The sequence below is a fragment of the Condylostylus longicornis genome, unplaced genomic scaffold, assembly GCF_029603195.1.
Source record: "Condylostylus longicornis isolate FDR11 unplaced genomic scaffold, ASM2960319v2 ptg000113l, whole genome shotgun sequence".
Classification (NCBI taxonomy): Eukaryota; Metazoa; Arthropoda; class Insecta; order Diptera; family Dolichopodidae; genus Condylostylus; species Condylostylus longicornis.
Window position 1 is genome coordinate 902,730 of NW_026578081.1, and position 144,179 is coordinate 1,046,908.

The 144,179-nt window shown below is 25.0% G+C and overlaps 1 protein-coding gene across 1 annotated transcript; it reads left to right on the forward strand.

The window, feature by feature from the left end:
• The first annotated feature begins 1,528 nt into the window (after positions 1-1,528).
• Positions 1,529-87,793, forward strand: LOC129614595 (probable serine/threonine-protein kinase DDB_G0282963). Its single transcript, XM_055529299.1, has 10 exons — positions 1,529-1,614; positions 65,298-65,641; positions 65,818-66,022; positions 71,354-72,027; positions 75,279-76,287; positions 76,368-79,131; positions 81,551-82,546; positions 82,696-82,912; positions 84,384-85,196; positions 86,445-87,793. Exons 1-10 carry the CDS (start codon positions 1,529-1,531, stop codon positions 87,575-87,577), a joined length of 8,241 nt encoding a protein of 2,746 aa, XP_055385274.1. The 3' UTR covers positions 87,578-87,793.
• The last annotated feature ends 56,386 nt before the right edge of the window (positions 87,794-144,179 follow it).

A 144,179-nucleotide genomic window follows, 5' to 3' on the forward strand; every position in this document is an offset into this window, starting at 1 on the left:
TAAGAACTAAATTCAACTTTGGCTACCGAATCTTCGCGAAGGTTTTCATTGCATTACACTTCAGCATTGTCAACAATAGAAGAACCAGATCGAATAATTTTATTTTTAAATTCTTTAAAAAGCATTTGACCATATCTCAAAAATTATGAAGGTAACGAAATGCAATGCTCGCAATTCTCAAATCAAATATAAACTATCAATGTGCCAGTTATTATGCGAATTTCTCAAAATCATATATTATCGTATATTAGCGTGGCACAGAACCAAATTAAGATTCCCGAATAAATTTTCATATATAGTTTACGAAGAAAAATTCTTTTCTATCTAGACTCTCTAGACAATCAATTGAAGCAGTTAAATGCCTATATTCTTGCAAGAACTTGAATGAAACAATTTAACATGAAACTGAGAAAAATAGAGCAAAAATTGTCAGAAAAAAAACTATAAAATTTTAATCTTATACATCGAAAACTTTTTCTATCCTTATTGAGAATCCTAGAATATAAAAAAATATTAAAAGAAATTTAATACTTACAAGGACTTTTATTGTATTTGCACATTTTATATTTTGTGGTATTTACAAATTTTTATTTTCGTGTTCAATATATTGTACAAAACTCTATCACATAATTTTCTTATATGTATACATATATCAAATTTTTGCTATTAGTTGCCATCGACCATGTAAAATCAATAGTATTCCAAAATAAAAAAAAAAAAACAAAAGTAAAGGATGTGAAAAACATAAAAAAGTTACAGAATAATTTTAACTTAAGTCCCATATAAAAATATTTATCACATGGTTTTTATATATTGTAATAAATATCTAGGCGAAACACGTGCCGTAAAACATAATATTCTTACACAAACATACATAAATAAGGATAAATTTAATTATGACATAGTTATGAATACCTACTATAGGGATGATTTAATTTGGAATAACAAATTTAATGAGGGAGTTGTAAATTTTCAAAATCATTTATTATACATTTCATAAAATTATTCGGCGAATATGGAGCAGTGCGGTGCGAATTAATACATGAAATCTTCATTAATTTTTAAATTGCTCTTTGGAACATTTTACTATAAAATTTACTTAATCACCATTAACCATAGCTTTAAAAAACTTTTAACTTAATAGTATCAAAGATGTTAAACATTTTTTTAATTTGTACGTATTTGTCACAAAGTGCAGGCCGCAACAGTTCACAATTGATAAGATAATTGACAAGATTTTTGAAATTATTGTCTAATTTTTGATTATTGTTCATAGCTTTGGGGTATTGATAATTGAGGTATATTAACCACTCATACTAGAGTTAGGCAGCTATTGCTCGTAACCACATGTTTTACTACTAAATTATTTTCTGTCCTAAGTATTGATTTTATTTTTGTAATTGTATAATGTTCTACAAAAAAAATTCCCATATTTAACTGAAAAGTTTCATTTTTGGAGTTGTAACATTCTCAAAGTAATCGAGTGATGATATCTATAAAATATGGATACATTTATTACCAAAAAAAGATGGAGGATTATCTTAATTCAAGAAAACTAAGAAAACCAAAAAACAAAAACAATACCGACACTGCTATTGACACGATGGAACGATGGTACGAATACCGACACTATTATTGAACATAAAATAAAAATATTACGTGTTTTGGAGAAAAATGTATGTCAGTATATATACAGACGGCGACGCCATGGAAATTTTATTTTCAAAATTGAATTTTTTTTTTTCATCTGTCTTCTTACATTTTCTTTTTTATTCTTTATCCGAATTTTCAAAACTGAATGCTCGCTCATATTTTATAAATTCGGTTATAAAATTATTGATTTTCTAATATAAAATTCTTATTGACTTTAAGGATAATACAAAAAGGAGCAGAGTAAAAACATAAGAAAAAAATAAAAAAGTTGTGTTCAATAATATCGGAATCATCAAAAAGCATCAAGATTAAATATGAAAAATGAGATCCAAACAAAAAAAAAATAAAGAAACTTGAAATTTAGAAATTTAGACTTTTCTTCTTAAATTCTTAATAAATAACGAAAATTGATAATTTTCTGTTATGATGGTATGAATTTGATGATTTTGTAATTTGTGGTTAAGAAATTGAGAAATTGTAAAAATTTTGTATTGACGTTTTGATATTTTTATTTAAAAAGGTCAGGAACAACACAGAGCCGACTAAACTTTTAACGGTTGCCACAAGAATATACATATGAAAATTTGACTTTAAATACTTATTTCGAATTTCACCTGCAAAATTTTCTAGTTAATTTCGTTATCAACCAGAACTCAAAAATTAAATTTCAAGAAATTTCAAGAAATTTCATCAACTTTGGTTCCTCGGGTATGATAAAAATGTAAAATCGACTTCTATATTTAAAACAGAGCTTTAAATCTTTCTTGTCCTGATATTTTTAGTAAAATTACTGCTTATTGTTTTAAGAATCAGAGTTAGTAAAGCTCTAAAGTTAGTAAAGTTCCAGTTCTAGGTTCCCGAAATACCTGAAATGTTGGTCAGCCGTTCTTCGTTGAGATATTCTTTGATATAAATTTTCGTAAAAAACGCTTTAACCGAACTTGACATACAGGGTTGCAAAGACTGTTTATGACAGACAGACAGGCATATTTCTTAAAAATGGTAACAATTATCTTTCAAAAATGCTTTAGTAAATTGTCTATAACCATTTACAGTAATTAAAAGAGGATTTTTAAAGGTCGCTCAAATATGTTTGAGATCAAAAAATTGACAACACTTTTCTAAATGAACAATGAGCAATGTTGAGCCAATATTTTTTTTTAATCTAAAAATAAAAGGGCAAATATTATTTTTACACTGCTATGCATTCATATATAAATTTACTATGTATATATACAAATAAGTATATATAAATAAAATTTTATTAAAATAAATAAATAAAAAATATGAAATTTTTTCCAAATATAGGCTTATTCAATTAAAATTAAAAAAAATTTCAATTAAGTTCACTGTTGCTATTATATAGAAATTTTAATTTTCCACTAATATATTTATGTGTCTACAGTGACCTATAAATCTTGATCTTTATCGAATATTCATGGTTCAATTTAAACACGAAATAAAAGTCAAAAAACATTACATATATACAATTTAACCGTATACTGCACCACAATACAGTATAGAAAACAATTTGGTTTTTGGAAATTCATGAAAAATATATTTAAAATAATATGCAACAAATCTGAAAAAAGAATAATAACAATAATCTTTTAAGCTTTCTAATATTTTACATATTATGATTGTGTGTGCTCATTTGTGCATGTATAACATTTTTTTAAACTCTTACTGTAGATTGCATATCTATAATGCATATGCACTTACACTTATGTATATGTTAATAAATGTGCATGTTTAAATTAATTTATAAAAAATTTCATTGAAAATCAAACACCATGGAAAATGATTTTTAATTATTTCATGTTATTCAAACACACATATACTCGTACCATGTAAACAAGCATAATTCCTTCTAACTATATAACAAACTCGTTAAAATAAAATAATAACAACAGTAATAAATATTTATGAGAATAAAATTTTAGAGCGTTCACTGATAAAACACTTACTTACATTAAAACTACTTTTATACATTATTTTGTGTACATAATAATAATGTAAAACAAAATTTTGTAGCATAGGATTTTGTATTTAATAGCATAGCAGTAAAGTTTAATTTTAAAGAGATAGTAAAAAAGTTTTCTCTGTGTTTTAACAATTTTAATACGTTCTAATACTACATCAATATCATGTTAATGTCGTGGGAGAAATTTTATAATTTTATACTCTTCTCTTTTTTTTCTATTCTGTTTTTATTTACTTAATTTTTGTCTTCAATAACAGGCATTATCGTACCTGTAGTTAATATACATATTACATTTATGAATTATTATTTAAATATGATGTTATCAAAAATAATAACAGTTCAAAAAGTATATACTATAGTGTATGTTAATATTTGAACTTTATGAAATTGTTATAATTGCATGTTAGATTATTTTCTGAAAATATTGGGTGGTAATTTTTGAATAAACATTTTATATACTAACAAATTTATATAAAAATAAATGTTGGCAAGAAAAACACACAATTATTTGAAAAATTAGGTTAGAAAAATTATTTTTTCTTTTTTTTTTCTTAATTACTGGAAATTAACATTAATGTTATTAACAGGCATGAATTTTTTTTTTTTAACAAATTTGTTGCTGTTTTTAAATGTTTTATTTTATTTTAGTGATGGTTTTTATATTAATAAAATAATTAAATAATTTTTAAGACAAATTCTAAGATCCAAGAAAATTGTTGAAGAATATAAGTAATATATGGACTGACCAGGGGGAAAAACTTATATTAATTAACAATTATAATTAATAGAGTTGAAACTGATATGTTATGTTAGGTATTCTTATAAAGATGTGTACGTGTATTATACAGAGTTAGGGTGGACGTGCAATTTTGATTTCACATAAGGGTGAAAATTTACTTAATCAACGACTTAAATTAAGATATTAAAATTTTTCGAACCTATATATATATATGAGCGGCTCAGCGCATTAGTGGCCTATCCAACATTTTTGCAAAACTGAGTTATTATATTCAATAGAGCTGTAAATGGCCTCAAGAATTGTTCTATATTTTCAATATATTTAGTTTACTCCTTTTTTCACTCCATTTTGACATAAATTTGTTTTTGCCTTTTAAAAATTTTCTTTAAAATTACAAAAATTTAAATTATTCAATTGCAATTTACTCGAAATATCATTTTTGCAAGTAGCCCACTATTGCACTGAGCATCTCATATAGAAGAAAAATCACTCACAGAGAGTAAGTTTAAGAAAATTTAAGGGACTTTTAAAAAATAAATTTATTAATAAAGGTTATTACGTATTTTGAAAAACAATAAAACCATTTCCAATGATAAATGTTTGTTTTTTATTGCTAGACCCGAAATATAAATGACCCTCGTATTGTGACTTTTTTTCTTTGCAATTTATTTTATTAAATTTGCAACTCCCCTATTTCGTAATTTATATTTGTCAGCTAAAAGTTATGTTAATAAATTTATACACAACTTTGTGATTTCAAGAATTTAGCACTATATCTGATATCAGAGCATACTACTATGTAGACTTTGTCGGAATTGCATATATGTAAATAAAAATGCATATAAAATAATAAAGAACTTCAGAAATGTACAAGAATTAATAGTTTTGCTTTAATTGCTTTGTACGTGTTCATTTGACAATTAAATGGCATTTTAATAAATTTTATTAATTACTTGGAATCACGAAATCTAGAAAATTAATTTTTTTTTTTCATTTATTTTTAATCACTTCTATAATTGTAAATGCATTTCTATATTTTTAAATACATATATACAAATATATATACAAGAATTTTACTTGAAAAATTTATTCCACCACGGCTCATCATTACGTATAGGGGAAAATTTTACACAACCACCATTTAATTCACATTTATAATGATTGATAATGATTGATCTTTTATTCACAATGAAATTTATAATAACCAAGAAGGATTTTCTATTGAAAATCAATTGAACAATATGATAAACCTAAATTGTACAAGTGAAATTGTTCTAATAAAAAATATTTTATATTTAATGGTTTTTAATTTATTATTTAAGTGCAGTGCCTTACATAGAGTCATAGAGAATAAAAGAATTCAAGGATTATTTAATTTTTATAATTTACTTTCACTTATCTGGATTGGAAACAAAAGTTTTCTATTTCACATATATAATATGTGTATGTATATTAAAGTATGTATGTATGTGCCATTGTTTTCGCTTTGTGGACAAGAACGATTTTTGCTTTTTTGCAAACGGTTCAAATTTTGGTTATGGTTTGTGATTATAATTTGGAATTTCAAGTAATTAAACTTTTCATTGTTGAAAAAAAAAAAATTTTTTTTTGTTAATTGAATTGAAATAGAATAAGTGTGCTATTTCTATTTTTTTTACAAATTTTAATTAAAATTTTTAATGTATGCACTCGGTTATATATATATATACTGAGTATAACGTTAATCCGCTATTGTTTTAATGTTAAATATTGCTTGAGTTGACATAAAAAAAGTAGTGTAAATGAAATAGAAATAAATGCTATTAAATTTTTGTTTTTCCTGGTCTAGATCCAACCTAAAGGGCAAGATGGTGAAAATTTCTATTTTAAGTGACTGCTTTTGAAAATAAATTTGATTCTAATAAGGATAGAATAATAGAATACAACAAAGTATTTTACGAATCTTGCAGTTAAAATGCACAGCTTTGAATATTATGCAGGGTATGATTATCTTTAGTATTTCCCGTATATAAGAAAATTAATTTTTTATAGAATTTTAAAATAAACAAATTTCTATTGGAAAAACCTGTATTCAGGTTTTTCCAATAGAAATTTGTTTATTTTAAAATTCATATACATTTCAACAACAATATCCACACAAATATTACTTCTATTGCAAGATTCAATCATGAATTTAGCATTTGATTTAGAAATCAGGTGTAAGAAGGAGTCTTACTCCATTATCGTCTTAGAGAATTTCTGTTAAGGGGTCGAGATTATTATAATCAGCTATATATGAGAGCGTAAAAAGAAAAACTAATATAAAAAACTTTAAAAAGAAGATTAAAGAATTTTTGCTATCGTCGAATTACTTAACGAGTTTAATTTGATATAATCAAAATAGTGAGGAGATTTATGATTTATATTGAATTAAATATTTTGGAATGCTGTACTTACTTTGTCCAAATCCAATGAAATTCACAAGTTCTGCACAAATGCAAGCAATTCTAAACTTATTTCTTCTATAACCATTTCAAATAACCTTTCCCTCAAACCGGGTAATCGTATATTTTATAAATTTTTGTTTAAACTGTAAAAGCTTCATATCGATAGTTCAATAAAAGGAAGAATGTTATATTCATTATCGACTATTATTCAAAAATTATAACCTTTGGGCGACTCAACTAAATTAATTAGTAATTTCTGTTTATAGTTACCGTGATATATGAAATATAATGTAGTATTATATAAAAGAAATTCTTATAATGTTATAATCAATATTATTAAACTGATTTAAGTGATAAACACAATTATAAAACTACTTCTGTTAAAAAATATCTCGTAATTTTTCATTTTAAATTAAAAACCACATAATTGTGGTTTTCGCTCAGTCAACTACAATGAAAAACTGTTATAATTACAAAAATTTTAACAATACAATAATAATTATTACATAATTGATAATAATAAATATTATAATTAGTTATACTTAAAATACAAATAAAATATTTACCTATATCGTTTACTAACCACGACGTTTGCTGCCAAAAAACATTTCGTTTAATAATAAAGAAATTTTTAATTGAAGGACGAGTTTTATATTTATTATTTTATTTTTATCTTGAATTTTCAATATTTTAAACTGTTATACATACTGTTTTCCATTGCACTATATGGGCAAGTAAAAATTCGTTCTATGAAAAACCTCATTATATCTTGAACAATTTTCCAACTTGAAAGCAAATATCAACGATACAACAGGAAAAACAAAAAATTTATTTAAATTACAAAAGTTTCTTAAATCTTTTTACAATAGTATTTCTTAATTATTCCGATAGGCAGTATTTTTAGTTATACACTAACAATATTATACATTTATTTTTATGTTATATGAATGTATACGAGTACATACATAAATTTATACAAAATAACGACACTTAAAGGACAAATAAAGATTTGTCGCATTTTTTGTATTGTATGGCGCCTATTTGACTAGTCAATACTCCCACAGTATAATATATTTATATATAACAGTTTTAGGTTTATTGAATGACTTTGGATTTATATTCGAATAAAAGACAATAATTTAAATTATTTTTATTTAAGTTTTAAAATGATTTAAGTTTGTTGCTTTTTGAATACTTTAATACATATATAAATGTTTATATATATGCGTGTATATGGTTGGTAGAAGACATCAAAGTTAAATAAAATATGAAAATAATAAAAATTAATTCGATTGTTTTAAAAAATTTGAAAAACAGACTGGGTTTTAGGTATTTTTCAGCCGCATTTCAAAATTTTGCAAATTTATTTGAATTGTCTCTTCCAATTTTTGTTAATTTCGACTGCATTCCTTATCAAAATTTCTATTTTCAAAAGACAATGCGACAAAATAAGATTAAGATACGATTTCTATGACGATACGATGAAATATAGGAAACTGTATAACAGTTTGTAATTGGAACACTATTTTAAATTAAGAACAAAAATTAAAATATTTATTTGCCCTTATGAAAAAGGAAAATTTATATGAAGAATTTTAATCTTATTAGTAAACTTTTAGGAATTAGAGTTCGAATCAATTTTAGAAACCTCATAGTAGACACTTAGAATTGGCAGCTTTTTTCATGTACACGATGTAAATATATTGTCATTTACTAGGGGTTAGAGTTTGAAAAATAATAATTATCTATTTTTTATGAAAAAAATTAAAATATATTACCATATTGAACATACAAATTTTCCTTCACAAAATAAATATCATCAAATGGTCCTTCAATTTTAATTGAATTATCTTATAACAATTATAATACAAATTTATATAAAATATATTTATTTTTTTAAAAGAAATAGTTATTATGGAAAATATTCAGAGAGAGATAAGCAAAAAAATAATTTGCATACATTTAGGAGGACTGTATACCTCCTAAATGTATGTAATTTATTCAAATGCATATGAATAATAAATTTCTAAAATATTTAAATATAAAAATATTTAAGTATAAAAAATTATAAATTGAGAATATTAAATTATTTAAAATATAATAATTGTATTGAAATTTATTGCCATATAATTGTAATCTTGAAGTACACTACTGTCATCATCTTCATAATAAAAACACTTTATCAATTATATATGGCACCCGGAGAATAATAACTTAACAGCAGACAGGATAATGGCATAAAAAGGCATGAAGAAATTAATATTAATTTTTTGACTCGTTCCTTTAATAGTTACGTCATCCATCTGTTTCGCAGTTTGTATGAAGGAATTTCCATTATTATTATTCTCATAAGAAATTAATTATAAAGAAAAACAGCTACAGGTTGTATTTTTAATTTGTAATTTAAATAGCTTTTTAAATTGTTAAACTACAAACTAAATTATTTTTCCGAAACTAAATGTCAATCAGAGATGCTGCGGTATTATTCTTAGGGTGGAATATTTGGTATATTTGTGTCTGAAGTACTTGTATAAAAGATACATAGATCAAAAATTTTTATATAAAATTTTATTTTTATGTTACAGTTATAGTAATATTTTAAGTTTATTTTTAAAGGCAAGACATTTTCTTTTGAAACTAAAAATTAAATATTATTTGTGTAAAATGAAAGTTTTATATGGTATTAAAATATTTTTATGTAGTTTCTTATACATACATATATGTATAACTATGTATGTATGTATTTAAGTTTCAAGATAAAAAGGATTTTAAGAAGATGAAAAGACATTTTATTTGAATATATTTGAAGTTTGATGATAATATTTAAAGAACGCATTTAAAGAAGAAAAATATTTGGTAAAAAAATTTTCATTTTACGAATTTATCAAAAATTTATTTTTGTTTCTAGCACAATGATAGAACTGATAGAATTTTTTTAATAATAACACTCAACAATTTATAACACAATGATATTTAAATTAAAATATTCATATGGGGAGGATAATTTTATTAGGAGACTTAAGAGCATAAAAAATATTATTTCAAGGATTTGAGGACATATTTGAACAATCTATATTTGATTTATAGAGCCAATATTGGGAACAGAAAATGGTATCTTTTTAGAAGAATACTTCAACATTTCTTAGAATTTTATATCGTTAAAGTATTTTTCTAAAATTAGAAAAATTTCATTATATTTAAATTACTTATAGAAGAATAAGGTTTTTATTAAAAAATTAAGATAATGTTAGCCAATTTTCTGTATAATTTGTGAAAGATTCATCGTAGCTTTATAAATTTATAACAGTTTACTAATGCATTAAATCAAGTTGTATAATATCTAAAGATAAAAAAGTATATTTTCCTTTAAAACAGTTTGTATTCACAAGATTTTCCAACATAAATTTCATCATTAAGGATATTTTATATAATAAGAGGGTTCAAACGTTTTCTTATTAGTAAATCACTTTTTAATCAATTTTAAATTAACCAAATTAAAGTCGGGGAGTTTTCATTGAATTATAAATTATTGGTCATTATAACCAAGTATATAATATATATATATATATATATATATATATATATAATAATAAATGCATATAGAAAATGGGCTCATTTAAAATTCAGTATACTTATGAGCTTAGAAAATTCATAAATTTTATTAATACGATTGATTATATTGGTTTTGGGTTGGATCTAATCCAATATAATGATAGAGAATATAAAAATATAAATAAATAATCAAAAAAAAAAAAATATAAATTTAAATTAAAGAAGGGATGATGAAATCAAAATAAAATTCTCAAATTTTCACATAAATGCTGTGATTCTTTTCCTTTATTTCGTGCGAAAAATTTTAGATTTTTTTTTTTCATTTTTGTTATTCTCTATATATGGGAAGTGAAAAAATATACTCATAATTTAGAAAAAGAAGAATTTTATTGGTAAAAATATCAATGATTTTTATTTGACTAAATTCACTCCCAAAATTTTCAATGAATAAATAAAAAAAAAAATCAAAATCCGAATTTTTGTTTTTTTTATTAAAACGCGTTTTATTGAATTCAATAAATTATAGAATCACGCAATCCTTGATAAATCTACTCAAAGTATAAATTTAATGTTGAACAAAATACTTTTAATGTGCCCAATAAAAGAATTTAATGGCGATATCTTAGTTACTCACGAATTGGGTTGAAATTTAATAAAATCCTTATTTGATTATGTTTGTTTTTTTTATTATTATTATTATTTGTATAACCAAAATTATTTTTTTATGATCTATACTTTTTTTTGTTTTTGTAGACTACATTAAAATACAAACAAAATTGAGTCGCCATGCAAAAATTTTTATATTTTCTGAATATTTTAATTGAAATTTTATTAAATAAAGTTTGGCAAAATATGGAAATGATAAAAATTTTAATCTCTATGCCATAGAATATTAAAATTTTTAATAATTGGGATGCTTTTGATTACAAGATATGGTAAAGGAAGAGTTTAATGTTGAAAATTCATAATTAGACAATTGTGAGTCAAGAATGAATAGCTTTTGAAACCAACTTTAAGAAATCAAGAAAAATGTTTGCTTCGACCACCAGTAACACAAACAATTCGAAATTGAAGAAAATTTGCTGATATCGAAAAAAATTTTCGAGAATATCCCAAATTTTTTTTTTAATTCAAAAATAATTTTTTTCATGCCATTCGTCAAAAAAAAATTTTTTAAAGAATTTTTTTTTGGTAAAAAATTTCAAGTTTTTTTGTGCCTTTAATAATGAAAATTTTTTCATACTGTCAGCTTTGTTTTTTTTTTTTTGTGTTAAATCACCTTTACCGTTTATTTTCATACGCTAGTCATATTGTTTTGTTTTAGTGTTTATATAGGTACCGGAAATATCGTCATTAGACCAAAACCGGAAATAAAAACTTCTTATCTGGTATATACATAAAATTTTCTCATAAAGCGAGAATTTCCCTTTTTGCCATTAATATACTCGTATATATAGCGGGAACTATATATACTGTCATGTCATACATAATCTGTATGCATGGACACACGTACACCTAGTAAGCATATTATAATATTAACATATATGAATATTGTTTGTAAAATTGTATGTTTTGTTTTAATGGAATTGGTTTAAGTGGATTTTTAAATATAGAATAAATTCGAGACAGAGGAATGAATTATAATATATAAGCACATTTCCTTTAAAATTAATGTGCGGCCAGTATGATTTTTATATCACTGATATTTCGGTCATATATTTTTTTTATTTTAGGAATGGTAGCATGTAAAATTCATGTTATGTCTTCCTTTAATTGGTGGAATTTTAAGAAAAAATTTTATGGTGTCGAACCATACTGATAACATTTACTAATTTGTAAAATATTTAACTTATGAAATTAAGAAAATTTTGAAAAAAGGAAAAAGTTTTCAATTTGAAAAAGAAGATCATTAAAAAATTTTGCTTCAGAGACAACAATTTAATTAAAAATTACATTAAAATCTTTATATAATGAACCCTCAAATGAAAATAATATCGCTATTTTTTATTTTGAACAATTTATTTAGCAGTAATTTTTGTTTTCCGTTTTCATATCTTTTCATTGCAAAAATTCTGTATTAAAAACAAAACTTATGGGATTTTGAGTGTTCTTTATATAAAGGTTCTGCTGTATTTATAAAAAAAAATTAAGCAATTTATCTTGAAATGTGTAAGCCATTATAGGCACGTGTCGACACAGATAGGCAGACGGACAAATTAAAAAAAAAATTATATTTTTTTTTGTTAAATGAGCTAAAAAGTTAATTATTACCCTCTACTAAATATATATGAATATGATATTAGAGCTGGATATTTATGTGGTGGCATGTCAACCGTTAACATTAGCTCTTATATTTTTCAACTAAAATGTCAAACTTTTCCATTTTAACAATCAAAAATTTGTGTATACACACATATGTACATACATATTTAAAGAACATAGTTTATGTGTAAATGAATTTATGACTTGCATATATGCGAAAAGTGTTGATTGTGGATGTTGTAAAGTTTTCTATGTATGTATACAACAAAGTAGTAAGGTGTTTTTTCTTGCCGTATTACAGCTTATGTGCATTAGTGGGTGTTGTTTTTTGTTGTTTTGTTTTTCGGACTTAACCTAATTAGTATATTAATGTGACTTAAGTAACTTAAATTTATAATGGGAAGAGATTTTGTGTTTTTTTTGGAAGAGGGTTATTTTTTATTACATACATAATTAATTAATTTAATTAGAAATAAGAATAATCACAAAAGTACTAAAAATGATTGAATTATTAAATTCATTAATGACCACCATATGATGGATTTATAATACGAGTGTAACATGCGTGCTGTTGATTAAATGGAAAAAAAATATCTCTTACTATTATGGCAAAAGTACAATTTATCATTTTCATGTGGTTATATGGGTAAATATGAGGTAGCCTTGTCGGTATTGTGGTTGTGTCATTGAACTCTTTTTTTTTTTACCAGAATCAAAAACATTATATTCTAAAATCTAAAGTAATTACGAAATAATTACAAAAAAAAAAAAGTAAAAGAGAATTTGGAATATTTCACTAATTAAGTTGGCAAATATGACAGGTTTTTGTTTTTTTAACTACAAGTAAATTTGATTTCAAAGAGAACTGAAACATAATTGGAAGTTGAAATAATTAAAATATTAACAGGAAAGGCATATATAATGAGCATGAAGGTTAGTTCTTTGTAAAAGTTTTTATGTACTAGCAACTAGTTGATTTTATATTTAAATAATGGAATCCTTAATGTTGAAACTTTAATATTGAATAAGGGTAAAAATACAAGAGTAGAATATAATTAAATTTTTAAATGTGTTCTACAAAAAGTAAATTGAAATCATTAAAATATTTAAATAGGATCATTTTCTATTTAATTTTTTCTTTCAATTTCAATTCAATTAAATTTTAAAATTTCATTTCTTAAAGATTCATTCGCATTTATTTCTTAGTGTTCTAACAATAGAACCTGTTTCTAGACAGACGAGTCAAGTTGTATTTGCAGTTTTTATTAAGAAAATGTAATTTATATATACGCATATATAATTCAAATAATTAATATGGATTACTTTTGCATTGTTAAGAAGAACAATAGGCGTTCGATTATAACAGACGAAAAATTTTAGGAAAATTATCGCTAAGAGTCATGATTTTTAGGTAAGAAATTCTTTCAAATTTACATTGCTCTTATTTCATAAAAATTTTAATTGACTGAGAATATCAAATATGTGAATAATGTTATAAAAGATGTGAAAGATTAATACTTAGTGTTGTCCAATATTATCGCCACTTGTCGCATATGGCAAAACAGATCAAATTATCGTCAACCCCAGATTATAAGGTGTTTGTACACAATTGGTTTGTTACGAGGAACCTAGTTCTTTAATAGGAAGATGTTTTATTTTACCTAAAACAAGTTGCTATTTACAGGTTTAAAAGAATCTGCTTGCTCTTCCTAGTGTGAAATTTCACACATGAAACATCTGCGACAAAATCTTAATTTAAATTCCAATTTTAAAAATTATTTCATTAGAAATTGAATTAAAATATTTTTAAAATTTCTACAAATTTATATTAAAAAATGAAAGAAATGCCTTAATTACCTTCAGTTATCATTTTACCAATATTATGTAAAAATCTCAAAATTTGTTCTTGATTATTGTGTGATAGTTCGGAATCGATTTATGAATTTTATTCCATATTCCAATAACTTTACAATAAATTTTAATATCTTTTGAGCTTGTCATTTCATTTCTCAATGGCATTTCATTTTAATCTTCTAAGTGAATTTTATTTTTACATACATGTTGCTTTACACACTATTCAAATAAAAATTTCAGAATTTAAGATAATTTTATAAAAACAATATGCAAAATGTGAAGACTCCTAAGGGAACTACTTGTTATTCAAATTTCGTACACTCTTTGTTAAATTATTACCAATTTATTTTTGGAAATATTGGGTATATTGTGTGCACTTAAAAGCTGCACTACATAGGTCATCAAACTTTTAAGACAAATATTTAAGCAAAAAATCGATTGTTTTACAACTTACAAATTCTGAACACTTTCAAAATTTTGATAATAATTACACTTGGGAGAAAATATTTTGCATAATATTATTTTGTGAAATATTTGAAAATTTTATATTAATGTTTAAAGAGATCTGATTTTAATTAAATTTTAGTAATATTTTAAGTTATTTTTAATTGAAATCAAGCAATATAAAAGTAATTTATGGTTGGGATGCTAGGGAATAAAGTATATAGGATTAATTTTGATTGTTCGATGTCACTTGCTAACAATAAAATTAAATTAATGTTCAACCACAATTCCGAAAAAATAACCAAAATTTAAAAAATATTATTAAAGACTGATAATAAACTGGAATCAAACTGAAAAATTAATGAATTTAAAAATAAATAAATAATCAACATAGAAATGCAATCCTCCATTAATGAAGAAAATCGTCAGAAATTTTTTCCAACACACAACTATATATAACACTAGTAATATTAATGACAGTAATAATATTTTATTCATATTTTTGAATACCTTATGTTATCAAAATTATATTAACCCCTTAGGTTATGAATTGAATGATCGTTTTGTGTGACATTTAAGAATTTTTTAAAGGATTCATTGAGAAAGCAATATAGTCGATAATTATAGTTAAGTTTAATGTTCGGCTACATATGAAAATAAATTCCCAAACTCTTGAATTAAAACTATAGTTAAAATCGACACGATGGCAATATATACATTTTCTTGCAAATCATATGTTTAGTATAAAGTTCAAATTTTTGGATAAACAGTTAGCAATTAAACGTTTTTCACATTAGCAAAGATTTGTAGCAAAGATTCAAAGAAAAAATCGCTACAAAAAAATTTGGTCATTAATGGGTTAATATGAATCATATGTACATACTCACATGTGTACATGTGAAAATTATTAATTATAATTTGACCAGTTTTGTTCTGCTTCTATACGCAAAATATTTTAAGAAAATTTCTTTATTTCCGCTTTCTGACAACCCAATAAAATAAAATGCAAAATAGTGGTTAAAACTAAAAATTAATTTTTAACTATAAAGTTTAACACACTTCTAATATAAATAAAATATATTGTTAAAAATGTTATGAATAAAATCATTTTCTTTTTCAACAAAATGTTTAAATGAAATTTCAATTTATTTTGCAAATATTTAATTTTTACAATCCATAAATGCATAATATCTACATTAATGTGTAAATATTTAAACAATATTTTGGCAGAATAATGCTTTTTATCACTTTATCTATTCATACTTATTTTAAGAAAAAATAAATTTGCATACCCTCAGGTGAATAATATTACACGTACACTTGATATTATTCTAGAATTGAAATTTAAATTTAAATATGGATCGTATTTTTTTTTCACTAAACAAATATTTCAGTTTGTACTATTGTAACAGTAGACGATTGCTATGCGATGCGATGTTTCAAAATCACAAAAATTCTTTTCGTTAAAGTTTCGTCGCCTGAGAATACACAATATACGTAAGCTTATGACAATAATGAAAAAAAAAATTTTAAATATAAAAAAAATTTTTTTGATACAAAAAACAAAATTTTTTAAAAGAATTTTTCTTTTACCTATACAACACTACAGACGTACACTCTTATATTATAGAATTTCATTTGTGTGTACAACAGGTGTCTTTTTATTCTTTAGAGTGATATAAATCACATCATTTTTCTTTATATTTGTTGTAATAAATGGGTTAGCTCTGTTAGCGCTAGTCCGCGTTCTAGTTTAAAGATATCATGTTGTTTTTGCTAATATTTGCATAGTCACCAAGCATCTTTTATTATAATTGTTTATTTATTATTTTCTGTTTTCATTTTTTTTTTTAATTTCTTTTGTATTTTATATAAACTCAGCATGGCAGATTTTATATGATTTTTGTAAATAAAGGAAGATAAAAAAATAGAGCAATATTTTTCACTTTTTTATTGTTATTTTGCAAATATTTAAAAAGAGTTTGTGTAAATGTAAGAAAATCAAAAGTGGATCTAAAAGATCATTAACAATCCACATTGTTAATTATGGTTTTCCTGAAAGTAGGTTGGTTTTTGGTGATTATTAAATATTTTATTTTTATAGATATTTTGGGTGTATTATGTTTATATAAGGAATACGAATTTCAATCGTAAATTTTTTCTTAATTATATTAATAATTAAAATTATATTTTTGTTATAAAATAAAGAAGAATATTTATATCGATAAGACAAATAGCCATTATTCAGAAGCGCAAAATGCGGATATTGGACTTCTGAATAAAATCGTCATTATTCAAATAAAGCGAGTAAAGGAATGACAATGAACAAGTAGTAACTAGATTGTGTGTAGTGATTAGAATGAGTGAACTTAAAGCAAAGTGAAAAAAAAATATACGAATGTTTAGTATTCCAAAAATACTAAACTGACTAAACAAAAATTATTGTTATGATTGCATATTTTTAGGGGTACATTTTTTTAAATTAATAAATTTTTGAGAAAATTTCCTGAAAAACCCGTTAAAATTAGACTTAGAATCAGAAATAATTTGATATGATCCGCATAATTTTCAAGAAAATATTAGATGAAAATTTACAACCAGCCAATTTTTTGCAACTTTTGTTCGAAAAAGTGATTACATAGAAAGAAATGTTATAATTAGTAACTTTAATTCGCAAACTGTTAATATTTTTAGTGTTTCAATTTGCAGTACAGGAATTTCTTTCCTTATTTTAACAACATTTTATAGAAAGGCAGTTTCCGTGACTTTTGAGAAACTAAATCAATTATCTTGGTTTTTATAAGAAATTTTTCAAAAAATTGGCAATTTCAAAATACTACCCTTAAGTTGGAATAGAGCAAGAATTGAAAGTTCACCAGTTTTTATATGATCTCGCTTCCAAATAGGTAAATCTGGAGGGATGACGTTAACATATAGGGCAGTTCGATCCACTTCTACACAGATGGATCCCAGCTAAATAATATGGTTGGGGGAAGGAGTCTAATCCAAAACATTTAATGTAGAAATTTTTTTTTACCTTCCAGATCACTACAGTATTTTTCAGGCGGAGGTTGCCGGAATAATAAACGAGGTATTGAAATGGATGGCGGACAATGTGATATCATCATGCAAATGTATCAACATTTTCACGGACAGTCAGGCAGCAATAAGGTTGTTGAAAATGGAGACGTCTATTTTTAGGACGTTCTGAGGTAATTTCCAAACGAAATGGCGTAATCGATCGAAATTGACCTAATTTGGTTTGCGAGTTATAGCGAATAATCCATGGGAATTATGGCCACACAATTTTGGCATAAGTTAGATCTAGTTTACACGGCGGAGCTGACTTAGGTGTATTTTTTGATAACCACGTCAACTCGCCTACATACTTACCTAAAGAAACACAAAATTTTTATTTATTTATGGAAAAGTTTTCCTTTCTTTCCAACAATTATTTGTTTGGACGGATTGTAATTGGTAGTTAGCATAAAATTAATAAGTAGATTCTTTTCAAAACTCCAAATTTAATTTACTTCAAAATTTTTAGTACATATTAAGTTACAGAATAAAATGCTTATGAGAATTGAATAAAAAAGTGAACGATATTGTGCCTATACTTGAATGTTAGATCATGCATGATAACCATCTCATATGACATTGACAAATTAGTTTGAAACTGTTCTTCTTTTTCCTATAAAAATAAGAATCGTTTTATGGTATTCAAAGCGTCTTACTGAAAATATTCCATTACCATAGAAATAAACATTATTCTGCTTTGTAAAATAAATTTAATATTTCAAATTGAATTCTAAGTACCTAGGTCCTTACATAAAATAATGGAAAATATAAGATTTTTGTTCTCATATTCACTTATTGCTAAGTACTGAAAAAGGAGATGAATTTTCCTTTCAATTTATTTTCATGTTACTATAGTAGCTTTACTTTTATTTAAATTGTTATGATATCTCATCACACAGACTTGTTATTCAAAAATTGTGATGAAAGCAATTTAGGGAGCAAATATTATAGAGAAAATGGTAATTCTACAAGAAAACAATATGCATACATGTTAGTGTTACGTAGAAAAAGGAAAATTTTATTCTACTTCACTACTTACCCGTTTAAATTGAAAAAATTTTGGGTTTTATTAGAATTTTATTTAATGCTCAAATAATTTAAGGTTCTCTAATATGTAAGTGCTGAAGAAGATGACTTTGCTTTTATTTTATTTTAGAAACTTTTTTGTTAAAATCTTAAATGATTTGAGTTTGCGCTTTAATAATGAACGATGTTGTTAGCGAAAGTTGTTATCTCGTAACTTAGCAAAAAAAATCAAATTTTTGGAGAAAGCACATTTGCTTCTAATTACGATAAACGATGTAAAAAATTCAACAAAAAATGCTTGATTTAAAGCATTTAGTTCGAATCATTTATTGAGTTCAATTGACTAATAGCCTAAAATATGGTTCATTTCTCGTTGAATAAGACTATAGTATCTATTGATGGTGCATAGTTGTCAGGTAACTTAACAAACTATACAACAAAGGTTTTCATCAAAAATAATTTACATACTCCAGTGTGCCAAAAAGTTTTACTCTACTGAGATCAATGAATCAAACATTTTACAAAATAAAAAATCAAAACAGTAGTTTCTACGGTGAGAAATCATTAAGAGCTCGTTAAAATTTTAAAACTTATCAGGAAATTGTTAATTTGGAATTAATGTAACTTTCATAACTTCTCGAGAAGCTACTAGGGATTTTATATGAGGAAAGGTCCAAAAATTTTTAAGAGTGCTAAAAATTTTTAACACTTTTACAAAGTACTGTAAAATTGATTCTTTTTTCCGATTATCTATAGTACACCAATAAAAAATAGTTTAACAAAAATAATTTGAAATTGATTTTTAAAGATTATGTTACGAGTGACACTATATAAATTTTTATGGAACATATGGTGTAACAATATAGTGTTTCGCTCTAATGACAAATTCTATACAGAGTTTCCTCTTCGTAATTGATTTTACATTTCTGTGAAAATGGAAATGCATTTGAAATTTTCAAAATGCTTTCATACGTAAAAGTGCACAGTTTTTTTATTTTAATTCATGCAATAAGTGAACTTGCATATTTTTTAAAGAATTTTACACACCAATAAATTCAAATATTATTTCCAGATTCTATTTTGCAATTGATTCGAGACATGATATGTTATTTCTTTAAAAATTTAATAATGATATTTTCCGGAGTAGTCTATGCAAAAATTTACATTTGTTTATGAAAAATTTTTTTTTTGTTCCTGCTTTACTCCCCTTGGGAGCATAGGCTTCCACAAAGCTTCTCCAACGAACTCTGTTAGGCGCCATTCTTTTTACTTCTGCCCATGTCATGTTAGCCGTGGCGATTTCTTTCTTTATTCTTCTTTGCCACGTATTCTTTGGCCGTCCAACACTTCTTGTACCCTGCGGATTCCACTCCAATACCTGTCTTGCGATGGTTTCGGGCGGGCGTCGCAGTGTATGGACTATCCATCCCCATTTTTTATAACCCTTTCTTCTTTATAACCCTTGTGTTTGGTTCTTGGTGGGTTAAAGCCCAGAGGTCTGTGTTGCTGATTCGTCAGGGCCAGAATACATGGCAGATTATCCTTAGGCTCCTATTTATGTATACCTGCATTTTATTTGTGTGTTCATTTTTCCCTAGTCATGTTTCGGAGCCATATAACAGGACCGAAAATTTTTTTCCATTTCCACCTTCTCACAAGTCACCATGTGTCGAAATGCTAAAATTTTAATGTTTAGCACCTTATATTTCAAAGACTGCAAGGTTTTTCCAATTTCTATAAAAACAAAAAGCTAACGGGTGGCCATCAAAATATATAATTATCTGTCTATCAGGTTCCGCCGTTTTGTTAAAACTTCTTTATTTTATTTTGTTTCCTCGTCCTAAAGGTATGCAATAATTTGTTACACATATATTAGCATATTAGAGAAAGCAATGGATTTGATCCAAATCTATTTTCTATATTTTCAAGGTACTCAAAATTTGTGAAATCATTTTAATGTAGAATTAAAATATTGGTACGTACATTCATTGGAGATTTCAAATTAAAATTTTATAATATCGATTTTATTTTAATAATTTTTTTTAAATTTAATTTAAGTATATATTATACATAATTTCTTAGAAATGAATAAACTACAAAGGATCTTCCAAATTCCAAAGATGAACGAAATTTGCTGAATTCTCATATTTTAATTGAATTTCGGTAAATGTAAAAAAACAACCCAAAAATTTAAATAACAATTATGTTTGTTTCATTCAATTAAATTTTGTTTACATTTTAATTATGAAAACAAAAAGGAAAAGATAACATTAAAATTCTTCGTTCCTCTATAATACAGACTGTATGTACGAGTATTATACACCGTGTACAATGGTTTGTTTGCAAATTTTTTAATTAGTTTCTTTCATCAGTCGCAAAAATTTAATTATTTTTAATCGCTTATCTTGATAAACTTTGCTTTTGAAATGTGATCATTTTAATTTTTCGAAAATTTACGCATAATAATTATGTATATATTGACATACATATGCACATGCTATTATATTATACAATTATACATACACTATGTATACGTACATATTGCACGCTTATTATGAATTTAATTAAATGTTAAATGAATTCGATGAAATGACAAGTTGATTTTAATTTTTATACCGACAGTAATTTTGTGCTTTAATGAAATGGTATATATGTAGATTTTATTTTCGCATTAAAATTAACGTCATGTCAACAGATGATTTTAACTGATATACAAAAGGTTTTTAGTTTAAAAAAAAAATTCTTTAATTCTTTCTATATAGGCTGTAATTTTTTAAGCTAAAAACTAATAAATTTGTAAGTTGATTGTCTTGAAAACTATTTATGCATATTGGGAGTTTCAGGGAAGTTTTAGCGCTATGAACTAAAATTGTAGCATATTCACATATGCACAAACCAGTTTTTGTTAAATAATTAAATCATTTATCAACTTGGCATGGCACAGATGAAGACATGTAGTGTTATTATGAAATATCTAACTTCGACTTCTACTTCGATTATTAATAGAACGCATAATTTCACTAAGAAATAAAAAATGAGGTTTTGAATGCTAGATTTTTAGCTAAAGTAGGCTTCCTGCATTATACTTATTCAAAAACATTATAAACAATCTAAGTCCTTCCATATATGGCTCAACTTTTTGTCAGTTATGAAGAATGGTGTAACATGATTTTCAACAAATTGACTCTCATATAGATTAGCATTACATGCATGCCCAAATCAATAAATTTACAATTTCGTATACATAATTTATAGCGTATTTAATTTAATTGATTACACGGTTTATACACACTTCACAGAATTTTACGTAATTTTCCAACCACTTGTATTATAATAACATATTCCTGCAAGAAAATTGTGTATACGTTTACTGATAAACTTTAATTTGGGTGCGTGTCAATTGCATTTGTACTCTACAGTTTCAATCGATAATAAGCGTTTAAAAGTATGTATACATATAGTAATTATTTTTTCTTTGTAATAATTTTTTTAGCTTTAGGGGTAAAAATAATTCATTCATATTAATATAGTACGTATTTTTTTTTGAATGTATGTTACTAGAACGTATTTAATTATTTATAAACACATAGTACTTTTATATAATGTATACGTACATATGGTGTAAATGTAACTAGATTAGTTCCTGTACAAAAAAAAATAGGCGATTCACATGAAGTATTACAAGTAATTTATTAATTTTATTATAAACATAATTTTTATATGAAATAAAATTTTAACTAAAAATTATAATTGGCCAAATAAGTTTAAATAAACGTTTATAACAAGATTCACTACGGACGGATCACATATATGCATACGAGAGAACAGAGTGAATTCATTTGTATTTTACGTGTTTATTGTTACAATATAGTGATGAAATTTAATAAAACATCTATAGACGATTTTTAGAGAAATTCTAGAGATTTTTTTAATAAAAAATTTAAATAAGAAGTGCCATAGTGTACCATTAGTTGATTATGTATTAAGAATGTGATTTGAAGATAAAATTTTTCTGCACAATATTTTAAATCATAATTACATAATAGACGTGTTTTCTCCTCAGTAATTATTGGATATCGCCAATAATTTTTAGAACAAAAATTCTCGTGCAGGCCGAGATTAACTATTAATAAGCCAGGAACGAGTTTGGATGTTTGCCGAATTTGATGAATATGTGTTATATTGCCAGAACAAATTTTTTCTTAGTTAATTTTAATTAAACATACATATTAAATTTTGTGTTTTTGAATTCTTTGAATTAATATCTGACATAAAATTAATTATAAAAAGTTTCTAATTGCATATAATATGTATGTATAACAATCACATAACAATGACATGAATTGCCCCGTAATTTGCATTTCTTCATATACTTACTTTTCAAGCCTAATCTAAGTCACTCCATTTGCCACTGTTTTATTAATTAATTTAGAATACATGCCATCAAAATATATTTTAATATTGACTGGTACAACTATATGATAAAATTATTTTCCCCTGCTATGAGTTTAATTCTATTTCTTTAACGTTATATAGTATAGATATTCAAAATATACCATAACAAAACGAAAGTTTTTATTGTATTCAACCTATACATACATATACTTATATATAGTAAAATATGAATGAACAAATTAATTATAACGTTATGATTTAAGTAAAAAAGAATATTAATCTAATAATATCACATATACATACTTGTGCACAAAGAGATTATATATGCATATAGGTACACCTATGGGCGCAATATAAATGCAAATGATGATGATAATATGAAAATCCCAGGTTATACTATGTTTTGTTTTCCACCTACCACACGTAATATATGTATAGGATTTTCTCGCTATACTTTCAGGTCTACATTGCTTTATTTATACAACAAGGTGTATAAAAAGTCTTTTTTTGTTAATAAATTACAAAACAAAAAAAATTCTCTTTCCCGGTTCTCTGCACCCTCCCCTCCGCCTACTGCCTTTGCTTCATTTTACTGGTAAAACTTTCATTTTTTTTTTTTTTTTCTTTGGTTACCCTTTTATATTGTATTTTATATTAGGCTTTAGAATTTTAATAAAAATACTTTAGAAATTCATATAAAAGTTTTTATTTTTTTTTCTTTTATTATTTTGTTGTTTATAAAATAATACCATTGTGAACTTGTTGAACTTAGTCAGGAAAATTGCACTGTATGTATTATAAATATGAATGTTTTAGTTTAATAACAGAATATTACAATAAGTAAAATGTTATACTCGTATTCGTACTCGTATATAAATGTGTTATTCTTTTGTTATTGTAATAATAATGGTATAGTAATTTTAATTTAGTTTTGTTATGCAAATCATCAGGTGAAGGTTTTCTGTTTACATTTTTTTTTTTTATATAGAAATTATGATTTTGAACTTTGTGGTTGTAATTTAAGGTTCATATTTTCTTTATGTCATAAAAATGAAAAACCAAAAATGTATATTTTTTTTTTTTCTGAAATAAAATAAAATTTTCAGAAATGAATATAGAATAATTACGAATATGGATAATGGATCTCGAATATTAATGGTGTGTGTATGTGCGTGTAAAATGCGATATATTAGATTTTAACATATTGGAAAAAGAACACGAACGTATATATATAATATGCTTAACTGAACAAAAAATTTCATATTTTGTACAATTCAGTAGAGATTTTCAGGGCGAAAATTATTTTTATAGAATAAAAGAAGCGGAAATAAAATTTTAAATATTTTATATAATACGAATAATACGATACTGTGGTAAATAATGGTAATATGAAAAATGCATAACAAAACTTTGAATTTGAATATTATTGGAACAAAAATGTTAATTATTCGCTATATATTCTTTTATTTATTCTGGTAATATTTATATAGCCTTAATGTATAATGCACATATTATACTTATATATAAATATATTATAGTGCTGTAATTAGGGTACATATATATATACCTAAATTTCAGTATGCATACTAACTAACTAATAATAGTTATAATTTAAAATAATAAAAGAACTGTTATTATAGTATAATTTTGAAATGATTCAATTTTTCCCTATGCTGAAATTCTATAACAAAAAATTACAGAATTAAAATTATATAAAGTTGCTATTGTTATACACGTTAAATATATATATAAATTTTACTTTTGTATTACAGATATGGAAAAATATATTTAAAATTTATTTTGTAATTTAATTAAAATCGTGAAAATCGTAATTAAATTTTTTTCTTTAAAAATTCTATTAAAAAATACAGAAATCATTTTACGGACATTAAAAATGTAAATATCAAAAATATATTCGAAATTATTAGCTTTAGGCAATACTGTCAAGAACAAATTGAAGATAAAATATAATTCTAGAAATGAATACAATCAATGAATGTGAATAAAAACTTATAAGTCCATAAAGCAAAATCAACTACGAAGAAAACTTAGAGTGAAAATTTTTACAAAAACTTCTAAATTTTCTGAAATATTTCCTCTCATTTGTAGTTACAATTTTTTTTGAAAAAGAAATTAAGGCTACTTTGGGCAACACATCAAAAATATATGATTCCATTTTTTTGCCATTTTATATATTCAAAATTTCGGACTACATACGGATTCCCACAACATATGATTTTATTTAATTTACTTTTATTAAGTTCTTGAGGATTTTATGTGGAAATATGCGTAAAAATTTTATTATCAACTCATATATAAAAGCTGACTGAATAAGTGCTCTAACCTGACTTGTCATCATTTTCGCCATTTTACCTACTATTTGAAACTCAGATAAGAGATAAAAATTTTCGCTTCCGTAAAATTCTTGTAATAATTTTATCGAGTTTCATTTAATATTTAACAACCAATTGTTCCTTTTAGTATTGCAACACTCAAAAAGCAGTTTCAATAAAGAAAAACCTACATGCTTATAAATGGACACTGCAGAGAATAATACACATAAAGAAACTGTGTCTCTTATTTGACAGTCACGGTAATCTCATACATTCAAGGCAAATTCACTCACTAGTATCATGTTTGAACTACATGAGATACTTATGTCTACATAATATTTTAATCATTTCATAAATGGAGTCCATAATTTTAATGGATTAATTATAGATTAGTAATGAATAAGTGTAATTTTTTTAGTACGAAACCATTTCGAAGAATGAATTCAAATTCGTAAGTTATGATAGCATACTTTTAGGGGATATGAACAGAACAAACTACAATTTTAAAAATTAATGTTTTATTTTTTTTAGGTTCGCGTTTATTAATTATATTTAATAATAAAATTAGAAATGCACATACAAAATATAAAATTCACATATTATGTAAAATGTGGTCTATAACTACGTTTTTTTTAAGTAATGCCCTTAAAAAAATTAATTAACCATAGTAATAAAATTTAATTAACTTTTTATAATAATTCTTGATGAACACGTACTTATTATATGTCCGTATAACTATTAAGAAAACCTTTTATAATTTCCAATAATTTCATATTAAGTGATCATCAAAAACATAAACGGCGCCCAATGTGCTTTTGTATGTAGGTTTATTATCATTTTATTATCATTTAAATTGCGTAAAAAAGATAATAATAAAAATTTTTATTATACGATTTTAATCAACTATATTATAAAAAAAAGTGTCATCCATAATATTGCTATATATAACAATACTTTCATTTTTAAGAAGAAAACAAAAACAATTATAACAAATAAGCATATAAGTATAGGTACGAGTGTGTATAAGTATAATAATTGTTATAAGCATTATTAAAAAAAATATACAAATTAAATACCATAATTGTTCATAATATCATTCATTATTCATTTGCCATAAAAAAAAAAAATTATTTTTTTTCTATTTTTTTATAATTTAAAATGTCTACAAAATGACAAAATATTTATTATATTATGGCATATATATGCCATATAAAGATCAAACATAATTTTAATTTTCCACCCTACTTTTTTATGTACATTTAAGTATGTTTGTGAATTTGTGTATTGCTGCGACAAAAGTACATATACTATCATATTGCTTTAAGAGTTGCCGTTTTTGAACGAAATGATCGAAACAAAAGGGCCAAATTTACGGTCAAAAATTTTATTTAATGGGGCATAACTGTTTTCTTGGTTGTCATAATTTGAACACCTAAAACAGAATTTGAAATATTTTCGACTTTTTGTCTTAAATTATTCTTAATTAATTATTTACCGAGCGCATTGCACTACAAGGGAAGTTTTGTGGTGGCACCAAATTTCACATGACAAGGTTTTCGCAGAAATGTGTTTCTCCATGCTAGGGAGCCATAACAATTTTTTGTCAAACTATTCTGTCAGTCTATCTGTGCAGATCGGCATCGATTGAGTTCGATTGAATCGGTTTTCAAAAACATTTATATCTGAATTTTTATCGATAATGAGTAAGTTTAATCAACTTTTTTATATATAAGTTTACTTTTACAGTACGAGAAGTTTCCTTACATTTGAAAGAAATCAGGTGCTAGCAACTGGACGCTTACCACTGGCCAAAATTACATTTCTGCTCATAAAAATAGAAATAATCAACCAATTTCTTTGAAATGTAATATATGTGAACTCAGGTTGTTAAAAAAATGAAATTGTAAAATTTTTGGAAATACCAGAGCATGGAAACCTAACCAGAGGCTTTTTAAAAATTTACAAAATTGATCTTATTTGGCCGATCTTAGTTCAAATGGCAACACTATTTATATGATTCAAATATAAACAGATGTGTTTGTTTGCTTATGTTTGAATAGATATTTAATTATTTCGAAATGAGAGAATGACTCATAAAAAACCACTCATAAGTGTGTTTTTCATAATTATTATTATATTTAATGTAAATAAGTTTATTATGAATTTCAAATTCACAATAGCTAGTAGGAAAATTCAAAATTATAATAATAGTAACAAACAAATTGTATTTGTATGTAAAAAAGTATATTGTTATTTTATGTTTAAACATTTTTTTTTAAATTAACATTTTTTGTGGTAGGTATACATATAACTTTTTTTTCTCCTCTTCTGCCAGTTTATGTGTTCATTTTTTGTTATAATTTTTAGAAACATTAACCTTAACAAAATCAACAGTAGTAAAATTGTGTCGTAAGACATTATAATTTTCATAACAAAAAAAAATTCAAAGGGGAGAATACAATATGTAGTATGAATTCAATATGTGTATGAATATGTGTTATATGTGCAACATACATACATACGAATAATATATGCAAGTAAACGTATAGAAAGAAATAATAAAAATTTTGCAAGTAAGTATCTATTCAAATTATGAGAAGTAGGTAGGTAAGTGGTTGGTAGGTATTATAGAAGTGGTAAATATCTAGAGGCGTTTAAGGTATCGTACAGATGACAAAATTAAAATGATTCAGTTTAATAAAATAAAAGATAAAATTTTATATTTTAATTTTTTATTTTTATTGTTTAGTCATATTGTGAGTTCTTTTTTCCAAGTATTCATTATAAAATATAAAAGAATATTTAGAACTTAAAAAATTCTACAGGTTGAAATTTTTGTAGAAAAGGTAGATTAGTTATTTCCTTTTCAAGTTTCATTCAGGATTCTATATTTATTATTATGGTTTTGATTACTTTGGAATTAAATTTATTTGATTAAAAATTGTTGACATTGTTATTCAAACTTTTTCATATTGAATTAGATTATTAAAATAAAAAATATTTTAGATATAAGGTGAACAGGTGAACGTATAACAATTTGAAAAATTTATTTAAGATTATAAAGAAAATAATAAGCGTATTACTAATTGCTTACTTAATTATGTATGTTGTCTTGGCAATGTTTACGTATGTAAATAAAGTGAATCAATCGTTCACCCATCTTTGAATGACAAGCAATATTATTCCGTCATAATAAATATTACATGTTTTCTTTCTTTCCTTAAAAGGATATTACACCCCCAGGAATAAAGTAATATAATAATTAACTACGTTACATTTTTTGTCTTTAAAATTTAGAAAATGTAAGCTACAAGTGTCAAGCTACAGTATTATACCCACAGTAACCCCGCATTGCACGTAAAACATTTTTTCCCAGAAATATTCTGAAATCGGGTCCCTAGTCGGGCGCCACTTGTTAAATTAATAGCGCAGATTTATTTTTGGGAAATAAAAACAAAGATAATGCATTTACGATATAGTGGAGTTTCAGTAAATAGCGTGAATTAGACATATTCGAATCTTATATTAAAATTTGTTAAAATTAATAGAGAGAAATTAAAACATTGGGTAAGTGCCAGATACGTGAACGAGGTTGACATGACTAAATTTGAATCAATTTGTTTTCGATTTTTAGCTTCTCACAAATGGGCTCCGGAGGTACAAAGAAATCACTGGTAACTTTTTTCTTTATATTAAATATCGTAAAAAATTTCAGAATAGAAAAATAAATTTACGAAAAAATTTGGAATTAGTTCTTTATTTTATAATTAATTAATTTAACAAAAATACAAGAAATTAAATAATAATTTTTATTCTTGTAATTTAGAATTTATATTTGTATTTAAAATAAATAATAAGATCTTTCTCTATACACCGTGTTCAATTAACGCTTATATGATCATATGATTGATCATTCGATTGTCACATTTTATTTTTCAGTTTTCAGTTTTTATCCCGCTTAATTATTTTGCCTTCCTATCTGAACTGTTAACCGTCATCATCATGATGGCCTTACAGATTTCTTTCTTCTTTTTTCTTATTTTTTTTTTTTCAACAGTAAAAAATTAAAAAAATATTTCACAAAAATCAACAGCGTACTGCGCATGTTATTTTAGTATAAAATTAACCGCGAACGCGACAGTTAGAAAATTTTTATGTTAAAAGCGAAAAATTAATAAAAAAAAAAAACAAAAAATACTAAAAAGGGAATTTAAAAAAAAAGAAACGGAAAACGGTAATAATAAAGGTTTTATTTTTTTTTCACACTATTTTATATAGAAAATCGTAAAAATTTAACGGTACAAAAAGCACGTGCAATTTCAAAATTTATTTTGATGAGATTGTGTTTTTCTTATTATTGTTTGTCATTTTGTGGTGTTTTTTTTTTGTTTACGCATTTGTTACGCAATTTTATTAAATATTTTATACATTTTCACCGAAAATATTTTAAAATAAAAGAAAAAATTAAATTTAAACTGGAAAATATTCAGAAAATATTTGCATTCAATTCAGATTAAGGGGGGGGGGGGGGGGGGGGGGGGGGTGGCAAAATTCATAATTGAAAAATAATTTTTTTCTGCATCTTGTCTTCAATGTCTTGAAATAATTAGTTAGATTTTAATTTTAAAAATTTTCTCTATTTTTATTAATTTTTATTAATTTTACTATTTAAATAGTAAATTCTCATTTATAAATTACAGAAGTAAAAGCTATGCATTTGCTGCAAATAATTTGTAGGTAACAACTTTTATTAGTTAAAGTTATAAAACGCAATATAAAAGAACAAGCCCTATAGATGGCATTTAAATTTGCAGATTGCAATCATGTTTTTGAAGCGTTCTCTATAATAAATTAATATAGTTTACAATTTTTTTTTTATATTAGGATTAGTTCTTGTTTACTTATCTACAAATTCTATGAGTAAAATTTTTTTGATATTTAAAAATAATGAACTCATTTTTTACTCTAGCAAGACACAATTTTAAAGTAATCAAACTTTTCGAAGAAATAGTTTATTTCTCGACGATATTAGAATTTGAGGAAAAATTTCTTTTATTAAATCATAAATAAGCTTAGATATAGGTTCTTTAAAAATCATAAATTACATGTATAGGATGCAAGTTTTAGCAATTAAATAAGAGAATTATTTAAAATAAAAATTAAGGTACGAATGAACTCAAAACAATTAACTAAAATTTTCACAAAATATTTTATTAATCTTATATAAATTTCTTTTGTCTCTATAATCAGCTTTTTGATTTTATTATTTCGCGTCCACAAATGTGTTATTTCAGTGCAGCTATGTATTTTTGTTCAAAACTCATTTGTAATACTCGTGTATCTATAATCACGATTATAGATGAAATAATCACTATTAATTGTACACATTGGATGAATTTAAAATACATATTTTAAAAGAATAAACAAAAAATTATACTTATAGTTCTAGTTTGTGATTGTTAAATTTTTATTCTGCTTTTATCCCAAATTATTATGTTACGTTACGTCATTATAAAAGCTAACAGTGACCCCAAATTAATTTTTAGAAATTACTTAGTTCTCGGTTCTGTTGTTATAATTTTTTTTTTGTTTTTTTTTTCTGTCATTAATAAAAATATTATTGTAGATTCTTTTCCTATATTTTATGTTCATATTTTCATTTCATACATAAGTATAATAAATGAAGGGTGCTAACGTTCAGTGAACTGAAAGTTTTAAAACGACAAAACAAAAATTAAAGTTAAAATAAATTGAATAGAAAGAAAAGAAAAAATGTTTTGAATTGGAAAACTAAAATAGCGTGGGTGAAATTTTTTCTTCAGTTCAAAGAGAGAAAAGAGAGAATGAATGAAAAAAAGAAAATTAAGAAAAAAATTTTTTTTTTGTTTTTTTTTTTTACTTTCTTTCTGTTCTTATTCTCTTTTTTCTTTCATATTATAATTGTGTGTATAGTATTTTTTTGTTTTCGTTAAAAAATTTTAAACACACACGTATATTTAGGCAGATATGTGCAAATGTGTGTATAAATAAATATAATTAATAATACAGAGTGATTTGAAATGATAACAAAAGGAAAATAAATGAAAAAGAAAATTTTAATGATAAATAAATAAGTGTGTATCTCCTTCACTCTCCTTCAGAGAGTTGTAAAATTTCATAAATTTTTGTTGTGTTTTTTTAATACAATTGTGATTGTTATTGTGTTGTGTAGTAAATCGTAAATCAAATTTGTGTGAATGTACATATGCAATATCGTGTGAAAAAAAAAAATTAATTTGAGTAAATAAATAGAAAGAATAAATAGAATATATATAAAATACGTACATACCTACATACATTTATACATATTACAATAATTTTTTCTACATTTCAGAGTAAGAAAAAAAAAATGATTAATGATTGAGTGAATAAAGATTTAGAGTGTTATTTTTCAAGGAGATTTTCTATTTTCATGCTTATATGGCTCATAAATACACATACTGAAATACATATTGTACATTTCTACATATTACAATTATACGATAAAAAATTTATGATCTTGAATATTTTAATTATTATTTAATATTTTATTATTTTCTTTTATTATGTGCATGTAAAGAAAAGTATATGTATATGGCACACTGGCATAAATAAAGTATGTAATACAAATGCACACATTATTATATACTATGTGTGATTTATGCTGAATTTTGGAACACAAAGCATTGTTCTAAATTTCAAATTCATATTTTTTTTTATTTAAATTATTATTACCTATATATACGGTAAGTAAATTTAATTATATGTATGTATTTTTAGGATTTTTGAAAAAGAAAAAAAAATTTTAATGAAAATTTTCTAATTTTTGTTAAAAGAGAAATTTTCGGTATATTTTAATTAAAAATTTAGATTATTAAATACAGTTGGAAGTATTTGAGGCCATCGAAAGTTTGATTTGATGCATGCATAAATTTACGATGTACGCATCAAACTTAGTTTTTTTTCTTTGGTTTTTGTATGATTCGAATAAAATTAGATGACAGTCTATTATGGGTTTGATCGAATTGAAATTGAACGTCATTAAATTATTATCAAAGAAAATACATGGAACAATTCATGAAATTTATATTATTAAAAATAATAAAATTGAAAAATTAAAAATTTTTGTTAATAAAGTTATATCTTTTTTCAAACATTTTCCAAAAAAATAAAATTTCTCAAATTACACTGTAAAAAAAATTGATTTAGAATTTGTATAATGACCGGAATAATACGTAAATGATCTACTTATTGAAGAATTTTGAGTGTAATAGAACAAATTCATCTGTATTTGGTCGTAATTTTTCTCTTTATTCTATTTGAAAATAAATTTACGATTTACGATTTCTGGCGGTAACTTTTATAACTAATATGTGCAAAATCACTCAATATGATTATGAGATTTGATTGTGTGTATAGATGAATTAATTTGTTTATGAAGTGATGTTGATTTTTTTATGAAGTAAGCAATACTAGCATATTTGTAATACAATCTCATAAAAACCAAATTTACTAAATTTGCGATCATTCAGTAATTCAATTATTTTAACTTCCATCAAGCATTTATTAATAATACACTCAGTTTTTTCAATAGTTTTGTAAAAAAATTTTTTACAGTGTACCAACCTTAATTATTCATTAGCAAGAATAGTTCACTTACTTTATATGTTCATAAAATTTTAATACGTTGCATATAAAGGAAATAATCGCCATATAAGAAGAAAGATTTTCGCTCAGTTCACTTTCTCATTAAAATTTGTGTAAATTACTGCATAATACAAGGATTTCCATAGCTAGATAATGAAAATTAAATTTCAAAAATAATCGATTTTTCTTTTTTGATGATTCTATCACGGAATAATGATTATTTTTTAAAATGAATTTTTTTTTTCTTTCTCATATCATTTACAACATTATATAGAAAGTATTAAAGTGAATAATAACAATAATCTATGTAATTATGTTAATGTATTTTGAATCCTGTACAAATGTTCTCTATTAATCTTTAAATTTTATATTTTCCTTCGCACAGTTTTTATAAAAAACTTGTTGCTTATATTATGCGTGTATTAAAAATTCTACTTAAAAATTTAGTTTGTAAAATATTTGTATGAATTTCCGGATTTTTAAGGGAATAATGCTTCTATCGTAATATACTTAGAACATTTGAATATTTTTTATTAAAAAGGAAAAATAATTTTTGTTTTATGATCAATTTTAAAATTGTATTCTGAATAATTTAATAATGAATTGAAGAACATAACACCGTTTATTTAGAATCTTTTAAAAGTTTTTAATAAAATAGATTCCCTTTAGATTGGATTACTTGCGTTTTTGGCAGTATACTTGTATAAATAATTGAGTCTCTATATTTTTGTTGATTCTTAAATAAATTTTAATAGAATTGTTACTCACTAGAGATCTTACATTGCTATTGCAATATTTAATAACTTAAGACTTTAATTAAATTTCATATGTTTCAAATTTAATTAAAATCACAGTGTTTCTTTAAGAGTTCATGGTCACTCAGCAACTTTTTGAATAAAAATGGAAAATATAATGAAGATCTAAGACAGAAATATAGATTTATTAATTATTTTATATAAAAATTTTTTTTTTAATAATTTCTATAATAAATCAACAATTTTGCTATTTTTTTCTATTTATTATTGTTGTTGACTTGTATAAAATTTCTAATAATATTTTACCTTTGGTTTTTTTTCATATATTTTAAACGTGTTCATAAAACTGATGAATGACTCACCTGAAACTAAAAGAATAAGATTAATTATTACAAGATTATAAAAATGTATAAAGCATAGAAGATAAATGAGAGTTTCACAAATAGAAAACAGAAAAAAAAATAATAAAAACAGCAAAATATTCTAAAATTTTTGAACTTTAAAGTAAAAAAAAAATTGAAATGATTTTTAACCTTTTGTAAAACTATGTCAGTTGTTGTTGTTGTTACAATTTGTATATATATAGGAGGCAGCTTGAATAGAAAGTGATTAATTTTTTTTTTTTTTGATTAAGAAAAATCGTGGTGGTTATTTGATATAAAGCTAGCATCAAATTTTTGTCGATCAAAGTCTTACTAATAAGGTTTCAATTTAAATTCGTGAAATGGGATGTTATAAAATTTTTGTGCCGTAAGTTGACTTAATTTATTTAGTAAAAAATTAACCAGGTAGAAATCCATATACAATTTGTTATTATTATTCTAGAGCTCATTGTTCTATTTCCCTAGAGTATTTACAGGCAGGCAGGAGTCTCTTCATATCATTATGCTTTCAGGAACATTTTCCTTTGTTCCATATTTATCGAAAAGGAACCTCATTATTGTCTCTTATTTTAATTTTAACAGAATAATTTTTATGTAAATATAAAAACAGTGAAATTAGGTAAGATATAATAACTTCATTTAAATTATAATTAATTATAGCAATAAATAAAATTCTAATTTTCATATTTAATGTGAATTTAATTTCAAAAAAGTCAGACCAATACCCAATACCACCATTCCAAATATAGGTTATTCTCATTTCATCTTCTAGATTGAGAAAATAGTGGTAAGTGGTGATCAATGCTATATATTTTGGTTAACCAAAATTTTTTAAAGAAACTTCTTTTAAGAATCTGATGTAGTCTTATAGAAAAGCTTACAATTTCCTTGAAATTCAAATAAACCATTTTAAATTGAAATTTATTTTAGAGGGAATCAAAAAATATGCCAAGGAAAATTTCATTATTTTTTAAATTAATTTGTTTTTTTTTTCTCTTATATAAGGATAATCTCAAATTAAGTACAAGTATCTCTCTATGCCAAAAAATTTAAATTAAATTTAATTTTTAAAGAATTTCTTTATCTTCTTTAATAAATTTTCATTTCTTTGACTAGATCTAAGTAAAACCATTTAAAAGGAATTGAAAATTTTGTTGATTTTTTTAAGGTTTTTTTCTCGAGGCTTTTGTTTATTTTAAATTTTGTTAAAAATTTTCTTAAAATGAATTAAAAATAACAAACAAGTCAAAAAGAAAATTGAGAAATGAGGCATTAAATACACTTTAAATTTCAAAGTCCTTGCGCTTATTTTATTGTTTTATTTTTCATTTTCTTATTGTATATATACAGAGAAAAACCAATATAATGGATGATAATTTATAAAAGATCAATATTTAAATTTTAACTAAAAATAACCTTCAATATTTCTCTTTAAAGAATTTTTGAATTCAAATTGAAATTTAATGGAAAACTAATATTAGTTGTACCCTTGAATTATACTAACGTTAAATATCAGCAGTTGCTTATTAAAAGATAAAAAAAAAAATATTATTTTTTTAAATTAGTAAAATTATAAAATTTTTCATATTTTATCCAAGTCAAAATTAATTATTAATTATGTGTAAAATTTATGCCTCACAAGACAGCTATAGTTTCATCTGTTGCGATAAAATCGTTCTTCTTCAAAAGTAATTTTTTTTTCACATTCAAAATTAAATTCGAATTAAATTCCAGTATACACTGGAAAAAATATTGAAAATAGTTTTGTAGTAAAATTTTAATTGCTTTTTGAAATTAGTTTTTCAAGGTTAATTAATTTAGGCATAATTATGTATAATGTGTTGAGATTGCAAACTCAACACATTATACAAACTGTATGCTAATATATAAATCAAAGACAAAGTGATCAGCAGATTATCTTACATTCTAGGATCTTAATCGAAATTTATAATTATTTAAAATCCCTAAATAGCGAGCTAAGTCTCCCTTGAATTCTAAATCCATTTTTCACTGTATTTTTACATTTTTTGTAATACTCGTAGTAAATTACAAGAAGATTTTCAAAATATAAGGTTGCATAATAATTAAATGAATTGAATGCGGTCTTAATTTATTTTATAAAATCAAAAATTAATATTTTAATTAACTTTGATATTTGTGCACTCTGAATAATCACTAAAGACTTATTTCGAATAGAATAATAAAAATTTTCAAATTTTTCTTATGATCTATGTATAAGCCTCCATAAGCTTCTTCATTTTGGTCGATTTCATTAAATGTTTTCGAACTCCGAGTTTAATTGACATTTTTGAAGTAAGTTTTGAAGTTTTCAAATGAACAAAAAAAAAATTTTTCACTTTTTTAAGTCACAATTTTTTTAAAATTTCAGACATTCACTTTTTCAAGTAAAAATTTTTTTAACCAAAGTTTCAAACCAACGTTGAAAGCAGAAACTAGTAATTGAAATTATGTAAGAACAGCAATTTTTGTCTACAAATAATCAAGTTTCTGTTTGATTTGGATACAATAGTGTTTGTTATAGAATATTAATATAGCAAGATTAGTTACACATGGGCATTATATGTCTAATTTTTAAATGTTACGCATATTTCCAAATTCTACCAAATTTGGCAACAAATCATAATAGACTGAAACAACCACATTAACAACAAATTTTAGCATTACCAGGAAATAAAATCAGTAAAGCGTTTCAAATGGTATATCTTATAATTGATCCAGTTAACATTACACTTATATTTTACTTTCACTTTCAAATCATTTTAAAAATATTGGTACATATGTGCTTGAGTAAACATTATTAATTGCTTATATTTGCCATTCAATTAAAAGTAAACCTATAGGTAAATTTTAGCTTCGGTTCATTTAATTTTTAATATTTAATTATTATTCAGATAAATTTCATAAAATATTATAAAAAATAATTATTAAAATTTTATGTAATAAGTTCATATGTTGGTTGTGCCTTTTCTTTAATTTTTCTCACACTTTAAACTTTTACTTGTAATAAAATTGTTTTTATTATTTTTTTCTCGACTCATTAAACTGTGACTCTTTGCAACTTATGTGCTATTACTTTTACAATAATTTTTTTGTAATTTTTTGAAACGTAGTTAAGATATTTAATTTGACTTTAGTTTATTTTACGAACCATATATTGCAAAATTTCCCGTAATTCACAATTTTTTTATAAAAATATAATCCAAGTAGATCTACAAAAATTTTAAAGGTTAATTTATTCAAACCTCTTTGCACATACATTTTATGTATAATTAAATACACTTTATTTTTTTTTCAGTACAAGTATCTCTATAAAATTAAAATTTTTAATTTCTAATAAAATTTATTTACATAATCTACAAAATACAACCATAATTTTGACATTATTATGAAAAAAAATTGCATAATTTATTACAAAAAAAAAATTAATGGAACAATAAATCGTTTTTTTTTATTTTTTTTTTGGCTTTTTTTATTGAAAACATTAATGCAGACTAAATTTATATGCCACCGGTCAAGTTATAAACTTTACAAAATTGTAATTAAATATTTCAGTACACATAAATTTTATTTTCTTGTTTTTTGTTAGTTAATTATATTTTTCACCTGTGCATGCATTCACATACAAAGCTTCAGATAAATTACTGATTTATTACACTATAAAATTAAAATAAAGTATAAAAACTTGACATAAATACAAAAAAATAATATTGTATAAAAAACAAAAAAGTGCATTTATTTTTTATAATTTTATTTTATTTTTATGAATTTTAGGTTTTTTTTTTAACTTATAGTTTATTAAACGATTAATTAACTGTGTTGTTTCCGATTCTGTCAAAAAATAAAAAAGTTGGGTCAAACCAATGGTTTGTATTGTAGCACTTTTCCCTTCAACAAGTGAAAATTCTGCTTTTAAATACACTCTATGTAGTCTATGTACCTATCACACTATTAAAATTATTTTCATTCATATACAAAACTATTTCTAGGATTGCATATATTTAGGATGAACCATTTATGCAGTCTTTGAAATAAAGCAAAAATTAATATAAACAGGGGGTAACATAATGCTCGATTTTAAGGGTTAATTGTGTGAGTTAAGAAAAATAATTATATTTTTTAATGTCATGGATTTTACCGTTAGCTTTCTGCGTTTATAGAAATTTGACAAAACTCCCGGTTTCGGAAATATAAGGCGTCAAAAATTCAAATTTTACGAATTTCAAGAGGTGATAACTTGAGAGGGGGTGGAGATGGAAAAAAATTTTCTTCTAACAAAATGAACTATTTATTAATATCTAAAAGCTCCTAAAATTTCAAGTTTCTACAGTCTGGGGTCTAGAAGAAAAACGACATCAAAAATTTGGAAAAAAAGAACTTTAAATAACGGTAAATTTGAACGGCCATTTTGTTTTTCTTAAGTTGAACTATAGTATACCGCGCAAGGGGAAGCAAGCCACTGCCTTTCTGCGTTTGCACAATTTCAAAAATGCTTATGGTTTCATTGCAACAAATATTTAAAAAAGGCCATTTTTAGGGTTTTGGGGGGGTATAACTTCTAGAGGGGGGGAGATAGGTAAAAATTTTGTTCTACGAAAATAAGTTTCTAGTGAAGATCTATGTACGTATTAAATTTCAGCTTTCTATCTTCAAAGGTGTAGAAGTTTTGTAAACAGACACACGGACAGACGGACGGACGGACGGACAGAGTGAAACTAATAAGCACTTTTTTCAAAAAATTTTTTGGAAAAGTGCTAAAAAAAGACAAGGGCTTAAATTAAATTCAATAAAATAAAACACATAATGTCAATTAGATTGAAATTTTTTTTGCTATTGTGAATTGAGAATAAAAATATCGTGTAAATGTAAACAACATTATGGAAAACAGTGTTGACTGTTGACGCAGTGTCATCTCAATGCGGCTTATATAAATTTTGTGTTTATATCTTGTTTGAATGATGGACAATATTGTAATATTTAAGCTATGATAGTGTTAATTTTGAGTTGTAATGTTAATTTTGTATACTTGTATTTTAATGAAGTTTACGTAAACATAATTATTTATTTAATTTCGAAAACAATACATTAAATTTCGAATTATTCCTATCATTTCAATGATTTTTCTTACGCATTACTTAAATTATTTCAAAAAAGATTTACGAGACTTGAAATTATATTTGATTTCTGATAATTGTTTGGTAATTTTATTATACTTGTATGTAAATACATAATTGAATACAATTTTTTTAATATTATATCAATGTATATAATAATTTATATATTAATTATATGTACTGAATATTAAAATTATTGAAGTTTATTTCCAAAATTATAATCTTACTCACTTCATTAATTTTTTTGTAATTTAAAACCACAGTTTATTTATTATTTGAATTACTGACAGCGGCATATTACCGCGAGATTGGAAACCGACACGTTATTTGCAAAGTAGTTGTAAAATAGATTTAATCGGAAATTTACCCGGCTACATTAGTGTTACCAGCTCAATAACTTTTAAAATATTAGTTTTTGTGTAATCGATCGCCTCTGTAAATAACTTAACCCGAATTCGGATTATGAGCAAAGACGTATACATACTCTTTGGGTATGATTATAAATTGTCATTTTAATTTAATTAATTTTTTATTGTTGGATTTTACAATAAGGTAGCAGCTTCAATCATCAAATACATTAACAAAATCATTAAAAGTAAAAGATTTTTTTTGGTTGAATGTCAGATAACAAAAAAAAACATTATTGATCAATTTAACTTATTTAATCTCACTTAAATTTTAAAATACAATTAAAAATATTCACAAAAAAGAAAAGAATTTGCTATAATTACAATAAAATAAGTTTTTTTTTTTTTTTCATTTTACTTAATTAGTAGTTGGTTCCTTTTTATTTTTTAATGCCTCAGGTAATCACAGTTTACTATATAGTTTGTGCTAATTATATAGCCGCAAAACAAATAAAAGCATTAAGTACACTATGATTGCCACTATTGTGAATAAAATTAAACTTAAACGATTTGTAGGTTAAATTTTGGCTATATCACCATGGAAAATCTGAAATTCGACAAATTAATTGTAGAATAATTATCGTTGTTTTCTTTTACATAAAACGAATAAAAATATTTTTCATATTTTAATACATATGTGCATAAATATATATATATTTATTTTAATATAAATATTTTCCATTCCAAATTATTGTTTTACAAGGATAAAACTACGTAATTATGAAAATTTTTTATTGCAGTATAAGGAAAAATTTTCGAATTCAATGACCATTTAAATTTTTACAAGGAGGTGAATCTGATATTAAAGTTTTCTTTGTATTTTTTATTTGAGGGTAAAATGTTAATTAAAACGCTAGCACCAATTGTGAACAAAAATATAAGGATAAAGTTTTCTTCCGGGAGGTACTTAAGGATTATGGGTTATCTTATAATCTTACCAATTTGAAAAAGAACAAGAAAATTACCGGTAAATATTTTCAACAGGATGATTACGAATATGTTAGTTGTGCATAATTTATAAAATTTGTTTTCGAAATTTTTGACAATATTATTAGACCAAACAGTGTTTCCACACGTGTAATCGAAATACAATTAACTATTCTTAATACGTTAAGTATAACAATAAGATTTATTATTTTTAAAATCTTGCAAATTGTGAATTTTAATAATTTTTATTCTTATTACTAAGCATTTCACAAAAACATCTTTCAAAATAAAATTCCATATATTTTCGCATGTGCATAGCATATAAATTATAAAATTAACATTGAATAAATTTTTATGAGAATGAGAATAACCTACATTATTATAATATTTAATTTAATATAAATTTTAAATTTATACCTATATGAATAACATTAATAAAATAACACATAAATTAAAAATTACTTATTTCTAATTTTATAAGGTTTCATTAATTTTATTATTGGTTCAATGAAGTTAAATTCATATCCAATGATGCTCTTCTTCACTTTCATTTATCATATAACAATTATCACATCGTTTGGTGTGAACCCGTCAAAATAAAATTCAATAACAACAACAACAAAATATTAAAGGAAAAAACCTTAGATAATACAAAAAACCTTAGATGTAGGCAACAATTAATTAGCAATATACACCTTACAGCAACTCACATAATACAGCACATATACATACATACACACGTAATATATTAATTTTAAATCCGAGTCAAATGATAAAGTCTCATGACCTTCAATCATTTTCACACTCAATTCTACCTATATAAAATTATTTTTAAGTATGTTGTATAAAAATTATCACAATTACAGTCTCACTTTTGAAAATTTTAAAGTAGAAGTATGTAAGAAGGCAAAACACTCAGAGAACTATGCAATTTTTTGTTTTGTAAATCATAATTTTAATTAATTAACACAAAGTAATCAAATTTAAAGTCACATGCTAACAACTCTTAAGAAAAAAATAAAAACGAACGCAATAAAATTAAAGAAAAATGAGATAAAAAAAAAAGCTTTGGCTTAAAAAATATTGTTATTACTTATTGCATAATTTTTTCAAAAATGAAAAAAAAAAACTCGGTTAAAAAAATGAATTTTTCCTCTCTTCCTCTTCTTGCATTTCTTTTTTAAATTAAAAACTATTCGTGCATAAAATTGAAATTATTCCATTTAAAGTACACAGTATAACAAAAGTAACTAAATTTTATTCAGTCGAATTAATTTTAAATATTAAGTAGATTTCTAAACATTTTCTCAAAATTTAAAAGATCGCGTAATAATTCTGATGAGAGAAATTGCCTATGCATACTTGATCTGCAATAAGTTTTGTTAAACAAAAGTTTTTTTTTGTATAAAGGCAGGTTTTAGCTACAATCAATTTTTATGAAATCATTAGTATAGTCATAATTATCCCACTTATTCTATCTTAACCTTATATAATGTGGAGCTAACCAACGGGCATTACAAAAATTGGATGTGGTGCGCAAGTAAGCGATTAAAACTATTAATTTCCTTCCAAACAGGTTTTCAACAAATATATTATACACAGATAGGTATACCAGTTTAAATAGCATCTGCAGACGGAAGTTATATTTAACAGCTTTCAAACTAATTAATAACAAAATTAAGCATAACTTCATATTGAATAGAATTTAAATTATATGGCAATTAATCAATAATTTTAAGGTAAAACATAAGCAGTTTATCTAATTTTATAAGATCAGATGTATTTTTCAGCTAAGATCAAGAAACCGAATTAATTTTAGGAATTAATGTGAAAAATAACTTTGCTTTCTCTTTATGGATTAAAATCAATTAAAATCAATTATTGCATACAAAATGGACTTGTACTCTTTTGAAAATCTTCCTCGGAGATATTACATTTATAAAGCGAGAGCCGATAATACCCTCAACTACTTTCTTTTTATTCTGCAAAATAAAAAGGAAGTTAGTTGAATTAATATGAAATTAATTAAAAAAACATTAATAATACATTAATTGTGCCAAAGCTTTAATAAATTCTTAACATAAATTATTTGAGATACAAAAAAAAAAATTTGAAAATCCTTTTTAAATTTCATTTTTCGATAAAATGTTATGAACCATCATGTAAGATATTATCGTTAAGGTGGTACCATAATACAATAATAAAATAGAGCTACGCTTTTTTTCCACAATCACATGCAAATTAAAAGAGAAACAGTTTGTATAATAAAAATGAAAATTGTAAAAATTGCACGCTAAATAAAATTCGTATTTTTTTTTCTCTTCATTCGATCACGTAAGAAATTGTAGCGAAGGGTTTTTTTTACTAGTTGCATGCTAATCGTTAATACCTTACTAAATTGTTTAGTAAGGTATAGAAAATGAAGGTATATAAAAAGGTTTTTCAATGCAAATGATAGAAAAGTAAAACGTTTTCTTTTGAGTTTGTTTCGCTTAAGAAACTTTTGTTTTAATAGAAATGAATAAAAAATAGAATTTGAAGAATTTAAGGAATTAAATGAAAGTAGAATGCAGTCTATATTTGTGTACGAGAACATTATGAGTTTGAAATTTAAAATTCTAATAGAAAGTTAATGATAACAAGAATATTTTTTCTATGGCCGTTAAATATATAAAACAAAATTTAATTAGTTAATTGAAATAGAAATCGGACATAGGTATATATAAGGGCACTTTTGAAATAAACCAGATAATACAAGTTCCATATTAGTAAAGAAATCTCAGGGGAACATATCGGATATATAAACCATTTCTAAATATACCAACTTATACGAAAGAATCATTGATAGTTACTAACACTCGGTAGAAATTGACTCTCATATAAGTTTTTATTCTCGTTACAGGAACAGAACGTAGGAGTTTATTTAAAAAGTAATACTATTTCAGATTTTCTCTCAGTTATTGGCATTAGATATTTTTCGTTTTGATTAAGAACTATCAGCTCAGTAGCCAATTTTCAAAAGCATCTTCTTGTGAAAGAAACAAGCCATTTTACTATATCATCCTCAGCAAAATATCCTTTTTAAAATATATGCTTCAACAATAAATTTTGTCAATAATTTAAAATAAATTTAAGTATTTTTATAAAATGGTTTTATAATGTTCAGATCCTCGCATAAAATTTCAAGAAGCATAATTAAATTGAATCCGTCATACCCACAACATTAATAGATTATTCCACTTTAAATAAGATCTCATTCAATCACAAAAATTAAAAAATAAAAATTAAAAATCCATTTAATTAAATCATATAAAAGTGAAATATTGTTCTTTACGCTTTACCACTTTTACTAGATTATTCAATTAGCTCTGATGTTCAACATTTTATAATACACAACACTGATATACACAAGTATATTTAAATTTTTCAATCTAATTTGAACTTTCAATTTCATTTCTAACCTTCAAACATATAAAAATTGAGTAAAAGTAGATGAAGAGATTAAAATGATTCCATTTTCCAAACCAATATCACTTCTTCATTAATTTAAAAACTCTTTGAATTTGATTAAAAAAAAAAAATCTATTAAGAAAAAATTGTTAATTGAATTGGTTTGTGTAATATGATTAAAACAAAATTTTTTTTTCAAATACCAATTTCAATTTTCCACTTGGATGTCAATATTGTCAATTACATAGTGTTTGTCTGGGGGAGTCTTTGGGGAGTCTTTGGAAAATATGAAAGAGAAGAAAATAAAATAATACGAAAAATTTTAATAAATCAAATATACACTCAAATATATAATATACCCGTCTTTATTATACTCTATACACATATATATATATATATATATATATATACTCACTTAGGTTAAGAAGTGAGAATAGAATTGAGATATATCCCATTAAATGATTCTTAGAAATCCTTTTGTACGTGTTAATAATCCTTTTATTATTATTGATCTTTTTTCATCCCAGAGACAATCAATACTTATTTTGTTCTTCTATATTTTTGTTTTGTTTTTATTTTTCTTTTTGTCTTCTATTAATTTCATTTTCTGTGTTTACTTTGAAGAGTTTAATCATGGTGAAAAGATCAATTGCAAAAATTTATTAATTAATTTCTCAGCTTCTAATTAGTTTTATTTTGATGTTATACAATAAAGTTCTGAAATTAATCATAAAAGTATGAGTGAACCTTCATACATTTTTAGTTGCGAAAATAATTGAATTTCACAATTGCATTTGAACAATTGAACATATTTCAATTGAATTACAGCACATTTATTTCCTGATTGTCTTCATCATTTTTAATGAATTATTCCGCCAATCACGTATGTATTAAGTGTGGTCTCCAATAGTGTTAAACGGAAAGAAGGAATTAGAAAGCAGCAGAGATGGCGGTGACGGGCGGTTTTGTTACCTGAAGCCGTCACAATTTTCCTGTATAGCAGGCCATTGTCATAATTTTACAAGTTTGTGTAATTAAAAAAAATATTACAACATTGACACCGTATTTAATTTCTATCCATAACTTCACCTAAATGGTTGTAGATTCTAAATTTTAATTCGAAATAATTTTGTTACGCACTGATTTTCGTCCTGGATTGTAATATACAAAATACGTTTATGAATGTCTGAGTATGTGTATGTTAAAATATTGAGAAAATTGGATGGTTCTTATTTATTAAAATATTGATAGAAAATTAATAATATATAACAAAAGAACACAATATTTTTTTTTCCCATCAAGATTTATTTTCCTCTTTACTTGCTTTCAAGTTCCAATTTTTTAATTAAAAGTAAGTGTATTCTGCATACAGATTATGTCGGTATTAAATTACATAATTAATTCTGTTCTTCTTTTTCTTTTCTTCTCATATTACACACTTATGTGGAATTTTATTTTATATAAATGATGAGATCAATTCAATAATTTCTTATATAGGTATATTATATAGGGTTAAATACACAAATGTATTTCAAGAAGTCTAGAGTAAAGAACAAATAATATTTTTATGCATAAGTACGTGTATGAATAGAATTAAGACAATGAATGATAAAGATATGGTGTGTGTAAAGTAATATAAAACCTTGGATATCCTTAAAAATGAGAGAAAGAATATGTGAAAAAAAATTATAAATAATATTTTGTAATACGCTCTTAATATCGGTGAAAAATTTATAGGGATGCCAACTTATTTTCTTAAACAAAAAAATTTAAATTACTTTAATGGGTTTCGGAGATCATTCGATTTTTATCTGTTCAAGAATTAAAAGTTTTAGAAGAAGAATATGTAGATTTATACTAAAATACTAGTTTTGAGTGCATGTACAATTGAGCCGGAGTTACAACGCTCGATAAACTATAGAGGAAGATTCCGGATAATAACCAGTAATTAGAATCAGATGAGAATATTTTCTTAAATAATTATTGAGAAATATTTGCCAAAAAATTTTAAGGATTCTTTCCGAAAGAAATTTAAGTAACATATGCAATTCAAATTATCTCCGAGTTGGCAGCAGTTGAAATAAAAATATTTCTGTGTTTTCTTATAAAAAAAATACAATTTTTATGTGAGCACACATTTGTTTTAGTTATTCTACCGACAACAAGGTACCTACATACATTTAAAAAAAGAAACTATTTCTTAATGTGTGGTTTAGATACAAAAGAATAAAAAATATTTAAAGTTTGTTAAAAAAGTCTTCAATGTTTAAATAGAATATTTGAGAAAAAGAGGAAGTTTAAAATGAATTCAATGGATTTCTACTGTTTTCTAAAGTATACAAAGACAGGAAAGCACATAAGTGGGTATATTTAATATTTTCTTCCTTTTCCTTTTGATATGAGATTATTCTTTTATATTGTACCCATATTCTTGGATGAGTGGTTATCAAATAAATTAAAAAAACAAAAAAAAAATATTGCAATTTATAAAATAGTTCCAATTCAAATAAAAATTTTAAAGAAATTTTTTAAGTTTAAAAGTGCACTCTTGTGTTTTACGGTATCAGTAAATATTACACATAAGGATTCAGTTCAGTTCTTAAACAATTCGTTTTTCCCTTATTTTAAGAAAAAATTTGTGTGAAAACAAAAATTTCTAGCTAAATATTTGAAATTTAAATTTGAAATCATTAATTTTCAATTTAAAATGAAAATTTTAATATTAATAAATTTAAACCCTCTCAAATTTTAATTCTTCTCAAAAATTTTTACAGCTATGTTAAAGGATTAAATTCAATAAATTCACATAATTAATTTCAATCAATTTTTAAAATTAATGTTAATGCAATAAATTCTAATAGATATTTGAGGGAAACCCAAATAATATAATAGTTATGCCGGTTATACGTATAGTTACGTAACAAATGATGCTTGACTGAATAAATTTTGTTAAAGACAAAATTTATTTATTACACTCGTAATTTAATATACTACATTCATTTATAATTTATAAGTATTATAAAATCAAATTTCACACATGATTGGTTAATATGGTAAGATACTATATATATCTGAGTGGTGGAGGAAATTTACAACTTCGGTGTAGAAAAATTTTATTCCAAAATGAACAGACTTTGCATACTTATTGTGAATATTTCGATTGAGTTTTCAACCATAATTTTTCTTTTCATAATATTTTTAAGTATCTGTGAGGAAAAAGAAAAGCTGAGTTTAAAACTTTCAATAAGAACTAGAATGAATTCTGAGTATTACACAAACCTATACATAAGAGTAGTGTTCACATTTTCTTACACTAAAGTGTACAAGTGAAAGGAGAACGTTGTCTAAATGAACGGAATTTAAACGGAACAAAAATTTACATAAAATTTAATGGAACATAAAACTTAAACGGAACATGTTAATAACAAAGTCAGCTCTGTCTGAAATCGGGGGTAGATAATTGTACTTGTTGCAGTGGATTATCCAGCTTTGGTTAGAAAGAGATTAATATTGTTTATTATCATGTTGAACATGATTGCTTACTGGGTTTCATTCAGAATTTTAGCTTGTTGACAGAATGTTAAGTTGAACGAAACTTCCTTGAAGAAGATTATTATCGTCTTCTTAAATGAGTGAAAAATTTATCTGTAAAACAATTTAGAATTTATTTACTTCTTATGTAGATTTAATTTATTCCCGCAACGAATTTCGTTTACGCCTTAAAGTCTGAATTTCATAGTGATTAAATAAAAAAGTACAGAAAAAAATTAAATTAATTAATACGATATTACCAATCATGGTATATAAACTGTTATATAACTTAAACTTTGTTGTACAAATGAAAGAAAAAACTATAATATCAAACAACTATGAAATTAACTTTTATACCACAATGCAATGATATCCTTTTTGAAGCCATTCAACTTTACTATAAACACAGAAAACTCTTACACACCTCTAATTGCTATATAGTAAACATTAATGTAATCTTCTATTTTAAGACTAAACTTTTCTATCATTCTTTATATTGAATTATAGAAATTTCAGTTTTATTTCTCAAAGTTTCGATTCTACTTTTCAACTTTAATTGACATGCGAAAGAGAAAAGTTTTAACCCTCAAACATTTATGTAAAAGTTTGAAGCTAAAAACCAACAGAAAATAAGAAACAGAAGAAAAAAGTTATGATGCTGAGTTTAAGGAGAATCGATAATTTTTTTTTCCAGTGTATATTTTGCATTCGTAAATAAATAGAGCAAAGCAATAGAAACAAAAGCAAAAAAAAACAATTGTAGACGTAAAAAAATAGAAAAAAAATGTTGTTTGTTTGATTGTTAATTTTGCAACATTTACGTACGTTTTTCAATATACAAAAGAAATGGGAAAAAAAAAATGGTGTTAACATCACCTATTGTTTTTCTCACTTTTTTCAGGTGTGATTATTATGTTTTGTGTAATAAGTTAAAAAAAAAAAAGGTATATAAGTACACGACTGTGTTTAGGTAATTGCATGGAAATATGAAATTATTTTAATAATGTTTGTGCTTTAAAAATTTGTAAGTGGCTTTTACAATAAAATGCAGATAGTGAGAATAAAAGATTTAAAATCGATCTTGTGGAAAAATGCATATTTAAACACTTAATAAAATACTTTGAATACAGACGATAAACTGGAACCAAAGGGAATTAAAATGTTTTTTTAATCATAGTGAATAAGAATGACAAGTTTTATACTAGTACTGTTAAAATGAGATTTCTGAACAGAGGTGTTTAAAATTGTTAATCAGTTTTTTATTTCAATAGTCTTATTCCGTGTCAATCTCGATCTAATATGACAAAAAATTCCTGCTAGGTTTTGTTTTCATAAGTGGTGCATACTCAAATTCATACAAGTTAGTTTATCATTTTGCCATCATTGGATAACTGAAACCCGAAAAATGCTGTATTTTTCGCGGGGTTAAGTTTTTGGTTAATAATTATTTTCTTTTTTTGAAACTGATTTTGGAAGTTAATCAACCATATCATAACAATTTGCCGGTAATTTCTGCATACCTCCGTATGATCTAGGTCACTAGTTGAAGTCCAGCTGTAGCAGAAATTTTTTTTAATTTTTCTGCATCGACTCGTCCTTTTGATTACGTTATCCATCTGTTCTCCAGTTTGTATGAAGGAATTTCCATTAATTATTTTTATAAGAATTAATGAAAAAAATAACAACTACACGTTGTATTGGTAATTAGTGATAAAATCCTTTATCTTTAAACCTAAAACTTCTTTGATAATATCCTATCTTTAGTTACCAAATTTTATAATACCCTTCCTATTTTCTTCCTTAGATTTATATGGGAATGTTAAATAATATTAAATTAATAAACTCTTAAAACTACATTCTCCTTTTCCATCCTCATGACACAAAAGTATATTAAACATACAATAATATATGTAATTAAATATTTGTACACATTATTTCAATATCAGAATTCATAAGAAAACCAGTTATTAAACATTCATTAATAAAATTTCCACATAAATGCAACAACTTTCCCATTTTCTTTTGAGCACCATATAAGTTGTAACTATGAACACAGTTCTACCATTAAATAAGTAAAATTACTAAACCACTTAAACAATGACTCCTTAATAGAATATAAAAAATTTTTATAAGCATGAAGACAGGGGGGGAGGGAATGAGGGGGAATTGTATAAAACAAAAATCACATTTTTCTTAATATAAATTGATAGGGTTGTGACACATGAAAATCAATCATTGTAACAATAACAATAAACAGAAGTAGCTGTATGTACATATACACTTACTCTATATACTTTATGTATATAGTGTAAAAAAGAAAACTGTCAAAAGTTATTAATTTTATTTTGTGCAAATCTAACACAGGAACAACAATATAAAAAAACCTCAATATTACATTCTGTAGAAAATGATAAAACACATACTTTTAGGGGAAATATAAGCAGTCATGGTAACAATAACAATTATTTTTATGCTCATATGATATATATATATATATATATATGTATATACCTATACTGAGGTGTAAATAATATAATACAGGTTGGTTGAGACACGATGGTACATTCGAAACAGAAAAATAAAATAAATAAAATAATTTCCCTTATGAATTATAGGTATTATTTCGGGCTTTAAAACATATGAAATTCTCATTCTAACAACATACCACTAAGACTCAAGTCATATTATTTCTTTATAAAATATTTTGGCGCTAAATCTAAATTGTCAATTGCGAACTTAAGTATGAGGATTTTGAAATCAACAGAGAAAAAGGCGCTGTGTTCGTTTTTGACACAGAGAAAAAGGCGCTGTACTATAATTCTCAAAATTCTCAAAATCGCAAAAATTTGCGAGCATGTGGAAAATTTTTATGGGAAGAAATTAATTTTTTTCAGACAAACAATTTCTATCGGCCCAACAATTCAAAAATTCCAACTCTTGGCTCATTCTTTATTTTTATTCTTTATTCACTTTATTTCGGCAATATCATCGAATGTAAGCCATCTTTATATAAACAAGAATGAGGTGAATTTCAAGAAGTGGGGAATTTCAAGTGAATACTCATTTGAACGCACACAACAAGTAGAAAATAATATAAGAAACTTTTTCATGGAAAATAAATTCGAATAATATGAAATTAAAACCCAAGAGTTTTGAAAGCATTTCCGTTATTTCAATTTAATAAACACAATTTTTCATTTCACAAATGGTAATTTTTCTGTTTCTCTGTTTTTTTTTTTGTTGCTCTTATATATACATAAATGCTAACAGGTGACAGTGTTATAAAAATTGTTTTATTGACATTCACATATAATTATACGAGTATGTATAAACTATATGTATATTAACTTTATTTTACAGTAGTTTGCATGTGTGTAATGAATTAAATCTGTTTTTAATTTCCCTTTTTTTTCGATTAATCATATCATACACGTAACATTTATGAGAAATTATAACAGAATTGCATACTTATAGGTGTGAAAACTTTTAACATATTTTTACTCTACTTCTAATAATAATTACTGGCAAATAGCTATCAAGTATAAAAATAAATAAATAAAAAAAAAAATCAATTAAATTTTTTTTTATTATTACGGTTTTTTTTCTTCTGTTATTATTTTAATATTTTCGCGACTCAATATTTATTTTAATATGCTCGTGCGGTTTTAGATTTCTATTGTTATTCAAGTATATTGTTGTGAATGGTTTAATGTTAGATTACCATTATCATTTCATTTCAATGTCGTTTCATTGTCATATTTATTATTATCTATTTTATATATAAATTTCATATAATATATGTATATACATTCATACTGAGTATTTAATCGATTATTTTAGGATTTAAGGACTAAAAATAACAATGATAATAATGGTATTCTATTGTACAATAGCAGGATTCAAAGGAATTTACTTAATTTATATGTGTGTATGTATGTAAAATATGAAATATTCAATCCTATTTTAGTTATAAATATAAAAGAAAAAATATTAATCAAAAATGTTTGTTGTCAGAATTGAAAGGGTGTTTTCTTCATCTTTCCAATTCCATGTATAATTTATTATATAAATAAAATTGTAAGTATATTTAGTGAATTGGTTATGTACATTAAGTGTTAAGTTGATAAAAGTTATGATAATGTATAATAATAATAATAGCATTGAAATAGTGTTAGTGATGATGAGAATACTGATGATTCTACTAAGAATAATCGTATATAGAGGATAGAAGTTTGGTTTGTATAGAAGTTGGGAATGTTTCATGTTAATACGAAAATATCAAGTTAATAATAATGGTAATCAGTTAAGAAAAATATTTATATATACATTTCACATGTTTGCAGAAAAATATACTTTAATTATATACATACATGGCATTTATAACATAGTTTTCCTTTTATGTATACATAATTTTCATTAGAGGGTGATATTCATGTATACCAATAGAAATTTAAGGGGAAGTAAACCTTTATTCAAGTTTCATTACAATATTTTCAATTAAATAAAATTCCGATTAAGTGTTTTTCAAAAGAAAAGAGAAAACCTTTTTAAAACATGCCAATTATATTGACTGCATTTATGAAGGGTTAGAAAGGCTTAATAAAATAGGGGGTCTTAATAAAACTTTTGGAAACAAAATTTATTTTGTTCTACAAAATAAGGGAAAATTCAAAAATCGATTAATTAAGATTTGATATTTCAGTTGAAACATTTCTGTTTCAAATATTAAATGTTTAGTATTGAAATGAATTAAAGGATGTTATCCTAATTATCATAGAAAAATAACAGATTCTTTAAACATAAATTCCGTACCAATAAAAAATATAATTATTATTCTTCACTCACACAATAAGCTTTTGAATTCGAGCATTATAGTAACGACTCTTTCAATTTTTTGTTTTGCCTCCTCCTAACTATATGCAATTTTTGCATATATTTTTTAAAAGCAGTGTTATTACTTGTTAAAGGAAAAAGGGGGACCACAACTTGGCCCTGGGGCCGTGGTCTTCTATACGGATGGATCCAAAACCAATGAAGGGGTGGGCGTGGGTGTGTACGGAGAAGACGTAAGCATATCAAGGGCCCTCGGACGCTGCCCATCGATATTTCAGGCTGAGACATATGCCATAGAGTTGTGTGCTCTAGAATGTATCAGAAGGAACTAAGAAGGAGCAGGATTTTTATTATGTCGTACAGTAGGGCTGTTCTCGGGGCCCTCTTGTCTGATGTAGTGGGATCGAGGCTGCTGAAGGAATGCATTGACGTCCTTGGCGTCCTAGCATTCCTAGACGAGGTGGACGGGAACGAGATGATCTTGCCAGGGAGGGACCAGCGGCTCCCTTCATTGGGCCGGAGCCATGCTTTGGGGTGTCCAAGACAACGGTCTTGCGTATCCTCAGTGAATGGGAGAAGCGGGCCAGAGTTGAACACTGGGACAGCTGCCTGAGCCTGGAGCACTTGCTGTGTGAGTGCGAGACGGTTGCTCGCTTGCGGCTGAGGTGCTTCGGGGGGCTTTGTGACAACGGGAAGGATCTCGCAGCTTGATGTGGTTGCCATTCTGCGGTTTATCAGGGGCCTAGGAATAGGGCTAATGTAATGGGATAGGAATCACAAAAGATCCTATGGGTCGACGTGAGTGAGGTCTAAGGGGCCTCGGTCCCCGTGGAGGAAAAAAAAAGGAAAATGTGCTTTTTTACAAACCATTGGCTTGAGCTAATATTTAACAATATTTTAACTCGTACGAACGTATGTTCGAAGTTTTTTCTTATAATATTATTCAACATTGCATACTTTTAGGATGAGATTTCTGCAAATTGAAATTTTGTGAATTTTGCGAATTTTTGATAATATAAGAAGGAAAACGTTTTAACAAAAAAAAAAATTTGTCAAAAGCGGTCAGTGCATTTTAGTCATTTACTTTCTCCGTTCTTGAAATCAAAAAAAAATTTTTGATAGTTTCGATACAGTGAGTTCTCTAAAAATGTAATTATTATGATGTTAAATGATTAAACATAAAATTTTCTTTCTAATTTGCGTTTCAGAGAAATTTAGGATTAGAATTCCAATTACTTATACACAATGATAACGAAAACTAGGTTCAGTGTTATAAATTTTTAATAATTTGTGTTATCAATAACAAAACACCACAAACATTTTATATCTTAAGTAAAAAAACAAAAATTTTTTTTTCTTTTGATTAATTAAAAAAGGTTAAAACTTGTTAACAACCTTAAATTCATTATCAATTTTAATTCCTCAAATGTTAAAATCATTACATAATCTAAATTAATTTGAAAATATCTTATATCTTACAATTTGAAGAGTTAAAAGATACACAATAATTTATTAGAGTTGTAAGTAATTTCATTAAATTGTTATCATTACAATTGTACTTCATTTAAGTTTCGTAATTTTGTATTTTATCTAGATGTATGTATGTATGTAAGTATTATCTTAATGTCAAAATGTCAATGAAAAATGGAATATTTAAATTGCCTCCATTATTCTTTTTCCTCTTTTTTATTTTTAAATGAAAATGAAAATATTAATTCATGCATAAGCGTTAGGTACTTAGTTATTTTACCATAACCAATTTTATATAATATAGGAGTAATATTAATATTATGATATTATTATATATTTGTTATATAATATGTACTTAATTAAAAGTATAAATACTTCATCAAGATGTTTGTTGTCAAGGACATGAATTAATTAATTTGTATGATACGTACTTTTCTTCTAAATGATATACCCACTATTATAGTCCTTAAGAAAATGGGAAAAAAACAGATGAAAATATATAAAAATAAAAGGAAAATTTACACATGCCTACAATTCAAATATTTTCTTCTATGTTTCTTTTATATTTCATTTTATTTTATTTTTTTATTCATTTGAATTGTTCATTATTATTATTTGTACGGATTTCATGTCATATTTTCCTGTACTTCCTTTTGTTTTTCCTGATTTAATACATGTACATTTATATTAGAATTATATATAATTGAGTATAGCTATATATAACAATGTAGGTAAATAACCAAAAAAATCAGAAAAAAAATGAAATATTTATGCATGGATAAGACATTTTTTTTGCATATGTGAGTGTATATGGTGTTATATATACCCCAAAAAAAAATATGTATATTCAAAATGATAAAAGACTCTCCTAAACTAATAAATTATTCTTATGTTCTTAAAATGAAAATTAGCTGTCTATATAATATATATATATATACATATTATGTAAATAGCATTGTGTATATATAGAGATATATAATAATAATCGTTTACATACATTTATACAAATTTGCACTCTCAATCATTATGAAAAGTGTATTTAAGCATACACACTGTAAAAAAATTGCTGTAATAAATAAAGTAATTTGCACTGAATTTATTGTAGAATATTCACGATTACAGAATAAATTTTACTAAATTTCGGAAGTAATGTCAAAGTTTAGATTGTTAAAAGGAAAATTTTGTGTAAAATCCGAAAAAAAATTATTACAATAAATGTAAAATCAATCGATATGGCAGTGCAATGTAAACCTTTCGTTATATATGTTAGTATTCGTTCACAAACATCACTCCTTCTGAACTCGCTCTAAAATAAAATTATAAAATATTTTTCTATATAAGTAATTTATTTACTCAAATTATTGTGCACAATCACAGTTCTATCATCCAATTACAATTATTATTGAAAATAAGTAATATTCTACAGTTATTGTTATAATTTTAAGAAATAATTTTGTAAAGTGTAACCAAATTAATAACACTCTTTGATGGAATTTAGTCTCTGACAATAATAATTTCTGAATATAATTATTATTCATACATATACAAATTTTATTTTTCAACTTTAATAACAAATTTTATATATGGAAATTGCTTAAAATGTTAATAATATTTTTTACATATGAAGATGACTGAATCTCATATAAATTACAAAAAATAATCGAGTAGCACTTTAGTATAATTAAATGAAAATTCTAGTGTGTTATATCAACCACATTATTTAGTATTATGCTTATTAAAACTATAATCCTTTAACTTATGTCTTTTATGAAATTGTGATAATATTTTTTTCAAAATTTTGTTATACAAGTATTTGACATTAAGTTTCAAATTAATTGTATATAACTTTGAATTTTTTCTTATCTGCGCAAGTCTAGTGTACTACAGCTAGATTTAGGTTTTTGTATTAAGCATTGAAAAAGCTTTGAAGTCATTCTTGTCACGGCCTTGTTATTTTTATTGGTATATAGCTCATTAATGTTTAGATTCTTGGTGCAACAGAATTTTTCCAAATTTTTTTATTAACTGATTAAAAAGAATTAAAAGGCGGTTGTTGAAATAGCTCCTAGATTTTGTATATTCAATTTATATAGTATATTCAATTTTAGAATTCTTTTCAAATTTTCTAACTTTGATTTCAAAATTCAAATACAATAGGCCCTTTTAATATATTCAATGTGTTATACAGAAAATCAACATTTACCTATGAACACAATATATGTAGATCTGTGTTTGTTCTCTACCGTATATGTATGCATGTGTGCAAAATACTTACAATAGCATAATAAAGAGAAGAAAAACAGACACTCAAAAATTAAAATATTAAGAGGAGAAATGAAAACGTACGTAAAAATTATGATTAATATTATGACCGCAATAATGATTGTATATATGTATGTCGGTAAAGGAAACTTCCATGTTTTTCCCTAAAAATATAAAAACCATTTTTTTTTTGTTCTTCTCTTTTGAAACCATCATAAAATAAAGAAAATTCTTCAAATATAAATTTTCATCTCTAATTCATATTTAATTCTAATAAATTATTCTTTGTTTTTTTCTATTATATTGTTCTTCTGCTTTACGCACATAATATGATTGTATGTATATAGAATTTTATTAATATACACTCTTTTATGTACACATTAGTATACGGTATGTTAAATGCGGGAATGTAATAACGATGAAAAGATTTTTGTGAAAATGGAAAAAAAAAAATTTTTTTAATGAATAGTAAAACAAAATGTTGGAAAATTTAAAATTTTTGAGGAAAATTTAATGATATAGCGTACATTAATTTTAATTATTACATGAACTTCATTTTCTTTTGCTGGTTTCATAATTTTAGTGAAGTATTTTATTAGGTAACCATATTATATATTTAAGTACATTTAGTATTTAGAATGAAATATTAAAGAATTTTTTGCTCTTTCTCTAGAAAAGTAGAAATTAGAATTATAAAAAAACTGAATCTCGAACTGGAAGTTTAAATTTTCTCACATTTTATTTTAGAAATTTAAGTCAGAAACTGCAAAGAATGATTATTTTATTATTACATATCATTGCATAAATTTAGGAGAAAAATTGAACAAATAATAATGGGTATATGCAACATTGTTATTTAGTCTCTGGTTGCTTATAAACTAAACATACAATTTTCCAGATTCTCCAGTTGGAAAATATAAGAAACTTCCAAAAGATTTTAGCACATATTAATAAATTACAAAAAAATTACATTCTCAGAAGTTTTATAGAAACGACTTGTAACGGAGTAGAGTCCTATAAAAGAATACCAGAAATAGTATACGATATTGATATTAGACCTTCTATAATTTAAGATATACTTACAGAATTTCTATCTACCTATATATAAGCGAACATTGCAATATTAATTATTTAAAAAAAATTTATGGAAAATTTTATTTGAAATTAGCAAAAAATTTTACAGATGGGGCAAATATACAAGACATACATTTGAGATATTTAAAAATCTGTTATATATATATATTATATTTATTTATAATAATATCATTAAGTAATATCCTCGAATTAATGGCCAACATATTAATTATAAATATTTTCATTTTAAATTATTACATAAATTTCAACTGTATACAATTTATTTATATGAGAAATTGAGTCCATCATATTTAAGACTTCATTTTTTGTTATACAAAATCATAAAATATGAACAAATATAAAAATGCTTATTATTTTTAATTTAATTGGGTTTTTATATAGGCAACCACATCAATATTTTGATAAATTTCATTACATAATCATTATTATAAAAATTTATTCAATTTATACTTACTTTTGAAAAAAAAATATTCAATACTTTGCTATAATAAATCTTAATTTATTACCCAAAACTTATACATATACGATTACGATTACAAAAATACATCATAAATTTTTTTGTTTTTTTTAAATACTTTAAACCAAATATGGTATACCCAATATGTTGTTACCATTTTCAGTTATACAAGAAACCTAATGACGTGAAACTTTATAACAACATCAATTTCTCTCGTAGCCTTATTATCGAATGAAAAAAGTACCTATTCAAAATTTTTTGTCTTATTATACTTAATGTTTAATATTAAATAAATTATTGTATGAATATTTTTGGGATTTTTCTCTTCAAAACTAAATCATGAAGAAGAAGAAAATTAATAAAGTATAAGTAGTAGATTTTGAAATTTATGGTGCCTTCCCTTATTTAACTTTAAATATTTTTGATTATCTTTGTAAAAAATGAGAAAAAAATTATTACCACTCCCCTGCAATCTTCCCTCACAAAACTCACGCTCCCAGTTTATCTATTTACGTTTAGATTCGTTTTTTATTTACATTTTTACTTTTGATAAAAAATTAGAAATAGAGAAAGAAAAAAAAAAATCCACAAAATTTACAAATTTTATCTTTTCCAATTTTTTTTTTTTATTTGCCTTCTATTTCATACTAGATGAATGTGAAATCGTAAAATTGTAGTAAATAAGCTGTGCATATTATATACCGATGGAATATTTATTATGTATAGAGTTTATATCTTATATAATAAGGAGATAACAAAATAAATATGAAAAAGGAAAAAACATAGCCAAAAAAAAATTTAACTGACAAGTAAAAATCACCACAAAATGTACAACATAACCTAAAATACCGCGAAATTTTTGATTTCGCAGATAGATTTATTACCTTCCAACATCTTTTCTTTTGATTTTGTGATATTGCGTTAAGTATTTTGTATTTATCTGGAAGAGTAGATAAAAATTATTTGGACGGAATTAGAGCTGTTGAAAAATATAAGTTTAACTCAAACAAAACCAAAGGAGCGAGCTGTCATTGTCCAATTTAAAATAACAACTGAGATAATTTTAATTTTACAAAAACTAATTTGTAATTAATTATTTTTTATTGGCAGATTTTTTTTAAGTGAGAATTAAGTGTTAAAGCATGACAATTTAACCATAGGAGCCATTTGTCACGAAATTCATTTCTAGTTAACGAAGAACTAACAATTTTTTTTTGTCTTCTCAAAATTGCGTCAATTAAAATGTTATATTCATTATTACATTAATAGTTCCTTAATAATTACGTTATTAATAACAAAATTGTTATAGGGATTAATTATATAAAGGTGCTCTCTTTCAATTTTACCAAATTATTTCGCCATTTTGACTTTTCTTTGAATCTGTTGTCTTGTTTAATAGGATCATTAGGACCATCAAAAATTAATTTAAGACCAACTTAATTTTAATCTAAATTATTAATTGATTTAGAGCAATAATGTAGTAATCATGTATTTAATATCATTTCTCTGATAATAGTATAAACGATATTAGATATATCGCCTTAAACATTCCGGAAATTTAACGAAACTATTTAAACAAAAGAAAGAATCAAAATTTTCTCATCCCTGTTAATTTATTTTTTTCAATGAAATGAGAAATTTTAATGTAAAAGGAAACCAAAAATATGAACATATTTCATATTTCATAATAGTTTTATCGTAGAATATAATATTAAGAAAGAAGCGAGAAAAAAACTCCTTCTTTTTTATTGTTATAGTTTTTCTAGGATCAAAAAGAAAATTAAATTTTTTTTTTCATTTTATTGTCTTTTAGAAAGATTTAAAAGAAAATCCTAGTACAATAAAATTTACGATATAAAGATGAAAAAAAAAAAATACAAAGCACTAAAAATATCATTGAGAAAAACACTATACACGCCGCGAACACACAAAGTAACGCACATGCAATATTTTTATATGAAATGTCATTACTTTGATTCTGAGTGTGTTTTTTTTTTTATTTTCATTCTTTTTCTTTATTTTCGGTATTTTTTTTGTTAAGATGCCAAAAATTATTTTATAAATCCTATTATGATTTTGATTACCTTTATTTTGCTTTGTTCACCGTGTTATTAAAATTAGGCGTGTATATAAACATTTACTTTAGTATATTCCTAAAATATAAAAGCGAAAATAATAATAACAAGAAAATGGAAGAAAAAAAGAAATAAATAAAAAAAAAATCCTTTGTTATACTTTAATTCGTCCTTTTTATTATTGCATTACAGATAAAAAAAAAAAAAAAAACTTCTGTCTTATTTCCCCATTTTTCATTTATTTTTTTTTTCTTATTTTCATTCTTTTATTTTCATTTTGTTCTTGATCCAAACACCACATGGAATGTGTTTGTATTAAAAATATTTTCTTTTATTTTTCTCTTATGTTTTCTTTTATTGATGCTTCAAGGGGATAACATTTTATCATTATTCATTTTCTTTTAGAAGTATAAGTGTGTGTGAGTGGTATGTTAAAAATTATGTGTAAAACGAGTAATATTGGATGGTGTGTTTGTTGTGTGTGGGAGTGAAAGTGTTGTATTTTTCTTGTAGGTTAACAGCCACGTATTTTGAACTAAAGATTTTGTGAATTAAAGTTTTGTGGTAAAAAATGTTTATTTAAATTTGTTAAAAACTAAAGAGAAGTACGTGAGTTTTTTTTTCATTTTTTAATAATTTTTTTTTTTAATTTTTCCATTAATGAAAGAATGAAAATTATCTTTTATTAATTTCAGATTGAAATATTGAATTTCAAATTTCTAATAGTAATTTTGAATTCTTGCGATTTTCTTAAAATATAAAGGTATCCTATATAATTAATATAAAGACGAAAATTAACGAAAATTTGTTTCTCCTATACATAACCCTATAGATATACACAATTCGGAAAAACAAGGAAGGATTTGTTTCTAATTGCCGGAAATACTTTGATTGTACTGTACTTTAATTAATAATTTTCAGCAGTGAAAATCCATTAAAGGTCTCATTAATTCGGTGAATTATTATTAGTGTTTAATCTTGTAATTTTATTACAGAATTCCTTTCCATATACAAAGAACTGCGATATAACAAACTTTTAACTGACGAGTTGGTTGTAAATTTAACATCTTCCTCTATTTCTTTGATTTACTTCCTTATATCTTTTTCTCACACTTTCAAATTCTTTAACCTCTATACCTTCGTACTGTTTTCTGCTCTCTTATTCAGTGTTAATTTTTTTATCGTTCGTAAAACACTCACGGGGAAATTTGTGAAGTTAGTGGTGTAAAATTAATATCAGCTCGACGAATTTTCTAGAAATTTCAACTCATACTTTAAGGCTATAGAGTGTTATAAGACACCTTAAAAAGGGCAGATACATAATATGTACTTCATATATGCAGTACGAAATGTATACCTAGCACATCATATTCAATAGTTAATAATTTTACCGTTTAATAATCTTTTGCAATTTTACATTTACAATGTTTAACACATTCCTATATTTGACACGTCAATATTTTATAAAAGTCGTCGATTTTGTTATGATATAATATTTTTGACATAAACACCAATTACAGACCATACTTCTAGACTAAATCCCTTAATAAATTTGTATTTTATTATTCAATATGTTAAACTTATTATATGATTCTGATCAAATATGGAACCTGTCAATTTTCTTTATATTGATTTTTTATTGCATTCTTTTCTTTATTCAAAAACTTTATTTTCATTCATTCCGATTTTTGTTCCCGTCTCTTGCTTATGAAATTGAACAAAATAAATTTCATTGCTTAGCTCAAAGATACAATACGTTATACATGTACTTCTAAATGTGTATATGGTAGTGTGTTTATGTTTGTTCCAAATAAATAATTCGATGTTAGACAAAGAAAAAATGATAAGGAAAATTAATTTTTATATTTTTTTCTTCTTTTTTTTTGTATTTTTTCAATATATTGTTAATTTTCAATTCTTTTGTGCGTCTTCTTGAACGATCTAACATGCCTACATTTACATACATACTCGTATGTGCATATATACAAGTTATATACAAAAGATACAATTATATACAAAGTAAATTAATTTTACCGAACATTTTATGGTTATGTGATTAGCTAAAGTGACAGTTTAATGGTTATTTTTGATCTATTTTATTTGGTCAAGAATAAACGGGGCCTGATAATATACAAAAAAATTGTCGTATACAAGAAAAACAATTTTCTTTCGATTTTCTTTTAATTTAATTTTCATTTATCGTAAATGTGTGTTGAGTCTATTTTATACTCATTTTCGTTTTTACCATATAAATAATTGCATCTTTTATCAAACCGGAAGACACAAAGAACAAATAAACAAGTAAAAACGTTTCAGTCGGTATAAACCGATTGAATTATACCCTGCATCTTTCGTTGTTGTATAGCAATTACTCAAACCTGTGAAACCATTTTATAGAGATTTCACGGATATGTCTGATTTATAACTCGACACACAACTGCCAGGTTTCATGAATCTGACTTTATTATTTTTCCAAATATTTAAAATAAGCTTTTAGACTTGTATGGGAGCTACTCGAACCTGTCAAGCAATTCCACCAAAACTTCAGAAATATATCTGACCTATAACTTGACATACAACTGTCAAGTTTCATGTATCTGACTATATTATTTTTCCAAATATTTAAAATAAGCTTCTGGAGTTGTATGGCAGGTACCCGAACCTGTCAGACAATTCCACTAAAACTTCAGAAATATATCTGACCTATAACTCGACATACAACTGTCAAGTTTCATGTATCTGACTATATTATTTTTCCAAATATTTAAAATAAGCTTCTGGAGTTGTATGGCAGGTACCCGAACCTGTCAGGCAATTCCTCTAAAACTTCAGAAATATATTTGACCTACAATTGGACACATGACTGCCAAATTTCATGAATCTGACTTTATTATTTTTCCGAATATAAAAAATTTGGTGTTGGAGTTGTATGGCAGCCACCCGAACCGGTGCAGCTATCCCATTATAATTTTTAGAGCATGTGTAGAATATAATTGGACAAATGTATACAAAATTTTATATTTATAGCTTTATTAGTTTTTGAAATATTTAAAATAAACTCTTTGAGTTGTATGGCAGCTACCCGAACCCGTTGTCCGAATTAGTCCAATAACAATAGGGCTCTTCCTTGGCGCAAAAGAGAAAACTTGTGAAAGTTTGGTGTCGATTGCATTATTCGTTTTTGAGTTATCGTGCGATCGGACGGACGGACGGACGGACAGACGGACATGTCTAAATCGACGCAGAATTTTATACTGAACAAGAATATATATATATGTCCATACCGCAGATGACTCCTTCAAGTAGTTACAAACTCCATACCAAAGTTAATATATCCTTCACGAAGTGCAGGGTATAAAAAGTTAAAGAGGGAAGAATAAGGAGCAAATTACGGTAATTTTATATTACAGGCCAATATCAAACACTATAGGTTTTTTGGTTTTTATAGTCGTTTATCGTAAACTAAAAAGTTATAAATTTAATCCTTTTTAAAAAAATAAATGGTGATGGTAAATTAGAAATTTTTTCTCATTTTGTTTTTTAGAGTTTTGTTTTTTTTTTCTTAAAAGGTTGAAAAATTTTTCATATATGACCTGTTTAATTTATTGAAAATTATAAATTAAATGAAAAATTAATTTGGATTCTTGAAAATTAAATGATAATATTGATAGCACTGTAGCATTTGTAAATTTTCTAAGATTCGTAAACTTCCTTTTATTTTCTAAAATACAATAATGTTTTTCTTTTTGAAATCCTAATCCTAAAAATAAGTAACCAATAATATCATATGTTGTGCTTTTTCGTACTTGTACTTTGAATTATGTACTCGTGCTCAAAACTTCATTCTGAAGTATAATTTCTGAAATTTTTTAAAAGGACACATAGTTAGGACAACCTAAGTAAATTAAGTTAATCAATAACGAAAAAGTTATGATTGCCTGCATTGTGTCATCAATAAGACTAGGAATAAGGAGATTTTTATCTGAAATTCTCCATCACTTTCATCGCATGTTTTTCAAAGGAAATTAAAAATGCATGAACAAAATTTATTTTTGTATTTCTTTAATTTTGTACTTATTATGGAAAAATATTAAAATATTACTGAAATGTTGAAAAACACAAAGGATTTTTATTAATTATGGTGATTTAATTATTAAATTTTAATTAAATTAAAAGTTAATAAAAACTTGTTCCTTAATAAGCTTCATATTTATATTTTTAAAATTTTGCTACCAACTCTTTTTTCTTTGCTAAACAAAAGTATGTATATTAAAAAAATTTCTAAATAAATTTTCCAGTTCCTCTATATAAAGTCAAATTGCAAAATTTTACTTTAATAGTATGTGTAGGATATTTATTTTAGTAATTCACAATGGAGTTATTAAATAAATTACTTATAAGGAAGAATGAAATTAATTCTAAAAATATTTTTTTAATTTTTCCTTTACAAGGTCATATCTAAATATATGAAATATGCATATTTGTAGGTGTGTGCGTATTATTTTCTGAAGGCTCATATCATGGAAGTTTAAAATTATTTAAGGACTATTTTATACCCTTATATTATTATTAAGTATGATGATTGTTTAATTGAATATAAACAGTAAGGATACGTAAAATGCTTTCTCTTCATCACATACATAATATTTGTACATTCTATATGTATTTCCTTAGTTTTTATGAAAAATATTGCAAAATTTTGCAATAACATAAATATAAGAATAAATATTGTTAAAGATGTCGTCAGTACGTAACCGGCCGCATTGTATATTATTTACTTTAGCGAAAGGGTTGCTTAATTTATGAAAATGCCTTTTAAACACTTCTTTCCTATTTTGAGGACGTTAGTAATTTTTTAGTATACATAACTAGAAAATTATAAATTTAGTTCTTAGTAGAGTTTCGCTTTGTGCCAGTTTGTTTCGGTATGAGAACTTAAATATTAAATTTCAGGGAATTCTATCGATTATTTCCGTAAGTATGGTAACAAATGTAAAATCGGCATCTAAACTACATAAATTTAAAGAAACTTGACAATTTCTGCACAATTGCGATAAATATTTTTAATGTTTATAACAAATTATATGAAATTTTAATTGTAAATTAAATTTTATTATATTTCAGATCGGGTGAGTACAGTTATAATCACGTGGATCGTGTTAGAATCGATCATAATTCAATTTATAATCGAAAAGGACCTGACAGAGGATCCGGTTGGCGTCAAAAATCAATATCACATCTTGATTTAGCAACAACATCATCAACAGTAACAAGAACATCATCAAAAAATCATTTACATCCGCAACATTATCATTTGAGACCAAGTCGTTCATTAGATTCATCAAATAATTTCGATTTTCATGAATATTATCATAAAATTGAACCAGAAAAAGATTATGATGATGAAGATGATGAAATTGAATATGAAAATAATTTAAATAATTCTTGTGATGGTAAGTAGAAGCGAGAAATAAAAAAATATATTTTTAATTTTGAGAATTTTCTACATTTTGTGTATTCATTAGAATTTCTTAATTCAATTTCATTTCCTAATATACAAATACATGTACATTAATAAAATAGATATATGAAAATTAGATTATATATAAAAATTCATTTTGAATTTCAGATGAAAATTTTACCTCACAAAATTCATTATATTTTAATAAATTTGATTTTGGCAATGAATCCTGCAGCTTGAGGCGTACTCGAAGTTTAGCTGTGATTCGTGAAGAAAATTTTAATGATTTACAAATAACATCATTGAATCCAAATTCAAGAAGATCCCAATTAATTCCAAGAGCAAAATTAGCTACTAAAAATTTTCGTGATAGGTAAGTTTTGAAAAAAGTTTTATAGATATTCTTGATGTGAGCAGCTATGTGTTGTATATATGCCAAGCCGAACATAAGTATGTATAACATGTACATATACATACATTATATATTTATTAGTATATGTTCTTATTTATATTTCACATTTTACGTAAGTACAATGTAAAAATATTTTTTTCTTTCTAAAATGTATTACAATGTCTTAATATTTCGAATGTATGCATGAATATTCAATAGTACCTTTCAGCAAAAAAAAAAATTCATTTTAACATTTTAAAGTATTTTCTTTTCCTTCGAATTGAATTATTCAATTATAAGAAATGAAGAAAAATTTTCCCTGTTAAAGTCAAATAGGAAAGAATTCGACTTTTTAAATTTGTATAAGTAAAGGAATAATTTTTGTATGGCACATTGAAATAAATTTAATTTCAAGAAAAAATTTATAATTCTTGTGCATCAATATTTCGTCGAAAAGTTTATAAAATACTTATGCATATATAAAGTTTATTTGAAGTGAAATAAATTGAAGATTCTGTAATAGAAAAAATCAATAGATTTCGTATGCCTAAGGAAATTTACAAAAACAAAAAAATTTATTTACGAAATAAAATACTAAGAAATTATTTTGACTTCTATTTAAACGAAGGTCGAAAATTTTTGGAAAAATAAAAACGATAAAAGGTATGACAGTGTTCGTCCAAACTCTGCCATTTCAACGCGATATAAATTGTTTCTAAGAGTTGCCTAATAGATTAATACAAATAGAGGTCTTGTGTACTATGAATATACATAGCTCATATTAAATTTAAACTATACTGTAGCGTAAATATTTTGGAGACATGTCCAAATTTTCTTTGAAATTATATAACTCGAAATTATAGGTACTCGAACTATTTTGCAAAAACTACACACATAATTTAAATAATATTGTAGCAATTATTATTAGAAACTATCTCTGAAAACTAAACGAACGTGACTCTAACTGTATCTAATTTAGCTGTAACAAAAATAATGAAAATAGCTAAGAATTCGATGATGAACAATGATGTATCATTATGATCAATTAATTTAAATAAAGAAATAATTATTTCGTGGATATAAGCCACAAGATATGATAAAAAATTGAATTCCATTAAGTTTATTTGGAGTAAGATTGACTAGTAGAGTCGTTGTCCAAGAATATCGCATTCCAAAAAATTTGTGGGGTCTTCTCAGGAAGCAGGTGAGGGGGCTATTCATCCATGATTCATCTGAAAAGAATGGGCAAGTTTGGAAGTGGTGTAAGTCGTCTGTGGAGTAAATTTAGAACAGAACGAGACAGCGGAGCATCAGCTTTACGAGTGTGAGGCTTTTGTTAAGGCTCAAGCACTACGGGGGGGGAGGGGGGGGGGGGTGGCAGCGGGCTTGTAACCCTTTAGGAGGTCTCACGTTTTTTGGTGGACGTAATACTGAGATTCGTCGGGGACTTAGGAATAGTGCTAACGTAACTGGATCGCGAATCACAAAATAAAATAACACACCATAAGAATCTATTGTATTACACGGAACAAACAGCCCTCTAGTCTCTATTATATGGGCACAAATTGTGCGGTCTACTTTATATTTGAAAAAGTATTGATATTTTCATTTCGATGAATAAATGCAAAACTATATACACACAACAACAAATAAATTCACTTAATGCGTTCAATTCTAATAATTTTTCGTTCGATATTATAAAAATGTGTTGGGAAAAAAAATTACACATTTTTTACCCACTCATTCATTTTAAAATCAGTATTTTATTTTTTTAAAATTAGAAATGTACGAGTATTGCATTCTATGACATAATCAAAAAACATTAGATGTTCTCTTTGCATTTTCTGATGTATTTTTAATTAATGTGGTGACAAAAACTGGCATAACAATAATTATTTATTCCTTCACAACATCTATATACATAATTATGGTTTTTAGTATTAAAAAGGTTTTTTTTTTCTATTTTCTATGAATACTAATTCAAAAATAATGGAAAGCAAAAATCAATTAAAAGGAAAATTTTCAATTTATTTGTTCAATGCACATTTCAAGGATTTATTAAACAAAAAAAAAAAAGAAAAAACAAATAAATAACAAAAAAAAAAAAAAAATTAGATTTTCTTTCAACTCATATAATAGTGATTAGTACACGCATTAATGAAGTGGGCAAAATGTTGTCAGAATAGTGCGCTTTTATGTTTTTAATAATAGAGAACATAATTAATAAATGGTTTTTTGGTACACTTATTTCTTATAATGCATTTTATAATTTTTTAAGTATTGAATTTAAAAAATTCGAATTTTATATTCAAGGTATGAACGTTGTATGAAAGCAGAATGAATTTGAATTAATATACTTACATATATATTACAGGTTATTCTGGATAAGGCAAATAAATTTAGAGATGATTCTTTGATAAATTTCTAGCCAAAAAACAAAAATTTTTACTTTGACTTGCTTTTTCTCAAAAACTATGACTCAAATCAAATTGATCGTAAGACTAGGAATAACGTGTAATCAATCGCCTGTGAAACTAGATCCCGATGGTTACTTTATGTCGCGTAATTTCGAAGTTTTAAGAATTTATTTATATACAGGAAAAATTTTCCAACAGGTTGTAGTTCGAAAACAGGTATATCTGCCCACCCCCTCAACCCTTACATTTTTGTACTGAAATTATTTGCCACCTTATGCGAAGTATCCTGTATATCCTCGATATTGTCATCGATATTTTTATTGGTTAAAAAATTATTCATTGAAATAATTATTTTTTTATACGAAAAAGGAATGAAACAAAATGAAGAACATTATAAATCCTGCGCTAGATTATTATCTATGGAGGTGATTTTATAAAAAATTACGTTGAGATAAAACAGAGTATATAAGGTTGTGAACAATACGACATCTTTAAATAATTTCAATATTTTCAAATCTAAATGAAAATGAAGTAGGTGTTAATTATTCAAACAAAATGTAGAAGCAGTAAATTAAGAAGAATAGTAATTAAAATTTTAATTACCTATAGTGAAAATTCATTATTTTTACTTATTAATTTGTGAAAAACCAATTTATAAAATAAATATAATTATTATTTAATGTTAGTATAATTCATACTATGAAATTTTTAATTAAAATATGACTAGCAATTAAAATTTACTTCTAGAACAATTCTGGGAATCCTCAATAATAATAATTATTTCAATTTCCTTGGGAGAACACACTAAACACAAGAACAAAATTCTAAAAAATCCTAATAATAATTCGAGACGATTTAATTCTATTTTTAAATTATAATATCTCATAGTGTCCCACTATTATATAAAATTATTTTAATATTTTTTTTTATTAACAGTACAAATTATAATAATATTAAGTAATTTGCAATATTATTTTACATCAAGTAATAATTTATTTTCAACTCAATAACAATTATTACAGAAATTTGAAATTATCACAAAGATTCGTACACAATTTCAGATAAGACACACACGCTAGACATACACAACATTTTAAAACATTTAATTTAAATTAATTGCAATGTTAAATTGCATGCTATGACACATAACCTTAAAAATACAAAAAATAAAATGATAAAATTTATTTTTTAGACCTTTAATTTAATTTTATTTTTCCTCATAGTTTCAATATAGTTATACGAGAACTTTTCAAGCGTAAAATTCTAAAAGATCTATACACAAATTACAGAACTCAATAGAGAATAATATTAAAGATAGATTTTGTATTTTAGATAGAAGATTTATAGAGGAAATCTATTTCAAAAGAAAATTATAAATATTTTGTATGCATAGATTTATATAAAATGATTATGAATTTTCGTTGATGGGATTATGGAAAAAAAAATAAGAAAAATTAAAATTAGTTCTTCCTCTTAATTTTAATAACATGAAAATAAACTTTAATGAATAAAGTAATTGAAAATATTATTAGAATGTATGTATGAATGTTGTTTTTTTGTATATGTTAACAACATTAATTTGAAGATAATCAAGGTTAAGATGATTTTTGTAATTTTTAATATTATCTATATACTTACATATAATATACGAAGATGAATCGAAAAGTTGTGAGTTTTTCAAATTTTTGTGGAATTGAAATTCGTTCAAAACAATTATATGCTCATAATACTTACTGCAGTTGCCATAAATTTATCATGTAAGTTAAGAATATGAATTCGAGTAACTTTGAATTTTCGCCAGACCGCAACTCCGCCAGAGTAAACACGTTGTTCCCTAATATTTCCCTTCTACTTTGGGGGAGGGCCCAATTAATATAAATGGCACTCAAAATTCGTATAAAATAGAAAAATTTTCAACTGTTTTTGGTTGCGAAAAGATTCTCGACAATTTTGCTACTGAGAAAATTATTTCCATAACTCCATTTAAAATATTCGAAAATTTTTGTAATACCAAAATTCACACCCCTACTTGTGTTTTATACGTATACCTAGTAAGACTGTTCTTATCTCGGGAGTATGCGACAATCTATATGATTACAGAAAAATGGGTAAATATTTAATGAAAATTTATAAGTATCAAATTGATTCAACAACCTTACTAAATATAATTTTATAAAATCATAGAATTGTTTGATTAGATATTGTATATAAATACCTACAATATTACGCAAAATTTATGTTACAAAATTATAATCGCTACTTCAATAGATTGAAATGAAAAAACAAAAAAAAAAAGATATTCGACGACTTCCTATGAGAACAAAATAAAATTATTTTGCACTTAAATTGCGCTTGTCAAATACTCATCATCGCATTAACATTCAAACATAAAATTAACAAAAAACTAACTGAGTTGCACAGCTCTAACTTTACGTACTCAAAAGTTCGTTTAGTTCTTATTTTCTTTCATTGTTAAAATTATAAATTACGAAATCGTGTTTAAATCATTTTTATTTTTCATGCATATTTTTTAAAAATCGACAATAAAAAAATTTTTTTTTTTATTCATAAATCGGTTTTCAGCGTTACCACATTAGATTTATTTTTTGTTTTAAAGTTTTAAAAATTCACATTGAATAAAAAAGCTTTCCCATTTACTTATTTTGAATTATAAAAAAAATATGAAATAATTTTATCCCTACCCTATTATTAAAACAAAAACGTACTTATGTACATATATTTTTAGTTATATATTTTTAAAAGTAACGATCATAAAAGTAACAACTATAACAAACGCAAATATTGCTTTATTATCTTTTTCTTATCAACATTGTTAAGGTTTCTTAAGCTTTTTAATTTATTTATTTTTTTTGTTTCATTCTCTTTATTATTATAGATCACATCTACAACACTATAATTATTATCAACAACAACTACAAGATCAACAAAAACAACAAAATAAACAACATTCGCGACATAATCATCATCATCAAAAAAATCATCATCATCGTAATTGTCGTGATAAAATTGAATTAACTATTGCTACTGGAAAAACAGCAGCGACAACAACAACAGAAATAACAACAGCAGCAACAACAACAGATAGCGCCGGAAGTGGTATTGAAACATCACAATCAGAAGCTACAACAATTACTAGTACAACAACAACACAAACAACAAGAGAATCAGATGATTACTACACAAATTTAAAATGTCTTGATTCATCGTCTTCAGTTAAAAATTCACCATCATTGTGGCCGAACGATAAAAGTGATTTAGAAAGTTTAAATTCTGATTATTTTGAAAATTCTTTACATCAAAATACCGGTTGTGTTACAACAGTTAATTGTAATAACGAAAATAATAATAATAAAAGTAAAAGTGATAATAATAACAATAATAATTATAATAATATTATTGTTGATTGTAATAACAATAGTAATAATAATAATAAAGACAATTGTAATAATAATAATAATAACAACAATAAGAAAAATATTGAAATAATTAAAAATTCCCTTGATAATAATATTATTGATGGTTCAACAAATCAATTAACTGCAGGAACAGGTAAGCGCTCATTCAATTGTATAATTTTGTATTTTTTTTTCTACAAGTTCATTTAATATTTAAAATTATTTTTGATAAATTGAAAAAATTTTTACCGGTAATTAGGTAGTTTGAAATCGTACCTGTAACAAAAAAAAAAATTAAATAAAATTAATTTTGATTTATATGCAAAATATATTTATACATATATGTATGTATGTATGTATGTTTAATATTTATATATATTTTTTAACATTAATGCTAATTAAGATAATTAATATAAATGTACTAAAAAATATTTTTAGCTTTACGAGTATATTATAAGAAAAGAGCAGAATTTTTTTATACAATTCTAGTCAAAAGATTTGATGTACAGTAAAATCTCAATATTATTTGTAAAAATTATCGTCAAAATTCGGAATTAGATATTTTATGGCACCAAAGTCGCCTTACCGATATTAATGAAGGCGTGTTTAATCCTGACTAATTAAATTACAGGTTTGAGTAATGTGATGTGGTGGGTTATGGTGTGTGGTATGACAATTTCTCATACAATTACAAGTACTCTCATGACAACTCATACTATTATGACGTATGAATGAAATAAAATGCCATTAATAATGTTTCAAGAAAAAACTAGAATAATTTCTGAAACCTGGCAAGTTCGATGAGATTTCGTTTTTTCTTATTTGCAAGAAATTTTAAGTTATCGGTTGGAACGAACTAATTGAGAGTTGTTGATCATAAATTAACTTAGAATTCGACATGAAATTTTAATTAGTTCATAAGAATGAAAACAATTTGTTAGTACTATAAAGGGAGAACCGTAATTTTTCTAAAGGAAGTTTAGAGTGTTTAACAATAAAGAACACTGAAAATAGGCTATTAGCACCTGTGCATGTGAAAGTTATTGAAACGGCTGTACTTTTTATCAAAGTATTGCTCAGTAAAACTTAAAATATTTTTTTTTATTTTATACTCAAATAGTATAAGGCTTAATACTTAAAGCATTCTTAGCGATTTTAATTAGCAATTGTATAAAATGACCCCATATTAATTAGAGGGTTATAATTGGGTTATGTAAACTGAACTAATACTAATTTATCAAATAGAATGTAACTACAAAATTGAATGTACAATTTTAATATGAATTTGAATATTGAATAAATTGCAAGAATTGAATAAGTTAAGAATCGGATTAATTAACAAGTTGCTTAAGTTCAATAACAATATTAACTTTGGATTAACTTGCAATAAATCATTATTACAGTACAGCGCTTACTCCTTTCAATTTTATTAGCATATGAATCGAATCTCAAATACTTATACAGTGCCAAATTAAAAAAAAATCGAATTTTATACATATTTCTGCGAAATGGGATCTGATTTCAAAATACAGAATAATTAAGAAATTCAGTTTTAAAAAATAACTTAGCACGGTTTCGTACAGTAGACACTTAATTTATGTTTTAACTGAGTTAAGATAAACTTCAATTTGACGGAAAAATCACTCTTGAAAACATATTGATTTTGAAAATAATCATGAGTTTAATTACAAAACTATTAATGGGTATAATCAGAACTGTAACGAGTTTTCCATAGTTTAATCTATTACATTCTGTTAAAATTTGCAAAACAGTTATTCCATAAATTTAAAACTTCTATACTTGATTCACTTTTGATTAATTTGAAATAATATGGGAACAGAATGCAAATGCCAAACCGTTTTTTGATAAGGTTAGGTCAGATTTTAGCAAATTAATTTTGTTCGTCTTAATTTTAGCAAATAGGTCGAAAAAGTTTCTTAAATCTCAAAAATTTTTAAATTGTTATACTAAAACAGTTGTAACTTTGGGAATTTTGGATTTTAGGTAATTTCCGAACAACTATTTCGGGTGTCGTAAAAAAAGTTTAGATCAAAGATTGAATAAATCATAATTTTAAATTTGTTTACTTAATAAAAGCGTAACGAATTTTTACGGAAACATTTTTCGTAGTAGTTTCTAAAAGATTCATTCAAATCTAAAAATAGTTTCGGAAAAAGTTTATTAATAAATTTCTTCAGTTTTTTATTTTAGTAATATCAAAATTTAATAAATAATTTCATAGTCGAATGAATATTCAAAACTTAAACACGATCACGTTTTCTAAAACGCTATCACTAAATATTAATTTTAATTTATTTTAAAAATCAATTTGCAGTTAAAAAGTTTATATTTGCATATAATTTGAAAATTTTCGTTGTACTTAAATTTAAATAAAATTATAGGTAGTCACAAATAAAAAATTATTAATATTCTATTCACATTTTGAACACACGCACATCTTCTATATGTTATGTAACTATATAATTAAAAAAATAAATTTCCATAAAAAATTATTTTAATAATAAACTTTTGTTATTACAAAATTTGTACTTGCAATAGAACAGTTTTAAAAATTCAATAAAATTTTAATCACGTGAAAAGGAGATAAGGTTTATGATTAATTTGCATATTTAATTACAGTGGATCTACTCTATAAATAAAAACCCTTTTATTATTCAAATTCATTTTGAAATGAAGCAGTAATTGTTTTGATGTAGTAAAGCTTTTCAAAGTTTCAATAGTGCCACTTAACGACCATGTAAATTAAAAAAAATTACACCTTGTATGAATTTTTATTAAAATTTCGAAATTTGATAAATGAGTTCAGTTTTGCTTTAATTTGAGAAATTTAATGAATTGCATATACTACGGAGCATATTTTGTTTTATACAGATTAAGGTTTGTAAATTTTATAGTAATTCAAATCACATTATTTTTCCGATAAATTCAAAAAAAGAGAAAAATTTCATCGATAAGAGAGCGTAAAATGAAAGAATGAAGCTTCCAGTTCGTTGAAATGAGTAAATCGTTGGATTAGAGAAGAAAAGAAATTTGTTAAACTTTTAAAGAGCAATGCGAGAATTAGACTTAGATCTCTGAAAATCTGTAAATTCCCTCATGTATTTTACTAATTAGGAACAATTATTTCGAAAATAACAAAAATTTGTGTTTCAATGAAATTTCAATCTTGATTCTCCTGCTATTTTTCCAATATACTGAAGTAAATCAAGTTAAAAGAAGGTTAAAACTTACGAAATTTCAACAATTCGTAAATTTATCTATTCCTCAGCAGCCCAAACTAATTTTTCGAAATAAATATGTATTTAGAATTTATTTTTTTTCAATTTGTATTATTTGTCAATCATTTAAATAATATTAAGCAATTTATTTATTTTACAATTATAGATTCATCGAATACAAATACTAATTCAACATATACGAAAAGTAAATCATCAAGAAGTTCTACAACAAATAATTCTTATCATCAACATCATTTAAAGCAACATCATCATATTTCATCGTCAAATTCAAAAACTTATTCAAAAAAACGATTCAAATCGAAAGAAACAACATTACAGGGAAGTAAATTTCATTTACTTGAATTACAAATACAACAAAATCAACAGCAAGATAATTGCCAAAGTAGTAGTAATTTACCTGAAACAACAACTACAAGTAATTCGGATGATCAAACAGATAGTAATACATCATTTACTGATGAAATACCAAAAATCGATAATAGAAATTTAGTTGAAGAACATAAATCTCTAAATCATAAAGAACAGGAACATCAAACACTAACAAATTCTGATATAAAACAAAAGGATATTAAATCAGAAACAGATATAATTGAATCTCACGGGAAATTTTCTGCACAAATTCAAGTTTCAAATCATAATAAAAAAAATCATAATATAACAAATACAACAACATCAACGAAACTAGTAAAGGATAACGATAACAATAAGAATTTGCAAAAAGAAGAACAAATAAATTTATCAGATAATAACGTAAATAGTGATAGCGGTAGTACACTAACAAAAAGTTCTATAACCGTAAAAAATTTAAAGGATACAAAAAAGGACGACCAAAAAAATAATAACAGCAAACCGGTTATAGCATATGATTCAGTATATTTATCATCAGAAGATAGTTGCTCCGAGAACAATATAAAAGAAGAAAGTTTAGGAAATTCAATAGTTGAAATAAAAGATATTTCTGAGGAAGCATCAAGGATATTAATAGTCGAAAATACAACAATAAAGAAACAAGATAAAGAAGAACAGGAACAAGAAAAAGAATACCAAACAAATCAAATTGAAAATTTGGAAAATACCTTAATTAGGTGGAAGTCAACAGAAAAATTACCAACTGAGGAAAATAAACATTTTACAAGTTTAGAGAAAAAATCAAGGTATTCATTTCTTAGTTCTAAAAAAATAAATTCAATTTTTAAGTTTTATTAAATTTTTTTTAATTTTTCTATACTTTTAGCAATTCACCATCAGTTAAAAGTAATCAAAATCAAACAATAAATTCAAGAACAATAACAGCAGTCGAAAAGAAATTAAAACGTCTCTCAGATTATGCTACAACATCAAAACGCGGAACATTAGAACATTTAACATATATTTCAACATCACAGCTATTACATTCGAACGAAATCTGTCCAAATATTTCATTTCGCCCAAATTTAATTGATAATCAATATTATAGTTTACCAGATATTAATATTGGACGTAGCCTTAAAGTATCAGAATCAATTGATGCTAAACTTCGTTCATCATACAATTTAAGTTTAAGTCAAGAGAAACTTAATCAAATTCAAAAACAGGGTTGGAGAGGAGGAAGTTTAATTAATAATTTCTATAAAGATTATAATAGTAATACAGAAGATAATCAAGATAAAAATTCAGTTATTTATGATTCAATAAAACGTTTTGGACAAGCACATAAAAGAGCCAGACAACGTGAATATAATCCACCAGAAATTGTAGCATCACTAATACCACCACCACCTCCACCACCGCCGCCTCCGCCACCGCCACCACCACCACCACCACCTCCACCACCCCCACCACCATTACCAACTTCATCTCCACCACCACTTAAATTAAAAAAGTTATCGTCATCTTCAAAATTACCATTTCCAATATCATCATATGGTTTGGAATCGAATGATGATAATGAAAATCAATATTGTTATTTAGATGATGGAGAAGAAAAAATTTTAAAAGAATTAGATAGCATATTACAAAATGATATTGTTGTAGGAGAAAATTTTTCATTTTGTGATAGTATTGAAAATCCACGTGAAATACCTTGCATTGAAATACAAGATTCGACTACATTAAATAAAACGATAAATGAAATAGATTTTAAAGGATCAAATAGGGAATTAATTAAAAATAATAAAAATCTATCACAAGAAGATTCAAATATTAAAATATCTAGAAATTTAAATGATAAAAAACCAGATTTTCATATTAATGAAAAAACAAATAATTTCCCAGGACAATTTCGTATTGTTGTTACTGATACCCAAAATAATATTATTGAAGAAGATTCCATTGAAAGTTTATATGTAAATGAGGGTAATTCAATAAATGAAAGAACACTTGATATCACTGATTTTAAATTAGAAAATAATCCTAAAGAAACTATAAACAAAGAAGAAATTCAATTATTAAAAGAGAATTTGAAAATCATTAAACCCAAATCAAAATATCATTTTAATGAAATTCAACATTTTAATGAATTAAATAAAAATTTATCGAAAAGTGAATCATCATTAATAACACAATCATCATCAATTACAATAACACCAACAAAAGATATTCAATCTGATACAACGACAACAATAAAAATTTCAAATTTAAAACCAAAGAAAATTATAAAATTAACAAATATAAATCGTTCTTTATCACGTGATTGCAATAGTACCACTTATAAAGATACAAAAATTTTTAAAGCTCGACCTATTAAAATACTGTCATCAACAATCGATAATAATTATAATAACAGTAATAATAATAATAATAATAACAGTAGCACATCTTTTATTACAAATCGTTATCATCATCATCGTCGTCATCATCAACAACATTATAATCAACATCAACAACATTATCATCATAATCAATTTCATCAGTATCAACATCAGCAAGATAATCAAAATAAAGAAGAAAATTTATGCGATAATTATATCCTTCAAAGGAAGAAAAATTTAAGAAAAGTTCAAAACGACATAATGTCACGTCCGCAAATACTTCATGTTATAGATTCTTCAACAAAAAAACAATCACCTCAATATAATCAACAACAATGTCAACATAATACAAATTCAAATAATATTCAAAAACAACAACAGCAAGAACAATATACAAGAAATTATACGATAAGTGATAATGACATTTTGACAATAGGAGCAGATACGGTTTGTGGCAATAATAATATTAGTAGCAGTAGTAGTAGTAGTAGTAGTGGTGGTAGTAATAATATTAAATCTACTACAAATACAAATATTACAAAATCAAATGATTCTGTAAATTTTTCATCTTCTACATCTTCCTCATTTATAACTACAATGGGAGCAAATTCAAAAATTATAGAGAATAAAAAGATTCAATCTGATGATAATAATAAAATAATTGAAAAAGAATTTTTAAATAAAGTTGATTCAGTCAGAGGTTACTGGTCCAAGTTAATACAAAACAATCCAGCAACAGCAACGACATCAAATGATGAAAATGATAAAAATAATAATGGAAATGATATAAAAGCAACAATAACAGCAACAACAACTGAAATAATGACTCCTTCATCACATGAAAATATTTATATTGATAATAATAAGAATAAAAATAACGATATAAAATCAAAAGAATTCAATTTAACACAAGATCTACAACATAATTCAAATTTTGTTGATAATACAAAAAAAAATGAATTCAATTTGAATACAAAAGAGAAACGAATTCAAACAACATCATTGTCATCAGTATCATCATCATCAGCAGCAGCAAAGAAAACAGCAATTCCAACATCAATAAATGATGATGATTTTGTTAAACCAACAATACAAGTTGTTGAATTAAATGGTGAAAAACAAGCAACTCTAGTCAAAGCTCAGAATATAGAAAGTTCTGAATTTGATCATGTACGTTATAAAATCATAAAATCGAATTTATTTAAAAATCGTATTATAACACGTAATAAACGTGAGGCGCAATTTGATGGTTTAATACAATATTTACAGGTAAGACAAAAAATATATCCTTTATCCTTACATATACCTTTTTGTTAAGAATTTAATATAATTTAGTTTATCTTTTACAAATGGATAACTTTAATGATTTATTTAAAAAGTAAAATCGATATAAACGATACAATCGTTGTGATACAATGCAGAAAATTTCATTATAGCTTAAGAATTTAATTAAATTGAAACTCTTTTAATTAACTTTATGTTCAAGTACAATAATGAATGAATGTTGTAAAAAGTTTTTACAACATATGTGATTTAATGCATCTATAAAAGAACCTATTACATATTATAAGCTTGATATCGTAAAAATATATTTGAAATTAAATAGGAACGTGATGTAAAACTTGAATTCTTTCTATACACTTGTGTACTTCTATTTTCGCCTATGTATAAAATTTTATCTAAAAATAAAAATTTTTTAGAATTCAGTTTTCTAATCCAAAAAAATTCTTCCATTAAATTTCTTTCAGATAAAATTAAAAAGTTTAATATTGAATCTTCTTTGTTCTTTGCTAGAAAATTACAATGGATTTTTATTGTGTGTCGGATTCGTTTTCTCTTCTATAAATGAAATTATTATAAAAATGTTAACCACCCAAAAAAGTTTGTACAAAATAAAATACCTTTATTGTCGAAAGTTGGAATTTAAAAAAAAATATAAAATTTTAAGAAAACTTTAGGTCAGCTTAAAGTAATAGGAAACTGGGAGAACGAAATGATATCGAATTATCACGCTTGTCTAGCTCTTTCCATACAATTTACGTCGGTGCATAAACAAAGTGATTTTAGAATGGGAGCTCAGGAACAACATGCCTACTCTCCATAAATCACTTCACTGTAAGTTAGATTGTGGGAGTTGAACGCAATAACTCGGTCGTATTTATTCAGTTTTCGGCAATATTGCAGTTATCTTGACTTCAAATCTATCCTAATTAAAATTTCTACAAGAAAATTTTAAAATATTCTAGCAACCTCTTATTGATTAAATTAAAATCTTAATATGTTTCAAAATAACCCATCCATAACAAATCAATTTCAAAATTGTAAAACCACAACAACAACAGCAAACACAACAACAAAAAATGTATAAGTGCCGAACCAAAAAGTAAACATTGCCTCACACCTCTATTTTTGTTCTTATGTTTAAAAGACGATGAGTTAGTTTCAATAATCTATTTTGGAAAAGATAGGATTTTTCGTTTCGAGAGTTGCCGACGGAATTTTGCTGACCTGAGAAATGCAAGAACAGCCACTCTTCAAATTAACTAATTTAATTTGTAATGGATTGCTTTATAGTGTCCAAAAGCTTTTAATTTATAAATATTACGAAAATACATTTGAATGTCAGTAAAGGATGTTGAATTGTTGTTCAAAGAAAATGTTTAAATGGTTAATCGCTTCATATCTTTTAACAATGGTTTTGTTTCATCACTTTCACTTTATAAAGTTTTACGGTATATTTAATTTTATTACGAGAAACTCTTTTAAAAGTTCTGATGGATTTATATTAGTAGCAAATTTTTCTGAACATTATACATTGTGTTTTCGCTAAATGTAATCTTGTTTATTTGTTTGAAAATTTTTTAAAACTTGAAGACAATTTACATTTTTTTCCTTCTGTTTGCATTCATCTTTTTATGGAATGTTAATAGACTGTGAGCATTTGAAAACTTTTCTTTTCTCGCTTTTTCGTTATTTAATCCTTATTAATAGTTCAAAAGAACGTGAAACAATTTATTGTTATAAAGTTCTTTGGAATGCAAACTTGGACGTCCTTAATAGCAGAGTTTTTTTCCCATTAAAGGTCAGTTTTAAGTAGAGGGAAATTAATAAACTTTCAAATACATATGATAATATATTTTAATTTTCTTCTATTGTTTATTGAGACTGGAAAGGTTAACAAAAAAGACTGCTAACACACAATCCAAGCACTCAACATCCTTTACAGTTCAAATTTTATACGGAGAATAGTTTCCTTTTCTAATAAAATTTCTTCTGTCTAATTACTTATCTTAATAATATGTTACCGGCGTACTCCAATTTTGAGAGCCTCTGTGGAAGCTGTTGCGTTATGTCACTTCTGCTTCTATTTCTCTCATTTAAACCTTGAATACTGTGGCAAATAGTATAGAGTGGATAGAGAGTATCATTGATAAACTCCCCTTGTAAACATGACTGCGTTATTAAGTCAATTAACGTGTGATAAATTTTTTTTGACATTGTCTGCTCAATTGTCAAATAAAGATTTTAAATATATTCCCACACCCGGTAATTGCTACAAATTTGGCTGTTTCTTTTTGATTGAAGAGTTCAATTTCCTCCTCTATTCTGAGGAGGTTCCTCATTTGTTCAAAAAAACTTTTACATATGCGGGTACTATTAATAAATTTATTTGTTTCTTTTTAAATAGGACTACAGTTTTCAAGAGCTCTTGAATAATAATAATGTTGTTATTATTGAGCCGGTAAGAACAAATGTCGAAAAAATATCAAACAACAATAATTGCCACAATGGAAATGAAATTTCAAAGACAGTCAATTGTAAAATAACTGGTGGATCGGCAACAAATAGTCCTGAGAATAATAATAAAATATCAACATCATCTTCCTCATCATCAGTTATCAAACATCATTTTTTTTATCATCCTGTACGTGTAAATCGTGAATTACTCGAAGAAGAATTACCAAATCCGGATACAGTACGTAATGTTCGAAAATTCTTTGAAGAAAATGTTTTAAAACGTACTGCATGTAAACCAGCTATAGGAATTTCAATGGATGATAATTTAACATCAATAAAAAATAATAAAGAACATTTTTATAAAACTGATATTGTAAAGAGTAATGAAAACAAAAGTGATTGTAATGGAAATGCTAATAAAAATACTGATACAATAATGTCATTGGCACAACAGCGACAGCAACAACAACAACAACAGTTAAATGAAATTCAATTGAAGAATAATAATAAACAAAATATGCGATGTTTAACAATTGACACATCATATGGTAACACAAATATGGTAGGTATGAGAAAATGGGATTCAGTTAGTTTGTCAAGTGGTATATCAAGTGGTGATTTATCATCTCCACCACCATCATGTGATTGCAATAATATAATCAATACAAATAATCATGATAGCAATAATATTATTATTAAACAAAATCATCATCATAATAGCAATAATGCAACAGACATACATCATTATGTTGGTAATAATAACAGTAAAATTATTGACAAAATTAATAATCAGCATCATCATCATCCATTGTATAATAGTAATAGCAGCAATTTAATATGTGTCGCAGATAATGTCGATGATATGGATGACGATGATATTGATGATGATGATGAAGAGGATGATGATGATGATGACGATGCAACTGAATCATATTATGTTAGTGAGGTAGGTTGCATTTTACATATTATAAAATTTCTTCACTTATTTAATATTTTAATAATTTTAATTTAAAAAAATAATCGTCTTTTATATTTTTAATATTTTCATGTGCACATACACGAATCGAAATTCAAATTGGACCGAATAATGAACAGGATGTTCTTGAGAAAATCAGAGAATGTGGTTCAACAATAACATATTATGGTGGAAGAATAATGAATAATAAATCACCAGATTTAAGTCCAACCGCAAAAGCTATTATAGATGAAATACATGGCAAAGAATCAAAAATAACATGCAATGCTTGTCAACCGAATAATTGCCCAAATGAGGAAGAAATTAAGGAGAAATTTTATGCTGCCAAAAATATTGGTATGTGTTCTTTTTTATATATGTTTTACTTATGCTTTGTGGGTGTATGTTGTGATACAGGGCAAGTAACGCAGAGTCTAATAATGTATAACAAAATTAAAATAAAAATTACCCTTGTGTGTCAGGTTCATGCTTTTTCAAATTTATTAAATCTATATGATATCAATAGAATTTTTGGGATATGGTCGCAACTGTTATTTTAATATTCAATGAAAATATAACCATAAATTTTATAAATCATGAATTTATTTATAGAATAGTTAAGAAAACAATGATGTACAGAAATATTTGGCCAAGAAATCATGGTACATTCATAAATCATTGCTGTATTGATTTATTACACATTACAAATAAAAATTATTTCAATTCTATATTTACCAATGCTATTCAATTCTATGGTCTTTATATTAATTGAATTTATTTACTGTTTGTATATAAAATTTTGGCTCCCCAATTGACAATTTTTTCCCATTGGAATAAAAATTTTGTTGTTAAAACAACAAGTGTTGTAATTCAGTAATTCAATACAAAGTATGAGTAGTATAACAGCATTAACAAAGATTAACAAAGATTTGCTTTATTGTGTCCCTCATCTTCCTTAAAATTTATTTAATTTTCATTTATGGAATAGCATAGCCAAAAATACACTTACACGAATTGTACAATTTTGTCTAAATCAGGCACATGACGGTATTCCACATAACGTACCATACAATTCTTATTATCTTCGGTATCAATTGGTTAACTATAAATTTGGCATTGTCATCGATTTGATAAAAAATTTTAAATAAACTCAACCCCAAAATAAATTCTAATTATAATGAAAAGATTAAAAATCCTAGCCGCTCCTTAATTGCAATATGCTCTTCCTTAATTTTCTTTAATAAAATAAGAGTTTAAACTTGGACTATACTTTATTCAACTAGCCTTTTTAATTAATTTTTATAATTTTTTAATAACTTTAAAGAATTGAAGGGCAATGCTATCTAATTTATTTGCGGTGATGGAAAAATATAGAAATTAGTTTCACAATTAAAAAATAATCTCAATTACCTCTTGAGAAAATTAACTATTTTTTTTTTTTAAATGACAAAGACAAACTTAACTTATACTCATTATTCATTATGTTTAAGAGCAAGTACTCAACTTTAACAAGTAAAAGTATTCCTTAATTAATACAACTTTTCCTTTTTCACATAATTGCAAAAAAAAAAAAAAAAGTTGATAGTTTTGAATCGATGCAACATTATAATAAAAGTATTCCTAGTTCAAGTTTCCAAGGACTTATTTATATATATTGTTTAAATAGTCCATGTACTTTTATTGCAGTTGTAGATAAAATTGTGTAATTTAACAATATGCTTCCTTCCTTGTTTTCATGTTTTACAACATTATTTATCTGCTCTTTTGATTACAAAATTATTTACGACATCAACAATATATATATATATATATATTTCAACCTTTTCAGGTTTACAATTCCGTTTGATTAAATCGAATAGTTGTAGCAGTCGTCTTGAATTATGTGGTACTGAAAAAGATATTCTACATTATAAGGATTATAATGAAAAAGATTCTGAAGAATTAGGTGTTCGTGAATTGGTACAACGTTTAGAAACAAAAAATACACTTAAAAAATCCAACAATAATAATAATAAAATTAAATCTACTGAAAAATTTTCCAAAAATAATAATTCTTCAAATATAAATGAAGAGAACTATATTCCTTATCATCAATCGAGTTTATCAAATTCAAATTTAACAATAAATAGTCATTTAATAGAAGATGGAATAAAAACCAAAGATGAATTACCAAATAATAAAAATGTCACTGTTAACAATATAAAAATTGGTGGTATACCAACATTAACAAGTTTTAAAGAGCAATCGGAACAACGACAACAACTACACCAACACCAACAACAACACAATAAGCAGAACCAAGAAAAGAACACTTTAAAAATTAAATCTGATTCTTGTAAAAACAATGAGAATTTCAATGAAGTATTAAGAACAACATCAACAACAACAACAACAACAATGTCTATTTTAGAAAAGGATACAAGAGAATTGAATGATAACATTGAAAAGGATATTTTAAAACAAGAAGAAAACGATAACGATGATAGCTTTCTTACTTACGATGATAAAATGCAATTAAATAAAATTTCTCGTAATAAAAATGTTGATTTAGCATTCAATTTGACAGCTAAACGAAAGAATGTTAGTAATTCGAGTTGTATTACATCACAACGGTCAAATATAGTTACTGAAAATAATAACGGTAAGTTAGAGATCGTATACTTAATTACATTGTAAAAAGAAAGTTTTGTAGCGTATCTAAAATGTTCAAATAGAATTGATGATGATTTTATGGTTGTGCTCTTAATATACTCGTATATATATATATATATATTTTTTTAAATATTTTGGTAGAAAATTCGTAGGGATAATGTTTTAAGGTCAGAAAGTTAATTAAGGGTATGAACGAGAGAATATGAAATAAAATTAAATTGATTGCTATATTACAATGGGAAATTGGTCGAGAAAAAATTGCATTTAACTTAGAAGAAAAAAACCAATGAACTTTAACAGAATAAGCACATGTTACAATGCACATTATGTACATACATGTGATTCGAAAATTATTTGAATGAACACGTTACTATAAAAATATTTTGAAATAATTTATATGTTTTGATTCATTTGGGACATTTTCATTTTTAAAATGGGATTAAAAAACACACACACACGAATAAAGAACCATTATCATGTTTTATTGAAACGAATATTTTAAAATTCTCTAACAGAATGACATAGAAATCGTAGTTAACATTTAGAAAATTATTTTTATTTAAGAACACAAAACCGACTATAAGCCAAAATTTATGGTTTTGAGTAAATTAAGTTTTAAAATTAAAAATAATTTAAAAAAAAATTACAAGTTAATTAACAAATCTATTAATATTGTTGCGTGTATAGCCAGTTGGCAATCAAGTGTTATACAATTCTTTTGTTTAAATCTCAATCAAAATGTTGAAATATTTAACAAGTTTTTTCACAAAAAAAAATTTTAAGAATGTCTTTTACCCCTTAGAATAGTGATAATAACTCTAATTCATTCCAAATTGCTTTAGATGACAATTTTAGTTTAATTTTTTTAAGTATAAGACTATTATTTATAGAAACTTTACCAGATTAACTCATAAACAAATATGATTTACTTCGCTTTGATTGAGTGACGCCGCCTGTTCAAAATCTAACCAGAAAAATAATTTTTACTTTTAATTCAAATGACTGGTTTCTTTCCAATTTCGTTCAAAATCCATAAATTGCATCTTAGAACGTTTCCTTTACTATAGGTCTATGTTCCCTATCGTTTATAAATTAAAAAAAAATTTCCAGTCTAAATGCTTGACAACCACAAAAGTTGAACATTAAAATAAATATCAAATATTTTAGCCCAAAATTATAAAATAAATAAAATAAAATTTTAATAAAAATTCTAAAAAATATTTTTTTTTCTTTTTAGATATTATGGAAAGAGAAAATTTAACATCAAAATTAAACATTTCAACATCTACAAATTTAAAAAATAATCAAAAATTAAGTAGAACAAATGTAAATGAAAACACTGAAGCACATCATTATGAAGAATACAACAAAGATTTTCAACAATATCGTAATTCAAATGAAAATTCTAACAACCACAATTTACAAAATTCAGACAATACAAATGGAATAGAAGTATTAAAAAATCAAATGACCAAAAAATCTAAAATTAATTCAAATATTTTGGAAAATAATCATAATCATAAACAGGATGTTGTAATAGTAAAAGATGAAACTAAAACTATAAATATAAAAAATAATAAAATGCTCAATGGTATAGAAAATTCGAAGCAAACAAATGGAAATGAAATATTTTCAATGAATATGAATAAAATAAATCGGTCATCCCATGATAAAATTGTTAATAATAATAACAATAATAATGAAAAATCAAATAATTCAAAACAAACCACTGTTATGGTTTCATCTAACAAAGATATTAACGTTCCGGTAACTAAAATCGATAAAAGTAATAATAAAATAATAAAAAATGAAGAAGAACAAGAAATAAAATACCACCATCAACAGCAACAGCAACAACAACAGTATCATTTAAATGATAAGAAAATAAATTATAAGGATAATGATATGAATATTAATAAAAAATTATCAAATGAAAAATTTATTTCAGCTGAAAAAGGACATTCTATTTCAAATAGTATTAAAAATACAAATTTAGAAAAAAGAATTTCTGATCCAATTATAACATCATCAGCAACAACAACAAATATTATAATACCAGAAAATTGTAATCGTACAGTTAGTCGTCGTTCATCATATTCAGAGAGTGCATTTAGTGTTGATAGTTGTAATTCAGCACCAACAATAGCTAGCGATAGCACTTCAATTATTAAACATTATGTTGCAAATGATAAAACATTAATTGAAAAACGAAAACAAGATGATATTGAATTTGAATCATTTGAAGTTTATGATCCAGCTAAAGTTTATGATATCGTTAAGGATATACATGATGAAAATAATAAAAATTATGAAAAATTTCGTGATAGAAATGATGGATGGACATATGTTTGTGTAGATGAACGGCTATAAAATAAAAATTAATTGCAAAAATTTATACTTTAATAATTATTATATAAAAAAATTAAATTTAATTATACTATTGAAAAATAATAAAAAATAAGTGTTGTAAACTGCTTAAAGTATTATTAAAACCAATTATACTTAACATATTAAATATTTAATATTAATTAATTATATTATTATTAAAAAATTCCTTGTTTTGTGTTTTTTTTTTTTTGTAAATGTTTGTAAGTGGATTAATAAATAAATAAATATTAAATTAAATGTTTACTATATTCTTAATAAATACTAAAAGAAACAAGGTGAAATTCGCGTGATATCTTATTGGTTAAAATTGCCCTGCAATAGGACTACTAAAGCAGTACTGCCAACGAAAAATTTGGTGTAAAATTTAATAATGTCTGTCTACACTCTCTCAATAATGAATTTTCTACTAATTGAGGTTATGAATATAAAAGAGAAAAAAAAATTTATGCTATCGATTTGACAGAAGATGTTTTGCAGTTCTACCAATAAAAATTGAATGGTTTTTGCAGCAAACTACAAAAACGTGCTGCCATATTGCAAATCTTTGTTAGAACTGCAATCACGAACTCAAACCAAATGTGCTTTTATCTAATATTATTTTTGTTTAAAAAAAAATTAATGATCTTAAATAAGTTGCTATTTTAGGTGCATTTGATTAATATAAGGTAGTATTTATCATTAATCTTGTAGATTTACTATTTGTTTAAAAACCCAATATTGTCCCAAAAATTTTCAAATTTTTACTTATACTGCGGTTATGACTGTGTCAACCATACATTCCAATTCTCTAATTCTTAAAATTGATTCGTTATTCCTTTTCCAAAATTATTCGAATTTATTGGAAATTATGCAGTGTGACTATATTTGTACATTCACGATGTTCCGTACAGTGACACATTAACATAAAGCAGCTGCTAAATCGTTACCTTATACCTTTAAATGTCATTCCATCATTATATGCTGCACATGATGTTGGTTAATGCCCCACTATAGGGACCCGGCTGTATGTACGTTAGTAAAAATCTGATTGGATTTGAAGAAAAATTATACAAACACTTTTGGGACTGGAAAAATAAATAACTGGAGATTGTAATATTAATATAATTGGGAAAAATAGTCATACGTAGAAATATTTATGTAGAATATTCATATGTAATATTCATATGTAGAAATAATTTGTTTAATTTTGCTATCAAGACCCTAGAAATTTTATCGTTTAAATATAAAATTGCTCGATTGCATTTTAATTATAATTTTTTACAAAATAATTGATTTCTCAAATAAATACAATTTTAATTAAAATATGAAATTGTAGATAACATTAATTTATTAATTATCTTTTGTTTTTAAAAAATCGATATAAAATCCACCTTTTTCAATAAAAAATAATTCTCTAATAAAAGTGTTAATTTTATCTCCAATATGTCCGTGTGTTTATGTTTAGGTTTTTATTTAATATGAATGGAAATTTTTGTATTTTAAATATTATTTAAACCCATAAGATTTTAATATAATAAATTATAAAAATTTATAATCAGATATCAGAAATTTCCACTACATAATACAATTATTCAGATAAATTTCAAATATCAAATTTAATAAAATGAAATGTTGAATTAAAATGAAAGCCTTTGTCAAAATATTATTTTTTATAATATGAAATAAAATATTATACACATATACATTTTATTCAATAAAAATTAAATTAGAAATATAATATTTTATTATATTTGAAAATTTGATTTTATACAAAAGATAATATAAAATGCATAAGTATATAGAGAAATATTTATGCAAAATTTCAATACAATGAGAAATAGGAAAATAGAAAAGCAATGAAAAATAATTTTTATTATTATTAAAATTTGCATAAATTTAGGAGGCGCATGTTTATATTTTATGCGTTTTAATTTTTTGTTCTCAATTCTCATATTACGTGTAACTTGTCATTTCAAAGGTAATTAATTTATTCTATATTAACACATTAAAAAATATTATAAAATTTTGAATATTAAAATAAATTAATAAAATAATTAAATAAAGTAATAAAATATTTTAAATAAATGCCTTATAAATCAAGGTTTTCAGAATATTATTCTATTTGTTTAATTACCAATAACATTCTAAGCAAAGGGACACAAATTTATAATGTCAATTAAATTATGACTCATTGAACGTTCTTAATGAAAAGCATTTCGTTTATAGTTGTTATGGTAATTTTATTCAACATTATTTAATAAATTCTACCAACTTTAAGTTAAATATTCTGAATACAAATTTTTCTAATAAATCTATTATAATAATGTAAAGATTAATGTTGCTATAAAATCTTTAATTAGCTTTGGATTCATTAAAGAGAATTCAAATTATTGTAGAAGAGGAAATATTTGTTAAACTAACTAATGTAGAGAAAGAAGCTGAAGTTCTTTGATGGGACAGACTACGTAAAAGAACTGTAGCTAAAGAAGGTTAAGATCTTTAATGGGACAGGATTCGTAAAAGAACTGTAGAGAAAGATGCTGAAGTTCTTTACATTTAAAACATTTTCGAATTCATAATTATTTTGAGGGTTTGACTATGTATCTCGCCTTTTTATTCGGCGAGTTAGGAAATTTTTTTCATATTGCGTATGTCAGCTGAGAAAACATGAGAAAATTTTGTTGAAAAAATTTGTAATTATATATTGGAAAAATGACATATTCAAATGTGAGTGGAATGCCGAGATATTTCGTTTAGATGTTCTATGAAGGACTAAGAACTTTTCTTCCAGGATCTTTAGGCTGTTAGTACTTTAGAACAAAGTGAAAATAAAATTTTGTAAAATTTTTAAAAACTGATATCTTTCGAACAATTAAGATCTAGCCAACCAAAATCTAGATCTATCAATCAAACTCCTATTAGCGAAATTGCATACAATTTTTTCTATCATTCTATGTTCCGATAAGAATACATAACAAACCGTATTACTTATTTCTAGCCTATTGTTTTTTACTCTTCAAAAAGCAGTATTATTGCAATTAGTATGATTTATTTCGAACTTAAGCAAATAATTATACCGTGGCTTTGGAAATTATATATTCAATACATAATCTGCTAAAACCCATTTCCTTTTGCCATATTAATAATTTTAATGTCACAATATATAAAGTAATTTGCTGAGTTCGGACTACTTTCCCCAAAATAAAATTCGTCTTTTAATAAAATGTAATTTAATAATAGCAAATAACATTGAGAAAATTTTAAGAATTTTATAAGTAAAATCTCATTTTAATAGCTTTTTTTTTATGTTTGATTTGAAGATGAAATTTAATTTAATCATTTTTTTAATTTAAAATCCTTATTAATTTCATTTTTTATAAAAAATCACAATAAATTAATATTTTACGTTGATTTGAAAATAAAAATTCAGAATCTTTTATATTAAATTATTTTTTTGTATAAAAATAAATTTTAGAGCAAATTGAAAAATATTTCATGCAAAAATTTTATTATTTTTCATATAAAATAAAAATTTTACCCGATAAATCCCCATAAATCCCCATTCTATACACAATGTATATAAAAATAGACGCCATTATTCAAAATAATATTGAATACTTTTTTTTTATAGAGTTTTCTTACCTGAATTAGTCCCTGATTTTTTCGATGTATGTGAACAATATCCTCGAACTCTAGGATTCCATAATTCCTGGAATATGTAAAAAAAATAAAAAAATTGAATTTAGTATATAAAATCTATAAATATGAATGAAAAAAAAATATATAATTTAATTTTAACTCAAATTTATTGAAAATATTTGAATTGATGAAATAGAAATACATTTTGTAAATCTATAATATAATTTTATCTTGTATAGAATATTATAAGGAATATACGAGTATGATTACAAGGGATGTACGTAAGAGGAAAAATAAGAAAATTTATTCAAGTACCATAATATTAGGCATATTACAAAATTTATCCGAATTCTATTTTTATACTTAAATTGAAAATTTTAGTTACGTTTCTATTCCAGAAATATTTAATTTGTTTTACATGCGTACATGTACAGAGAAACAAGAGTTGATTGAATCATTTTCAAAAGGAATTTAGTACATCATTTTTTTTATAAAATACAAAAGATTTGGAAAATAGAAGAAAAAAAATGAATGTCATTTGTGTAGGTGCGAACTTTATTCAATAAATTTTTTTATTAAATTTAAATTAAGAAAAGTATTATGAAATACTCTTGGAATGGACTGTGATTGCCTTAACTCGTCTTAAGTTTTTTTCAGAAATGAAAATGCAAAGAAAATGTAAAAACAACTTACTCGTATTCGTGTCGTATTCCTTCATTAATGATTTTTTTTTAATTGATGGAAATTTCGGTAGTCTAGCTTGATGGATTTTTGAGATATTGCTTGGACGAAAATTGGACGAACGCACAGACATGATTTAACAGACTCAAAATTCATCACTGATCAAAAAATTCAAACAAATCGACTCTGATCATTCGACACAACACAAGTTTATATCACATATATTCGTCTATTTCTTAACGTTGCAAATGTTATCGAGCGTTAAATATTTATAATACCCTTCGAACATTCTTTGATACGCATATAAAAATAATTTGAATTAATTATGATAGATAAATAGTTTTGTATATAAGCCGGTTTCAATAGAAATAATAGTCGGTTGATTGGTTGACGTGGCCAGTGCAGGTTGGCGTGCAGGTCCACCACATTCCAATAAGCACAAATGTGCCGTTTTGTTACCACTACCCCGTGATCGCCAGGCCGCGATTGAGCGTATGGTTACAGGTCGCCTATATCTAAACCACCCAGTTCTTTTAAGGAATTTACCTAAATCTTCTCCCAAAACATTTCCAGGAGCGTATCCGATTTCCCAAGACTTTATTTTGGCTGCATTTTTCTTGTCGTCTCGCATGTGGGCAAGGCTTTGCACCTGCGGTAAATGAATTCGCGCACGGTAAATGAATTCTATATTTATTAATTTTTCTTATATTAATAGGAGTATGAGTAATAACCCATTCCGCCTCAGAAATGTCTTCTTATTAGAAAATAGATTAAGCATCAAACAAAAATTTTAAAACCTTTTGTGAACTAAAATTTCTTAGTCAATGATACCAAGTTTATACAATAATAATCAAACAATTAAGTAAATGATGAAGTTTTAAGTTTTGAACCCCAATAGGTAGGTCTTATAGCTATATAGATATAAGAGGTACGACACAAACAAAAGATAAAAAATTTTTAATTTAATATTAATTAATTACAGCTTATTCATTACAATTCTTGCAGGAGGCACTAAAATAAATCTTAAATTTCTATAAATTTTTCAATTTAGTTTATAAAATAAAAATTGACCATTTTCCAAATAAATTTAATCATTTTTTTCTCTCAGTGATTTTTAAATTTTAAACTGATTTATTATAGTGCTCTGATTTAATTCTTTATACACTTCATATGAAAATTCATGTAAATTTCATATGAATAATCTATGGAATACTTTTAGGCAAATCAATATTTCCAATATTTGAACACCAAAGGGGTTCTTTTCGTATATACAGAATGATTCCATTAATTTTGTATTTTATTAAATTTTAATATTTATTTTTTATTTATTTCTTGTTTATTCTAATAGACCAATTTTACAATTATTTTAATTTAATTTTACCACTTTAGGATAAAAATTAATTTAAGTGAAATCAAAATTTTTTATAATTTTTTTCTTTACTCAAATTAAGTATATTTTTCCCATTAAATTGTTAAATCAATTGAAAGTTTTAAATAATTTATCAACTAAGATAAAAAATAACTTCAAATTTATAAAAAAAAAGTGAAATTTTTTATTTTCATTCCAGACCAAAATTGTTTTTCAGGCATTTTGTATGTTATAAAACAATTGATTTAAATTCATCCCATTTTTTTGTCACAAAAAAATTTTAATTTTTTAATCAGTAAAAAAAACAAATGCAAAACCCAGGAAAACTGAAATGGAAGATGTAAATTTTTATATCCTTTTTGTTAACAGAACTGATTTAAATTCTATAAAAAACAAATGGAATAAAATGTGACTTGGACATGCAAGACATATGAAAAACGAAAAAAATGGTGTTAATAAAATTATAACAAATTCAAGAGGTCGCATAGGAGATTTTATCTCCTCATTTTTTAGTTTGCTGAGATGAATTGCTCAGTTGTATCGCAATCCAAATATTCATCGGAAATTTATTTAACTCGGTCACTTTTTCGCAAACATTACGGAATTTTAGCATCTAAACCAAAATTAGAGCTTTTCTTTTAAGAAGGAGTCCTTGCCAAAAAGCATAAATATTTCTCTCTTGGAACATTGTCACATTGGTTTATAACATTCACACCACTGCAGCCGCAATAAACTTTATAAATAGAAACACAATTTTTAATTAATTCTTAAGAAACCTACGGTGTTACTTTTTATTTGATTTAAGAATTAAATTTGTTTTCAAAATATTTTATTAGAAAATCAAGATATCGAACCATTGAAGCAAAACAAGATTATCATAAACCACAAACAGGGTCCTCAATTTTCTGCGTCTTTTTTTTTTTATAAAAAAAAAAAATAAATTTTGCTATAAACTTTTCATTTTGTTCGCTTATTGTAAATCTATAACACTAAAACAAAATTAAATGCTGCGAAATTTTCCTCCATTTTCAATAGGGATGGAATAGAGAGAGGAAAAAGAAGCAATTGGAATCAAAATCAAAGATGAGGAAAAATACAAAAACACAAGAAGAAAAAAAAGATATCAATGCCTAAGTGAAAATAAAATGTTTTTTTTTTTATACATTCGAAATTCTTAACTCGATTTATTATCCTAGAAAAGTAATAAGAAGAAAAACAGAAAACGCTTACATTTTTTCTGCTTTTCTATTTCGGTTTTTTTTTTTTTATATCCCAAAAATGTTCGAAAGACAATAAATCAAATTCAATGGCAGTTAACTTTTATGAAAATTTTACAACTTTTAAATTTTCTAAGAGAATCACAACAAAAAAAAAAAAATCAAAGATTACTGTGATCTCTTCTTGCTTTTCTGTTTTTCAAATCTTTTGATGTGATCTTAAAGAGAGAAACAACACTTTTTGATTTACTTTGAGATTTTTTGATTGTGTCAGCAGTTTTTAAGTTTACAACTTTCGAATAGAATCGAAAAATGCTTTTAAATAATTTTAAAGTGGAAAAAAAACATTGTTTTTGTTTTTTAAAATTTTTTTTACAATTTCTAACTTTAAATTTAATAAAACAAGTGAAAAAATAAGAAATTCCTGTTTCAATTCTATCAGCCGTCTATTCCGCGCATATTGTTCTTCGTAAACTAAAGCAGTACTGCAACTTTAAAGGTTTAACAATAAAAAAATTTAAAACTCAACTAGTGGCAGTGGTAATTTTAAAATTAAAAACCAAAAAAATTCACGAAACCCTAAAAAATTACGATATTATAAGATAACGAATTAAACAAATTAATGAGCTATATACTGAGCAAGTCCTTTCGTTAAAACTAAATATTTATACAGTGCTGCAGCTAGAGTTTAAGTGAATAAGCTCAAATTTACAAAAAGGTACATGCTGTTTGATTTTGTAGAAAAGTTTAATCATCTTGAATCAAGAAACCGAACACTTTTATTTATAACTTTTAATTATTAAAAAAAAATATCGAACTCCCAAATGAAATTTGAACTGAAATTCGGAAATATTAGACAACACCTAAATAAATTTTGTACACGATTTTTCAAAAGTTATAAAATGAAAGACGAAATCAAACTAAAATTTATCTCAGATCATACTTACCAATACTAAGATCAAAATAACTGGAATTAGACGGCTCATTTCTATCATAATCTCTACTAAGGCGACGAACATTGAAAAGCTCTATCGACCTCAATTATTTCGAATTCTCTTTTAAAGACACTTGCTTCAACAAATCCAAAGTTAATGAATAAAATATCACAGATTTTTAACAATTTCGATGACGATAGAGAATTAATTTTTGATGCCAACACACTAGTCAACACATAAAATATCCTTATTTTCTTATGTGTTTTTATGACAAAAACAAATTATTCAGTGCAAAAGTAACAAAAACAGATTACAACTTTAGCATATCACGTCATTTTACATCGTAAAAACCATAATTTCCATAACATGTTGTAAATTTTGGGAACAAAAACAATATAAAGCGAAAGACTCGCACAATATTTTCTTTAAAATCATATAGACTTTAAAGTAACCGGGAAATATTGAAAAATTCAAAATACTAAAAGAAAAGATTATGTAACCTTTTTTGTTATCCTTGTTTTCTTTCCTGTTTGTTTTTGTTATTCTTGTTACGCTTTTTTAATGCATGAAAAACAATAAGGATATGAAATTATTTTTTTGCTTACTCAGTAAATATTTTTCAGCTTTTTATTATAGTGTAGTTTTAAAAAAATACTTAAAAAACATTTTAAATTAAATTTTAAATATTAAATAATTTATTACAAAAATATTTTTTTTTTTGTTTGCCACTATATTAAAGGATTCCTTTTTAATGTTTGTTGTATAATGACAAAGAAAAAGCAAGAACAAGAAGAAAAATGAAAAATAACTTTTTATTTATTTCATAAGCAAATTTATAACTTTTTATTAAAATTCTAAATTTCTTAGTAGTGTACGTTAGATATGGAAGAGTTTCGAGAGGAAATTTAAAATTTAACTTTTCATTTATAATGTTAAACTGAAAACACTGAGTAAGAATGTGTTCTTCTGCAAAACAAAAGTAAACTTCGGGCAATGAACTTGAGAAAAAAATTCAAGGAATTATGCGATTCAATTTGTTTGTATTTTCGTCCAGGTGCGGTGGGCAGGGAAGGAGATTAAAATCCCTGGCTTATATATCGATACCGGCCAATTGCAGCTTCCCAGTTTATTCGAATGAGCCACTCAAAATGCGATTATGTCAAATATTTGAATGAATTTATTTTTAAAATATAAATTTTAACGATCGATTTATAGGTTCGAATTTTTCTTTAAATTAAAAAATTAAAAGGGCAAGAAATCGCTCTTATACTGTACAACTCTCATGCCGTAAATCAGTTTACGTAACATTCTACAATGCATTTAATCATAATTAAACATAAATTAATTATTTATTTAAGAAAGTTAATAGGATTATCACTACTAATATCAACAATCCTTTGACACTTTAATTTAAAATTTTCCCAAAAAGTGTCAATGTGTGCAGAGCTTATTATGATTAATTAAATTATTTTCAATAACATTTCAATAATTTAAAAAAATTTTGTGTCATTATAGATGTAAAACGGTCAATAAAAGTGCATTATTTTTATTTAAAATTAAATTGATTACGATAACTACAGAAGAACTACGCGATATCCTATAGTTGCTTAATTATGAGAATCACAGCAATATTTTCCTATTTTTATAAGCAAAATATAAAATAAATCATTCTATAAAATATATAGTAAGGATATATATACCTATTCTAAGGATTCTTTTTATCTCCTATTTATAATTTTAAAAAAGAAAAACAAAGCTTATAAAACAAAAAATAATTTAATTGCAATAATTTTCAATTGAAATAATTAAAAATTATGTGGGTTTTACTTTACAATTTTATTTTCAAATGAATCTGATATAAAAATACGTACATTATAATATTATGTACAAATAGGCAGCGGCGGACCTATCATGTATGCAAAGTAAGCATTTGTAATGGGCGCCATTAAACAGAGGCGCTATTGAAAACTTATAAAAATAAGTAAATTTTGAAAAATTTTACCAATATTTTCCATTACGTGTTAAATAAAAATTTTTTTTCTATCTATTTACAGTAAAATGCATATGTACTTATATACAAGCATTTCAAAACAAAAGGCTGAAAGTTTAATACTAAACTTTTAATTCTATGACTAATATTGTATTTAGAAATGATAAAGTTATACGAAAGTGATTTATTATGCTCAATTTTATTATGATGGAAATGAAGGCCGACACTCTTTTAGGAAACCGCGTAGGGCGCCAAACAAGTCAGAACCGGTCCTACACGTACTGCATAAAATATTATATTGTCTGTATATTATAAAACTTTTTTTTTTATGAAAATATAAAAATTTCCATTAAAATAGTGTACAGGGTCTAATTGTATAGGCCAAATTTAATCACATGAAAATATTGAAATTATAATCTAGAAATTATGTGTAAACTTAAATATTAATTTTCTAAATTATACGCAATATTATTCAAAATGTCGAGTGAAATTTCATCTTATAAATTCATTTAATTACACATTTAACATGACCTATGGAAATTCATGTTCAAATGTATGTATATATAATGTATAGAATTAATTCAAATGTATCTACTAATAATTTATTTGTAATTTATGCATTTAATTTATTTAAGTATTAATTTGTTTATATATTCATGTATTATAAATATTGTGTTGAATATGCATATATGTAGATATTTACCTTTAATTTGTAACAAAGTATATTTAACATGGTATTAAGTTTGTCAACATGAATTTAATATCATAAGTACACAAAAGTATAATATTTAAGGGTTAAAGCAGAAAATTATAGATTTGAATTTCAATATAAAACTTTTGTGCATGTTATACTTTAATGTAATGAAATTTATGTGTAAAATCACTTCATTTGCATATTAAGGACAGAATGTTATAAATTATTGAAAATTTCAAATTAAAATTGAATATTTTGAAAATTGGAATATAAAATATTTTTATGTTTTCCTAATCGTACACAATATTTAAAGTTTAGAAAATTGATTTGATTTTGTATTGCAATTTAAATATGTATGTGATTGATAAGATAATTGCAATGTAATGACATAACAATTTAAATTTAATATTAAAATTTAAAATAATGTCAAAGTTGAATGGTCCTTTACAAGTCCTTATTTATTAAAAAATCTTTGATTATTCAAACAATTCAATTTATTTAAATTGAATCAATTAAATTTGAAATTATAATCAGCTAATTTCAAAATTATAATCAGTATTTAATTTCAATATGTATGAGCAAGTTCTAATATTGACCTTTCAATAATATTGTCAGAGTTTGAGGTGGCCTTTCAATAAAATCGCTCCCTAGATATGCTTAAGTTTTTGTTTTGGGTTTTTTTTTTTAGATTTGAAACATAAATTTGTTTGAATAAAAATTGTTTGGTTCATTTTTGTTTCATACCGCATATGACTATGCTTGAATTACGATACCATCCACATCTTGACCTCTCCAGTCACCGAAATCATTCGTTATTCAAACTCTACACTCTGTCGTTACTAGAACTCTGTTGATTTGAACTTTTCTCTAAGTTGTTTTTGGAAATTTTTTGGGAATTTTTTTTTTTTAGTTTTTTACTTCTTTAAGACCTTTCCCATTACACCCCTTACGATTAAATTTGCTCGAATTCGTTTATCATTCATTTTGAAGACATAACAATGTCCGCTTAATTTTGTATAAAAAAAACTATTTCTGGCCCGAATTTTTCATATTATAGCTTCCAAACTATTTTTCTTATCAACCGGAACACTATATTGAACTATTATAAAAGTTCACATCGGTTCATCTCACAAAATAATATTATATTTGTTACAAAAACTTTTTTATCTTAATATTGAAGTCACCCGGCATTTGACTTACAAATCATGTACACTCAAATTATTTTACTTTTTACCATTTTTCTACTTTACTTTTCAAAATAATTTTTTATTCTCTTAATTATATTTTTTTTCTCCATTTTATTTGTTTTTACTTAAAAGAAAAAGTGAACTAAAGGCAATGTCAATTCACTGCCACTGGCTGATTTTTAATCATTTTTTTTATTTTCACTTTTTACTTTTTTACAATAAATCTTTTCTAATTTGAATCCTTTCATTACATTTTGTCTTCCTGATTTTGTCCTCTTATTTACTATTAAATATAATATGACTCACATTTATTTTTACCGACCGTATTGTGTAAACAATAGGTAGGTTATGTGATGGCAACAAATTTTGCATATCAAGTTTTCGGTGGGAACATACTTCTCCATAGTAGGGAAGTGTAAATAAACTATTTTTAGCAACCTGTCGGTCTGTCGGTCTGTCGGTCTGTGTGTGTACGCGTGTATCTGAAGTTGAATCAAGTTGAATATTAAAAATAAGTGAAATGTAATAATAATAATTATAAATTAATTAATAATTAAAAAATAAATTAATAATAAAGAACATTACAACTTAAAATAAAATATTGTGTTTTAATAAAATAAGAACACAAAATGGTCTTCTTGTTTAAATAAACAGGAAGCCATATTATCACGTATCACGCAAGTTCTGCTGAACCGATTTTGATGAAATTTTATATGTAAGTTTATTTCTGATTTGCGGGCCGATTTTACATTTTCCACCATATCTACGGAACGAATTGATGGAATTTCTTGAAATTTGATATTTGAGCTCTGGTTGTTACCGAAACTAACTGGCGAGCATTTCAGGGAATTCGGGTAGCACAAAGCGAAACTCTACCAAGAGCCAAATTTACATTTTTCTAGGTATGTTAACTATAAGCTTACTAACGTCCCAAAAATTGGAAAGAAGTATTTAACAGACATTTTTATAATATTCTGTAACACTTTCATTTAACTAGACAATACACAATGCGGTCGGTTATGTGCTGACCACATCAAATTTTTTCTTTTGCAGTCTACAACGCCATCAACAAGAGATTTTTAGAAGTTTTCTATTTTTATTATGTATTTTTTTTTTCTATTTAAAAGTTGAAACAAATTATTCTTAAGGACAACTACAAAAAAAAAAATCTTATAATGCTTCACATTATTGTTGTTGTTCTTATTGTGATAACGAATTCTATTCAGAATATTTGCATTATTTGCATAATATATTATAGGTACATCTAGTAATCATAGTAAAATTGAATCCTTTTAGTCAAAAATAAAGAAGAAAATGAGAAAAACATAAAAGTTATTTTTATGTAGGTAAAGCACATCTGGTAAATAATAATATAAAACTAGAAACATAATTTATTTTTTTTTACAATATTAAATAATAACGAGTAGGTTTTTAAGGACCTGTTATTTAAGATATTTTTTAACGTTTAGAATAAGATTTGCTTTCAATGAGCGTAAAATAGAGTTAAAATAAAATATGATGACACGTTCAGTTGTGTGTAAATTAACAGTAGTATTAAAATAATCTTAAATTATCCAAAAAATTTTATAATTGTTTTATTAACCAGAATTTGAGTGATCAGAGACGCAATAGAAATCTAAATGAATGTTGAAGAAAGCTCTTGTTTTATTTTTGGGCAATATTTCTTAATTAAAATTTAAATCTTCTTAAAACATTGTAAACCTCTTAAACTATACAGAATCTCAACCCACATGTTATTATATCTATTGAATGCTGGATTGTTTAGTTTAGAACTGCCATTTGCAATCTTTTTCCCCCAAAATATTTTCAATTAATTTTCTTATTTCTATGCAATACATCATGTAAAAATTTAGGAGGGTCCATTAAATTGTCACTTTTTATATATGATATGGTGATTGAGTTTCGCATATCGTCACTTATAATTCTGAAACGGATAATATGCTATACTTGGAAAACATTTTGATAATTTCAAATTTCCCACCGGATGAGTGAAAAAGCGATATATTTAATCACATCCCTTAAATTATGAGTTATTCAAACAATTACTACGCCAATTGTTGATAACAATTGCAATTTAATTGTGTTCGAATTTTAGAAGCAGGAACCCTTAATGAACTTAAAGATTTTTGATTTGATTATTTGATTATTTGATTAATTCAATCTCCATTTTTTTTTTACTCCACTTTTTATTACAATACTTAAGTTGTTAAGACCGTAATTTTTACGATGATTAATTTTTTATTTTAAAAAAATTTGTTTTGATGTTGTACACATTCTATTCTTTGCCTTTTCTATATTATCAATAAAAAATGAAACCATTATTTTTCATACTCTGTAATGAAGTTTTCATGATGATGCTATTTAGTCATCAAAATTCTATAATAATAAAAATTTTACAAAAGGATACCGCGATTCGAGTACAAAGGTAGGTTTATATATAAAGAGTTATGATCAAATTTAATATACAGGGTTTTGGATTACAATATTATTTTTATTTTTATAGAAAATGAAAATTTTTGCGACAAAATCATTAAAATCGCCATCATTTCTTTTAAACCCCAATAACAGAACCGCAAAAAAATGTTACCCAAGAACCATTATATTGCAAATGATTACTAGCTACAGAATGGTGTAAATCTGTTTCTGGTAATCACTGTTTTATTATCCTATAATCATTTGGTTCTAATTCAAGAATAAAAAAAAAAAAAGAACAAGAAAACAAGAAAATTTTTATTTTGTATCCTTACACATTTTGTTTCCATTTTTTTTTTTCTTACTGTTTTATTTGTGTTTTTTCTTTTCTTTTTTTAGTAAAATTGCATTCACATCACTTTCATTAAAAATTCTTTTTTGTTTCTCATTTTTATTCTCTAGATTTTAATGTTACGAGTTTTGCAACAGAATCATGTTTTAATGGTAACTTGTTGCGCTTTAATGCACTTTAAACAACAATAACAAAAAAAAACACAGTTATTAAAAAAAAAATGAGAAGAGGAAATTGTTGCTTTTTAGCACTTGGGATTTTTATGGTTAAAAATTTAGTCACTATAATATATCCTTTTTAATTTAAGTAAGGAAAACAAAAAAAAACACAGAAAGTAGCAAGAATAATAAAAATAGGAAACAAATTGTTTTTAACCCAATTTAATACAAGCATTCAAACAAGTGTACATAAAATGAATGTGGTATAGAAATTGGGAAGAATAGAATTGTTTGTAAACAATAATTTATTAGATAAAATTTAATAAATTGTTGTTTTTACCACATGGTTCCTACATGAATTACAAATTAAATAAACTAATTATTGGCTCGTTATAAATTGTCGTAATTATTTGTTTTGAAGTTCAACACAATATTGTGTTCACTATAGGTCATTTCATTTATTATAAATGGAAATGGTAGTTGGACTGGGAATTAGAAATTTTAAATATATGAGTTGTCGATTCAAAAATTTTACTCAAAATTTAATCTTTGTTGTATTCTACGTCGAAGATTTCTGATGGGATAAATTCTTTATGCAACATTTAGTCATGTTTCTGATAAATTAGAATCTATATACTGATAATCCGTACTGATTTACGTAGTTTAAATAGTGAGTTGAAAATTTTATAAACATTGAATATAAGTTTATATAGCCCCATGACTCATATACTCTAAATATATTTCTAACTCCTACATAAATTCAATATTAGCTGTAGCTACCAGGTCAACCCTATCTATACAATTCCAAAGCTTATAACTGCCTCCATTTCCAAAAATGTCAAAATCTAATTCGAGTTCAGCGATGTTTAGAGATCGCCTGCGTCAGTAAATCCTCTACCGTTTCATTCTCTTACCGATAAATCTCACTCTTTAAAAATGCGATGTGTAAATAAATGACTTTCCTTTGTTCGGCAACGACTTTTATTTGGATATATATTTTTTGACTCTTTAAAAGTAATTTTTTTCATCTTGGAAAAAAACAAAATATCATTCTTTAGATTCATTGAAAAAGATTAAAAAAATATGGCCCTCTATTACACACTTCATTAATTATTATAATTTAATCGCCTTATCATATATGTATGTAAAAAGTCATTCTTTATACTCTTACATCCTATGTAAAACTTATAAAATATTTAGATTCGTGCTTTTAAGGCTTCACTTTTCTTTTTATGCACAATATTGTTAAAAAGTAAATTTCCACATCATTTAATCAATCCGCTTTATCCATTATTATTGGTATACCTTAAACATAAAATTTAATGAAATGTAAACGTGTATTTAAATAACGGTTATACTTTATGTACACATATATATATATATATATATATATATATATATATGCATGTACAGTTTTATCCTTTTTCTTAATACATGTACATTGAATTTTTCTTTAATTGGTAGAGAATTTTTATAGTAGTCAGCTGATTTTGAAAATTTTAGGCCCAGAAAAATTCGATCCTTAAGAAAAAGAACAAAAGTTAGATAGTTAGTTAGCGAAGAGGTTTCGTATAGATTTTCACATGACATCAAGTACTAGGAAAAAAAAGTTCAGCCACTAAAAATCGGCCGAGTTACTGAAACGTCACTCGCCTTTTTCAAGGAAAAAACCAACAATCCCTTAAGCAGGCCAAAGAATAGTTCAGTCGGCACACATTTCCTCCTTCCTAACAAAAAAAAATACTTCGAGGAAACTTAATCTTCATCAATCACGGCCGCAATAACTAGACAGCTAGGAGCTTGGATATAACATCCGAAGACCTTATACTCAAACTCCTTGCCATCTTCCTCAAGAGGCAGTGTCTCGTTAGGATAACTACCAGCATGACTATATCATCACTAGCAAGTGACAATAAAGAACCCGTGATTCTCCCGCGCAGCCAGACCCGACACGAGCAAGTACTTAACCGTCAGTCTTCGCCTCTACTTCTATTTTCCATACTTCATAAATTTTTCCGATTTGCCTGATTGGCTCCTGAATCTATCAGAAATTCGCTATAAAAGAGTTTTAGATATTTTCTTGGATTTAAATTTTGCGCACAGAAATTAAATTCATTCAGGAATAATTTAAGTATAAGAAAATAGAATGTAAAATGTAATTTGAAAGTATTTTTACATACGTCAACAATACAAACATGTAAACACTTCTAAAGCAAATTAAATTAAAAAATTTTTGAATGAAATTTTTTGTCAAAATATCAACAAATAAAATAAAACAATAACAAGGCTTTTTAAAAATAACAAAATTTTACAATTTTCAATTTTTTTTTTCTATGAATGCATTAACTCTTTAAATATTTTCGTATACTTACGTAAACAAATAAATGTTTCGTTCAAATTTAAAATTTTACAACTGAATAAAATATAGACTTTGTTGTTTTTTGCGCGAACAATAAACATGCGCCCGTATGCATTTAAAATATTTAATTTTTAAATATGTAAAGAGCTCAGTTTCTTGATTTCTTATGATTTAAATTGAAAATTTTATGATGAAATTAGGTAGAGCTCTTTTAGTCAGCAAATTTACATTCTTCCAACTTGAATTCTCAATTGAATGCACACTATATTCACACAAACATGTAATCAATTCTATACCAATGTCTAATATACATAGATTGCGTATAAAACCTCCAAAACAGATCATGTAATTACTGAATCCTTGAAAAAAAATTTTTTTTTTAATTAAAAACCTCAATTACATTTCTATAATTTACGTATACAAAAACAAATATGGTTGTTATAAATTTGTCATATTCAATTTTCAAAATATCACGAGCGTAATTAAAATACACAAATTAAGTTTTTGTTTTTATTTCAAAGAAATTCGATGAAATGAACAACCTATTAAATTAATTATTGTAAGTGCTATTAAAAAAAATTTCCATAGCGAAAATAAAGTGTTAATTAAATTCAATTTGTTATTGATTTTGATTTTAAAATATTTATTTCAAAAAATAAATTTCCTTCTTCCTCTTTAAATTCAATTAAAAAAATAAATTATCAAAATCTATGGTAAAAAAAAAGAAAAATTAAAATTATAATTAAATGTATAGATGCAAAATTGATATCACTTCCGATTTATAATTAATATGACCTTGTATATTGAAAATATTTAAATGAAAATCAACGTGTCGAATACAAAACCAAGTAATTTGGAAACTTAAAATGGCAATAAATAGTGAGTAATAAAGTTTTCAATCTTTTATGATCCAATAAAATTAAAAATTAATTCCATAAGTTTCATATTTCTAATCTTTTGCTACTTAGTATTCTAAATCAAATTCTTGTTATCTAATAACATTTTGTCACAATCTTAATTTTTAAGCGTTAAATACTTATAGGTAAAGAAATGTAATTTGTATGTCATAACAGTATATACGTAGTTAAGTCATGGGGCTATCATCCAAATTGAAATTATAGTTTTAATATTATATGTGTAACTGTAATAACTATCAGTTAAGGGCATACAATACTTAAGATTAGCTAGAGTATACAATACCTAAAAGTACTTTGGTCATATTTTTTAGTATCCCTTAATTAGAAGATTTTTTACGCCCTATATATCATTATAAATCTTTACAGCGGAGTTTCAAAAGGCTAAGTAATCACCTATGGAAAGAAAAAATGTTTGAATGAAATTTTTATACTTAAGCTGATTATATCTAAAGTTAAAGTTGGAAAATACCTTTTTTAATGGCTATATGCCAAGTAGTAAATAATTCTTATTAATGCTTCCTATTGCTTTCCAAAACAGACTACAACAATTATTTCTAGTATTTTACTAATTTTTATTTACTAATAAAATGGGCAAGTATTTACAACGGCAATTTTATTTACTAACTTATGATGTAAGTATTGAGCGGATAATTTATGAAATTACTTTTGCTGCTTAGTAATTCAACAATGTGAGCGAAAATAGAAAAAAAATACCGTAATAATGACGTAATTTTTGGTTCGTCTGGTTCCACATTGCTTCAGGAATACCGTCAATTCTCGGACACCCTGTGCTCATTACTTAGATATTGTTGAATAAATTAAAATTAAAATAAAAAATCTATTAAATTTAAAGAAAAATGTGATTAATAAATTAAGTAATTAGTATGAAATTTATTATAATTTTACTGTACCTAAATTTTAAATTAAAATTTATACCTGTTTATTGCTTTCATTTCAATAAATTTTATTAATTTGTTCAATAAAACAACCTACAACATTAATATTTTACTTTTAATTCATATTTCATACACGTTTCTTAATACAGATAAAAAGCAAACATTAAACATTCACACATATCATTTGAATTATAAAGTGATCATCAAAAGTGAAAAAAAAAAATTTATTCCGAATACTTAAAAATTACTTAATTTCAGCAGAGTTTTCTATTTTTAAAAAAAAAAAAATTTTTTTCTAATACTTAGTTATTCATCAAAATTTTAAGAGAAAACAAGAAAATAAATGATTAATTTTTATGAAGTTCTAAAAATAAACATCAAAAAAATTTAAGCAACATGCTGAAAACGAAAAAAAAATTTTCACTCTAAAAAATATTAGGAAAATATCAAAAGTCAGCGCCAGGTTTTTTTTTTGTAAATTCTCGTGAAATCCACGCATTTTCATTGTGTTCAAAGTGCCTTCTTCAAATTTAATATTTTTTTCACGATTCGCACACGTTCAAATCATAAATTTTTGTGCATTAAAATGTTGCAAAAATAGAATATTTGAGAAATTTTTATCTATAAATTTTATATATTTGCAGGTAGAATCAATAAATTTAAGTATACATAAAAAATTTGTAATGTCACGAACACTATAAACGGATCTTCCGTTGTCAGGAAGTAAATTGATTGATTTTAAGTGTGAAAAAATTTTTATTTTTGATTGTATTAAAAGATATTACAGCAATATTTAATTGAATTGGAAAAATCAAACTATTGTTATGCTACACTGAAAAAAATATTGGAATTTTTGATCATGTAACTTATAATTTTCAAACTATTGGAACTACGGGTTAAGGCAGATGTTGCCTAAAATCTTTCAATTTTCATATAAATTAACTTAAAAGTTTTGTAAATACTTTTGAATATAAAATTTTTCTTTGAGAAGTCAATTTTACTCTAAGATTGCAAATAAGGTTAGATTAGGTTTGGTGTACGTGGCTTCCCGAGATGTATACTTAGTACATTTAGGCCCGTTGTGATACCGAGTTTTTCAGAAACCGGCCAATCATACTGCGAACATCATAGCCATCTGCGGAGCCAGTATATTTAATGGCAGCAAATGCAAGAGCATCTCATAAGGGCCTGAGTAGGGTTGGAGCGCAACGTTCCACCAAGATATACTATTGCCCTTCTTTTAATTTTGCTTATCAATTTGATATTCGCAGCTGTATGGAGCGTCGACCATCACAGTATAACACTGTTAACCAAGACCGATCTGATCACCACTGTGTATAGCCAATAAACCTTTTTTAGTTTCAGGCCCCAAGAGGTCCGAAAGAGAGGACACCCTTCTTGCACGAATTAAGCGCAATAGTTGCTTTCTTTGCTCTTTTATTAATATTAAACTTCCAGTTAAGCTTTGAATCAAGAATTAGGCTCAGGAACCTACTATCCGTGCTGAAGTACTTGGCATTTCCTGCTGCAAGTAACTGGATCTGTTATTTTAGGGTTGATATATTAGTCCACAGCCAGCAACCCGGCCAGAAATGAGGTTAAAGTCCATCAACCAATTTACCTGCTTTCCAGATACTATAGTTCTCCACCTCCAGGAGTATCAGTAATTGGTTAATTACCAAATTCCAGAGAAGGGGAGAAAATACTATAATATTGCAAAATAACGTAATATATGGAAAGGTTCAACGATTAACTTCTTATTACTAAAAACACCGTCAGTCCTTAACTCACTATAGGGAAGAATTTAAAAAGGAGTAATAAATTTTAACCCATTCAAACCGATTTTGAGTGGCAAAACGCTGTTGGGTGTTTCAGACTTTCACATAAAAAAAAATCCATTTTCAAGAAAATTGAAGGTAACGCCTTCCTGTCTTCAGCTGTAAAAATTAGAATCTATATTTTTAAAAAATGTTTTTTCAAAAAAAACTAGATTTTTCTTGAAAAATTTTGTGAAAAACACAAAGTTTTATTTTCATCTAAATCATATCTGAATTTCCCCAGAATTCAAAGATTTTCCTTCAGTTTAATAAAAATAATTTCAATATTTATTCTGCATTCTTCACGTTTTTCAATAAAATATGCAATTTGGTATTAAAAATATTTGTTCATTAATTAAGTATGATTAAATTATTGATTTTTTTTATGAATATGTGAAAATAAATTTTAGTCATGCATAATATAAACCATATACTTATGCAATAACATTGTTATTATGCATTACTTATTAATTTTTTTGAATAACCTAGAAATATGCAATATTTTATATTTATTAAAAGATGGAATACATTTAAAGGAATTAGAATTACATACAACTGAAGAAAACAGTTAAGTAACATATACGTTTTTTCTAGAGAAAACCCGTTTTATTTTAATTTATATAAGGTTTGTGCTGAACATGTATAAAATTTCGGATAACTAGCTTCGTAAGCAGGACATTTGTGAAAAATTTGTAAATTATTTAAACTTAAATATTTTACAAAGAATGGCTATTTTACAAAGAAAAAATGTCTTCGTTTTGCACACAATTAGAGAGCTAGAAATGACTTGTCTAGAAACGACATCAGGTACTTAGACAGCAATAGTTCTTTTGATATCATTGCATTGCCGGCACTATTATTATTGAAATAATTTTCATTTATACTACAAAAATAAATGATAATTTTCTTTGAAATTTAATTAATTCATATGAATCGAAACCTGAAGAAACTTGTCACAAACTGAAAATAAAATTGTATTTGCAATTAAAATTCTATATACACATTCAACTTTTTCATACACACTTTTGATATAAATCTGTGCCTACACAAGTACAATTACAAAAGCAAAAAATTTTCTTTTCACTCACTATAAAGGTAAAAAAAAATAAGAAAAAGAAAAAAATTATAATTAATTGTTAAGGTCCACATGAAAAATATCTTATAAAATATTAAATAAATTTCTTGATCCTTCTTATCATAATTAAAAATTAATTTAAATGAGCTTATAATGGAATTTTAAAAGTCGCGGTGAATTTTCATTTTAAGTGTTAAAGAAGCGTAAAATTTTGTAGGAGGAGAATCCTTATTTTCACGTATTTGTGAACAGAGACTGATCTACCATATATGCAGAGTATGCATTTGCAATGGACGTTGAAAAACAGGGGCGTCATAATAAATTTTTCTTTCAATTTAATTACGTGTTTTCCACAAGTCGTATATTGTTCATTGCTTTAAAAGGGGAAGGAGAGAGATCGCTGGCACACATTTAAGAAGTGTGGTGTAGGGCGTCGAACAAGGCAGAACCGGACCTGTTTGTGAGTATATGTAAATGTTTTTAAATGTATATATGTATATAAAAACTTTCGTAAGTTAAAACAAGAAAAACGCAAAAAAATAAGCAAGTCATTTAAAACTTTTATTTATAATGATGAATTTTCTTAAGAAAAAGTATTTTAACATTTCAGAAAAATTAAAATATTTCACTTATTTTTCAGATTTTTTTTTTCTTTTTAACTTTTATAATGAATGAATAATTCTGTTGAAGTACAATTATAACTAGAGCATGAGTGTTACTGGGTCCTTTACCTTATAAGTATGAAAAATACCTTTTAAAAATGCTTATTTAGTTTTATAAATATTTAATTAATTTTAATTATTTAATAACTGTCTAAATGGAATGTTTAAAGAAAAACAACATGATAGAGAAATGTAAAAAAAAAACAATTATAAATGCAAATTTTAATCTTCAAAGATTTTTAATCCCCAAAAATTCGAAATTATTCTTTTATTTAGTGTTTTGTGAATATTTTTGAATTTAGAATTTCAAAAAATTCAATCAACCGTGTTTATCATCATGAATTCTTCTGATTTATTCATGTTTACAAAATATGAGGATTATGACGAATTTTGTACTCACAAATTAACGTAAGTATCTGATATTGTTTGCGTTTCAAAAACTATTAATAGTAAACAAAAAAATAGTTTTAAATAGTTTATGGGCAGCTCGTTTCAATCTTATATTTGTGGTGTAAAACTATGCAAATACTGAACACTTTGCTCTAATTTTTCATTGTCAGCACCAAAAATATCCTTTGCTTTTCTTAATTTAAAACATTTGTAAAACTAATCAACAATTATGTATAGAAAAATTATGTGTGATTGATTATAGTAATGGAAGTGGTGGTTTTCTCCAAAGTTTGACTTCTATAACATTGTTGTTGTTGAGTAATGTTTGAATTTGCTGAGATGAATTGGTAGCAAACAAAAAAAAAATTACAAGCAGAGATGCTTTCGAACTGTAACAACAACTGTAATCAATTGGATTGAATAATTTTTTCGCTGCCAACAACGGGTTAAATGAAGTTGTACTTGTACTTGTAAGTTATAGAAATAAATCAGTACGGGTGGGAAGTGGCTTGCAAGTGATGTCCTTCTACTGGATGGAAATTATGTTGACAGGAAAAAAATTAAACTTCGACAATGAAATCTTGACAGTTCCTTTAGTATTTCATTATTTGAACTCTATAGATTGTTTAATCGATAAGCCGGTAAAATTTGGTTATTGCCTTTGAATTTATTACGAATTGGAAATATGCAGGAATAGTGGTGATCTTTTTTTATTCAATAATTTCTTTTTAAATTGTTGAAATCAACTAGAAAAAAAACAAGTAGAGATTTCGGAGATTTTTTCAACGATGTGTCACACGAATTTTTTTAAAGTCATTTTCAGTACATATCTGCCTACAGTAAAAATATACATCTTTTCCAAATTTCAAGTCCCTGGCCCTTCCGTATTAAAGTGAGAGCTTGAGTAACAGGCGGACGGACATAGCAGATCCGGTTTAGAATTTTATTCTGAGCAAGAGTATACCACCCTGTATAATTATATAGGCCGGTATTGGAAAAGGGTTGTCGGCCAAGTAGCATATTTTTTGGTTGGGTGTTATTATTTTGGTTGGTCAAACTTTACCATATTTGTTTGATTAACAAAAAAATTTTTGAAATTCATACCTCAAAAAAATTGTTTAGAGCAGCTTGAAATACTTTTATAGTAGTTTACACCGTAACGGATAAAATGAACAAAATTCAGATCAATATACATACTTGCATGTGAAAGGAAATGAATGGACACAACACATTTATATCTGAAATACATGTACATACATGTGCATATACAAAAATTTATTATATGGACAATATACAAAATATATTTGGGGTCAAAAAACAGATATAATTTATACTTATATTCTTAAATTACTTTTATAGTCAATAAAACTACAGGTGAATTTTATAAATTTATACTTAAGAAAATACACATAAACATATTATGTATACGTGTATAGCTGTTTATGTACATAGCATGATTTACAAAATTATGACATAAAAATTTTATCAACCACAATTCCACCTGTAGATATTTTCTTGAGCATAATGTATAATATATAAATAGGTAAATAATTATATATTTATATACAAATTTATTTTACTTATGCATGATTTAAAATATTTTGTAAGAAATAAAAAAAAAATTTCATTTGAAATACTGTGAAAATTATTGTTCAAAACAAAAGGCTTGCGTGATTTTTTCTTTCTCTGTCTCTCACTCTCAAGAAATAAATATTAAATATATTATTAACTGTTATTTGAACAAATGAAATAAAATATGAGAATATATGTATGTAAATCTTATAAAATACTAAATATTTTCAATAATATACTAAATAGTATATAAATAAATGTTTTTTAACATGCCAACAAAAATTCTAACTCCATTTTCTTTATTCATATTTTATAATAATAACGTTTTTAGAATTTAAATGTCAATATAGAGCAATAAATAATTAAAGGATTTAGATTTTCATCAACGTACACATATTTTAACAAACATACACACATAGAATAATATTTTTTGTGGGTAGTTTTATTTATTGGAATTCAATTGAAGGAATTGAAGTAATTGAAAATAAGGAAATCATAATATTCATAGAAAAGAAATAAATCTGTGGCAATAATCTAAAATCACTGAAATGAGAGTTGAATTTAAGACAATATTTTTAAATAATTATTTAAGTTTTAGTATTAATCAAAAAGTCTGTTACTCAAAATAAGTAATAGAAATTCAAAGGAATGAGTCAATCAGTGACCTACCGCTTTCTGGGCGAATACTCTACCAACCGAGTTACAGAGGCATGAAAAAATTACCGGTAAATTGTTTTTAACATTGCTTTCAAGTTACATGATTACCAAGTATTGTTTACAAGAAATATTGCTACATACAATCGTCTCTTTAAAACACACACTCACATCAATCTAATAGGCATTGTGTCTATCATTTTAATTTTCTTTATCTGCTAATCAAGTTTTTTAGGGGAATTTTCCTCAATTTAATTTGACTAATGTATAGTAATTAATAATAACTAATTTAAATATAGAAGCAAAGTCAAATTTACGCAATTTTACTGCCATACCACTGAATTTTTAAAATTGTTATAGCTTTTCATTATTGTGAATATTATTTTTTTTCAGATTAATTTTTGGGACAACATATCGAACACAAATTACAATTTAAAGTAATTAATTGAATCAAAGAGTCCACCATTTAGTCAACACAATAATAATGAGTTTTAATGTAGTATTTTTAAAATTATAACTGAGACTGTAAAATTTACAATACTCACTCTTAGCCCATAACTTTTAATAAAAATTTGATTTTTGTTAAACTTCTTCTGTTTAGTATAAGTATTAACAGCACGCTTTCCAAAAAATATCCGATTTTCCATAATTTAAAAATTTCACAAAATTCAACTTTTCTTGTATTTAACCAAAAAAACCAATAATTTAAGTTGATTTTTTCATTCGTACAACAGAACAACAATTTTTATTCATTTCAATTTCATTTCAATTATTTTTGCCTTTTCCCAAATCCACTTCACAATAAATTGAAAATCTTTTATACATATATGAATTTTTAACATACACACACACACAAAAGACAAATTGAGAAATCAAAAAAAAAAAAAATGTGATCCTTTTTTTCGTTTTGAAATTTTTTGATTTAAAAATAAAATTGGGTTTTTTGAAAAAAAAAGAGGATGAATGAACAAGGAAAAAAAAAGGATATTCACTTTTATATCCTTATTTTAACAGATTGTTAAAAATATATCGAAATATTAAAAAATGTGTTGGTTTTTTTTTGTAATTTTAGACTGTCGCTCACTCGTACTACAATTTTACTCGTACTATAATTTTAGACTGTCGTCAATTTCGTACTACACTGGTTTAATTTAGGATGGAAAAGCTGTTCCCGGTATGGCACATTCAATTCGAAATAGATCCATGAAGTATGCTATAAAGTGCTCTTTCAATCACAAATTTTATCAATATATCAGAAAATATAGCAATTTCCTTCAATTAGTTTTGAATATCTTGACAATTTGCACAATATTTTATGTGTTAAAATTTTAATCATTTGTTCCCTAAAAAGAGGTCGTATTTTACGATTGTATCACTATTTATGCAATCTTCTTATTTCTAAAGAGAAAATTGTGCTTTTTCAAAACTCTTTTTTTCAATTGCTCACTTATTTTTTTTTACTTTTTTTTTTAATCATTGCTTATTTGGTTTTTGATTTCTGAATTTCTACAGAAGGTCAAAAGAATTATATTTTTGTTTAATTTTCAAATTTTTCCGTAATGAATTAAATATTGTGGCGAATATGTTTTCAAACTGGTATACAAATTTAATTTGTAAAACTGCTTGTATCTGTGTACATAATTCAATATGCAAATAATTTTTTAAACACAGCCTTAGTCTAGAAATCAGCTCTTAATTGTAAAATCTTTTAATATATTGAAAAATTTAAAAAAATTTCTGCTTAAATCCTATAGCAATTAGAATAATTATGAATTTAAAGTTTTAACTCGAGGTATTAGTTCATATATCAAGAAAATAGCTCAAAAACAAGACAAAAATGTAGCGTTTCCTATGGTAATCCTATCAAAATGAAAATTAGTTATTAGTAGAACTGCAATTGTTTGATAAATTTCTAAAATAATATCATCTTATTTATAATTACTTGCTATATTGAAAAATTATGCCATGTAATCAATAATCATAGCCTTGGACATAAAATATTATCGGAATTAATTGCGTTGTATACGATTAATATAAATTATAGCAACAAAATTTAATTTTACATAATTATGTATGTGTAAAATTGATTCTTTACTGATGGAACACCTGTTTTCTATAATTAGTTTTACATTTATACCAACAGTTTATGAATATTTTTCTCAATATTTGAAATATTAAAACGAAAATTTCAAAATTTGAAATATTGCCAAAATAATATATTTTCGGAAATAAATATTAATATTTCAAATTATTATTTAAACCGCGAAATTTTCATTATAATTATCATATTATTATGGCTATTATATAGATACAAAAATATTCGTCTAACCATGTGATCATCTTTTAATATTTTACGGGTGCCGCGTGTACATAACAAAATAATTTTAGAAAAATTTCGCATTAAAAATAAAATTTACAAAATATTAGTAAATATTTAAAATTGAAAGAAAATTTTCTTAATGTGTAGAAATGAGCAACAAAAAAAAAAATTGTTTAATATTTCGTAATTATAAACACAAAGAAATCAATTATTTTAAATTTATGTAGTTATGTGGAATAAGAGTCTTTGTGTAGCGTAATTTTCTTGGATAATTTCTGTTTATTAACATAAAAATACGAGTATTTAAAATTACAAGCGTATAAACAAAGAAATATTATTTATAGTTCGAATACCATTATAAATTTGTAAAATTTTTAAAAACAATTGTTTCGAACTAAAAACTGTGTGCATTAATAACGAAAGCTTCACGAATTAGCCAAGAAAATAATGCTTACCTGCTTATACAGAAAATTAATACTTTTTCTCTTAAATCGCTATCCATAAACTCCCTTGTAATTATAAACGAAAATGTTTTAAAAATGGGAAGTAAACGTCACCAACTATGCCCACCCAACCTTATACAATAAAATTGAAATCGTCTTTCGAGTAAAGCTGCAAATTACGCTCACCAAATTATCTAGAAAAGCTAAATCATACTGAAAAATTGCGCAATATGGCTTATAGTTAGAAAAATTATAAAATGTAGAATAGCAGTGCATCAATTTTATACACTATAGACGAATCCTGATTATAAAATTAAATTTAATAAATCTAAAACCAGAACTCTGCTAATTCCCCAAAAAAATTCAAATAAAATATAATTTACGTTATGATTTATTTTTCTTACTTACGTTATGATCCTATATAAAAGAGCCATTTCAAATATTGCACCAGCAATGCCGTAGGCATATACTATGCGTATATGAAAATATTATCGAAAATAATTTTTATATCATGTTATATATATCAATTTTCATGTTATACACATATTCGTACATATAAATGAAAACTCAATTTTTTTTTTATTGTTATTTAGTCATTAAAGTACAACAATTAAAGTTTATTTATTTAGCCTAAATAGCATGTGAACTTCACATATAGAGTGTTATGTACACAATAAAGTTATAAGTGTATATATATACTCGTATAACACTTAATACATTTATAGAATATTATCACATCATTAAATTCGATAAAAATGAATAAAAACATTGAAAACATAAAATAAATAAATAAATAAAAAAGCAATCCTCTTGTGAATTAATTAAAAAATTATATAGTATGTTTTTTTTTGTTTTTTTGAAACACATTATTGCCACAATAATAATAGCCCTTTTTTATATAGAAATTTCCATTTAAAAAGTTCAATTTTATTGAAACAATAAGCAATAATAAAAAAATCAAATGCAATAAGAAAAAATGAAATTATTTATTTAGTAATTTAGTTTTATTTTACAAAGAGTAATATGAAAAATCCTTTATTTCATATACACACATAATGACATAGGCCGTCCTCAATAAAATGAAATTTGTTTCATGCATAAGCAAACAAATAAGAAAGTAAATTTTGCACTAGAAAAGTATTTATCCGGCATTACATGATTTATAACGCCGAGACATTTAGATATAGAAGAAGTAAAACGATATTACTTATAAAATATAGAAACAACTCAAATTTTTCTTGACATTTATTCAAGGCTCAAGAATTTTATTGAGGCTCATTGTCATAGAATCAAAATTTTTTAAAATATAATTATGCAAATAAAAATGTACACTAAGTTTGTTAAAAATTTATTATTGTCATTCAGAGAATTGAGCCTCAATAAAATTCTTGACCAAATAAAATCCTTGAGCCTTGAATAAATGTCAAGAAAAATATGGACTGCCTCTATATTTTATAATCAATATTATTTTACTCTATTTAAAAATAAATTCTGCTTAAAGGTTTCACACATAAAATAAACAGAGAAATGAGAGCGCAAAACACTATTATCTGAAATTACTGTTACTGTTTAATGTTTTGGTTTAGTAGTGGAACATACTCACCATGACAGTAAAATTCTCTCGAAAACAAATAGTTAAGCATTTTTCAACTACAATACTTACGTTAACGAAAATTTTATTATCGTAACATAACTAACATTAAATTTCTGTTTTTTAATACACACATCATCATTATTTACACAATTTTATTCACAATTTCATTATATAAACTACACACAATTTGTATATCACATTGTTATTACATAGTTACATACAATTATTAAATAAAAAATTCATTTTCCATTTCATTCACTCTTTTATATATATGTTATGTACATTATTATATAGCAGCCTATAACTTAACACAATATTCAATTCAGTTTTAATACAATGTATAGAAGACAAGATTTTTTCCTTTTTTTTCGGATAAAAGAAAAAGACATCAAAGTTCTCTTTTAACTTTATTGTAGTCATTAAAGGACAAAATATTATTATAAATATTCTTATTAAAGGCACATTTTCAAAAACTCTCTAAAAAAATGTGCTTCAAATATATTCCAGAATGTCTGTTCGTCCATTTTTAAACTACAATGTTGGAAATTTTATAGTCAAACAGAGATTTTGAATAGAGGAAACTGTATTTTCCAAAGTTTTTCCATTCTCGCCTGCCCTTCAGAATTATTATATAACGTGAGAACCACAGTTTGTGACTATCAGTTGTTCAAATTAATCCTTAAAATTTACTGTTATCTTAAATTTGAAGCGATTTTTTTCCCACCCTCTAACTGGAATGGGTTTTAAGTTCGAAAGATTATCTAGATATCGATGAGTATTTAATATTACTCGAACATATTTTCTTTGCATAAAGGTATATAAATTTTAAACCTAGATATATTGTACTAAGAGTAAATGTGCTACTTCACAAACTATAAGATTCTTCAACTGCATCTATTTTATTTATCGTTTTTGTTGTTTTCTTTTTATAATGTCTTAGCATCTTTGAATGTGCTTTGAACATAACTATTTAGTCTCAAGCTAAATGAAAAACCTGCTGAGAATCATAAATGTAAAAATATCCTTAAAAAACATTTTTTTAAGGATATTTTCCACTATATTCTCGTACATGTGTATATATGAATGTAGTTATTTAATAGATCTTTTCCAAGTATATATAGTTTTCATTTTTATATTTTGGATTATAAAACTTTTTATAATATTCTACAGTGTTTTTTATGATTTTATATCAATTTTTGGCTTAAATATATTAGATATATACTGAGATAAAAATAGGAGTATGTAGGATTAAAATGAGAATAGTATTTTAAAACAAGAATAAAGATTATTGAAAAAAAATTTAAGTAAAACTAGTTAAAAGAAGCTAGGCAAAAAGTCAAAATCGTGTAAAAACAAAATATTGTTGATTAAAGAATTTTCTTGAAGAATCGTTCTTTTTACGACCACTTCAAGTTGGATTAATAGACAATGTAGAATATTTAAGGAATAAATTTAAAAAATACTATGTGTCAGTTTTAAACTTTTAAGTATTTTGTTATTCGGCAACTTGCTAATAATTTTCAATAGTTCTCCAAATTTATTGAGTTTTGAAGAATTTTCTTTATGATTATATAAAGGTCTGTGGAGATTATAATTTGAAGATTTTGCAGAAATTTTAAAATACGATATTCATAACAATTCATAATAATTCCAAATTCAAATTTTAACTCAGAGGTTTTGAATTGTTATGAATCGTTATTAGTATTATCATAATCTACGATAATCCTGGTAATAGTCATAATTTTTCACACGTCCTTGAACTTTTAAAAGAATATATTTCGATAAATTTCCACAAACATCTATATAGAATCAATATACTATTATGATATATGGTATCATCCTATAGGGTATAAATAAGATAACAAATTTGTTATACAGGACGACCCTACATTAAAAACAAAAAAAAAAATATATAGGATGGAAAAAATTTGTATCGTTATTTTCTAATATCACAATATTTATTTTCTTTAATAAAAATTTTTGATGAAGTTGATATTTTTGATGAAATCTACTTATTACTTTTCTTATCTCCTTGGGAGATAAGAAAGAATTGGCGCGGTAATTCATAAAAAAAATAGTTTTAGTTGCCTTTTTCATTTTGTTTTTCCCTTTTATATTTTACAATCATATAGAAAAATTGTAAATTTATATTGAATATATTTTTTAGATAGAAAGTTTCAGAAAAATTTTAATATAAAAATTTAATATTAAAAAAAAATGTTGAAGAAAACAAAAAAATTATTTATTTTTCCCATATGATTTGCTTTCTTCTTCAGTAGTAAGGCGCTGAATAGATCATTCCATGAGTCGTGGAAATCGTTTGTAATCTCCACGATTCATAATTGTCATTATTCAGCTTCGCCACACAATTACTAGCAATATTCATTTCCATTAATGATTTTTAATATTTATTTATTTTTCTTATTTGTCCAGACTATATTCAATTGTACTAATTACAAAAAAAACCATGTTCCTGTGCCCATTACTTGTTAATTAACCATGACCAAGTCTTTAATATTTCTTGTACAGTTTTATCAACAATACATCTACTACCTTCAGATATTGATAAGAGAATGAAAGAATTTAAATAAGAAATTTCTAAATATACATTAAATAATGACAGAAAATATCTAGCGTTCAATATGTGAACTCACTTCAATGAGAGAGAGAGAGGAAACGACAACGTGTTGGTATATAAATAAATAATAAAGCCTATGTATGGACGTATGATTTACAGTTATAAGGTTGTACCAACCAAACACAGATCAAACAAAAACAGACTGGACAGAACAAAATCCTTCGTAATATTGTTAATGCTCACTGGTATGTGCGTAATAATGACATTCATAGGAATTTTGGGTGTCTCACCAAGTAAGTGAGGAAATAAGGAAATGTGCCATGAAATATAGGGCGCGGAATATATACACAAAAATACGATATGGTAATACAAATTTTACGTTTTCTTAAAGTTCCCGACTATAGACAGATGTGACGCCAGTTTATGTCCGCCTATCTATGTCTTTCGATGATTTTTAACACCTGAAATAAAAAAACAACTCAATGAATCATAGCTCAAATTCTTTAAACTAAATTTTTCTCGATTTTACTGCAAATTTAATCTATAAAGACTAAATTCCGAGAATCGAGTGAAATTCACTCAACTATAGTAAAATCGTCAAAATTAATGTATGGCATTTATTCTACCAACAACTTTAACCGCTCATTTTCACAGTGTCAAATTGAATGCATTTTAATTGTAAAAGCTGCCATAAAATATTCACTAATTGACAACTAAAATTAAATATTTTTTTTTAAAACTTATTATTTTTTTATATTAATTGGAAAATTTAAGAAAAAACTTTAATGAAAAATATCTTAATAATGTAAAAGGACGCATGTGTTAAATGAGCAAAACTCAAAGGAAATTAAAGATAAAAATGCTTCCTTTTCATTTTTATTGCTTTCAGTCGTTTCATTTTCATTTTTATTTATAAAAATGAAATTTCTTTTTTTACCTCTTTCATGTCAACTTAGTTAAATAAATATTACAAAAAAAAAATAAAATTAAATTAAAATGGTATGTAAGGAATAATAAGCTTTAGTTTTTAAAATAACAAGGACTACCATATAAAGGACTTCCTTTTTACCTTTGCATCATTTAATTATATATATATATATATATTTTTTGTAAACCACTGAAATATGGTTTTGTAAAAATAATAGAATTACTTAGTGTGCTTTGTAAAAAAGTGTGTATACATGTTCACATTGCATGCGTATGTCTTCATTATACATAACAAAAGAGTTGTTATGGTTGAACTATGAAAGTGACTCTAAAATAAATATTTAGTCTAAATAAAAATAAAAATGTCATTTGCAATTTTTTAGTCTTTTTTTTTTAATCCTTTATAATTCTGTATTCTTTATAGAAAAAAGAGAAATTTCTAAATATAATACCATCTTATAATTTGTTTTATTTTATTTTATTCCGATATACTTGTAAAAAGTATTAAAATATTAAATTTAAAAAAACACATTTAAGCTGGAATAAGAACCAACTTTTTTAAATTTATTTTACTTGGAATGAAATAACAAAATTTTGCAAGGTATGAAAATTGCAATGCGATTTCAAATTATTCTTTAACAACTTAAATTATACCTTATATGATGCTTCAGTCTCTAATAAATTATTTTGTCTAAATGAGATTCTCTCAAATTTACAATTGATTTCAATTAAAAATGTAAATTTATTTATTCAATTTATTTTAGAAAATGTAATAATTTAATATAAGAGAAAATTGCATACAATTAGGGGACATTATAAAAGCATATGGTGAAAAATTATTAAATTTAAAATAAATTATGTGATTTTCTAAATCAGCGATTCTAAATGATAATATTTTTTAAGTTGAATGCTAGGATATTCATACAGTTATAGACGAATCACAATTTTCAGTGCAGTATCAGTCTTTTATATTGTGTTCATATATATTTGCTTTTATTATCAGTTGCTATATTAGGTACAGGTATGCAAAATATTAATATATATAGCTGTTTCCATAGTTCTACACCAGGGATTGGTAACGTTTTTCGGATGGTGGAATATTTTCAAATTAAATACGGTTATAAATTTCAACATGTTCTATGCATAAAATGCACAAATGAACACATAGCAGCAAACTAACGAAATGAAAGAATACTACAATTTTTGCTGGATAGTAGCAAAAATCCACCCAGTAAAAGTTTATAGTTTTTTTTTTTTAAATATTTTCGCCGTTTAGCGGGTCGCACAAAAACTTCTAAACGGCCGTATTCGCCCAACGAATTCCAGATTACCAACTTCTGTTCTACACTATTAATTAAGTTGTGGATACGTAAATGAAATGCACTTGATTAAACATAAAAAATTTTATTAACCATATTTTACTGGTTATTTCCAACAATTCATTCATTTCCAGATCATTTAGAGCAAATACCAATTATATAATGTCAGTTATTTTATTTTTTATTAAAAATATGCAAAAATATGTGTATGTAATTCACAAATTTATAAATAAATTACTATAAAAAAAAAATATGTTCAATATTGATTGATTATTTTTAATCAAAAATAAATAAGAGTGTCAATTTCAGTTTAACGCAATTTTTTTTAATTTCAAATTTACCTTTTTCCAAATTTTTATTTTTTTTTAAAGCCCATTACATTTTTACAAATAAACTAATATAGAATATAAATATTAAGTTACATTTACATACACACATGTATTTATATATATCAACATTCAATATTATTTTACAGTATATATCAAATTTTATTCTGATTCAATTGAACTGGGCCGCATGATATAAAATGTGTTACTATAAGTTTACCTTTTAATGGGCTCTCTTGTGATTGATTGACCAGAAAAATTAAATTATTCTCTTACTTTAACTTGAAAGCAAAAACAGAGAGAGACAGAGAGAGAGAGAGAAATATAATGTCAATAAATTTTATTTTACTTATACGAGTATTATTTACAAAGTATTGCATTGCAATATACACGCATACATTCATATACTATTGGCAATACAATAAGTGAATGTAAAAAAAGTTTATGTGCCCATGTGGGTAAATTGACAAATTGGTTTTTTAATTTAGTCATGGAAAACGATATTAAATCAGAATAAAATATAGGTAAGTGTGTACATAATTTTTTTAGTGCCCCATTTACTAATATATAACTATCCAATTACCTTAAACAATCTGATACATATATTTACATTAAAATATGTAAGTGTGTATATGTTAAATAAAATCAATTTGTTTGTACCCATTACCAATAAAATGTTAAGGTTGTTCTCTTCCTGTTTTTCTTGTATTTTCCTGCCTTCTTTATTTAAAGCAATTTACCGTTTTAAGACTCTATTCTGTATACCATATACACAATATTGTAGGGATATTATATATGTAAGTAGGATAAAAATCAATAAAATCAACAAAATATTTGGACTTTTGAATATAAAATTAAATATATATTTAGACTTTAAAGGTAAATACAATTGTGTTTTGGCACAGGTATTCAGGACTTTTAATATAGCCTTCATATTAGTTCCACATTTTTTCTTCTATTTAGAAGGCTTATGTATGTGTTCAAATTAAATAAAGTGAAAGAAAATATTTAGACATATGAAAACAATGGAGCTGTAATGTACTCATAAATTTATGTAACATTTTTGTTAATACCCCGAGTGTAATGTTTAACACAGAATTTTAATAGGTCGGTCCAATAACAAAAATAAAAAAAAAACAAAAGTCCTTGTACAAAATTTATATGTTTTTTTTTATTTTTCTTTTTATTTGGAAATGCTTATGGCATTCAATAATTTCATTTTTGTATTTGTTTGTGTTTTCTGTTTTAATTTGGATTTTTAAATTGTATAATATATTTGGTTCTCAGATTGTAATGGACCTCATAAAAACAAAATAAATAAAGCAAATATAAAATTCAATATTTATGACAAATTAAATTTCGTTTAGTATATGGCAATATTGTCAATCATAGAACTGTATTTTTGGGTCTGCACGGAATAAAATAAATTATTTCAAAGCTGAAATCTAAAAGAAATATTTCAAGTCCGCAAATTAATTAAAATCGAGATCCGCAAGGCAACCTAGATCAGGTCAATATCAATTTGTGAGCTGTATGCAATCCTTGTACAGTAAGAATATGTACCATTTACCTATCTACATCATTTACCATTTCAAGTATGCAGTCATTTGGAATAGCCTACAAAAATACTTAAAATTTAAATGTGATATTCTCATTGCATTTTGCTAAGCCATCTTAGGCAGTATTGCTTTCTTTGCAAAAATAATTTCAGTTTATCTTAGAGTTGAAATTCATTTTAACCAATTGAAAATTTCATTCATATGCAGAAATATACTTAAAATGAATTTGTATAAGCAACATAAGTACATTTTGTACTTGTATTTAAATAAAATGTTTTTTTAACTATTATGTGCACAAATTAATTGGACAACAGATTTTATTTTAATTTTTCGTAATAAAATTTGTTAAAATAGAATTGATGTAATAAAAAGGTAAGAATTCATTTAAATGGTCATCTTTTTTAAGTGTATACGAAGTATGTAAAAGCGTAAGTAACAGCAAAGTTTGTATATTATTCACTGCATATATATATATATATACAAACAACAATATGTCAATTAAATATTTATATACTCAAGAATTTATTTTACGAATTTATTATTAGCACTGGCTTATTAGTTCACAGGCTTCAGGCCCTTTCCCAGTATGTCAAAGATTTGACGATCATGTCAATCACGTCAATCGCTTGATTTAGCAAATGATTGAGCAATTTTCAAACAAATCACTTATGCATTAGCCTTTAAAAACATGCGAAAAAAAAAACTAAAATGACAATCAATTGCGTTAGCAACATATGTTGGGATTTATGACGCTAGCGTCATGTTGCCTTGGGATTCATGACTAACGTCAGTTGCATACATTTGACATACTGGGAAAGGCCCTCACTCTGTCCGTCAATCCGTCCGTCTGTCTGCCCGTTTGTCCGTGTGTCTGTTTACAAAACGTCTACACCCTTTTAGGATAAGAAGCATACAGAAATAGATCTTTACTAGAAATTTATTTCCTTAGAAAGAAATGTTTACATATCTCTCTTTCGTCCTAAAATTATAGACCTACGAAGTCCTAAAAATGCTTAAACCCCTTTTTTTTAATTTTCGGCATCGTTTTTTTTTTCTTAAGTTGTAGAAGTGCGAAATTTTTGGAAACTTTTGGAAATCAAGAAATTTTTTTTTTCGTCAGCAATATTTTTTTCACCTCCGCGTTTTCAATTTTTTTTTTCATCCTAAGAGTACGCAATATTTTTTTTTGTATTTTTCTATATTAATGAAAGTAACTTATACAATCTAATAAAGTTTTCAATTACAAACTATTAAAATTTTTGCTTGTAGAAATTAAATATGAACAAAATAGGTCGAAATTAAAATTTTAAAATGCTTCTCTTATCATATCAATTACTTATTATGATTATTTGAGCTCTTTGAGAATAAAAAATATCCAAGTCCTATAATTTAATTTCCACAAAAAACCTAGTGTACAGAAAGTACAAAATTAAAAAAATGGAAAAAAAAATTTAAATATTTTCCAAAATCAATCCCTAGGAAAGTCGTTGTGAAACCCCAGATTCTTTAATAAACTTGATAAATTATCTCATCTGTAAAGGAAAATACATAAATCTCGTTAAATTTGATTTAGCTGAAATTAAGACACGGAAGTTTGCAGGCATGTCGAAATTCCGAAATCTCTCTTAAAAAAAAGTTTATCTGCGAAATGTGAAATTTGCGATAGCTCTTTTATCGCTTACAATCTTCAAAGATGGAAATTATATATTTTTTTAAAATTGCATATTTTTAGGGAACATATTTTTTGTTAAACTCCTTTTTAATATATTATTCAAAATACAAAGTTTACTAATAGATGTGATCAAATTTTTAAAAAAGGGAAATTTTCTGTAGGTAATCGAAGACTATTAATTTCTTTAGAATTTGAATTTCTTTGAAAAATTTTTCATAAAATCCTTTTTTTTTATAATTATGAAAAAATTTTCAATATTTCAACATTTCTTTTCCATAATTTTCCTATAAATAATAATTTGTCAATATTTCATTCTATTTCGACTCTCTTTTGCCTTTCTATCCTCCCACTTTTTTCAAATTAAAAATCAATAAATTGTTGTACAACAATTTTAAAAACTTTTTATTCATTATTTGACATGGACAAAAAGAGGATGGTTCTGGACAAGTTTTATTACTCCAAAAAAAACAACAAAAATAATATTTATTTATAGATCATTAAATTTGCATAAAAGAAAATTATTTTGTAAATGGGATTTCATAGTAGAAAAAAAAAATATGGTATTTTAATTTTTTCCTTCCACAAAATTCAATTAAACACTTAATTACTTACAAATAAAAAGGAAAATAAGAAACAACAACATTATTTATAATTACAACACAAATAGTCCTAAAATTTCTATCTATACATATAAAAAACGTTCCTTGAACTGAAAAAGAAAGAAATTTAATTTTTTAACTGATTAGATCAATTATGGGTCGAATAGGTTGGACTCAATTTTAATTAAATAAACGAAAAGACAATTCTTGCCTACATTTAAATTTTTTGTTAAAATAAAAATTTTATTATTCGAACTTTAATTAGGAAGCCCCACACACTTGTATATTCTCTGATTTTTGTTTAACACACTCTTTATACAATTAAACCTTTTGACTTCTTAAAAAATTCGATTCTACTCAATTGAAATACAATTTTTTTGATATTGAAAATGAATCGCGGACAACCAGAAACAAATACCGATTCAACCTAAACGATGTTAACGAACCTCAGCATAATAAACTGTAAAACAAATTTATTATACTCAATGAATTTTATTCCCTGCTAACCTATTAAAATAAAAGAAAAAAATTCCACTTTTTTAATACTTTAATAAATGTAAAAGGATTTTATATTATTAATTTATTTTTCCAAGGACTTTTTAAATACAATATTGAAATAATTTTACCAATTATTGCTTACGCAATCGAATGGTGGTGTCAGTCTCTTTCTGTTATACAAGAGAGAAATTATACAGAAAAAATATTTTCACATTTTTCAAGGTTCGTAGAATAAACACCTGCGACGAGAGAAATGCCATTAATTGAAAGTTTTAATTGGAAATATTTTATGATTATTTTTAAGATTTGTTTTTCGTATATAATTTTCATAATTTTAAATAAAAAAAAATCTTGAAACGTGCTAAATATCCGATTGTTTTAGATTAATTTCGAGAGTAATTCAAAATGACCATGAAAAAGGAGTTCTTCAATTCCATTTGACCATCTATGAAAATGAGGGAAAGAAAATTTAATTGGACTTTCTAAAAAAAATTACTGTTTGCTTGCATTTGTGTTCTTTTTCCGGTAGACTTATAACAGTTTTGACTTTATGATTTGAATGAATCATACACTTTGCATTAGATATGAGAAGCATGTAGTTTTCAGAAATCAATATGTTTCCAATCACAATTTTTGAACTTACTCTTAGAATCGTATCACAAAATGATGATATCGTAAAAATTTAAAAAAAAATTTGTTATACAGATATTTTGTTATACAAACATCAATTTCAACATTTATACAATTAATATTTCAATATTTATACGATAAACATCACGATAAGTTGTGATCATTTGGTGGGCTCCTTGTGATCATTTGGTGGTTAATAATTGCCATCTAAAATCTTGACTTTACTATTCTTTAATTGCAATCATTAATTGCGCAAATTTAAGAAAACTATAGCTATTATAATGTTTTAAAAAAATTGCATATTTCTAGGAAATTTAAAATTTTCTTGAATCATTATGAAGTTCGAATGAAATTTGCTAACATTTGAACGGGTAAAGGATAAGAAAAAATTAAAATTTTTTTTTTTGAACCGCTATTTTATATTTTTCTCTTTCTATACTCTTTTGCTTTTATTCAAATTTCTCTTGTTTTCAATTTGAGTTTTCAACAAAAACAAAGAAAAAAATAATTATTATGGTCCATTTCCGGTTAATTAATAAAAGCCTTTAGTATTAAATTTAGCATATAGTTAAGTGGTAGTGAAATACTATAAAAAAACTTAATCTTTTATAAAAAAAAAACAGCAACAGCAAATAAAAAATATATTTATGTAAGCATTAACAGAGAAAAAATAAAATTAAATGTTCGAAATAAAAACTAATAGTTCTTCTTTAAAATCTCTTTGCTCACGATACGTCTAGACCAAGAAAAAACAAATATATATGTATATGTACTTATATATGCTTTACGTATATATATATAAGCTTTAATTACAAAATTCTGTGTAAGGAATATCTGAAAGGTTTATAATTCTTTGAGTGAATTTTGTTTTTTCGCAGAAATTTTTGTAATTTTTTGTTCCTTGATTTTTTCAAAAAGTAAATTCGATGAAAATGCAGAAAGTAATGAACTTAAATGAATTGTAATTACATAGAAAATTTTTCATTGATTGTAATGCAATTTTATTGGAATTCAAAATATTGACTTGGCTCTCAGCTTTTCCACCGAAATCAAAGATCTTGCACAATTCTAATGTTAATAAATTGAAAATGATAAAAAAATTTAACTTAAATTTGAATTTCTAAATTTCGATGAGATTTTTCCTGAAGAGCATGATATTAAAGTGAAAGAATTATTAGAGATTAATTGGGAATTAATAGAGTTTTTCGGAAATGCAATTTTTATCACTAAAACTCCAATGATTAAAGAATTTCACATTTAATTTATGCAAAATAAAATTTTAAAAACGTTCCAACAATTAATGTTTATGATTCACAGTTTAATTGCTTATGATTCACAGGGTTTATTGCCAATTTTTGGAATATCATGCTGTTTATAAGTTACGTACTCATTAGTTCATAGTTTATTTTAGTGAAACACAGCACTCATAAAGTCATTTGTTAGGGAAAATACTAATCTTTGACTATTTTCGATTCGATTATTATGGCATGAGTTATTAACTTAATTGGCGTGAGGTTCTTAAACTAATACCAATATAATTTCTAATAATTTTGATATAAAACGATTTTAGAATATTTTGCACATAATTACGTAGTAAAACTACAAGTAAAAGTTGACTGCTTTTTTTACTTTTTCAATCTTGTGAACAATAAAAAGTAATGAGCTGAACAACTCAGCATACTACCTCAGAATATTCTGTCTATGCGTACATTTACTAAGAATAAAATTTTAAATAAACATTTTTTTTTAAATTTTCTATATACCTTCATATGTATGTATGTATACAGCTGAGTTCCAACAAAAATATGATTAAAATTAAATAAATTATTTTTAAAATTACACAAGAACAAAAAAAATATATTAAAATGCCATTTTGATATTTTGCCAAATCAAGAAAAAAAAAAACCAACTTAAATTTTAATTTTTCAATCAAATTCAGTCAACTAAATATATTAAAATTTCAGAATGTCATATTTGTCATAATATTAATGTCAATTGGATTTTTCTTTTGAGAACTAAAATGAATTTTTAAGTATTTGTAGAGATACATTTATATAGGCATGTGGCATACGTACAATGAATGCGTACTTCAACAAATTTAACACACATATTTATACATATTGATATTGCTATAATACACACAACATATAAAATAAATGTATGTGCACACACAATATTTATATTTGTAAATAAATATATTATATTTATATAAGTATAAACTTCAATACAATTTTAATTCAACATACCAAGTGTTGTGGTGTATACAAAATGAAATGGGCCATTCTGTGGTTTATGATATATTTAGTTCTACATATATATACATGTATATATGTATTATACAATATACATATGTGAATATACATTTCATAGTAAATTTTCTTTGAAACGCTTAAAAATATGTCACTAAAAATTAAAATATTGAAAACAATATAATAAGGAACTAAAATACTTACAGTAGGTAGCTACGTATATTGTTATACAAAAAGCGTGTGTGAAGGGGAAATCACAAATGTTGAAAAAATAATATATTTTTTTTCTTTTTTTACTTTATATATTGTCAACTTTTCAATTTATTTTATCTTATATACATAAAAATTTAAGTACATAATATAATATTCAATATGTTTTCCTTTCTTTTTTTTTGAAAGAAAGAAAGGGTTCCCTTCAGAAAAGAAACCGAATATTATTAGGGTATATAAAAAAATATGCTGTTGTACTTATATGAACTTTAAATTGTTATACAAAATATATGTAAATTGAATTAAGCATAGTAAAAATGTTGAATGGGTTATATTGGTTATATTGGTAATAATTTTTGAAAATGAAGTGTATAATAATTTCATATTTACATTTTAATATTATTCTACGTAATACCATTTAATGTATAACATATTTTTAGGGGGTTCATTATAAAAAAATGTAATGAATGTAATTTGTATGAACATATGTGAAGGGTATAAATAAAAATTGTATGTATACGTTATATTTACACACTTTCATACAAATTTTCCATTCTATTAATTTAAAAATCAATTTTTTTCTATAATTGGGTCATTTTTTGTTATATATGTAAAGAGTAATTTGTTATATTTCAAATTTATATTTGAGGATCTATCAAAACTGATACACTCCTTAGCTCTTCATTCTTCTATCTTTATTTTACATTTATATTATTTACAATCACATTTGATTTAATTTATATTTGGTTTACCCAAAATTTAATGTTAAAACAATCAAAATAAAAAAAATACTTAATGGTTTAATTAAAATTTATGATAGACACAAGTTATTTAATGATTAAATTATAAAAATAAAATTTTATTTTTGCATTTAATACGAATTTTAATTTTTTTTTTTATGTGAACAATAATTTTATATATTTAATATATATTTATATTTAATGAAATTTTAAAAATACTTTTAAGACCACACAGAAGAACAAAGAAATGAGATTAAAAAATTGAAAAAAAGAGGAAATTTATGTTTTCTTTTAAGTGCTTCGGCAATAAAATTCGCCTTGACCAATGAATGCTATATATATTAAAGTAGTAAAAAATAATTGCAAAATAATGTTCGAAATTTTGTACATAAATAATATAAAATTTTAATGTTACTATATTTTATTGTTCTGCTATACATGTATGTACAATATGTGCAATACAGTATGATAATGTATATTGCAGGACATATAAATTGTGTCCATTCAATCAAACTGTAATAAAATGTATTAAAATCTAAGCTGGCTAAAAATATTTGTACAATTTATAATTTGAGGCTAAAAAATAATCGTTAATTGGAACTTCTTTGTACTAAGAATTATTCAGTCTTCGAATTATTTTGAACGTAAGAGAAAATGTCAGAATAATTAGTTGGATTTATTAAAGAAAAAAAAAGTCCCAACTAGCATTTCATGCAATGGCAATACCTTTTAAGATAAATCAATTATTAAAATCTATACATTTTGTAAACTTTCTCTTCTATTAAACTCCACATTCCGGTCGATTCAGTAGATTTCACTAAACTTTCATAGTGACGTGAGTTTTTAAAATTAAATGTGACTCATTTTTCATGAATTTTAGTTAATAAACTATAAAATACTTTATAAATTACAATAGTTAATTGCTAAGTCGGTTTCCAAAATGCAGTAATACCGTATTAATATACAAAACAGTAATTCACACGTATTATTGCTTTTTTTAAAGCCAACGCAGGTAATTAATCACTTCTATCAGCAGTTTCGTAAATACTTAAAAATTAAGGTCCTTAAAAGAACTACGATAAAATTTATTTTAAATTTTTTTTTTAATTACATACAATTCAATATCAAACTCGATTTTTGACGTAATATTTTAAATGTCAAATGATAAATAAATCTTACACCATTTACAGTAAAGAAAAGAACACCACTTTTTACTGAATTGTCAATAGAATGACACTTGATATAAAAACTTTGAAAAAACAAAAACAAAAATAAAATTTAAGTCATAACTTTAACTTGTTTGACATGTTGACAATGTAATTTTGTTTGTTTTTCTGTCATGAAATCAGGAATTTTTTTAAGGGCTTCTTTTTATGAAAATGTTTGTGCTTTCAATTTTTTTTTTGTATTAAAAAACTTATTTATTTTTTGGTTAATAAATGTACATAATAGCTTATATAATTTTATTTGAAATAGTTTTTAAAAAATATTTATTTGATAAATTATAAAATTGAATTTTCTTTTTTTTTTTATTAATTTTCCAAATGACAACGCAAAAAATTGATGGCAATCAATCATGAGAGAAGATTTATAACAACACAAACATTCAATTTGATAGTAAAAAATTAGTACACACTTATCAATTTTTTTAAGTATTTTTAATAAAAAAAATAAATTGAGCATGTACGCGAATGTTTTCGTATTATAAAAAATAATGTCTAAGGTTAAACATGATTTTATAAGATAGAACTACACCAATTAAATTCAATTACCCCAATCCAAAATTGGAAATCCTTTTTAATAAATGAAAGTTTCTTAATTAATCTAGAACAAAATTAAGTTTGGATTTAAGACTAGGCAATTTAAAATTGTATTTGGTTTGGTGATTACCACAATAGATTAAATTAGAAATTGGGTAACATCTATTGTGCCCTCTCAATCTGTCAATCCGTTGATTGAATAGCACTAAAGTGACAGTCGTCGATTGTCGTTTCAAAGCGATCCGTCCAAACTTATCCTTCTGGTAAAATAGAGTTTATTGTGGGGATCGACCTCACTAAGATCTTCTGCTACTAGAACGCAATCCCCTAAGACACTTACTTCACATGTGGAAATTACACAGTGTCACTTCACATGTGGAAGTTACTTCACATGTGTCACAGACACTTACTTCACATGGTTAAGATTCATAAATAAGGTGCTCTAAGGTCTTTTCTATTTCTTTACAGAATCGACCTGCCCTTATGTATCGGTTTCACAGCCCACAAATGGTGAAAACAAATAAATCAGCAAAAAACTAAACTAAATAAGTAAGCAAATTGGTGGTAAATTGGTGGTGGTCAGTTCTACTGGAACAATAATTTTGTTAGAATAAAAATAATCCAACATCTAATTTGTATTTAATTTAATAAACGAAAAAAACCCTTTAATTTTGTAATTAAAGGGTAAAATTCGTCATTTATTTTAAATTGGCAAATCGAACAATTTATGAATGAAATGTAAGGAAAGAAATATAAAATGGCCGAAAATTAAATAGTATCTCAGAGAATCGATTGTACGTTGTATAAAATTAGTATATGAATGTCTCGAAATGGCACTGTTTTACAATCAAAAACAAATTTGTACATCTGCAACATCCTGAATAAACTGAATAAATATATGTATAAATTGCAAGTATAAATTGCAAGTAAATGTTTGGATGTCGAAAATAATCTAATTTCGAATAAATTTAGTTAAAAATTTACTTTTAATTTTTAATGAATTTTGGTATACAAGGTGTTTCGCATAGGGTGGCAAATAATTTCAAGGGTGATTTTTTGATTCATTTCCAGTAAAAAATTGTACGGGTGGGGGGTGCAGATATACTCGTTTTCGAGCTAGAGCCTGTTGAAAAAAAAAGGTACCGGACTTTTCTGGCATATAAATAAATGCTTATAACTTCGGAACCATACATCATAGATTGTTGAACAGAAGATTGATAATTCTTTATTTTTAAACTATGAGTCAATTTAAACTTTTTGTATAATTTTGTGAATTTTGTAAACAAAGGTACTTTTTTTAGATTTAAATTTTATCTTATCCCTAAAAATCTTAAAACCTGTCGTGGGACAGAGAATACCCAATACCCTTTAAACTATTTCGATTTTTTAAAAATTTCACATCAATAAAATTTATTTGGCAACATTTTCTTTTAACAATTTAAATTTAATTAAAAATTAAAATCGAAAATTCTTATAAAAATACAAATTTCTGTATACACATACATACTTTGAATTTCAAATAAAATTCTATTTGACATGCTAATCAAAATTTTGAATAAATTATTTTGAAAAATTTTAGCAATTTAGAAAAAAATTATAAATTATTTTTTTCCTATATTTTATTCAATTTGCATTCTGCAAATACACAAAGATTAATAAATAATTTATACAAACGATAATTGTTTTTAATATAAAAATTAATTTATTCATAATTTTTTTAAAAATTTATTGAAGAATTAAGCATTCTATATTGATTTTCTTTGAAGTTTATTGTGAATAACTTTTTTCTTTGGAAAAGTTTATTGAACTAAAGAAAAAACAAAAATCGATAATATCAGAAATTATTTTATAAAGGACATTTGAAATTAAGAAATTGTATTTTATTCATAGATAAAATTTATATTCAACTGTATTTAGACCTACTTTAACATTACAATCTTAGATGATAAAACACAAAAAAAAAAGGAAAGAAAAAGGGCAATAATTCAAAACTTCAATAAATTTTATGACACCAACAAATTTTTATTTTCTTTTAAAGAAAAACTTATAAAATTCTTGCTCTAGACTTGCAGTCACCATTTTGTCAATTTCAGAAAAAATTATAACATTCATGAATTTTATTAAAATGATTTTTTGTTTTTGGCTTTTATATTCAATGCTTATGACATTGGCTTTTATCTTAAATTTAAGGATTATAGAGAGAAAAAAAATTATATGTATTGAAAAATCTATATTAAATTATTTCAGTGCTAAAATTATCATACTAATTTGTAGTATATTTGCTATATCCTTGTATTATCCTTCCCCCATAATGTATTTTGACATTTTGATCTTACCTGAAATGAAAGAAAAAAGAGTTTATTGTTTAATTTTATTATTACAATTAAATTTAGAATATTCATTAAAAAATTTATATAAAAAAAATTTAGGTCAAAATTTAGGCCACCTTAAGTCTATACTTTGAGGAAGACAAGTTTTTTTTAATCATAAGATTTTAATGTTAAGGGATTTCGATTGATCGTGAACCGAGACCTCCATGGAGATCATAAACTTATTGGTGAACCTGCACTTTTCAGGGAAATTCGAATCGATTCCAGGAGCTGTCCAGCTGGGTTGGCCGGTTGCAAATTGATTACTGCGCGAAGGGCTGGAATTTCTTATCACTGATAAGAGAATTGTCTGGGCTGTGGAAAATTTCTCACCGTATTAAATGGAGAACATAGTTCCGACAATGCTGCCAAATAAGGAATCCTTTTTCCGGAACTCGTTGGTAGCATATTGACCAGGCAAATCTGAAGAGGGGCGCAGCAGGAAGGAGTTTTCTTTCCTCTGCTGTAGTTTGGGGTCATGAATTAGAGCCTGTTGAAACTTGATGTGAGGCTATTTTTTCTATCTTTGTAAGTGTCCGGCTCTGGACGATGGTAGACTGATTACGCGATGAAAAGCAAAATTGGCGAGGATGGATGAAATATCGAAGATTAGCATCGGAGATTTATATAGATTCTTCAAGAAAACCGGATGGCTTAGGTAGGTTACCCGTACTCAATGACGGCCTGATGATCACAGGGTATAAGGGTAGTAAAATCGGGCTGCAGTGGGCTTGCTGCATTTGTCATCTCAACCAACCAAGTAATAAAGTTTTATTTACCGATTTAAATAAAAGTTACTTAAATGTATAACTTTACAATTTTCCTATCAAATTTTAAAAACTAAACATTTGAAATTTAATAAATTTTAAAATTTCCCATAATTTCTTGTTTTGGACAATGCTACATTCATTATTATTCTATATAAATTAATTATACTTTTATGCTGAAATTAACATTCAATGCACACAAAATTTATAATTAATTGTTTTATAAAAGTTAAGTGCTTTCTTAATATTTTAATAAATTATAACAAAATTCATTAATTACAATGATATTATTAATTTTTGTTTTGCGAACGATTTAACAGCATTATTAATTAATTTAAGTGTTTTCAATTCAACGGATTTTGTAATTATGAAAATTAAAAATTGAACGTATATAAGAAAATTCATTCAAAAACATAAAAATTATATTTGAAGCCAATGTCTAATAGTAATTCACGGAATCAAAGTTATACACTGGTATTAAAACACGCAACCAACAATGTTAAGTGTAAAACATCAATATTGGCATCAAATACGTGTTCATAAGTTAGTGCTAGAAGTTCAAAGAAAAATGTTAATGTAAGAGAAGGTAAAGAACAGAAAATTTTAGGTTACAAGAAGTTTGAGTTATTCTTGGAGTTAACATTTTTCTTTATGTTTGCTTTAAAATTGATCTCAATTTCCGAGCAATAACAATTATACCGAATTTAATGTTTAGGTATAATTTGGCCTTATTGCAGCTGTAAATACAATAAACCGTTATGCCAATATAACAGTTTTTTTGGAATATATTTAAAATTTTTTTTTGTTTGATGTTGAGTGACGGATCTTCGAATGGTATTTTAATGCAATAAACATTAATTTATTAGGTTTGTTCAGACGAAGAAACGGAAACAACGTGGGTATTATTAACGGAAACCCCTAAAAGTATGCAATTTTTTTTCTACTCTAATTTAGAAACATTTTATTGGCAGACTTTTTTAAAAAGCAAATATTTATGCTAACTATTGTTAGGTAGCTAAAAATTAAGTGAAACAAACATTCAAAAACAATTAAAATTGCACTATATCACAATATTTCACTGTTATAATCAAAATCTATCTAAAAAATTATAAGCATAGAAACTATCACTTAAATTATTTTCCATACTATTATTTTATAAGAAACTAGTTTTGCTAACCCAAAATTAAATTGCCTATATTAAAAAGTATATTATATGACAATAGAGAAGAAAACTTTTGAAAACCCTCCGGGAAGAAAACAATTAAGTACAATAACTTTACTTATTTGAATGATAGGAGTGGGGGTGAAGGGGACTTAAAAATTTTAACTATACACAAATTTGTTAGTGTGCTTATATTTTGGTTTATTGTTAAAGAAACCAATTTAAGGTTTTTAAGTTCCTAAAAGTATACTCTTTTCTTTTTTATAATTATCCTGAAAATCTTCTCCAAAATTTCTTTATTTTTCTTTTGTTTATTATAGAATTGATCCAAAAAGTTATTGTCATTTACACAGAACCAACAAAAAAAAAAAAGTAGAAACATCATATTCTTCTTTTGTTTTTGAAAAATATTGTACATTACATATAATAAATTCGAAATTTTCTTCTTTTTTTTCTCGTTTTGAAAATGAAGTCCCCTACGGTGAAGAATGAAAAATTCCTTTGATTAAAACAAAAAGTTATATACAAACTTCTACACTTTTATATATCCAAATACAAATTATTCTATTAGATTGTTTTCGTACATCATATTATATACATAAATAATCTGACGAGATAATTTTCTAAAGAAAGAAAAACAAGAAGAAAATCAAAAAGGATAATAGGTTATTTTTCCTTATTTTTTGTTCCTTTTACATTTTATTTTCTATTTGTATTTATAATAATTGTAAGGAATACAAAATTTATTGTTCTTCATATAGATTACAAATACAAAATACAAACATCAAATATTATAAACTTGTTATACATAGAAAATAATATAAAACTATTAAAGAATGGAGTGGATGAGGGAATGGGTGAATAAGTGTGTGACTGTGGACACATTATATTGGCATAAGGAATTGATTCTTATACATTTGAATTATTAAACCGATTAAAGAAAAATTACTATCATTTTTGTTCTCTTATTAGGGGTCCTTTATCATTTCGTTTTTGCTTTCCTTGAAAAATAAAGGAGACAAAAAATCTTGTTCTTTTATATGAAACCGGTTTATTAATACAAATAAAAAATTGAGTTTTGTTTTTTATTTTTTTATTTTACTCTTATAAATAAATAAAAAGAATAAGAAAGGAAATTCTTCATTATGAAAAATTTTTTCGGAACACGAAATTCAAACAAATTTTTTTTTTACATTGTCTTAGCTTTTCGATATACATACATATAGTTTGTTGGTGAGAATTAAAAATTGTACTGGTATTGCAATTTTACAAATTATGAGGTGAAGGTTTTTCAGAATTTTTTATCAATTACCTATAAAATGATGTCATGTTCAATTTGCACATGGTAAATATTTCGTTTGCAAGTCTTAACTTTAATGTGTTCATCTATGGTCATCACAAGTCATCTAAGAAAATATTGTTGCTCAAAAGTGGAAATTTAGAGCAATGAGTAACAGCGCCCGCCACCTTAGCGAAACAAGTCCAAACACAGGCTTAGCACAGGTTATTTACAAAATTATAAAAGAAGGGTAATATAATGCAAGTCAAAAACTAATTTTTATACGCGACTTCCGTTTCGATTTATTCGCACGATTTCAAGAGCACAAATTCTTTTCCATGTTTCCTTTGTGTGTTCGAACCCTAAAATAAGAAGTGTGGAGGAGTACAAATTGTTGCTAAGATTATCTACAATAAAATGATTTTTAAAACATTTCCCGTATTTTCTGAAATCAGATTTCCATTGGATTCTTCTTTGAAAAAAGGGAATGCGACTTAAAAAGGTTACGAAACTTAAAAAAAAAAAATTATTGTTAAGTGTCTTACCTAAAAAATAAGTAGTAAATATTTGTTTTCTCGAAAAGGGGCAATACAATTAAAGAAATTTAAGAGTCTAAGGTATCTAATGCTTTAAATTCTACTTTCACTTTGATTTCCATAACTGTCCTTAAATATACGAGTATGTAATATTTCTTAAAATGAATTCATTTCCTCCCAACTCCCTTTCCTATTGATTTTATTTAATTAGAATAAAATATATTTGAAATAAAATAGGTTTCTAATGGGAATACTTCCTATCTAAGAGTAAGAAAATTTAATTAAGTAAACAAATTAATGTTACTTAGATTCAAATATGTGTAAGAATTTGGACACACATATACAAAACGGGTTTTTAAAATTGTAAATATTAATTACGAATCACTAAAATCAATTTTCATTATTCATGTATATGTGCACATACTCATATTTTTTCAATGACATCGAAATCGAAAAAGACATCTGAAGGATATAAATGTGCTGAAATGTCCTTTGGCGTTAAACAACTATATATATACATATAAATTATTCTCAATAATGCTAGTTAGTGCCTAATAGCAATGTGTTTATCAACACGTTCCCAATAGCTTGTGTATTTTATTTTTAATTTTTTTTTGTCTCTTTCCTTTTCTCTTTTATTCAACAAACAATAACACCCAAAAACTTTATCTGTTTAATTTAATGTACAAAACATAACCCTTTTTCGCAATAATTTATCCTTGAAATTTTTTATTTTTTTGTACCATGAAATAAAGGTACCTCTCCACGTATATATATACCGAAAGAATAAAAAGAAAAACAATAAGAAGGAATAAGGAAGACACAGTAAAATGTTAAAAAATAAAAACAAGAGTTATGATAATATTTTAATGGCATAACTTTTTTACAGTTTTTATGTTCTCATAATTCATTTCAGGAGAACAGAGAGGAGGGGATAGAAAATACTCTTGTTGTATTCTCTTTTATTTATATAAATATTTTATGCTTATATAAAATATTAAATATGTTCAAAAATGTCAACAGAAAACAAAAAAAAACAAAGACATTGTGTATAGAACGTTTTATAAGTACACACAAAGAATTCCAAAGAAACAATTATTATTGTTCAGTATCCTTGAATTAGAGCATCCTTTTTTATTTCACTATATACGACAATTAAAAATTTAAAGAGTAGGAGAGCAAAAAAAAAAAAAAAACTTTTTTCTTGTACTCTTTTTTGTTATTCTACAGTGAATTGAATTTTTTCTCTTTGTTTTTAATTTTTGGACCTTTAAAACTTTAAAAAAGAAAATAATTTTTTATACCCTGCACACCTTCGTGAAGGGTATATTCACTTTGGTATAGAGTTTGTAACCATTTGAGGAAGTGAAAACTAATAAAGATATTAATATCACAATTTGCAAAGATATGCCCAACAACACTCTACATATGTTCAGAAAATTTTACTGTAATGGCTGTATTGGTTCGGATAGCTGCCATACAACTCCAAAAGACAATTTTAAATATTCGGAAAAATAATAAAGCTAGATTCATGAAACTCGGCAGTTTTGTGTTCAATTAAAGATCAGACATATTCATGCACTTTTAATAGAGTGGTTTGTCAGGTTCGAATACCTTGTAAGTAACAATGTGAACTAATTCTAGATATTTCAAAAACAAATTTAAAACTCAGATTGCTAAGGTGCAGGGTATAATTCGGTCGATTTTGTATTTTTTGTTTTTTTTTTTGGATAAGGTTTACTTTCACTTATTAGGAATAATTTTGAGGAATAAAATATTTTTTTGTTTTTATTGTGAGATTTAGAATTTTTATAATCAATTTTTTTTTAACAATTTACTAAAATAATAGAAAATGATATGAAAAAAGAGAAAATCCTTAATCATTCAAATCTCAAAAAGAAAAATGAAAACTTTAAAATCACCGTATAATAAAAAATTAAATAAAATAAAGAAGTTTCTGTCAACAAGTAATTATTTTAATCTTAAAGAAAAGCTGTATGAAATTGAAGAGCTGTACGAAAATCTTATAGACTAATTTTCATTTTATTTTATAATTTCAATTGTTTAAGAATAGACCACTAGATTTAGGAACAGACTACATGACAAAGATGAAAAAAAATTGCAGCTTTGGATCTAAAATTAGATTACAGTTGAAATAAAAGGTATAACGCACTATGGTGACTCTATAAAAGAGTTAAAGGTGTTTCCTAAACAACTGCCAAACATTCATTTGAGACGTCCGCTCACGACCTATACGAGTATTATCCTAATAAATTCAAGTGCAATTCTACCTACTTTGGTAGGATTAAACTTAAATTTATTAGGGTAAATTATCAACTATAAGTAGACGTCATCGAAAATTAATTTTCTGAAAGTAAAAATAAAATGAAATTTCTTTCATAAAACAGGACCGTATTTTGTACGTACATATTTGGTGATTGTTAATAAAATAAAAGATTTCATTAAAGGAATTTTGATATTTCTCTATTACCGCATTCAAGATCTTATACAATAATTCAACTGTTCTGAAATTAATATTAATTAAGTATGTACCAAAAATATAGCCAGCATTTTACAATACTTTTTAACTTCAATGCCTTACAAAATTGAGGCAACACTAACCAACTACCCATAAGCAAAACAATTTGGCAAAACCTCAATTAACAATACTAAAAAACACCGCATGCTCTTCAAAATTAGCAAAGAAGAAACTACTAAGCCAACAAAATTATAAAATTTTACTAAATGACTAAAATAAAATTGAGAAACCTTACTATATAAACGGGTTCATATTTCACATACTTATTTCCTTATCAAAGTTCAATTTATTATTGTATAAAAAAAAAAACTTTCATTTCAAAAAGGATAAAAAATATACACGCAAGAATGTCTTTTGTTTCTAGGAAAAATAAATTGCTCTCAATACCATAAATGTTCAACAATTCGTGCACGTCCATTTCAATTAATAAAAAACCAATTTTTACACATGAATTGAAGTATCACGTAAAATTCAAGTAGTTTTTCGGATAATAAAAGTTACTTGAAAACTGACAATGTTTTACTACCACCGGCTTATAAGAAATAATTGAATGAATTATAAACAAAAAAAAAGGAATTATTTCTAACGAGAAAAAAAGTAGAGTTGACCTTGTCAACTCTGTGATACCCGTACGAATTTGTTATCCTATGTGCGAATAACTAATGTGCCATAACTAACTATGGGGCAGACTATGACTTTAAGTTGCCGTATTACCATATTAATTTATGCAAAATTTCAGTACTATGTGTTTTTCAAAATACTGGTTGTGCCAAACTACTATTGAAGTTGTATGGCAGCTACCAGAAAGAGCCAAGAAATTTTAGCGAATTTTATCAAGCACATCGGCCCTACTAATTATCACAGCTTTTATAGTTTCTGAGATATAGCCAAATAACTTTTAAAGTTGTATGGCAGGTACCAGAAGGAGCCAAGTAATTTCAATGACTTTTATAAAACACATTGGCCCTACTAATATATTCGTTTGTGTGAAATTTCAATACCACAACTTTTATAGTTTCTGAGATATAGCCAAATAAATTTTGAAGTTGTATGGCAGATACCAGAAGGAGCCAAGTAATTTCAACAACTTTTATCAGACATATTGGCCCTAATAATATATTCGTTTGTGTGAAATTTCAATACCACAACTTTTATAGTTTCTGAGATATAGCCAAATAAATTTTGAAGTTGTATGGCAGCTACCCGAACCAGTACCCCGATCACTTCCAATTTAAATAGGGTTCTGGCACTTACTACAATAAATCATTTGTGAAAATTTGGTGAACTTAGCTCAATTAGTTTTTGAGTTATCGTTCGGACGGACGGACGGACGGACGGACGGACAGACAAAGCTAAATCAACTCAGAATTTGACGCTGATCAAAAACATACACTTGAGTCTATATCTAACACCGTTATTTCTTAGCGTTACAAACGGTAAGGCAAATTTAGTATACCCTTCGAACATACGTTCGTACGGGTATAAAAATAATTTCATGAAAATGTGGGATTAACAAACACACAACTATAAAAACACAATGAAATTAACAAAATGAATTAAAATTTAAAAAAAAACTTATGTGCACGAAATTTGCACGAAATTAGAATCAACTACTCAAAATGAGTAAATGATCTTTTTGAGTAAATGATTCGGGTAAATAAAAGTAGCTATTTTAGCATCGGAGAAAGAATATTGTCATTTATGAGGAATCAATCATATTGGGCTACATTTAATAATAATGCCATTTAGTAAAGTAACAACAGTTGAAAATGAGTTTATCATGTCAAGTCTGTGATATCCGTGCGAATAAATAAGTTTGAGAGTCAGTACTGTCAATGGCGTTTACCAACGAAACTCATACAGTATCAAAGATTTCTACCGAAAATAATGGCCATATCATCATACTAGTTTTTGCAAAATTTCTGTTCTGTAGCTTCAATAGCTTTAAAAATGTTACCTAATAGATTTAGAAATTCTGTGGTAGTTTCTGCAAGAAGACAAAAGTCCGAATATTATGCGATAAATAAGCGTATGAACCAGAATTAATCTTGAATTGTCTGATTTAATCGTGTATTTTATTCTGATGAGTCCGGATTTAATTCTGAATATTAGCGTCTATCAACAAAAAGCACGAATATTGTAAATATAGAATTAATTTACAATTTTCTATAGTTTAAATATTAATTTCTTCAATATGGTCACGGTATTATCAACTCCTTTATGCTATAGAACAGCAACAATTGTAAAATTCTTCTGTAAGATTTAACTCTTCCTGCTTTGTTCATAATAAGTCTGCACAATGGAAGGTATAAAAGCAAAATAACGAGTGTTGTTGTAGAAAATTTAGTCTATGGTACATGACTTAACCATCAAATTTATTGTTTATGAATCATTTATTAGGTACCAACTCGTTATTTTCATATCCTTAAGGATTTTCTTGCTTTCAAGGAATTTTTCATTTATCGATTTAAAATTGTTTTTTTTTTTGTTCATTTTCCGTTCATAAATAAATTTAAATACAATTTTGAAAATTGAACAAAAAAAACATTTAATTTTTTTTTGGATATTCAGCGATGCATGCGACAGCATTTAAATTGGGTAGAGAAATTTGAAAAGTAAATAAATTTGATACAATTTTAAAAAATGTTTTCTCCTTACCCATGGAATTCATTTTCCTTGGTAATAATTCAATTCGTGACGATTTTCCCAATGCTGCATGCAGGTATATGTGTGTATATTTGTACTATTGTGATAAACTAACATAATTTACAAGTATAATTAAAATATTTTAAGTTTATAAGAGTATTTAAAAGTTAAGTGAGGCAATAACAATATAAGAATAATATTATTATATAACCTGTCATAAAAAGAGGTTATTCAAATATTCTTTAAAGAATAAAAGTGATGATACTACACAAAATATGCACTTATACGAGTCTTACGTGAGCATAACCTTAAATTTTTACAGAATTTTTAGAAAAAAATTGAAAAGTTCGTTTGTAACATATAAAATTTCTGCTTTCAAGAACAGTAAGTAGTGAGTTTTTTTTAATGAAAATAATCGGTGAGCAGATATTATTTTTAAATTACTAAAATTAAGTAGTATGATTCAAATATCCCAAAAATTGATTCCTTAAAGAGACTTTACATATTGCGTTCAAGAAATGCACGAACAAAAGAGACCTATGGGTGAGTATTCCTATATTATGCTCTATTTTTTGTTGCTATAGTGTCTATTCAAATCACTATGGGAACGACCCTGATATGTTCACCAACAAGACATTTTCAAAAAATGTTTGAGTCACATTGCGCGTTTTCCAGCCGTCACATCTATTAATGCTTCAAGATTATTGTTGCCCGCTTTACAGTTTTCTTGGTTTGAACCTCGATTTAAATGAAATTATTATAAAATAACCATATTGTGCCGCAAAAACCTAAAAAATGTGAAACAAACATTTGTCTATCCAAAATTCATTTTACAACCTGAAGACATCAATACCGCTAGTATTGATAGTATTAGGATTAAATAGTT

Coding starts and splice junctions, on each gene's coding strand:
- LOC129614595 (XM_055529299.1), top strand. CDS start 1,529: ATGGAGGATTATCTTAATTCAAGAAAACTAAGAAAACCAAAAAACAAA. Junction 79,132..81,550: donor GTTTAATACAATATTTACAG/GTAAGACAAAAA, acceptor CTTTTTAAATAG/GACTACAGTTTTCAAGAGCT. Junction 85,197..86,444: donor AGTTACTGAAAATAATAACG/GTAAGTTAGAGA, acceptor TTTTCTTTTTAG/ATATTATGGAAAGAGAAAAT.